The 107,319-nt window shown below is 35.3% G+C and overlaps 12 protein-coding genes, 1 long non-coding RNA gene and 2 other non-coding genes across 15 annotated transcripts; 5 read left to right on the top strand and 10 right to left on the bottom strand.

The window, feature by feature from the left end:
- Positions 1–1,920: 1,920 nt before the first annotated feature.
- Positions 1,921–1,992, top strand: TRNAD-GUC (transfer RNA aspartic acid (anticodon GUC)). The gene has a single exon. It is a non-coding gene; the product is annotated as a tRNA-Asp (tRNA).
- An 823-nt stretch (positions 1,993–2,815) lies between these two features.
- On the bottom strand, positions 2,816–5,424 carry LOC130740048 (F-box protein At1g70590). The gene is made up of 4 exons (XM_057592543.1): positions 4,800–5,424; positions 4,314–4,447; positions 3,943–4,125; positions 2,816–3,286 (listed from the first exon to the last, which is right to left on the bottom strand). Exons 1-4 carry the CDS (start codon positions 5,317–5,319, stop codon positions 3,122–3,124), a joined length of 1,002 nt encoding a protein of 333 aa, XP_057448526.1. The 5' UTR covers positions 5,320–5,424; the 3' UTR covers positions 2,816–3,121.
- A 4,338-nt stretch (positions 5,425–9,762) lies between these two features.
- LOC130740049 (cyclin-dependent protein kinase inhibitor SMR6-like) lies at positions 9,763–10,726 on the bottom strand. The gene has a single exon (XM_057592544.1). It carries the CDS (start codon positions 10,448–10,450, stop codon positions 10,088–10,090), a length of 363 nt encoding a protein of 120 aa, XP_057448527.1. The 5' UTR covers positions 10,451–10,726; the 3' UTR covers positions 9,763–10,087.
- Positions 10,727–12,756: 2,030 nt separating this feature from the next.
- Positions 12,757–19,612, bottom strand: LOC130740047 (glutamate--glyoxylate aminotransferase 2). The gene is made up of 14 exons (XM_057592542.1): positions 19,439–19,612; positions 18,802–18,948; positions 17,827–17,892; positions 17,550–17,667; positions 16,223–16,304; positions 16,013–16,100; positions 15,769–15,927; positions 15,167–15,340; positions 14,954–15,085; positions 14,184–14,249; positions 14,006–14,070; positions 13,699–13,790; positions 13,430–13,586; positions 12,757–13,113 (listed from the first exon to the last, which is right to left on the bottom strand). Exons 2-14 carry the CDS (start codon positions 18,916–18,918, stop codon positions 12,984–12,986), a joined length of 1,446 nt encoding a protein of 481 aa, XP_057448525.1. The 5' UTR covers positions 18,919–18,948; positions 19,439–19,612; the 3' UTR covers positions 12,757–12,983.
- Positions 19,613–22,664: 3,052 nt separating this feature from the next.
- LOC130740044 (ribose-phosphate pyrophosphokinase 4-like) lies at positions 22,665–26,700 on the top strand. Its single transcript, XM_057592540.1, has 7 exons — positions 22,665–23,204; positions 23,892–24,207; positions 24,334–24,429; positions 24,721–24,789; positions 24,947–25,075; positions 25,198–25,297; positions 26,287–26,700. The coding sequence occupies exons 1-7, from the start codon at positions 22,777–22,779 to the stop codon at positions 26,418–26,420; spliced, it is 1,272 nt and encodes a 423-aa protein (XP_057448523.1). The 5' UTR covers positions 22,665–22,776; the 3' UTR covers positions 26,421–26,700.
- Positions 26,701–27,332: 632 nt separating this feature from the next.
- LOC130740045 (peroxidase 57-like) lies at positions 27,333–29,368 on the bottom strand. Its single transcript, XM_057592541.1, has 2 exons — positions 28,812–29,368; positions 27,333–28,330 (listed from the first exon to the last, which is right to left on the bottom strand). The coding sequence occupies exons 1-2, from the start codon at positions 29,202–29,204 to the stop codon at positions 27,551–27,553; spliced, it is 1,173 nt and encodes a 390-aa protein (XP_057448524.1). The 5' UTR covers positions 29,205–29,368; the 3' UTR covers positions 27,333–27,550.
- A 1,323-nt stretch (positions 29,369–30,691) lies between these two features.
- Positions 30,692–35,833, top strand: LOC130735745 (lysM domain receptor-like kinase 3). Its single transcript, XM_057587645.1, has 10 exons — positions 30,692–31,467; positions 32,370–32,573; positions 32,687–32,826; positions 32,938–33,027; positions 33,118–33,223; positions 34,170–34,321; positions 34,618–34,715; positions 34,867–35,005; positions 35,204–35,302; positions 35,403–35,833. Exons 1-10 carry the CDS (start codon positions 30,798–30,800, stop codon positions 35,565–35,567), a joined length of 1,863 nt encoding a protein of 620 aa, XP_057443628.1. The 5' UTR covers positions 30,692–30,797; the 3' UTR covers positions 35,568–35,833.
- A 240-nt stretch (positions 35,834–36,073) lies between these two features.
- Positions 36,074–36,262, top strand: LOC130741482 (U2 spliceosomal RNA). The gene has a single exon (XR_009020378.1). It is a non-coding gene; the product is annotated as a U2 spliceosomal RNA (small nuclear RNA).
- A 1,383-nt stretch (positions 36,263–37,645) lies between these two features.
- On the top strand, positions 37,646–41,519 carry LOC130740043 (AP-1 complex subunit mu-2). The gene is made up of 11 exons (XM_057592539.1): positions 37,646–37,894; positions 37,982–38,128; positions 38,225–38,287; positions 38,380–38,556; positions 38,650–38,753; positions 39,346–39,453; positions 39,566–39,662; positions 39,765–39,862; positions 40,043–40,184; positions 40,292–40,414; positions 41,024–41,519. The coding sequence occupies exons 1-11, from the start codon at positions 37,766–37,768 to the stop codon at positions 41,120–41,122; spliced, it is 1,287 nt and encodes a 428-aa protein (XP_057448522.1). The 5' UTR covers positions 37,646–37,765; the 3' UTR covers positions 41,123–41,519.
- Positions 41,520–42,267: 748 nt separating this feature from the next.
- Positions 42,268–46,009, bottom strand: LOC130735744 (L-tryptophan--pyruvate aminotransferase 1-like). The gene is made up of 5 exons (XM_057587644.1): positions 45,852–46,009; positions 45,344–45,650; positions 43,511–43,794; positions 42,892–43,196; positions 42,268–42,787 (listed from the first exon to the last, which is right to left on the bottom strand). Exons 1-5 carry the CDS (start codon positions 45,989–45,991, stop codon positions 42,603–42,605), a joined length of 1,221 nt encoding a protein of 406 aa, XP_057443627.1. The 5' UTR covers positions 45,992–46,009; the 3' UTR covers positions 42,268–42,602.
- A 5,254-nt stretch (positions 46,010–51,263) lies between these two features.
- Positions 51,264–54,462, bottom strand: LOC130735743 (tryptophan aminotransferase-related protein 1-like). The gene is given in 7 exon segments (XM_057587643.1): positions 51,264–51,302; positions 51,304–51,476; positions 51,614–51,915; positions 52,431–52,714; positions 53,818–53,864; positions 53,867–54,123; positions 54,275–54,462. Coding segments are annotated over 7 exon segments (1,164 nt in total). The 5' UTR covers positions 54,337–54,462.
- A 2,276-nt stretch (positions 54,463–56,738) lies between these two features.
- Positions 56,739–61,440, bottom strand: LOC130740042 (tryptophan aminotransferase-related protein 1-like). The gene is made up of 5 exons (XM_057592538.1): positions 61,272–61,440; positions 60,852–61,158; positions 58,656–58,939; positions 57,286–57,587; positions 56,739–57,142 (listed from the first exon to the last, which is right to left on the bottom strand). The coding sequence occupies exons 1-5, from the start codon at positions 61,331–61,333 to the stop codon at positions 56,937–56,939; spliced, it is 1,161 nt and encodes a 386-aa protein (XP_057448521.1). The 5' UTR covers positions 61,334–61,440; the 3' UTR covers positions 56,739–56,936.
- Positions 61,441–66,484: 5,044 nt separating this feature from the next.
- Positions 66,485–69,875, bottom strand: LOC130740041 (uncharacterized). The gene is made up of 8 exons (XM_057592537.1): positions 69,281–69,875; positions 69,092–69,186; positions 68,864–68,967; positions 68,579–68,679; positions 68,373–68,476; positions 67,672–68,109; positions 67,442–67,573; positions 66,485–66,921 (listed from the first exon to the last, which is right to left on the bottom strand). Exons 1-8 carry the CDS (start codon positions 69,536–69,538, stop codon positions 66,762–66,764), a joined length of 1,392 nt encoding a protein of 463 aa, XP_057448520.1. The 5' UTR covers positions 69,539–69,875; the 3' UTR covers positions 66,485–66,761.
- Positions 69,876–80,371: 10,496 nt separating this feature from the next.
- On the bottom strand, positions 80,372–82,748 carry LOC130740040 (uncharacterized). The gene is made up of 3 exons (XR_009020037.1): positions 82,587–82,748; positions 81,860–82,046; positions 80,372–80,911 (listed from the first exon to the last, which is right to left on the bottom strand). It is a non-coding gene; the product is annotated as an uncharacterized LOC130740040 (long non-coding RNA).
- A 3,967-nt stretch (positions 82,749–86,715) lies between these two features.
- On the bottom strand, positions 86,716–91,189 carry LOC130740039 (uncharacterized). Its single transcript, XM_057592536.1, has 7 exons — positions 90,573–91,189; positions 90,366–90,452; positions 90,051–90,263; positions 89,526–89,690; positions 89,053–89,106; positions 88,758–88,904; positions 86,716–87,344 (listed from the first exon to the last, which is right to left on the bottom strand). The coding sequence occupies exons 1-7, from the start codon at positions 90,831–90,833 to the stop codon at positions 86,967–86,969; spliced, it is 1,305 nt and encodes a 434-aa protein (XP_057448519.1). The 5' UTR covers positions 90,834–91,189; the 3' UTR covers positions 86,716–86,966.
- Positions 91,190–107,319: the final 16,130 nt, after the last annotated feature.

Raw genomic sequence — 107,319 nt, 5'->3', positions numbered from 1 at the left:
TCGTTAGAGCAATGAAGTTGATCATGGGTAAGCATCATTATGTTATTATGTATGCTTCTTATATGGAAACAGGAATCCGTCATTACCTTCTATATCCTTGTGTAGAATGGTGCTATAGCTCATCTTTGCTTTCTACAGAGTGAAGAAGGCCAGATATGACGGTGTTAATTTGCAGAAGGCCTGGATTTTCTGCGGGTTAGTTTTCATGAGATGTGCTATATTTATCATATTATGAGACAGGTATACGATTTTGAAAAATGCTAACAACACATTCTTCATTATTAGGTGAAATTTATGTGAGTCCCACCAATTAAGGATTGTGTGCTACCAAATATGAAGTAAAAGCCAAGTGATTAAGTGACCTCCACTCTAATTTCACGAAATAATATAGTGTGATGAAAGAATTTGTTGCTAGCCTTACTCTACAATTTAGTTGTGCCTATCTAAAACTAGCTGTGAAGGAATCATTTGCAAAATGTTCTGCTTGGTAATGTGTTTTCACTTTTTCAGTTCATTCCACATCTCAATATAATTGTGGTATGTTGCATCACAGTCTACAATATTTGTCTTCATTGGGTCTCTTCCTGCTTCCCTGATTCGTAAACACGTGATGTTGATCTTGTGGACCCTTGTATTCCTCCAGAAAGAGCATGTGACTATCAAAGAAGGAGTGTTGAGCTAATCGTTATGGATGTTTGTGACTTGTTTACAGTGCTCTTTGTCATTTAGCAAAGTGATTATGTGATGTTATGTTGTCTTTTTATCATGTATAAAGCTTCAAACTGAAGGAACTTGTCTGTATGTACAAGCCAGATAGATCATAACCCACATGTAAGAAGTTGCAGGATATGTTACTTCAGAGAGGGCGAATGAACATGGCAAAGAATTCCCATTTCCCAAGGTTTTTTACTTTTTTTAACCGGTTCTGAGAGAGGAGCCTCTTTGTTACGTTGCAAAATTGTGTTGTCCTTCCTTGTTTGTCTTTTTCTGGTGTGTGTGTGGTGTAAAGCTTGGTAGTCAAAACAACTTGTCTGCATAAGAATGTGTTTGCACATCCATTGGGTTGGATGTGAACAGATTATTTTTCCAATTCAAACAACATTGCTCAATTGAAAAAACTAGGAACCGTTTAGTGTGGTGGCAACAAGAAAACAAACACATTCTAAGTCGATCATCTTCCGTGTAGAAGATGATGTCCGTAGATGAATACTATTTGAGGAGAGGCAATTGAATTTGGCAATGCTTCCTTCCAATTTTTCTTCTTCAAATGCCGCATATTTTTATTTTTATTTTTCATTTCCGAATACTTGGCTTTTAAGGCATGAGATTGACATCAAATGTTGATCTAAAATCTATGGGACGTTTGTCTCAAGATATCTCAAAATATCTAGATAAGTAAGGTTTTGAATGGAATATTCTCATATTTGAAACAAGCTGTACTCATCTCATGCTATATCTCACGTTAATTTAAAATAAAACATATTTTATGGCTCGACTTAAGAAAAAGTAGTTAATTTTAGCGGCTCACAAATTCTAACTAACAAGAGAAAATTGACAAGACACGACAAAATAGGGCCAGACATGTGAAATAGGCATGTTGCACTTGTTTAAAGACATGTGTCATTGCTTCATAGAGAGCAAAAACTATGCTCTTGCTTGAAGCTCCTTAAAGGATTGCCCTCTTTAGTGAGTCAAGTGACATGACTCATGAGCAGGACTGCAGGAGAGATCTTTTATGCCAAGGGTTACGATCTCATGTTATATGATTTCATGATCCATTAAAAAACATGAAAATCAAATTTATTGATGACTTGTAGTATATCTCTGATAGTTTTAGCGTCTTTCATGCTTCTGGGTTCGGATAGAGACATGCTTACAAAACGTATATAAATGTATGTTAGAAACAAATGTCAACAAGTGGTCGTTGTAGTATAGTGGTAAGTATTCCCGCCTGTCACGCGGGTGACCCGGGTTCGATCCCCGGCAACGGCGTTTTTTTGTGCTTTGCCTTTTTTTTTGGTTTAACTTTCGAAATTGGGCTTTATAATTTTGGCATATCCAAAGCTTGGCCAAACAGAATAACCAAATCAATTTTTGACAGAAAAAACAAGCAACCCAAAAAAAATTCGGAATGAATTCTGTGGGTCAAATATTTTCTCGTTCTTAATTTTTTTCTTAAAAAATAGAAGTAACAGTTCATTTATAAGACAGGGAGCACACATAAGTTAAATTTTATTTTAAATTTAGAGCTAATTAAAAAAACAATAGTAATTAAAAAATAAGTTTCTGATTAATTTTAGAACTGAAAAACTAAAATTTATATCTATCTTTGAAAATAAAAAAAGACTTTATCTATTGGATTTTTGGATGGTCAAATAGAATGGATTTTTCAAAACAATTTTAATGGATTAATGGATTGTTCTTGACCCATCCAAGACAATCCATATCCAAATTCATCAAATATTCAAATCAATCTATTTGACACCCCTACTTCAACCGCTAGAAGTTGGAGTGTTAAAATATTTTCATGAGGCGCTTTTTCTCTAAACATACATTTATCATTTTCTTTAATTCCACTTCTCTATGCAACCAAACAGTCGTCATATTTCTTTCCTGTATCTTATCTACCAAACGATATTCAAATCTACTACATTTTCTTACCCATAGGCATAGGCTATAAGGTTGCAATCTTCCAGATATATTTTATTTTTCTTTTGGTCGCATTCTTCCAGATCAAGATGGCCATTTATGAAACAGGACTACCATTATATTCTACAATCACCATGCAGGCATGTACAGTCCTAAAGGCCAATCATGAGGAACTTTTCAGTAGGACTGTTTATAAAGGATTTATCTAGCTTTTTCTATTAAAAGCAAAATATCTAGGTACACACTATGCTTTGCATTAGTGGAACAGAGCATGAACTAAAAAAGTTAGACATTACACACAGGAACACCACCATGGCCAGGATTAGTAAGCATACAGTTGCCGCCTTGCCGGGTCAGCTCCTGCTTTCCTTGTTCTTATGCCTTAGGCTTTCTTTGTTGACTTCACCCCTATAATTCAACTGATCAATGTAGTGCAACTTCTTGCTCACAAACGTGTAAGGTAAAGTTTAGATCAACTTGAGGGCAAAGCACGCCAACTGTCAGCTAGATGCATGGCATGATCGCGTGAAGCTGCTGAAAGCCGATGAACTACTGCATTCTTGACATGAGAAGCACCCTTTTCACCAGCGCGTGTAGCAAGTTCCAAATATACCAAAGCCTTCATCAAGTCTCCCTCCTGTACAGATATAATACCTCCATTAGAAACTAGATAGTCATAAAAACCTAACATTACAAAAGAGAAATCCCAAAACTTAGAGTCCACTTGTTGTCATTATCATTACAATAAGCCTACAGAAACTAATTGCTGACGGCTATTCCATTAGTATAAACACATTCTAGATAAGATGATTACAGAAAAAACCAAACAAAAACCAAAATTGAGACAGCTGAACATGAAACCTAAATCGGACCTCCCATTGAAAAAAAAATGTTTGAATATCGGATTGAATTAAAACCTCAAACAAATCCGAATGAGCAGTGCAAAATCACATTTTACATTAATTCGTGTGTGTGTGTCTATGTTAGTAGTATATCCATCTTAAAACACTTAAAAACTCTCTAAATAGGCCTGGAACATAGAGATCAGCATAATTACACTGAGATAGTAGATGGGTTCAGTAATTCATGCAAAAAACTTCCAGCAAAGGACCTCAGTTCCTAATTAACAAATTCTGAAACAAATAAGTGTGGCAAGATCACAGCTTCAAAAGCAGAGCTGTGATTTAGGTTTTCAAATAGTGAGAAAAGTTCACACAGACATTTGAGTTTTTCATCTATTCTCTGATACGAGTGCAAAGTACAGAGCTATGGTATAAAGGGATAAATACATACAGAAAAGAGAGCAAGACCATGCTCAAATTGAGCTTTACTATGTCCACGATCTGCAGCCCGCTTCATCCATTTTCTTGCTAGTTTATGACTATGTGTCAGTCCTTCACCAAAGGAGTAGCATAAAGATGTATTGTACATAGCACGCGCATACCCGCCTTCTGCTGCTTTTAGATACCATTTAACCTGATCCAGAGAAAAAAAATTTAAGAGCAAAATCATAACATATCATGATAATAAAAGAACACAAAACCCCAACATTATAATTTGTAAGCGACATCACTAACAAAACTGATTTCCTCAGTTTTAACTTAGCGAAAAAAATTCCATTGATAATTAAAAATAAGAGGATGAGGAATGGATAGAGCACCAACAGCTTCATCCATATTCCTATTGCTCCCACTACCGCGATGCAGACTAAGTGCAAGCTGGTACTGGGCACGAACATTCCCACTAATGGAAGCTTTATATAACCATTTTAAAGCTTGTTCAGTGTTTGGAGGTTCAACTGCAAAGCACAATCACAGCAGGCATACCTTTGTCAAACATGAATTATCATCATAACATTAATTGCCACTCTAAACATATATTCATTAAAATTCAAAACAAATACATATAATATACAGATACAACTATCATAGCACAGACAATTCAAAATAGTAGCAGTGTCTCATTGGATACATATTTGTATAGAACACTTCAGAAATATTCATCAATGAATATTAATATATTATCATCAATATTCATTGCTACACTAAACATATAGTCATTAAGATTCTCAAATGGAATACATATGCAGATTCATATAACCATGAAAGAAGCACAAACACAGAAAATTGAGTTGCAGAGAATGGAAAAACCTTGAAGATAAGAAATCCCCAAATTGCACTGTGCAGAAGGGTTTCCAAGCTCAGCAGCCTTGAGATACAAATGGAGGGCCATTTGCTTCTCACCCCTCTCCCAATGAATGAGGCCAGCATCCACCATGGCCAAGGCAGAGCCACGAGCAGCGGCTTTCATGAACGAATCGAGAGCCTTGTCGATGTTCGGACGGACACCTCGCTGGCCGTGCTTGAACCGCTTCCCCCACATCAAGAGCACCATCGCCTCCCTCAGCGGCTGCAGCGCCTCCCGCCACGAGCGGCATACTAGCGACGCCGCCCGGAGGTTCGGCTGGTCGAACGACGCCGCGACCTTCGCCAGCACATCGTACGGGAGCGCGGAGAAATCGCCGCCTCCGGCGGAAGAGGAGGAGGAAGATTCCGGCGGCGGAGGGAGGGAGCGGAGGCGGACGGAATTGACGGTTAGGTTTGCGATGGGGAGGGAAGAGAAACGAGAGGAAGAGGAGCCACGAGGCCAAGTTCGGTGGTGGTCCTTCATCTGCGAGCGGTTAGGGTCGGTACAGTTGAACCGGAGGGAAAGAGAGATGGGACGAAATGCTAACCGGGGATTTCATTTCATTTCATTTGCATTTGTTTTTCATTTCATTTGCATTACAGCTGCCTATCAGTAAAAGACGTGTGCATTATTAGTTCATGAGTCTCTTTCGAACTATAGTTAATTTTTTGGCTTAATTATATTTTGGTCGTCACTCTATTATTCTGGTTAATTTTTTGAAACTATTTTTTTGGCTTAATTCACTAGTAGTTGTTTACTTGTATTTAAGAAAAACTTTATGCTAAGTAATGAATTGGGAATGTGAAGTTAAATACATTTAGAAGTAAGAAATTTGTAGATATTTGATAAATTACAAACATTTAAAGTATCTTGATGTTGAACTTGGATAAGTACCAATTATTTCTCCTTCTTACTTCTTCACAATATTTGATGCGTGACTTAGACGAATAACCACTTTAGCACATCATATTCTCTCTTCATCTAAAGTCTTGCATTATTTGACTTTATCATCGACTTCATTAGCATAAAGTATAAAATCATTCTCAAGTCTGACCACATTTGCATAAGAAGCATTTTTCTCCTTTAGACTTTCACGAATCCCTCCTTGAAATATGATGTCTGCTCAAATGACTGGTGTGGCGAGCTACATTGATTATCTTCCTCATTTGATAAGAACCTCACATTTGATACCACTTATAGCATCATGAGGAGCATGAGGATCTCTCCACACACTGTATTGGGCTAGCAAAGAAGAATGTCAAGATACCGACACCACATATTTACCGAAAACCTTAAGATACTGAGTATGAGATTTTATCTCTTTATACTTTCCAGCACTTCCACTTCTAATTCATTTGTGGTTTTCTCTTATAGTCTAATGTGGAGATCCCCAAGTTTTATGCATCTCACAGTCCAACGAATGATATTAAAACAAATTGTTGGTGTGACTATCTACAACGACTCATTATATCAAAAGTCTTTATGTAAATGTGATGGCTAGACGACTTGTTGTGTTGATGCGGTGAAAGGAGCATTATAATGTGATAGTGACGACTCATACATGAGAGGGGAAATGTTGAGAATTTAAGTGTTAGTTAAAGTCTCACATGTGTTAAGAATGATTGATGTGAAGACAATATAAGAAATGTGATTAACAAACTCAATGTCTTAAGGTCTTAAATAAAAATGTGGTGTTCACATCTCTTTATCTCTTTATGAACTTCAGTGTTGGTTCATTGCTACAAGTTTTCCTGCTTTGTGCTTCATTGTCTGCCCAACAAAAACATGAAAAAATTTCACGCGAAAGAGGATGATTTATGCTATATAATGCTATAGTCACCTACTAATTGCTTGACGTATGTACATCCCTAACATGAGAAACATGGTTTTATGGCAAGTAACCACGACATGAAGTGTTTTTTTTTTGTCAAAAGCATGAAGAGTTGTGTTTCGTGAATTGACGGATTAAAACATGTTGACATGAAATATGGGCTTGCAGGCCCACTTACCTCTTACATAATCTAGAGCCCATGCAACCTTTGAAAAAAAAAAGATCAAGTATTAAAAGTGGCCTTTAAAATATGTGTTTTTATATCAACTTTCCTTGAGTACTTATATTGTGGGCAACCTGGCATTGATAATAAGAGGTCAATGATGAGTACCTTATGATTGTATGATAATGTTTAATGTTACAATTTGTTTGTTGTTACCATAATTGCAGGTCGGTTTATCTGTTTGCACTTCAGTGCATTGTTTTTATACAATAGTCAATGGATATAGAACTCATAGATTTAGCCCAATTCAGTTAGGATTAAGGAATCACGCATTGCTTGTAAGGAATGTCCATAGTTGAGGAAAAAGGATATATAGAAATTTTGTTGTTGCTAGATTTTACATTAGAAAGGATTTTGTAACTTCAGTATAGTGGTGTACACTCTGCAACAAAACTTCAGTATAGGATTTTGTACAGACCACACCACTATTCGTATTTTGGTATTGTACATTGCAATTATGTTGTTCATTCACTATTCATACTTCATTTTTACTTTTAACTCCCTCATTTTTTCATTTCTTAATCCATCCTTGCCTGTAATTGCCCACAATATATAATTAAATTCCACCTTCCACAGTCGGTGCCCGAAGCAGGACATTGGCAGTGTAATGCAGCAAGCAATGACACATGGTATGTAGAGATTCTACAGACAAGGGAAGTTATGCTCAGGACAATCTACCACCTAAACAGTGTTTCATTGATTCAATAGTCAATTCTACGTCACAATTTGTCATTTTCTGTCAATTCCCATCCTCCACAATTCCAATCACCTAATCAACACCAGGGTTGCTTTCAATTGCATGTATCCGATTACTAATTAGTATTGCTTATCTCAGCATGCGATTTTTTATATAGATAAAGCTCTCATGATATGATTTGAGAATCTCAAACAATTAGCACCCCACTACTCACTAGAGACACTCAAGTTAGTAATTTTTTAAGGACGAGTATTTAATGGCGTTGTTCGTACCAACCACACCAAATATTTGAGTTCAATTTAGTTTATAGAAGTATAAACGCCGAATATATATGTTAATATGTAGAAGAAAAAATTACCTTACACAATCTCCAATTGTGTCGAATGTTTATCAAGCTACTCTGAACAGTCAAATAAATGTTAGTTAAATTAGTTTCTAAAAGAATTAGATTGACATTTACCAGTTACCACAATAAAAAATCACATGATTATTTTCTTTTCAAGGGCTAACTCATTTGACGTTTTCAAAATTGAAACTGAGCATTCATTCCCAAGTATTTTCTAGTATATTTTAAAAAATGTTGACATCAATCTTTTATTCCTTGTCTCCCTGAAGGAAAAAATCAAGAAAAACAAACGAATTGCTCAAATTAACAGTTGAAAACAAATATGTAGGAATATGTAGGTATATGCTAAACTACTTTGCTCATCCCCATGTGGTCGTCTCCAATAATGGGACTCAAATTAAGGATTAGTGTAAGTAATCTAGTCCACTATGAAGTATGATCCACTGCAAGCCAAGCAAATTCTGTAGTTTTCTATTTTTTCTTTAAACGTGTTCAAATATCATTGCATCAATCATATAGATCACAGGCTCCGATCCCAAGAATCATTGTTTAATTCACTATTTACCAGATGAGTTCCCCCTTGCCACTATTGTACATTATATTTGCCTTGCTTTTTTCTTGTACAATATATATTCCCGCCAAGTAACTATTGAAAGCTTCACTATCATGACTTTATAAACATTAATTATTTGATAGCACCTGAACAAGATAAGATAAGCATGCATGACTTCAAATTAGTCTGCTAGTGTTTCAATCTGTCAATTATTGACATTCAAAGGTTAGCTTTAGAAGTGCAAAAATAATAGCCATTCAATTTCAACTAGCATAGGATTCTTAACTTCATCACGTGATTTGTCGCTTTACAACATGACCTCTAGGAGCTAATATCACAAAGGAATTTAGATAGAACCTTCCCTCTCTCAAGATGGTGGGTGGGGGTCATTTGCACATATAAAATAGTCTTATGAGAGCCTTTTCCATAAATTAAATACTTCATTTTGAGTTTGTCCCTTGTTTCTTTTGCCCTTAGTTTATTCCTATTTTTTTCACTTCTATATAACAGTCTCTCCTTGCTTGGGATGCTTATAAAAAATTTGTATAAAAGTTTAAAAAGCTTCAAAAAAAATTAAAAAATAATAATGATGTCTTCACACTTTCCACCTCCATTTAACCTCCTTAGAATAAGTAAAAAAAAAAAAAAACCTTTTTTAGCAATACATAAGATTCAAATAATATGAACACTCAAAAATTGATTGTGAAAATAAAATTGTTCAATGGAAAATTTCAAGAGTTAACTTGAGTTTTTTTTTTCTTCATATTATTAAATATAAATATAGAAATATAGACTAGCTCTGCTGGTTAATAATGTGTTAGTATTTTCATCAGCATACATGAACTGCCTATCAAAAAAAAAAAAAAAGAATCAGCATTTATATCTCTTATGTTATTGAAGTGAATGTTATTTTAATCTACTTAAACACAAACCCATTTTGAGTTGTTGGTGCAGTAATGTTATGTTGAGGGAAAAGCTCATTTAATTGAGATGTGGGGCACTATGTAAGAACACCCTAAAGTCTAAGAAGGTGACAACAGAATGTGAAGGTAACTGAGGCTATGACTGCATGACCAAGTGGCCTTTGATGCATTTCCCCTTATGAAAAGGAACTCATCACACCCTACTCTGCAACGCACATTAAGCTACTTACCTTGAAATTTTTAGCAAGTACTTCCATCCTGTGGCTGATGAACATTACCACACATAGGCACATATAGATTCAAGAAGTTCCAGTTCTATACATTTGATAATTAATTCACAGTGAAGGACATGATTTCAATACCAAATCAATCGAAGCAGAGAACCACTCTGCTCACAAGTCAATTAATCATAGTGAAGGTTAAACATACAAGCAAATAAGTCATTTTTATTCGTTAATACTGCTCTTTATACAAAAATATCTCTTAAGTCTTAACTACTGATCAATTAAGCTCTAGTTAGATTAATTAACAGAGGAAACAACATAAACTTAGAAGAAGTAGAAGAAGAAGAAACAAGGTTACATAATAACAGAACCAAATTCAATGCTAGATGATTCTAATTAACTAGATTAAGGGGTGGTTATGGTTAATTATTTGATTTCCAACCTCTAAGATCATTCAGTTAGCCCTTTCAACATGGCGTATAAACACAGTTTCCAAGTCAGGGGGAGTGAAAAACTCTCCACCGCGAAAGTTGCACTTCAGAGAAGGTTTTGGCTTCCTTGGTGGTGGTGGACACTTCAACGTGGCTGGGATCCTAGCTTCTTCCCCTTTTGGCGTCGTGGAACACTCTTCTTCCTCCTCCTCCATGAAAGTTTCTTCTTCTTCTTCTTCTTCGTGTTGCTCTGTTTTCTCAACAGGGGTGGTGGTATATATCGGCTTCAATGGCCTTCGTAACGCGATTCCAGTGATAACCCATTTTCTACTTTCTGATTCTACTCCTCTTTCTTCAACTTGTTGTGATTTCTCAGAGAACCCCATGCTTGATTTAAGCACCAAAAAGTGTTTGCAGAAATATGAATGTTTGTGTGAGTAGCAGAGTATGGAGGGAATAAAGTGCTATTTTTGGTGGAGAATCAAGAGAAACCAGTAGGAAAGTGTTGACAGGTGAAAAGTGTGGAGGGAAAGAGATCGTGGAGAAGAATAAAGAGAGGAATTGGAAAGGTTTCCACTGAGAAAAATGGAGAAAGGTTCAAGAGATGGAAGAGTTTTTTTGAAGATTGTTGAAGGTGAGGGAACATAAGAAAAGAGTAGGGAAGAGTTTGAGGAGTTTTATAGGGCATTTGGTACCAAAAAAGAATTACTACAAGAATTTAAAAAAGGATTTGAAAAGAGGATTTCAATATTATTAATAAGTTTTTTTTTTTACATTTACATTATTGATATGTTATAATGAGTTTCCGTTCACAATTGGTTAAAAGTAACTATTTTAACGTATGAGGACTCGAATCGAACATAATTCTCTCAATACTTACTTAAACCACGAAAATTGGTTAATATGTTGATTACCATTATTTTCAATAAATATTTATTACAACCCTTGATAGACAGAGTGCTAAACAAGGTATATGACTCTTATATACTCATTTCTTTACCACTGAAAAATTTTATAGAAGGAAAAAACTGCAACAAAAGTAAATTATGAGAGTCGTATGTAAAATTTATTGTTAGTAAATATTTTTCTTAATCTCGTGTACATTAAATTAGGTAATCGTTAGAGGGATCTTGTATTTTCTGCTACCTTCATTTCATATTAATGTCTATTTAGAGAGAAAATTTTATTTTTTTTATATCTATTCACTTCGAATTTTAGGGGAATATTAATTGATATCTTTTCCATATAATACTCTTTTGAGAAGAATAAATACAAATGATAAAAAAAAATACATTTTAAAGAATGAAATAAAAAAATAATGTATTTTTAAAAGTTAACAAAATCTTTTTTTGAAAGGAAACAATATTAATTGCATTTTTTTCTTTTTTATGTTTTAAGACTAAATATATAATTTAGGAATTAAGAGACTTAATTCATGTTCTTATAAATTATTATCTTACTCCATCTGCTTCTATTTAATTTTATTTGATTAAGAAAAATATTTACTAACAATAAATTTTATTAACTTATTTGAGAATCTTGTAATAGATTTATTTTTTGATACATCGGAAAGATAAATTGCACCCGTCAGGAATCGATCCCTGGGCTTCCCCTACCCAACCCATATGTCCCCCAACTTCTACCACTTGAGCTATCATACGGGACTTTATAATAATAGATTTATAAACATAAGCGCACACACTTATATTTTCTTTTATTTCTCTTTTCTGCATACATCCTAAGAAATGCATGTCTTTCCATTTTTCCATGGATAAGAATGGTGGTAAAACAAAAAGCAACAGCTTCAAAGCTACTTTTAAATGTCCTATATTCCATATCTTAAAGAGCTTTAGATGTCAGATAGCTTTATAACTTGGAAAAGGAATGTCTTTTATCCCAAACTCCATCTGGATTTAAATGTCGAAAAAAATATACCCTCACAGTTTTGAGATAAGAAAACGCAATTGGAATAAGATCAAACCAATTTTGAAAGAAACAAATAGTGAAGTCCAACACTCATTTGGAACAGAATTATGACAATTCCAAAATATTCATTTCCTTGCTTTCCATTTATTCCAACACGCACATTCTAATCCTTATATCCTTATAATTACTAACACATAAACCATGGTTGAAAGGGGAACCCCAAAATAATGTTTCATAAGATATAAAGAAAAAAATATAAGAAAGAAAACAGAGAGATGTATCAATGTATCATGTATGAAGCAATCAAATCAAGTATCAAAAAGTATCAATTTTGTTCACCACAATAAAAGAGCAGTAATTTTGTTGCTTCTATACGTCCCCATTGTCAATTATCAAAGCAGAAATATTCTACAAGTAAATGATAACCACATCCGTTGTCCTGAGGCTGAGAATCTCTAAGTAATTTAAATCATTTATAAATTAACAATAATAATAGGAAAATGCAGTTTCAAATTTAGGATCCACATATGGGTGTTTTCCAATAAACCGATTTAAGATAAATTTTAATTACCATATTAGAATTCAGGTTAGACTTCACTCTACCCCAAAAGCTAAGTTCAGGTGTGAGGATTGTTCTACCCTATCTAAGGGCTTATTTAACCATATCCCTAGTTTATCCCTAGTTAATCTTCGACTTCTTAACACAAGGGTCATCTTGTAACACCAATGTTGAAGCTTTTCTTAGGACTTTTTAAAACACAGGACAAAGAGAGAATTATCATATTCAATAGATTGTTTGCCAAGCCCAACATATTAAAGGTCCAAGAGAGATTAAATATACATGGAAGATTGTCAGTTTAGAGATGATACAGAAGAAAATATAAGGTTTAAGAAATATCTCCAATGGAGGACAAGCAGTGGAGAGGAGCTCATGTTTTTAAGGGGCGGATTAACAGCTTACATAAGCGCATGAGTATTATGCAACTTCCCTTCTTACAACCTTGAATAACCTCTATTGTCTTCATATTGCTCCATGAACTCATCATTGAAGTTTTTAAAACTCTCCATAATAGCAGGCATTTCCTCCTCAAGGGGTAAAATAGTTGTCCTCAAATGGAAGTACCTGAATGCAAAAGTTTGACACAAAGAAGCATGAAAAAGTAGAAGAAGAAGAAGAAGAAAACCAGTTAGCTATTTGTTTTCTCCATCATATATGTTGGTAGCTCTTGAAGGTTTACTTGAGAGTTGAGAAACATAATATTATCAAGTACCAAACCTACACAGAGTTTATTTACTTGGCTTTAGTTAAATCACATTCTCATGATCCATGACAAGCCATAGCAGAAGCATCTGGGATCACTTTAGAAAATAGCATAGAAAAGGGGATACAAATTCTAAATAAGGAATAGACATGAGAAAATAAATGGATGAGTATGTACCCGTCTTTCTGTCCAAATCCTGAGCCAGGAACAGTGGATATGCCAGTGGCTTCCAAAAGCTTGAGACAGTAGTAAACATCTGGAGCCTTTCTGGCCTGTTTAGCAGCCTCTATAGCTCTTGGTGGCAATTTTATTTGAGGGAATGAATACATGGCACCTGAACAAAACTCAAGAGATCACTCAATGATTTATCAGGAACAAAGGCAATCATAGAATGAAGTTACAACACGAGAAAACATAGAATTCATTCGGAACACTATCGTTTATACCTTCTGTAAAGTTACAAACAACATTCCTGCAACTGTTGAATCCATCAGTCATTATCCTTGCTCTTCTTCTTAGTGATTCAAGTATTCCTTTGCTGCATATCATAGATAATTGTCAATTTACTACATAAACGCATCTTGTTTTTTTTTTTATAAGCAATAAACAGCCTCTTGTTACTTTAGATCAAATGTATACTTGTCAATGTGTAGGAGAATGCTCAATTTATAATGTTTGAATACAACATGCATAGAAAATCGAAGTCAACTGGACAACACTTTTGACATTTATCAAATTTAGTCATAGGATTACCTCTCCCTAACAAACTGGTCATAAGAAATATCACCAGGTTTTGGTGGATTGACCATTAGCCCCATCTGCAGACCAAGGTGAAACAAAAGGGGAAGGATAAATAAAATGAGAGGGAAAGAGAACAGTACTCACTAAAATTATACTTTTGAACAAATACAGTTGAAATTAAAATACTCACAAATATTTGGGCAGGAACATTTGGACTGAGTGATATAGATGCAACCTTATAGATCTCATCAACTGTCTGCAAAAGAAATTGAAAATCAAAGAAAAGAATCAGCTGGCTAAACCAAAAATTGGTCTGGCGATGTGCTTGAATACCTTACATGTAGAGTCAGAAGGTACTACATCCGGACAAGAGGCAATGAGTGTAAAAGAACTATGTTACCATAGACCATAGCAAAATTATTCAGTTCATCATATTACATGTGGTAACAAGTACCAACTATATTTGTTAATCTGTAATGATGCAAGATGTGGGAGCATAACAGTCAGAGAAATACTGACATCTTGATACTGATGCATATTTATTGTATTCCTTGTTTATGATCAACAACTATTCTATCACTCCATGTTTTGACACGAGTCTCTCAATGAGTTGAAAAGCGCAATAGAATTTAGGCGCTAAAATCTTTTTAGGCAAAAAACTATTCATGTGTTTTCAACCTTTCACCCAACAACTTAAATTTTTTGGTAGTTGCTTAATGACTTAGTATGACCATATGATGGGTCTATGCATTTTCCAAAGGGCTCTTGCATGATACAAGTCATACAACATGTTAGATATAAAACCATCCATGCATTTTTTTACAACAGCTTAAAGCTTTTGCATAGTTAGTTCATGACCAACTTGTAGACCAATTTAAACATATTCCAAATGTTGCGAGAAATCCCAGCTTGAAACTCAGTGCAAGAAAATTCAGTAACACAGGTTATTAGGGAACAAACCTCTGGAGGTATGTTGGTCATTTCAAAGTATCCACCCCGCTGTCCACATTCACCAAAATACCCTTTTGACACTGAGTGAAAACAAACAAGCTGTTGTTCCTTGCTTATAGGTGGACCCATGTCCATCAAAACCTTTTTGTATAAAGAAATATATAATTAGCCCAAGCTAACAAATGAGGCAAAACATAAGATTAGAAGTACAATAACGCATACCTTTTTAGAACTAATGAAGGGTCGTTCATCCTGATATATATTCGTCTGATAAACCTCATCTCCAAGCAAGACTAAGTTTTCTTCATAGCAAAATTGCAAAACCTCTCTTAAATTTTCTTGGCTAAGACATTGACCAGTAGGATTTCCAGGGTTTATGATCACCATTGCTTTAACCTGATCAAATTTCAGTTTATAAGAAAGTTTGCCACTTCCCTCAAAAACACATCAAATGAATGGATAAGACGAGATTTGACAAATTCAAATATGAAGCTTTGAATGTCGAATTTTAAAATAACAAAAAAATAGTTCTTCACTAGATGACTTTGTCACTGGCAGAATACAGTTCCAAGAAACAGCCAAGATTTTCTAAGATTGCATTACAGAAGATTGCTCATTAATCAGTGATATAATATTTTGATTCTTTTTCCCTTGACTATTGCAAAAGGCCACCAGCCAAGTCATTTCTGGTAATCAAGTTAAGAAGAATCACGAAGAAGTATCAACCGCAGCTGGTTTGGTGTCTACCAATAAGCATTTAGCTTTATAAGATTACTCTAGAAACAGTGCGGCAACAAAAAAATTTGCAAAGAAAACACACGTACATTTATTCCTTTATAGCGAGCCTGTTCAACTGATCTGCGAAGTTCCTTAGTATCAAGACCCCAATTTGCTGTCTCTTCAAGGTAGTATCCAACAAGAGTACCACCAAGAAGAGCAATTGTTGCTGAGTAGAGTGGGTATTGTGGGACTGGAACCAAAATCTGGCAATCAGAGTGTTGGGAAATTATTTGAAATGGCACTGCAACTATAAAAAACTGAAGTGCAATAAGAAAAAATCTATATTACCCCATCTTCTGGACCTCTAATGATAGTATTTAATATCTGCATCACAGCCTTGCTGGCACCATCAGTAAGATATATGAGCTCTGGATCACTGTAAATGGAGCAACAAGCAATTAACCTCTTTGCCTAACAAATTGGAAACTAAGCTAAAGAGACGCTATAAAAAAGGTTTCACCATAAGTAGGGAAAGGGATGAGCATGGAACATAAATACCTTGGATAACCATCACGCCTTTGTATGAACTCTGCCACTTCCTGCCTCACTCCTGGAAGGCCTCGGGAGTCACTATAAGCACCTACAATATTCATGAGTTGCTGTACGTCAGTAGATACTAGATATTATCATATCAAAGAAAAAATCTTAACTCCTAAATCTGTTATAAGAAGATGAATTGATAAAGTGCCAATGGTACAATAGTAATACTAAGATATAAATTTTAGATGGTAACGACAAGAATTATTTGCATGCTAAGAAGAATGTTGGTAGACCTAAATACTTTCTAAGTTCTTAGTCTAAAGTAATTAATGTGGTTTAGACTGAGGCAAAAGAAATCCCACAGCTAAAAGGTCCTTGGGAGGCAATGGAAGAGGTTTTCTCTTCCTTGCGTCATTGTTCTAACAGAAATTAAATCTTCAATTCCAGGTGTATTTCCAATGTGATATATTGCAAGTGGATGACCACTAATCATATGTGAAAACTTACTCAACTAAACTGTTAAATACAAAACCATTTATGTTAGGAACTAAGAAAAATAAATGGGGAATTGATAGAAAGAAACGAACAATCTAATTGAATGATTGAGAACAAGAGAGAAATCTTTGCTCTAAGGATTCCCCTTTACCAAAAGGATTCCTTTCACAAAACATCTCTAAAATCACAGAACGATTCCTCCCATTTTTTATTGCTCCTATTTATGTATGATATCTCCTCTACCTGACTTCTCTACTTGCTACTAGAGAATACAATCTATCTAACTGAACTACTTTAACTCCACTTTCTTCCCCTAACAATTCATAATTCTTCATCTAATGATTTCAGCTTTTGGATAGTTATTTATAATATGATATCAAAGCCTTTATGACAGAGTTGTCAACATTTCAATCCTTGCCACCCTCTATTCTTCTAGTGAAATTGTGAATTTTGACACAAGGTAGAATAGGCCTATGCAATTGGCCATGCTTCACAGTCAGAGTGTCCTTGGATAAGGGGGCGAGTAAAATATAAAACCATGAGCTTTTGGGATAATTAGCTCATGACATAAACTATTCCAAATATCTAGTTGGTGCAACCATATTTCTGAAGCAATTTCTTCTTTGGTTAACTGAAAATTGAAATAAGAAATTCAAACTAGAAATACCAAACCCTTGGATGGTGTGCTCAGTTAATGAAAATTGTCTACATTTTCCAAGAAAAAAAAAAACATTTAGCAAGAGAAAACACAGAATTTATGTTCAGTACAAATTATATATTTTTTCATAGACTAATTCTAGTATTTAGCAAGAGAAAACACGGATGAGTTGACATATCACATATGGATTACCTAAACCACCCGAGGTCACTGAAAAATACTGTTTAGCTCTTGCAATGGCATCAGCAGGGAATAGCAGTCCAACATTTGGATCATCTAGTAGGAATGGAGCCTGGCACAAAGCAACAACCTGCAACAGTAAAATTTCCACGGGTTAGCATAATCAACAAATAAAATACTTCAACAATCCAACAACTTAATTTGACACGAATAGTAAATTTAGCTGTTAACATTATAAAAATTACAAGGGACATTCAGTAAAAGTTGAAATATGATAGTTATGCTGAACCTGGCGAGGGAAGGTCAGTGGTTTCTGTCCCAAAGCATGTGGGTTGCCAACATTAGTGAAAATAATCTGCCAACAATTGAAAATAAGTTAAAGTAGTATGACAGGGAGAGCAGGACCAAAAATGTAGAGAAGATAGACATGAGTATAAATATATTTCTTTTTAACAACTCAGCTATAAGGAAATGTAAGGTGACTGTATACATAATAGGACTAATAATACTATATTTACATGAACATATATAGGTATTGATACTCACTCTTGTTTGTAAATCCACTCTCAGGGCTTTCAATTTGATAACAACACAATTATAAACATGTTTGTTTTCAAACAGCTAATGAGTTAGACACAGTCAGTACGAACAAGGACCGGGGACTTCACTATTAAGTTCCAAAAAAAAAACAAATTGTAGCAAGTAACATGCTACCGTTACCATGATGGCCAGACTATAAAGGTCTAGGACATAACAATTAACAACTTATTCAACAACATGCGCACTTATAGGTCCCTCTAAAAACATATGAGACTCTATGAACAGTTTGCAATAGCAGGCTTCAAATTTCAAGTTACTGTATAGCTTGCATACATCCTCTGAAAACCCAGTCCTTTATAGTAGCAAATAAAAGACAAATGCAATCAAAGGACTTCAGTGATCAGTTCCAATTCAGAGCTCCATCCTAAGAGTGAAAGTCACACCGGTGTGTTTGTATTTCTATCCGTGCACATTCCAAGAAAGTTGGAATGTGCTTTTGGCCAATCCACCTATTTGGTTTTCAGTTTGAACCAACGGAGGTCCAAAGCCTCTTTCACGTTTGGGGCATTGAAATGTGTGATCTCGAATTCTAATACCCCAAACAGACTTCCAAACTGAAAACCGAACACAGTGGAGTAAATGTGTTTTTACCGAACTTGAATGTAAATACAAACACACGCTACAACTTACTGAATATGAACTGAAAATTGAAATTCTACAATACCTTCTTGCCCTCCTTCTGAAGCTCAGAAGCTCTAAGGTATAATTCACCTCTGACAGCATATTGAGCCTTCTTCACGTTTTCATTTATTGACACATAGTCTAATGGCTTGGGTGGCATGGTGAAGCAGAAATCTTCTTACAGATATCACTGAATAAGGAAAGAAAAAAAAAACAAAATTGGCAACAAATGAAACCAGTTTCCAACCATAATAGTTCAGAAAAGGAAAAAAATGAGAATTAAACAAATGATCACTCATAAATTAATCAAAGATCATATGCCACAGATGGTGTGCAACAAATGCAACATCCACAAATTTGAAAGACAATAGAGATAACAGAATTAAACCAGACCAGTTAAAACACACAACCATGTAAATAAATAAACGAACGACACGTGATACAACCGAGAAAATCACAGAAAAATCGTGACAGAGTTTCCATTTCAGATTCCAATATTTAAAAAAAAAAAAATCAAGCTTGTGACCAAAAGTTATCACAGAACAAAATAAGAAACAAAAAGGAAAAAGTAAGACATACCCAGATGATAAAAAAGGCAAAAGATTCAATATTTAGCTTTGTTAATGCATGGGAATTGTTGAATGTGTTGTGGATCGAGTGCAGTTGAGAAGAAACGTTACCTGCGGATCAGTTTGAAGCAGAGTATTCAAGCGATCACCTTGGGTTGATTGAAGAAGGTGCTCAGTGTAAGACACGAAGCAATGGCTTACAATGTTGCAATGTTATACGTGTGTGACAACAGAAGTGTGAGTTTGATTTGTCTGTAGTAAAAAGGTTTATTTATTTATGTGGCAGTGGCAGTTTGAGTTCACTATGATTGCATCAGAGCCACTGAAAACGGTGCAAATGGATTATGGATTATTCACACTAAATTATTTAACCGAAGGGATAATGCTCGTGCTTGAATTGTGGCCTAGCTTTTTGTGCTTGCAAATGCTGGGAAGATAGACATATCTCATCATCTTGTGCTTGACTAATGCACATTTGTCATTTTCTCTTGGTGGTGTGGAGTGGTTCATGTTTGTTTGTTTTAGATATGGTCTGGTCTCCCTTCACAATTCTAATCACACTTCTTTTCATCATTCCTGCCTAAATATTCCACTTTCTTACCATGTGAAATGAATGTGATTACAAACAAACTTGTGTTGTATAATGTGATTCACTAACACTTTAAGAAAACGCCTCATAATTAACGACTAAAGACCGTTGTAAAATCTCGTTGTTACCTTAATTTGATAAATTAGCATTACCGACAACTAAAGACTATCAAACAAGTTCACTTACCTTGATCGTTGGTAATTTAGTGGAATTTTTTTTGGCACTATTAGTAACTATCAACTTATCGGCGGCTAAGATATTGATATTTTGAAGTGACCGTCTAATTAGAGACAACCTAGGCGGTCTTAATTTTTTTTAGTGAAATAACTAATGATATCGCAAATGCCTGTTACTTGACGGTTTTCGAAACATCTTATCGTGGGCTACTGACGGTCAAAGCCGTCAGTGATTTCAACTTTTTATTTTGATATAAATCGTCGATAACTTGGCGATCTTTTAATTTCCAATCGCCAGTTAGTGACAGTCAAAATCAATTTGTATATAGGTGTTCACAAGACCTATTATTCACACTTTCTGCTTTCCTCTTCCTAATATTTGGAAAATCCCTAAATCTCTGTATTCATAGGCTTCCTTCTAGCACAGAAAAAAAAGGCTTCCTTCTACTTTAGCAGAAAACCCTAACAACCGTTGAACAACATTTTTTTTTTTGTCAAAGGTTCATAACAACATATTATGATCTTCAATTTTTCCCGTTTAAGGTTTTCCTTCTATTCAGTAGAATGGGCCCAACCCAAATACAAGTGAAACAAGGTCTAGAACTAGAGCATCTATTCATCTAAAAGCCCAAAAGATAGACACATGAAGCCTGGCCTGCTAGGCAGATCTAAACCCCAACATATTTTCTTCTTGGGTGAGCAAAGGAGAAAATGAGATGGATATATGTTTTCCCAACCCCAGCTCCCATTTCTCAAGTCAATTTAAGTAGTAATTTGACCCCCCTTTTTATTGTTCATTGGGTTTTCAAAAACTCAATAGTGTATTTTGAACATACCTAAATTTAAAAATCCGGTAGTGTATTTTTAAAAAGTTAAGAAGTGTGTTTTCAATATATTGGGCTTTAAAACCTGGAATATAATATGTACATATAAGAAATTTTAAAACCTTGTTGAAGAATTTTTAACACACCAAGTTTTCTTATTCCCAGTAAAACATAGAAGGTAGGATGAGAGGTGAGAATATGGAAAAGAAAGAAGGGTTAGCTTTGAAATTTTCAGAAAGGAGGTAGGGTGTAAATTGAGGTGCTTGCAGTAGCAATAACATCTCTCATGGATATATTAGAGCTGCCCAAATCCCTTTAAGCCTCAATGGGACCACTGTCCACACATGAGCTACTTAGGCCTTATACTAACTTGAGGGTATACTCGCTATAAGTACAAGCCATCACATAGGTAGAGAGACAAGATAAAGAAATTCACCAAACAAGTGGGTTTATGCCTTATTATCGAGATCTTCTTATAGAAGTGGGTTGTGCCATAAACTAATCCTCATTAAGGTAAACTTAGCCAAAAGAAAAAGGAAAAAAATAGTTAGAGAGACAAGATAAAGAAATTCACCAAACAAGTGGGTTTATGCCTTATTATCGAGATCTTCTTATGGAAGTGGGTTGTGCCATACACTAATCCTCATTAAGGTAAACTTAGCCAAAAGAAAAAGGAAAAAAATGGTTGGGAATTAATTTTAATGTCACTTCTATAAATATTTATTAGGTCATCTATTTTAAGGTACTTATATATGATTTTTCGAAAAAAAGGTACTTATATATGTGTGGGAGTCCAATTATATACCGTATTTATACATGTGAAACATAAATTATACATTTCGCTTCAGACATATATATCTATAAGGTAATATTCAAATTAATTCCCAAAATAATTAGCCATAATATCTATCTGAATTACAATAAATTAACTTATTTCTGAAATGTTAGGGACCTCATTGTTATGGTTTTGGTCCCAAACCTCTCTCATGTGATAGATAACTATTCAATTAAGTCAGCCTTGGATTCACGATAATGTAGGTACCATTGAAATTGAAATATTTTTTTGTTTAGATACATTTAGATACTTTTACAAGATAATATTTAAAATCAAACTGAAATCCCAAAATTGTTAAGTAGAAGTTAAAATTTGTAGTTTCATTACATAATTTAATTTTTAAACCAGAATTGTTCAATTGTAAGAAAAAATTAAATACCAAAAAATTAACTCTTACAATAAAAAGTTAATTCTATATAACCATGAGAAAAACAACACATTTTTGACTTAGTTGACAAAAACAGATCATCCACTACTCATTTGAGAGTTGTGTTAGTAGTTGATCTATAAATATCTCTGTAAACAACCTATTATGCCACAAATAGATCTTGACCCGTAATAATGATGAGAGGCGAACTAATTTACACCTTCTATCCATAAAAAATATATACTCATGGAATATATGAAATTATAATAATCATGTTACCTTTCAAAATATCAAACAACCACTTATTTCAAAATTTAAACTATTATGTAAAAGCTAAATGAATGATTTTACATAATATTTTAACATGCTTTCTCACGCAAGAACTCTTTAGACCTGAAGCATAGATAAATACACATGCTCACATAACATGTGCTTAAATTTCACTTTTTAATTATAAAGTGAGGGGAGCAGTGATCGAACTCTAAATCGCTAAATGATAAATACTCTAAATGAATGATTTTGTATAATAAAAATGAATCATGGGTTAAGAGGAGTATTTGTAGCAAAGTTAGCCGCTATACATTTAATTATCATTAAAGTCTCCAAAGCGGAACCAGAAAACCGATCTTTGGGTGTAAGCAGGTGGTGACCGCCGACAATGGCGGCCCCGCCACCCCCTCCGTCTTCATCGCTTCCTTCAACCAAATCCCTCAAACTGCGACTCTTTCACTCTCCACTTTCTCTTCCCTCGAACAACAACAGCGCTTTCTGCTCCAATTCGAGACACTTGACTCTGCGGTGTGAGATCAAAAGCTTCGACAGCCACCGTAACTGGACAATTGAGCGCGTCTCCGACATGAGCAACAAAGACTCCATTCACAACACCAACAACAACAACAACTCTTCTTCTTCTTCTTCTTCTTCTTCTTCTTCATTGCTCTCCGCCTCTGCTGCTAGCTCCGCTTCAGGGCTTCAAACCAAGAATGCCAAGAAGGTTGTGCTGTTTTACTGTCCTGAAACCAAAGCTCTTGCTGATAAAATCGCTGCTGATTCTGATGCCATTGAACTTCGCTCCATCTCTTGGGGGTTCGTTCATTTTCCATTTTTCGTTCTCATCATTCACACTGCATCTTTCAATTTTGACCAATGTGGTAATCTCTTATCGTTTAGTTCAATATTTTGCATACCCATTTAGCTAAATTGCTCTGTCATGCTGGAATTGATGTCATTTTGGTTGAAATTTTGGAACTTGGAAATGCCCATTACGGTTATAGAGATTTCTATTATTCCCTTTTGGTATGAGCAGAGTAGATTTGGAACTGTTGATTTTACTTTTTAGCTGCAACATTATGAATATTGATGCCATAGGTTAATTAAAACATGTTACCATGTGCTTGTTTGGATACAGTATGTGCATGTTTAGATACGTAGTGGAAAACTAAGGGAAGCTGCTTTTGTCCAAATTTTGGATAAACCTGCTTTTCCACTGGAATAATAGTTTCCTCACATGCCTTTTCCACCTCCACTCGATAAAATAGGAAGAAAAGAGAGAGAAATGAGTGATATGATAGGAAATGTAGAGAGAGATAGAAAGAAAAAAGAGTGAAAATGAGATGGAAGAGAAAGTGAGTTGTAAGTGAATCATTACTCTTTTCCACTGTGTATCTAAACATGCACTGTGGTAGGTTGGTTTTTTGGTTGTTCTTTCTTTATTTTCTAGCTTCTTTGTGTTTTTTACTAAAAATATATGCTATGTGCAACTGAAAACTTCAGCAAGTTTCCTGATGGCTTCCCAAACATCTTCATTCCGAATGCTCAAGGCATTCGTGGGCAGCATGTAGCTTTCCTGGCCTCTTTCAGCTCACCTGCAGTAATCTTTGAGCAGATTCCTGTCATTTACGCGTTGCCAAAGTTGTTTGTTGCATCGTTTACCCTTGTTCTTCCGTTTTTCCCAACTGGCACTTCGGAACGTATGGAGGATGAAGGAGACATTGCCACTGCTTTCACTTTGGCCAGGCTTTTGTCAAACATACCGATTTCTAGGGGAGGGCCTACAAGTTTGGTGACATTTGATATTCATGCCTTGCAGGTATAGTATTGGTAGAATTTCCTTTTACATTTGTTGTTGATTGGTTCATATCATGTTTTCCCTGTCTTTATTTGTCAATCGTCAAATTTTCTGGCCATAATTATTTGATTATTTGTTGTAATGCAGGAGAGATTTTACTTTGGTGATAACATTTTACCATGCTTTGAGAGTGGCATACCATTGCTTAAAAGAAGGCTTCAGGATCTCCCTGATTCTAACAACGTGAGGTTTTCACTTGTATTTATTTCTTCTGTCGTTCTGTGTGGCTCTGTGTTTTATTTAGTATTTTGTATGTGTTCTATTTTCTCCAGAGTGCTTGTGATCATGGTAATTACCATGAGCTAATTAATGTGCAACAATCAAATTGACAAGTATCCTGACATTTTTAATCTTTCTTCTCATATTTCACCTGTTAGTCAACACTCCACTCTCCAGATGAATATTTTTCTATTTATATTTGGAACAAAGCTATTATAGATATTGATTGACAACACTTGTTTTCTTCTTAAACAGATATCAATTGCCTTTCCTGATGATGGTGCTTGGAAACGGTTTCATAAGCAACTGCAGCATTTTCCAACGGTATTGCATAATGTTGATATAACAGTATTTCTCAAATTTAGCAAAAGCCGTAAATATCATATCGGTACTAGCCTAGCAGCTATTGATGTCAACAAGTACTGACTTGCAGCAATAATTCCATTTTCCATCCATTAGCACTTACATGACTCATATGCAGGTAGTTTGTGCAAAAGTTCGGGAAGGTGATCAACGGATAGTCCGTATTAAGGAGGGAGATCCTAAGGGCCGGCATATTGTCATTGTTGATGATTTGGTTCAATCAGGTGGAACCCTGATAGAATGCCAGGTATAGAACATCTGTATATGTGAACTCTTTCCTGCCACATTAGTTGGAAATGTTTGACTTTTGATGCTTTATTTCTTAAAAGGGCCCTCTGTTTTATTTTGATAACTTGTATCATATTTCAGAAAGTTTTGGCGGCTCATGGAGCAGCAAAGATTAGTGCTTATGTGACTCATGGCATATTTCCAAATAAATCATGGGAACGCTTTGGACATGATGATGGGGGTATTGCTTACTTTACTCATTCAGCCATGTTCATTGCCTCTTATTTGTATGAAGGAAAATAAGTTCACCTGAAATATTAATAAGTTAATGATGCTAATTCATCATTTTATTATTTATAAAATTAAAAAACATGATAACCAGTTTTCTTACTTTAATTTAATATATTGTAATTCTTCTGGAGTTTTCTTTTGAGTGGGCCTTAAATAGTTAAATGTCATTGTCTTCTATAAGCATTCTGTGGTCATATATCATTTTTCTTCAAGATCCCTCAAGCCTGAGACCTTTAATTTGTTTTTCAACACAAACATGCTAAACATAGAAGGGATTTTCGATCACCTTCCTTTTAAGATCATAGATCATATTTTCAAAGTGATTTTCTTGTTATACAACCCCCTTCTAGTTTTGCCATTGATAATTGATGTCAGTACATCCTGATAGGTAACAACCCTTTAGTTAGTTAGTTAGTTAGTTAGTTAGCAAACCCCCTTGGTTAGTTAGTTAAGAGATAAATAGAGAGTAAAGGTGATAGGCTATAAATAGGCGAAAAATTGAAATCTCTGGGTCTTTAGGGGAGAGTCCGGGTCTCTTGAATACCCGGGAGTTTGTGTAGTTTTCAAAAAATTCAGTATTTCTTGTTATCATTGTTGGTACCTATCACCTTTACTGTTCCACTTGTGGCATTTAGATGGCCTACCACTGGATTTTTGGTTAGCTTTGTTTGGGATAGTTTCAACATATTGGGAGAAGATGCTTTCACTCACACTATTATAAAACCATTCTGTCTTATTTAATCTTCCCTCATAAATCTAGTATTGCTTTCAGCTATTGCTTTCAGCAATTGCTATTGAATTTCAACTACTCTTACTTGAAAGGAATGGAGAAAGAAAAACTTAAATGTGTTAACCTGGTTTTCAATTTTTGCATCAATATACAGTTTACACTTTCCTTACTCAACTTCATCCATTTCTGACTTTTCATTTCATGCACAGGGCATCCAGAGACTGCATTCACTTACTTCTGGATCACAGATTCATGCCCATTGACAGTGAAGGAGGTGTTGAATAGGCCACCATTTGAAGTTCTCAGCCTTGCAAGCTCTATATCAGCCAGTCTCCAAATCTGACAGAAATGTAGTATCCTCAAAATAAAATGGACAAGAGAAATAAAGACCCGGTTAAGGTTATTAGTGATAGTCAAAGTCGAGCTATTTTAGTGAGCGGCTTATAGAGAAACTAATACTTGCGATGCAAGAGAATAAAAGACGGCAAAAATTTGTTCATCTGTAATACAGTCTCCCTTCTTGACTTTATCATAAAGTTGTGCTAAGGTTATTTCTGCAACATCTTCAAGTTGCTTTCATGCTCGAATCTGTTACTTAATGATAACTCAGAATATTATTGTGCTAAAAATAATTATGTACTTTAGGCCCCTGTGGTTAGAATATGTTGCAGATGGGTTTGTCATGTTTTCATAAGGCTAAAGGCTAAGTATGACCCCCTTTTTTAATTGGAATAGTTCCAACTCTTTTAAAACCTTCTGGAAATTCCACTATGTCCTAAACTTTGTTACTCCCTTCGTCCCCATTTGTAAGTTACTTTTTTGAGTTTTTTTTTTTAATCCTAAAATGTAAGTCGCTTTGTCCATAATCTGACACCAAAGCCTTTTTCGCAGCCTCCTAACTGCCAAGGACTGCCGAAAGGGTTCAGATGTAGTAAATATGTGAATCGTATGGTGAATGGCGGCAGCGGCGCCAATGTAAATCAAAGGTTTCAGAGTATGACAAGAGGGTTTCAGGAACATCATCATCATCGTTTCGCTCTTGCATGATGGTTTTGGAAGCCAGGGTTAGGATCCTTAGATAGTTAGTTATCTTTGGTTTGGACCAACAACCAAGCTACCCTAGCCCATTGGATGATTTTATTGTTTCAAATGTTCAATTGACCATATCTTCCAAATTAAAATTGATTTATTATAATTATAATTTTGTCTTCACGGTTTATGAACAAGCACCTTTGATGCCTAAAACGATGTGGAATTAGTGAATTACAGTATTCATCTGTTTGAGTATTTGTTCCTCCATCACATGATTACATATAGAATTTGCTCATAGAATTTATGTCATTGAATTATTGATACTTGAGATAGGAAAAGATCATCATTATCTCTATCAGTACATCAATAAAACAAAAAGAATAACAAATTTAGTCAAACATGATCATCATCAAGGCGAGGAGGGAGTGGCGAAGACACATGTTAATTGGTTGCCCTGCAAATCTTCCTCACCTCTCCATCATTCCCTGTCAACACGTTCAAGGAAGTCAACTTAGTCATCACCTCAGCAAATCTCTTGTGGAACAATGCCTGATCATCAGCCATTTGCCCCACAGTAGGTGCAGTCCTTGGATCAGTCACCAAATGCGCATCAGTTAGGAGCAATGATTTCCCCTTGTCAACCAAGTCCCTGTAGAAGAGGTTGTCCATCACCGTCGGCGTGTTGTCAAAGTTCACCGGCTCGTTCCTGTACCGCGGTGTCCCGGGGTTGGAACAAATCTGCCTGAGTTCATTAAGGAAGGGTGGTCGCAGAGCAGGGTCTGGTTTGTTAGTGTTCTTGAAGTTATACACCCTGTCCATGAAAATATCACAGTGAGCTGCACCAATGGAATGTGCTCCCAACAAGATCACCATTTCCTCTGGGCTGAACCCTTTCCTCTGGAAGAGCTCTACCATCTTATCTGCTGACCAGTTCGGCATTGGTAGGTTGTTGTCATCCACTACGGTCGCGAGGGAGTAGAGCGAGTCCCTGCGACCACCGAGCGGTTTCTGGCGGGGCATTCCCGCCAGTGCCATCGCCTCGAAGCTCAGGAACACCATCGTGTCAGCGCAGGACACGATTCCAGGGCATTCTTCCTCTAATTTGCTCTTGATATCATCAACCAGATCAGGACCTTTCAGGAGTATACCGTTAAAAAATGAACTCTTTTCCACATTGTCACCATTTGGTGTGGAGTCTAGCAAGATCGATGCATCACACCCCTGTTTTGCATCATGGCAAAAAAAAAATCTTAGTCATCTTTGTTTAGAATTGAAAAGTATAATGATTCGCAGAATTCCACACATTACAGACAACCAACAGACATCCAGCATTATGTGAAATTTTATCATGGGAGGATATTAATTTGATTTATGTCATATGTGTATGTGTTAGCTATTACAAACCCTTATTATGACATGACTAATTAAGAAACAATAAGGATGTTTTTATTATTCAAGTTAGACCTCTGAGGTTTTATGGGCCGGCAGACGACCACGGTCCCAACCTTTTTAGCACCGGAGGTGTACTAATCAATGAACACACCCGTGGAACCTTTTTTTTTCTTCTTACAAAATCAACCAAGCCTAACCGGTCACAACATAGAAATGATGGTTTCTGCTCAATCCTTTATAAGGATTAGTTTAGCCATATCTTTAGTCAATGTAAGATTTCTAATAGTTTTTTTTTGAAAATGAAGCTTACCACAACGAAGCAGTCGTGGAATTGAAGACGAAGAATGTTGGCCATTGCCTTTGGATTGGTCCTGACAATCTCGGCGAATGCGTCAGCGATGATTTTCTCAGCATTGGGGCAGCTGTCGCTGTAGAATCCTTCCCTGAGATTGGGATTGATAGTATTGGGCTGGTCTTGAAATTCCTGTGGCTTTTGAACTTCCTCTGGCTTCTCCTGCTGTTCATTCTTTGGTGGGTCCTGATCTTGAATTGGTCGAAATGGGAATGGAAATCCTAGAAAATTCCCGTTTTGAAGTCCTAATAAGCCCCCCTCGCCTCCTTCCCGAAATGGAAAAGCTATTGAAGGAACGAGGAGCAGGTTGGAGAGGAAAAGGGTGGTAAGGATGATCCTTGCCATTTTCATTGTTAACAAAAAAAACTCAGTTGTGGGGGGTCACAGGAGAACCAAAGAGGACAAAGAGGTATGAGAACCTTTTATAACTTGGTGTTGTGTTTGTTATTATTATTATGGACAGACAGATGGTTTGATCAATGTAGAAGCTGGTTCTTAATATAGTTTTGTTGTCAATTCAGTTCAGGTAGGTTTGAGACAAATTGGATTTAGAACATGCACATTAAGAGTTTGATGGTGTTTCTATTATTAGTTTGAACCTAAATTTGCTAGTTGATTGTTCATCCGTTGAAATGGAAGTTAGGCCAACATTAACGAGTCAAGCAGCTTTCTAAACCTGTGTTTTTTTCTCCCTGTATTTTTCTTGTTGTGAGTAAGAGAACAAATTGATATGGGAAATTACTTGTTTGTTTCTAAAGAAAGCAAAAAACGGTGCGCCTGCAAAACTGTACAATACCAGAAAAACAAAATAAAAATGGTCCGTGTTAAAATAAAGGTATAAATGTCAAACTTATGAATATATGATTTCCGCACAAACTGTGGATTGATTTTTTCTCAACTTACTCAACTTAATACTCAACAATTTCTCCCTCAAATGCTAGTATATCTCAAGCGAAAGTCTTTAAATAGTTGCATTGTTATTGGGTTAACTCTCTACCAACGGAACACACCGCCTAGTCACCACATTGTTATGAAGACTTTTAAAGAGTCATCCTCATAGTCAAACCAACAATCGGATATGGTACTAGAGTTGAGTCAAAAGAATTGATTCAAACTGCACGGATCTCCACATTAGACAAAAGAACAAATCACATGGATTAAACACCACATTTTTCACTTAAAACATTAAATATATGAGTTATCTCACTTCTAAACGGTTCAAAATTTGTTATTTTCACCTACACCAAAAAAACATGAAAACAACATAGATAAAAACAATTAGAAAACTTTACTTTATATTTTATAAGTTTTAGGAGTGTTAGCTTCGAACATGACATTTTACTTTTTATTCTTATGACTATGAATCACACGAATAAAAACATAGACAATCAGATTATTGCCACATTCTTTTTAAATTAATAAAAGCTATTCATTCTTCACACCAGACTTCAAGGAAAAAAAAACTTCTCATCACATCACTAATTTTTGGTGCCTATGATAGTGCAACGTCATAGAAGTGTCATTAAACTAGTTAAAATCATAATGAATAATGATCAACTCCAAAAAAATTGCTAGTGTATGCTTGACCAATGGCACCATACAATTGTAGTTTTTTGAAGTGGTGGAACAGTCTGTGACTTTTATCTTCAACTGGAGGTATAATTTTTGTCATTGTTATAGCCGTCTGAGATCCCACAAAAGATACCCTGCCCTTACAGACAAGTATAAGAGGCACAAAAAAAACTTTATTCTAATCATCATCATTCATGGACTCATCGTAATATGTAAATTCGGAACCTATAAGAAAAAGGATCCAGGTAATTAATATCAATTAATCTTGGTGAGTTAGGATGTTCCTGTTTCTTGAAAGCAGCTACAAACAACTAAATGATGTTAAGAGAAGCTACATCATGGTTTTGAAACTTCCTCATTGCATTGAAGAAAATGTTTTATGATTTCACAACTATGGCTTCTCTAACTCATCCTCTATGTGTTCTCCTTACTCTAATGGCTGCAGCTTCATTTGCAAGTGTGTTTTCCCTTGAAGTTTCATCCAAAACAACTTACATGGAACCTTTTAACTGCTCTACAAAGATCAGAACATGCAATTCCTTGCTCTACCACATAAGCATCGGTCTCAAGGTCGAAGAAATAGCCCGCTTTTACTCGGTTAATCTCTCCCGAATCAAGCCAATAACTCGCGGTACCAAGCAAGATTACCTTGTCTCAGTGCCTTGTACTTGCAGAAACACCAATGGCCTTAATGGATATTTCTATCATACATCCTACAAGGTTAAGGTTAATGACAGTTTTGTGGATATTCAGAACCTGTTCTATAGTGGACAAGCTTGGCCTGTGAATGAAGATTTGGTGGTTCCAAATGAGACTATGACAATACATATTCCTTGTGGGTGTTCAGAAAGTGGCTCTCAAATTGTCGTCACATACACAGTTCAAAGGAATGATACACCATTATCAATTGCTCTTTTGCTAAATGCTACGGTTGAAGGCATGGTGAGTGTGAACTCAGTTATGGCTCCGAATCCCACATTCATAGATGTTGGTTGGGTGTTATATGTTCCCAAGGAGTTGAATCCAATTTCCCATGGAAAAGGTGAGTTCTATTTCTTAACCTGTCCCCAGATTTGAATATGCATGGCATTCACATATTTACAATGTTTTGGAGTACATGTTCCTTTCCCACATTCAGAAGCAAAATCATGTTAATTAAGTGAGACTATTTTTTTTTTTTTACTTATGCCTTGGACATGCCTCATATCGCGTTTGGTTCTGCGATAGAAAGCCCTAGAATTACTTATTGGAAGAAGGCACAAATTGTATCTTATGGAGTTACCGTGCTTTGAATTATGTGACACAACCAATGAACACACTGTCAGAGTGTGTGCCGCCACGGAAGCAAACAAGCACTTGTTTAGTGAACTGCATGATGATCCAAATTCATATACTTACAACTGCATTGAGTTCGCATTGATTTCAGCATGTTTTGGACTGAGCCAATTGCATTGTTATGGTGCATGTTTGGATACACGGTAAACGAGAATTGATTATGGGAGAAGCTAGTCATAGTTGCTTTTGTGGTAGCGGAATTGATTTTGAAAGATCTGAATGTGAATTAAAACATGCACATAATTCGATTTGAAAGCTGATTCCTATAGTAGAACTTTTATCTTTAGGTAACAACCTCAGCTGTTGTTAGGAAGATTTTATAAAATTACAAGGGGTTATCTTTGATTGATCAATACTTCTATTTTGATGCTACCATCTGCCCAAAACCTGCATCACAATTATGGCCAAATATAGATGACTAGTCATTCAATCATCTAATTTCAACATCATCAGATAAATGTTTCTCATGCATCAATCATCGAAATTGGTAACCTTTCACCAATTGCTGTTCAGTGTTCATAGACCAGGTGAAGTTTAAAGTTTAGATAGTTTCATTTTTGCTAGCAGGCACTCTTAATTTATCATGCTTTGTTTTGTTGTTGTTTGCAGAAAATAAACACAAGCTGGAGAAAATTATTGGCATCTTAGCGGGTGTGATATTACTTTCAATTATTACCTTGATCATTCTTATCGTCAGGAGAAATAGATCCTATGAAACCTGCAAAGATGATCCACGCGCTATCTCAAAAAGATCAATCGGCAAAAGAACTAGTTCCTTAATGAACCGCGACTTTCACAAAGAATACATGGAAGGTAACAAAAGTAATATTTGAAAAATACTAAAATTTCAGCATTAGGTTAATAGCTCTACATGCAAGGAAACTGAGAGGAAGATTGCTGCTTATTCATGGAAAATATTGATGCAGATGCGACATCATTTGACTCAGAAAGACCAGTAATTTATACTCTTGAGGAGATTGAACAAGCTACTAATGACTTCGATGAAACTCGAAGGATTGGAGTCGGTGGATATGGAACAGTGTATTTTGGAGTGTTAGGGGAGAAGGTATGGATTATGGAAATCCCACCTACATTCTTTAATGGTCCTCCCCATGCTAGCATTTCTTTTTCATGCTGCAACAAAGCATTGAAGAATAATAGCTATTTTGATTTTCAGGAGGTTGCTATAAAGAAGATGAAATCTAACAAATCCAAAGAATTCTATGCAGAACTCAAGGCCTTGTGTAAGATCCATCACATTAACATTGTAAGTGACATCTCTGATGAAGTTATTTTGGACAGAGGCTTGATCATCTCATTTTGTTTGATTATATTATAGATGTAATCACTGTTTCAGGTGGAGTTATTAGGATATGCCAGCGGAGATGACCACCTTTACTTGGTGTATGAGTATGTGCCCAATGGATCTCTCAGTGAACATCTTCATGATCCCTTACTGAAAGGTAAATTGGCTCTAAGATCTATTTGCCTGCAAAATGCAAACCTTCTGGCTTTTAGAAATGTTCTAAAATGCCATAAAGGCTACAAGACCAGACCTCCAAACAAAGCATATCATAGATGATAGTTTTTATGGTAATTGCAGCCTCATATATTGATTTTTTAACTCATGAAAGAATGAAAAATAGATTATTTTCTGAAACACTAGGAAGCATGTTATATAGAATTGACATCAATTGTTGTTTATACTTAATAAGACCATTGAACGAAAGTTCGATTCAACATGCCACTAATGTCGTTGTACTACATTTCTGTAAGTAAAAGAAAAAGGCTTAATTGCAACTTTGGTCCCTGACGTTTACCAATTCCACGATTTTAGTCCCCCACCTATTTTAATTACACAGATGGTCCCTGACTTTGCTGGCAGTCTGCAACGTTGGTCCTACCGTTTGTTTGTTAATGGAGGAGGTTTACGTGGATGGTCACTTAGCTGATGTGGAAGTTGAATTAGAGAGAGAAAGAGACCAGCAACTGATTCAGCCTTCTTCCTCGCCTCTAGGGACTCGTTCGTTCTTTATCTCTTCCTTTTCGCTAAATCTCAAGCTTCGAAACATCTTCCTCACGGTGCTCTGTTTTTTAAGGAGGAAGAGGGTAGAAGATGACCGTTGCAGGTCTCACGTGCAACTCACGTGTTTCCCTCTCTCTTCAGTCCTTCTTTCTCTCTCCAATTGGACATCCACGTAAGCCTCCTCCGTTAACAAATAAACGGCAGGACCAACATTGCAGACGGGCAGCAAAGTCAGGGACCATCCGTGTAATTAAATTAGGCGGGGGACTAAAATTGTGGAATTGGTAAACGTCAGGGACCAAAGTTGCAATTAAGCCAAAGAAAAAAAACTAACATTTCTCTCATGTTTATGTCAAGAAATCTAAATTGTGGTACTGGAACAGGTCACCAGCCTCTTTCTTGGTGTGCTAGGATTCAAATTGCACTGGATTCAGCAAAAGGTATTGAATACATACATGATTACACAAAAGCACAGTATGTGCACCGCGATATAAAGACTAGTAATATTCTTCTTGATGAGAAGCTCAGAGCAAAGGTATTTTTCCTTGATTTCTTAGTCTGTCCTGATTTTTTTTAGTTTTATGAACTAGTTATCATTATACATATCTAAGGCATGCTAACCTGCAAGAAACAACTATGTAAGTCAGTTGCCTACTTGCCTAATGATAACAAGAAAAGATGGTCTTAAAACATTATACTAGTAAAATCAAGTTAATACACTTGCTGGACATGAATTTATTTGATTTATTAGTAAAATCAAGTTAAGCAAGTAATGTTGAATCGAGGTCTTTCTACTTCTTTTCATACCAAAGCATTTGATTTCATATGTAGGTAGCAGATTTTGGGCTTGCAAAGCTAGTAGAACGAACCAATGATGAAGAATTCATAGCAACAAGGCTTGTTGGAACACCAGGCTATCTTCCACCAGAGTAGGTTTCATCCTTTTCAATTATAACTAGATCTTGGTGCATTCAACAGAAACAAATTTCCTCACTGCCATTAATCTTCTTAAACTCAAGCAAAATAAATTACTTCACAGTTAATATTGCTTCTGATATCATTACTTTTTTTCCCTTTTAGATCTCTAAAGGAGCTTCAAGTGACAGTAAAAACTGATGTATTTGCATTTGGGGTGGTTATGTTAGAGTTGATAACAGGGAAACGTGCACTATTTCGTGACAACCAAGAAGCCAACAATATGAGATCACTTGTTGCAGTTGTAAGTTAACTCTTGTTTGAGAGAAAAGAAAATATAGATGGGGCTTGAAAGTATTATATAAGACATCCAAAAAGTCATTCACCAAAAGTGAAGTTTACTTTTATTCACATAGATCTAACTCTGCAGTTTACTCAATACTCTTACACATCTTTTGTAATTAAAGGAAAGAAATCTGATCTTTCTTTTCATCTCATTCAGGTTAACCAAATATTTCAAGAAGATAACCCTGAGACTGCTTTAGAAGTTACCGTGGATGGGAATCTACAACGTAGCTATCCTATGGAAGATGTCTACAATGTAAGATTCAATCTACATCTTCTATTTTGCCGATAATGTTGGTTTTCTAATTATATATCTATGTGCCAATGTATGCTTCATTTTGATATGAATACTGCAGATGGCAGAACTATCACACTGGTGCTTGCGCGAAAATCCGGTGGACAGGCCTGAAATGAGTGAGATCGTTGTGAAATTGTCAAAGATTATAATGTCCTCGATAGAGTGGGAAGCATCACTTGGCGGAGACAGCCAAGTCTTCAGCGGGGTATTTGATGGAAGATGAATGAAGACTACTCTTTACTAATTAAGAATTGTCTATTAAGAGCCTTCTCTTGCTGCCTTAATATCTTAATCTTTTGTATTTAATCCAATCCTTGTTCAAAACTGCTGCCACTTGAGTTCATAACAAGTTATTAGGAGTACATATAATGATTGATAGACAATTATATATAGGATGAGATCGGGTTAATGAGTTGTTATTGTAACAAAAAATTGTCAATGCTAACTACATTTTGTTGAAAAAATTGAAATGTATAACTAGTTATGTGAGGAGACAAATTAACAGTTTTATCTCTAGCTTAACTATGGCATATACAAAGCTACTAGGTGGTAAGATACACAAAGATGATTAAGTGTTGAAACCAGTTATATATATCTGATAGACTTGGTTGCTAAACTCTGTGTTATTCAGTTTAAGCAATATCTGAAGCAAAGTCCCACACTGACCAAAACAATGGGCAAGCAGGTTAACTTGGGTTATAAAAGCTGAGTTCCTGAACGATATGAAGCATACCTTTCTTTGGCTAAGATCAAGTGTAGTATCTGTTTTTATCAGTTTAATATCTGATATGTGGGCCAATGGCCCACACGATATTAAATTAATTTTTTAAGGGTGAGGGCCTATCTCAGTAGCTTGCTGCTGGGGCTCTCGATTGTCGCCCATGCGTTGCACTATTGCACGGGCCTGGCGCATCCCACCAAATCAGTTAAAATTTTGACTCTGGGCTTCTCATATTGATATTGGGCCCATTCCTTTCGATTGGAACTGGCATTCGCCATGTTGCCCAAGTTTAAAATTTTCAAATCTTCACATTTTTTTCATCGTAGAAGGAACACTAATAACCCATTGGTGATTTAATAAAGGATTAAACAACAAAACAAAGAAATTGAATTGGGTTGCCTTCAATTAATTTTGAACAACAACGATAAAACTGCTAATTTTTTTTACAAAGCTGCTTAATTTTATAATATTTTAAAACCCATTTAAAAAATATAAAAAAATATGAAAAAACATTTTATAAATACATTTATCAATAATTTATAAACTAATTTAGAGAAAGAACTTAATGATAATTATTGGTATTTATTAAGCTTTTTTACAAGGAAAAAGTTTGGTCTCGCATTCAACCCCCATTTAGCGGGTTAAAGCAGGGTAGGTTAGGCAGTTGGTGGGCTAATTCCTCGACTTAGCTTATCATTTTAGACTAGTTATACGAAGTCACTTATGAGGCCAACTCATTTTTACTATCCATCAATATTAAGGGTTGTACTCACGTAGATACTAAAGAATGAAACTCAATGATTAATCATATATTAGGAGAATATCTACATCGAGGAGTTGCTTTTCAAAGTGTAACCTCACAACAACTCTCTCACCGTTATAGTGTTGTTTAACTAACGAAATTTAAAGGAACAAGTCCCATGTAGGAAAGTTCAAGAGAAAAAGACGGATTTATAAGACTCTTTTTTTAAACTCCAAATGCATTAAAACATTTTGGATCATACTACAACCATACTTCAAGACCACTATCCCCAGATAAGATGAAAAAATAGTCATTGACCTTTAGGTTTTAGGTTCACGCAAAGGGAGCATAAAGCTCACAAAGACGGTCTTTGAAGTTTTGCTTGAGTGTAAGCATGGGAAGAGCAGGTCTAACTCAACTACTCCAATTAAATTTTAGGGGGAGTGATGAAAGTTAAATAAACAAGTCCAATACGAGGCAATTCAAGAGTTGAAGAAGAGTTTATAATACTGGGTGTTTGAACCCCAAATGTCTTTAAGGCACTTTGGGTCATACTACACTCATGCTTCAAACTTACGAAATATCGATTCTCATAAAATATTAAACGTGAAGTAGATTGTGTGAACCAAGTAATTTTTGGAGTTGTGTTGGAATTAAATATTAGTTTTTTAAGGAGAATTAAATTGAGTAGAAAAAATATTGAAAAATAGTAAAAATGTATAAATTTGATTTAGCAACTCTTATAAATTACTTATACTCTTCTAATTTGATATAGCAATTCAATTAGTATAATTTTTTTTATTAGCTAAAACGCTTCCACAACAATAAAGCAAAACTTGGTTAACTTCGTGTGAAACGGCGTCGTTGATACAGTCCTCGTCCTCTTCCTTCTCCCTATTCTTTCAACACCGTGACGCTCGTTGATCTGATTGGAAATTGGGATCCAGCTCCAGCAGCAATGGCAGGGGCAGCTTCTGCTCTGTTCCTCCTCGACATCAAAGGCCGCGTCCTCATCTGGCGCGACTACCGCGGCGACGTCACCGCCCTCGACGCCGAACGCTTCTTCACCAAGCTCATCGAAAAACAGGTTCCACTCCTTCTTCACTTCCCTCCATTCCGATCCACCATTTTTCGCACAACCTAACTCTTCGATTCTCCCTTTTTCATTGCACAGGCTGATGCGCAGTCTCAAGATCCGGTTGTCCACGATAACGGTATCAGCTACATGTTCGTTCAGCACAGCAATGTTTACCTCATGATAGCCACCAGACAAAACTGCAATGCCGCTAGCCTCCTCTTCTTCCTCCATCGAGTAGTCGACGTAAGCGCTTTTCCGATTCGAACCTTTTGAAATTGTCAATTGAATAGGTTTATGTGAAATGATAATCGATCAGGGTGATCTGTGTCCTTGTGCCAGGTTTTTAAGCATTATTTTGAAGAATTGGAAGAGGAATCACTTAGGGATAACTTTGTCGTTGTGGTAAATTGCCGAATGCGGAACTCGATTTCATGAATGGATTTATTGAATTTGTGTGTGTTGTTTTGATTTTGATGCTTGATTTTGTTGTGTAGTATGAACTGCTTGATGAAATTATGGACTTTGGCTACCCTCAGTACACTGAGGCGAAGATTCTTAGTGAGTTTATCAAGACCGATGCTTATAGAATGGAAGTTACGCAGAGACCTCCCATGGCTGTGACTAATGCCGTGTCTTGGCGCAGTGAAGGGATAAGCTACAAGAAAAATGAGGTAGCTGTTAGGAAAAGTGAAGAATGCGTACTGGTTTCAATTGTAGTTTCGTGGTCTAAGCCACCGAATTTCACCTTTCTATTGTGTGTTTAGGTTTTCTTGGATGTGGTGGAGAGTGTGAACATACTTGTCAATAGCAATGGACAAATAATTAGATCTGATGTTGTTGGGGCTCTCAAGATGAGAACTTATTTGAGGTTCGCTTTCTAGTTTCTAAACTTCGCTTGAGATTTATTGAATTTTAGGCTATTGGTTTGAGGTGTGCTGCTGACTAACTAGGCTTGCTAGCATTGATTGCTTAAGTTAAATTCTATTATGTTTGTTTTTCGGCTATTACACACTGATCCCAGTTTTCTGGTATTTGTTTTAGATGCTTTTGTTATTGTCTCTACTCATGTATTTGTGGTTATTGGTGAGGACTAAAGAGATACTTGTTCGGGATTAGGGAACCAAACCTAAACTGATTCTTCATATTGAGTCTTTCTTTATAAAATTAGCAAGTTGGACCTATATACTAGTTGTACTGATTACTCATACAGATTGCTTTATTCATTTTGTACTCCTGAGGCTTTCTTTAGGAGCTTGTGCTAAACTTGTATGCCAATTGCCTATCTGTTATATATATTGCTTAAACGTCCAACCACTGAGTGTGTATTACTCCCTACATTTACAATTGAGAATTGTTTGGAAGATTGTGTTAAACTGTGAAGTATCTATATATCTAATCAACATCCATGCGAGTATTTATCTGAAAACTCATATGTTCCATTCTTGGCTTATCTAATGCAGTGGTATGCCTGAGTGTAAACTTGGCTTAAATGATAGAGTATTATTAGAGGCGCAAGGTAGAACAACCAAAGGAAAGGCGATAGACTTGGAAGACATCAAATTTCACCAGTACGGTTGCTTGACTTTCTTGTCTTTACTAACTGATCAGTTAGAGTGAGTTTCAAGCATATTTCCTCTTCTTGAAATCTAATTCTTAAATTATTTCTGTCATTTTATGAAGGTGTGTCCGTTTGGCTCGATTTGAAAATGATCGAACAATTTCCTTCATACCACCTGATGGAGCATTTGATTTGATGACATACAGGCTCAGTACACAGGTTCATCATCTTCTCTAGATATGAAATAAGTTTTTGTTTTGAGAGAGAGAGAGTGAGAGAACAAACGTAATTTGAAGTCTCTTCTACCGTGTGTTTTTTCAGGTTAAGCCATTAATTTGGGTGGAAGCAACTGTTGAAAAGCATTCTAAAAGTCGGATTGAGATAATGGTAAAAGCTAGAAGTCAATTTAAGGAACGTAGGTACTGAAATTTCTTCTTTTCTTATATCTCTTACTTTCCCTTTTTTATCTGTTATTTTTCCTCTCTTTCTTTTTCTTTGACAGAAGACGTTGTTTCCCTTAACTTTATATAATAAGGTTTTTGCTCTAGAATTTAGACTACCCTAAATGTCCCCAACTAATAATAGTATTTATTTCATAGCACTGCCACAAATGTTGAGATTGAGTTGCCTGTGCCTGTTGATGCAATGAATCCAAATGTTCGAACTTCAATGGGATCTGCAGCATATGCACCTGAAAAAGATGCATTAATCTGGAAAATTCGATCCTTCCCTGGAGGCAAGGTACGAGTTCTCTTGGAAACAGCATTGAAACATTGTATGACACCCATCTTGATACCTCAACTTGATTGTGACTTGTTGGATTTGGTTCTCCTCTATGAAACTTTCAGGAGTATATGTTAAGAGCAGAGTTTCGTCTTCCCAGTATAACAGCTGAGGAAGCAACCCCTGAGAGAAAAGCTCCTATACGTGTGAAATTTGAAATACCTTATTTTACTGTTTCTGGAATACAGGTATTGCTACATGATCCTGGTTCTTATATTGCAAATATTGTTAGCCTATTCTTTTCAGCATTGAAAATAATTTTCACTTCCTTTCATGCCTCTATCAGTTTGATTAAACTTGGATGAGAATATTTCCTTTATACATCTAATTTATATCATTCACCCCTTCCCTCTCTCTTTCTGTCCTGTGCCTATAGGTGTGTTCTTTTAGAACATTTGTCTCTGCTATTTCCATTATTTCTACGAGTCACTAGTGTAGTAAGTTACATGAATCTTTAAGTTCCAATTGTTTTAGCAGGTCAGTTGATATTCAGAAATTCACAAGAAATGTTCATAAATGTTTAGAAAAGAATTGATAGTGGAAAAAATAACTTGTCGTCATAAAAGGATCAGAATACACATAATTTTATACCATTATCCATGATTTATAGGTTTTAGAAGTAGTTTGTTTGAACCATGTGGAATGCGTAGGACAAGATCATCTGGTTGAAACATTGGCAACCACATGATGTGTTCGTTAAATTAAAATATTTCACATTTTGATGGTGTTGTTCAGTTAATTGAAGCTTAGGTTGGTTTGATGTCGGTACTCAACATGTAAATGTTTTGGTTTTATAGGTAAGATATTTGAAGATTATTGAGAAAAGTGGGTATCAGGCTCTTCCGTGGGTGAGATACATAACAATGGCTGGAGAGTATGAACTAAGGCTTATTTAAGATCTTATACCTTTTTATGGTGCTTGAAACCCACCAAATAACTGTATCATCTTCATTGATCAGTAACACTAAAAGGGTGGATGGGGGAGGGACGCTGAGGAGAAGTTAGTAAGACTTTATACGGCTAGCTTCTCCCTCTCCATCAGTTGTTTTGTCATCAGATTGTAAGTTGCTAATTGTCTATAAAGTTCATATCTAAAGATCAGGAATGGGCAAGTGAGCCTGTGCCTCCAGTGAGAGTCCTTTCAGTCAATTCTGTTGTTGGGAAAATCTGTCTTTTTTCCCTTTGTTGCTTTTTATTCTTGATCTTTCCATATTTTTTTTCCATCATCTTCCAATTGTAATTTGAATATTTGATTTACATCTGTAATAGAAATTTTAGCTTTTGTATTACTGAGATTGAATCTTATTTCACCTCTTTATTTGTATCCACGTCCATGAATATCGTGCTATATTCCTTTAGGATGGAAACTGTTGGTAAGTTTCAGAAATATGGACCATTTTCATCTGGATTTCAAGCTAAAGAAAGGAAAACAGTAGTCATTAGAGTTTTAATATTTTATGCTTCCATGAAAAGTTTTCATGAGAATTGAGCCTTTTTTTTACCAAGCTGGATTTGATATGTTAGTTCAAGTTATTTCCCTGAGGGGATGAAATTTTGGAATTATTGCCTTTCACTCGTAAAAAGCAATAATTGAAATTAGAAGGCTAGATGGTAAACACTTTAGTGCATGTTTGGATCAGTTTAGTTAGAATTGATTGATTTTGGTAAAATTGATTATAATAAATGTGAGTTGAAATTTAAGTGATTAATGTTTGGATATATTTATTAGAAAAATTATTTATGCAGAATACTCTTGAAATCCAATTATAAAATTTCGCAATTTAAGTATATTCACATCAATTGGATCCAATGAGGCTTATCGGGAATGCATCTTTTGATGTCAGATTTTTGCTTGCCTTCACATGTAAATTTTTTCTAAACATTATCTCATGGTCTACATTTTTTATACATATGAAGGCAAAATGAAATATGAAATGATCCATTTCCAGATACGAGAATGACCTGATTGGGAAATTTCAAAAAATTGAGAAATGTATAATAAGCATCTGAAAATAAAATCACCACATCATAAACTCACATGTGCACAAAATTAAATCTATTCATACATCAAAAGGTAATGATTTTCATACATACAGTTTCTGAAGGCATCTAATTAACATACATGTTAGATCTATTTCTATCCGCGGCTAATATTTGCGGCCACTACAAACCATCACTAACATGTGTCAGTAAATGCATATTGATTCCTCTACCAAATATATGTATGACTATAACATTACACTTTTAATTTGGTTTCACCATCAACTCTCTATGATCCCTGTCTTATTCTCACCCTTCATCACATACATTATAAATTGTGATATGGCGGTGCTTGAACTACATACAATTATTTATTTAAGCTAACAATCTCGTTCTTTAATATTTAGCATTTGACAACCTCTTTATGAGTTCAGTGAACTCATCATCCGTGCCAATCATGCTAAGCCTAACATGCTTTGAACCAGCACCAAATCTCACCCCTCCTCTTCCACGAATCTTCAATTTCCCCAGATAGTTCTCAGCATTTTCTATGCCTTCCTCACATTTCAGCCATACAAAAGCTATATTAAAAAAAACAGACAACAAAACTAAAAGTTAACAAAAATAAAATGGAAGATACAAAAGGAGGAAAATGAAGCAGCTATAAGCAGTGAAAAAATAATACCAGGGAGTGCTTCAAATGACTCATTAGCAAAGTTGCAATAGGCCTTTGGATACTTGGCCACTGTGAAAACCTTACGTAGCTCAATAGATCTCCTAAGTTTCTCCCACCTTTCCCTGAGGATGTTTTTGCAATATTCAAAGAAGAGCTGATCAGGTTCAATGGATTCAAACTTTTGGTAACCATCACAAATCACTCCCATGATCTTAGCAGCTCGAGTTTGGGATTCTTTTGCCACACCAATGGAGCTCATCTGCACGAACATGACCATCTTCTTGGCAACTTCAATGTCCTTCACAATTGCCCACCTTCACAGCAAAATCAAAAATAAGCATATGTGAATAAAGAACTCACATGTCTTAAGTTTTCAGTCATGATACAATTATTAATTAAGTTATCATGTGATGTTGTAACTATTAAGTTTTTAATATAAGCATGTGAACAACTTTGTATCTAATATTAGACTAATAAACTCTTAGAACTAAGTCAAGGCCTAACTCAAAATAAAAGCTAACTCGGAGTCAGAATTGTTCTACTCTATATATATGGACTTATTTGATTAAATTTGTAGACAATGCGAGATTTTTCAACAAAAAATGGAAGAGGGGTTCCGCATGCTCACCCGATACGGGACCCGGCATGACCGGTGCATTTGGATAATGTAAAAAGCATAACATCATGGTTAGCTTGGTGAGTGATGGGAGTGTAGTGAGGCCAGTAATAGGCTAAGTCATGAACCAGCTTTCCTTCAACTATAGATTTCACCATAGGTTCCTTTATAGTCCCATCAGGGTTGTTTGGATAGTTCACCACCTCTATGTAAGTTTCATTTTTATCATATTCACCAGCATCACCACCCCATTGAAACCGCTCTGAACAGAACAAGTCAAGCTGGTCTTTGTACTCCTGCAAAGTATAAACTCAAAAGTCAAAACACATTGTTAATTAATTGATCCTTCAATTAGAAAATAACCAATTAATGATCATTAATGCCGCAGGTTTAATCAGATCAAGTCAACCGCTTTATTGAGTTATTTTTAAAATGTTGAGGTTGGCCAAACAGAGATTGTCAAATGAGAAGTGGGCACAAGATAGACACACCCATGTTACCCATGTTTGCTTATAGAATCTACAACTACATGTGGCTACGTGAAAGTGTTTGTTCCATGTTTCCAATGCTTCCAGATATGCCTAGTGTTTCCAAAAGACATGCATGTTTGTCACTTTTTGGCCTCTCCTACAACTATTCACTAAGCTGTTTACCACGTTTTGACCCAAATTTTTATAACATCACACTTAGCTTGAAACGCCATTGCCTCCCATTTCCCACGGCACAGTTGGCTTGGGAACAAGATTATTTAATCAGATCTCACCATTCTACTACATCATAATTAATAAAATTATAAAAAAATGAAAGATTGTAAGTAAGATTATGAACTGTCAGATACTAATTTAATTTTTTTATTATTGGCGCAAGACTTTAAACAGGGTTCATATGACATCGTTAAAATGGTTTAATTTAGAGTTTAATTTTCACTTAGTGTAAAACTCTTTTTACATAGATATCCAACATATATTAGTTTAGAGGAATTTTACCATTTCCATTATTTTTTCATGCAATCGGATGTTGATGTACTGACGGTATAAAAATTTCAATTTTACATAAATATTCAATTGTATCTTGTCATTGTCATGTTTTGTTTTTAGTATTTTCCTAGTTTAATTTATTTAAGATGTGGCAAAAATATCTTGATTGAGGAAAAGTAAGTAGTTACATTTTGCTTACATTGATATTGATAGTGCATGTTACTAATCTCTTGGGGAAAATTAAACCTCTCAAGTTTTAATATTTTGGTGGTAAATAATATTATAATAATATCAATCATTAAGATAAATACACAGAACAAACTTGTCACAAGTAGGGGTAAATATAATTTCCTTAAAAAAATATAATTTCAAAAAAAAGTAGGGGTAAATATGGTTACTGAAATCTTTAAAGCTATAATGGCCAGTCTTTTTCCACTTAAAAAATATGTAATTTTTGAATTGAATAAAAATATTATTTTAAATGATTTAATTTTATAAAAAGTAGAAATTAATTTATGTTTGTTTATAAATATAAAAATTGCCTTTTCTTCCTAATGTAACAAAAAAAAAATATATAAAATTTGCTTTTTAAAAAGACTAGACAGTAGAGATAATTGATTAGTTCAAATAGTGCTACTGAGAGAATAACGTAAAAAAATAACCGCATTTCAGTTTTTTTTCTTTTTCAAATTTCTCTTTTTATCTAAAAGGTATATAAACAACAAAAAAACGTACAAACAATTCAAAAACATAAGTGATTTAAAAAAAGTGATTTTTTTCAACAAATCAAGAGAGACAAACAGCCCCATCATTGAAATGAGAAAGTAAAAGATAAACAGAAATATCAAAATAAAAGAAAGTTAGTTACCGAGTAGTAAGGAGTAGCAGAAACAACATTTATGGGGTGAGAGGTAGTCATTGAAGGAGAGAGAGCAAACAGAGCCGCCATGAAGAGCTGTGTGGTGCCAGTTCCAATCACTATGTACTTATCTTTGGTGACAGCATTTCGAACCACATGGTGGAGCCTTTCAATTGCATCTTTCAGTTCTGGCAACATGTACCAACACACGTTACTCGTATCACTCAGGTAACTCATCAATTCACACCCTTTGATCACCACCATGCACTCCTCACTCTTCTTCTTCCAGTATTTTCCAAACACCAATGGATCACCCCTGCAATTGCACAGCCACAAATTAATCACTTTTCAAATTAACCATAATTGGTATTTTAGGGAAAATGTAGAGGCAGACATCCAGAGCGAGGAATGAAAACAAATAGAAATAGAGAGAAAAATTAAGTGTTTGTAGTGTCTAACAACAATAATTATATGTCTCGGAAAAATGATGTGAAAAAGAAGAGAGATTATAAATTACTTGTCAAGATTGAGGGTGGAACTGGGAGAAGTGAAGCCATTCTTGTTGATAGGAGAAGCAGCCTTGGCGACCACCATACTTGGATATAATGTATGCTCTTGAAAGAAGCCTCTCGCTCTCTGTTTCTGTTTGGTTGACATAAAACGTGTTGTCAAATGTGATGAGTGACATACATTTATATAGATACGGGAGGTGCATGAATCCAAATACATATATATATATATATATATATATATAATTTCCTCCATTTGTTTTTTGTCTCTCTCTCTTTTTTAGTTTTTTTCTTTTTTCTTTTTTTTAGTTTCTTAGCTACATGTTTTTACTCTTATCCGTTTTTTTGAAAGACTCTTATCCAATTATAATTAACATGACATATTGAAAATTGGGAAGTTGAGGAAAGTTCATAATGAAAATACTAAAACTTTCATCTTTGACTATTGAGAAAGAATCATAATTCATTCACATTCGTTAATATTAGTTTTCTCCCATTTTTCACATTCACTTTTTTTCTATTTTATTCTTTTTTTAATCATATCTCATATTTTATCTATATTTTTTTTCTATCTCAGTTATACCTCCCACCCTTCTCCACCTAATAGTGGATTTGGACGAAATGTTTTCAGTAGTGTAAATCCACCAAAATCCACCATCTGTTTTGCAGGAAAAAAAGTCCACACACATTTCACTTCATATCAACATAGATATTTATTAAGTGAATTTTTAATGGATTCTAACATATCCACAAGTAGCTATGGATATATATTCATGAATATCTATTAAAAAATAATTAAAAGTAAATTTAAGATAAATATATTTTTAAAACATAATACTAAGTTCAGACATAAATATATTATCCCCGAAAAATAACTCAAGTGATAAGAATTGGTGAACATATCAAAGAAGGGGAGGAACAAAGATCAAACCTGAAAGATTGTAGTTTATCTTTTCAATGTAAAAAAAAATACATAAATATACTAAAACTTTTAATTGTTTAACTTATATATTAATTATTTACATATATACATTATATATTGATTTATTTATTTAGGGGCATATCAATTCTCAGTATGAATATACTAATACTTGTCCCTACCCTATTAATAAACAAGTAAAGAAAGTATTCATTAAATAAATACATGAGTATTCATGGATGTGTATAATGTTAATTATCACTGAGTTTTTATCAATGGATATCTGCGGGCACTGAAAATTTTGACATCTTAAGAAGGGTGCTAATTTTTTTTATAGATGTTCTAAATGATCAGTGAAACAATTTAAAAAATATTCTCCAAATTTAGAAATATTGTGTATATCTTCATTCAGTTCAGGAAACAACCAGGAAGGAAGTTTCGTTATGGGTTCATTACTTTTGAAGATGAGAAGGATAATGATATAAGCAACAAACCGTTTTCAGGGATCAAAGGTTGAATGGTGATCAGCTAACAGTAAAGGAGCCTCAGCATCCAAAATCCATTATCTCTTCAAAGATCAATCTTCAAGCCAATGATCAAGCCATGGAAAGATATGAGAAGAAATAGGAGATTCTGGATCACTGGATGGCGAAAACTCCAAAGAATATGTGCCATACTCAGAGGGATACATATTAGCTTTAAACTCATCTGGACCGGAAAAGAATAATTATTTGTTTTTTTTTTTGGTAAGTAAAGAATTGTATTGATATGAAGTACAAGGGGTACTTCAACCCAATACAATGGAAAGGAGAGAAAATCTAACAAAAGAAAAAAAACAAGCGTAAATTCCAGCTTCCATGCCAATGCCACCAGAGTACAGCAACCAATTCTCACAATCATCCTAGTTTCTTTTCATATAAGCCTCATGTAGCCAACCTCTTATATATTCCATCACAATACAAATGCAGCATGCCAGTTCAACAATACAGCTTGCCTATTTTTTGCACCCCACTTCGCATAACAGAATCATGGCCCATGTTTCGGACTTAATTTGGTACCAAAAGCCATCCTTACTAATTGACCTTTGTATCCCAGCACGCTGCTCTTCCTTTGGCCTCACTTCTACATCGCTTCAATGCATGTTCCTACATTTGATTTCCATTCGAACCACGAGTAGCAAAAGCCATTCACCTTCGCTTTCACCCATTGCCACGCCTTGAGCTGACTTAGTTCCACTACCTGTTCCACATCCAGCACCGCACCGTTGAAGATTATTCTATTTCTCATCAGCCATATAGACCAAATGGTTGCCATCCAGATTGTTAATTCCCCCATCCTTTGAGCTTTATTTCTGCCATGTGTTGGAAACTGCATCATATGCTCACGAAGGGATGCAGGAGAGACAGTGAGAATTCCGCGCCATTTAGTGATGCCAAACCAGATTTGAGAGGATTTTGGGCATGCAATCAGAATATGTGATGTCGTCTCAACATCTTGATTACAAAATGGACAAACTAAATCCTCTTCTCGGCTTAAAACTTGTCTCTTTCTCAGGTTCTCCTTTGACTGAATGCGATCCAACATAGCCCGCCATGTGAAGCCCTTCACGTTTGATGGAACAGATGCACTCCAAATTTGTTTCAGCTCCTGATCTTGTTCCTCAAGCTGCTGTTCCTGCAAAAACAGATACGATGAGTGAACAGAAAATTCTCCTTCCCCTTCCAACTTCCATATCCATTTATCTGGTTTATTCTCCACTAGATGTCTCGTTCTCAGTGCATCTAATAATTCAGCTATCCATCCCACTTCCCTACCTAGTGGATTCCTCCGCCATCTAAACTCCCATTGCCATGCCCCCTCAATCCACCTCCCCATATTCTTCACATATGCTCTCTTCTGGTTTGATAGATTATACAATCTTGGGAACCTGAATTCCAGTGGCCCATTCCCCATCCAGTTCTCTCCCCAAAATTCCGTATCATTACCTTCCAGTACCTGTTTTTGGAGCCCTGCAAGCAAGCTCCCTCCGGCAGTCCCTAGGCGGCTCTCGGTTCTTGAGCATGTTGGGAGAGGAGATTAGGCGGCAGTTGAAAGAGCTGCTCGAAAGCTTGACGAACGAAAAAAGCCCTTTCTTTCTTGTTATTAGTAAAGGGCTTTTCCCTCACTAGTAAAGTGGTAAGTAAGGTAGGGCGCTTTTTTTAGGTGGAATGAGGTGGAGGAGGAGAGAGATAAGAAGAAATGAAAAAAGTAAGAGAGAGAAAGTATAAGATGTGATAAATAATAAGAGGAGAGAGATAGAGATAAAAATAGGTGGAAATGAAGTGTATAAAAAAAAAGGTGTGTATATATCATTGCTGATAGAAAATGAGTGGTTATTAACTATTAAGCCTGCGGTTGCTGTGACACCCAAATTTGCTTCCAAAATTAAACTTCTAAATACCTATGCCAAAAACTCAAACCACTGAAAACATCTAATTCTAAGGCTAATTATACACCACAAGATCAAACAACACAAAGAGCTCTGTTTTATATTACAATCCAAAATTTTACCCAGAAGCCCCAAAGTTAAAGGAAATGCTTCTAAGTCCTGTCCTGAGTCTTGGACCATGGAAGAATAACATGGCTTTCAATAGCTTCAATGCTTTGAGAGGAATAACACGATCTAATCATTCACAATTCCTTATCATCAAATATATGTGACAAAAGTTCAATGATTAACAGGAACTAGAAATTAATATTAATTTTCGTGTTAGCTAATATCTATACGCTATATCAATAGTTTAATATATATTATAATTATAAATCCTAGGACAAAATATTTTTATAAATCATGCAATCGTCATAAGATACATATATGCAACGATTGTAATGTGTAATTAAGCTATGCAATGAGTTTCATCTTCAATTCGAATCACGCTATTCTCCTTCTCAATGGTGGATGATATGTTTGTAAGCCTAACCAAAACAAACTCAAAGCCATCATGAATATTATCAGAGTTCACCTCGGAATTTATATATTACCCTAACTTTATAATAGTTAGGGTTTGTTGGAACGGCTAAGTCCGCCTAGAAACATCTTGATCAAGGACAGTTGACCAGTCGATTCATAATCAACCTATCAAGGGGAATATTCCTTTACTGGAGACCCTCAAACTTAGCGCTCGTAGACTCTAATATAAATTCATGTACATCATATAGTAACCCATTTATCAAAAATCACGCATAGATTTCTCATCTGCCACTAATGGCCCAAATGAGCTTCTGCCCGGAACATACCGGGATCCAAGGCACCCTAATGATGCATCAATAAATCACATTCTCTCGTATTACTTTACTTTGAATCACCATAAAATTAGTAATATCCTTTCAAATGAAACTTAAAGAGAGCTAGAGGCCGGTTAGAGGAGATGACACCAATGATTTTATCTTAGTTCACTTTCTTCAAATAAATGTTACATCCAATCTCTAGCATGCAATGATATTTGTCCACTGTGATAGAAAATCATTACAAAACTCACACCAATATCTCTCAAATGGATTCTACCAAAACCCAAACATGCAAGAATCCTACTTTCATTGCTAGCGCACACATCAAACCCTATGGTGATCCAATTCAAAGAATGGATGATTAAATTCTAGTAGTAGGTGATTCTATCCCAAAAACATTTGAGAAGAAAAACCTAGATCACTAGATGACGAACACACAAACCCAAAATGTTGAAGCCCCTAGAGCTCATGTAAAAAATGTTTAGATGGGGAGCTTTTAATAGGTGTCTTTCGGGTTGATCATTGATGGAACACAAGAGTTGGATGGTGCAGCAGTGAGATTGAATGAAGCATTGGAGGTTTTAGTTGATGAAGGTTGGAGAGATATTTATGGGAGGTATGAAGCCTATGAAAAATAATATGCTAGCTGAAGTGTGAGGCTTGGAAGATGTTGATTTTTCAATACTTGAAAGGTGCAAGGTTAAATCGATGAGGAGTTTTGCTCTGTTTTCTGGGAGTAGAATGGCATGGAAGGTCTTGGGAATTATAAAATCAACAAAAGGGGTTTGAGGTGAAGGTTTATGGAGTTTGTAATTGTATACTGATGTGCGTCTAAAATTCATGTTATTTACTGGGTGGCAATGTGGCATGTTATTATTTTTTGGGCATTGCTCCGATACCCATTGAAAATAAGAGGGCACAATACTCTTTAGTTCATTTTTTACCATACAAAGGTTGTATTTATAAATTTTAAAAAGACTATTATGGAGAAAACATGACTAAAAGGTATGGAACCCTTCATTTTTGAAAGGGTTCCAAAAAAATTGCCTTATTTTTTTATAAAACAAATATATTAGGTAAAAGAGAAGTTTTAAACGTACAAGATCTGGTAGAAAACAAAAAAGCTTGATGTTTCTTGCTTTTCGCAAGTTACACATTTATTTAGAGTCACTAATAGACTCCATAAATCTCTTTAGCATTTCATTGACTAAATGATAAAAATTGCAAATGCTAACTAACTACTATTAGAAATCTGAATTGCACTTAACAGTTAACATTGACAACCTCTTTAGCAATTCATTGAAATCATCATCCATGCCAATCATGGTAAGCCTCACATAATTTGGACCAACACCGAATAATGGTCCTCCTCTTGCACGGATCTTCAATTTCCCCATATAGCTCTCACCATTTTCAATGCCCTCCTCACACTTCAGCCATGCAAAAGCTGTATGAATTTAAAAAGAAAAAAGAAGAAAAGGTAGACATGCATATTAGAACCACACTTAAGAGTGCAAGTTAAAAAAAGTAGAAGATATAAGGCGAAAACAAAGAAGCTATAATTAAAAAGTGGAAAAAACATACCAGGGTATGTTTCAAAGGACTCATTAGCAAAGTTGCAATAAGCCCTTGGATACTTGGTCAATGTGAAGACCTTGCTTTGTTCAATAGCCTCCCTTAACTTCGTCCACCTTTCCTTGAGGATGTTTTTGCAATATCCAAAGAAGAGCTCAGATTCAGTGGATTCAAACTTTTGGTAATCATCACAAATCACTCCGAAAATCTTAGCAGCTCGAGCTTGGGATTCTTTTGCCACACCAAGGGAACCCATGTGCACAAATCTTGTCATCTTTTTTGCAATTTCAATGTCCTTCACAATTGCCCACCTTAATTTACATCAAAATCAAAACTAAGCACTTATGATGAATAAAGAAATTACATGTATGCAATTTTGATTATAATGAATACCGTGAAGCAATTACCCCAAATGATTAATTAATTTTAAGTTATTGAGTGAAAGCATAATTTATATTAGCAAAAATGATTATAGATATCTATTGTGTGTCTACATCTAAAGAGATAAAAGAACAAAAGAGAGAAGTATTGAATGTAATATATATGTGATGTGATAAGAATTGAGAGATAAAGAGAAAAATGAGGTATAATAAGATTTTATATGAAAGGATATAAACAGTTTTGTATCTAATACTAGTAAACTTAGAATCTATGAGGCCTAACTTAAAATAAAATTTACTAATGATCAATGTTTGTTTCATCCTATATATGAACTTATTTAACTATACAAGTTGTTACGGTAGGTCTTTCAACATAAAGTTATAAACTAATTAAATATTGGAAGATAATTTTCATGTACTTAATTGTTATCCAAACATACACTTACCCGATACGAGACCCGGCATGACCAGTGCATTTGGAGAATGTAAAAAGCATAACATCATGGTTAGCCTGGTGAGTGATGGGAGTGTATTGAGGCCAGTAATAGGCTAAGTCATGAACCAGTTTCCCTTCAGCTGCAGATTTCACCACAGGTCCCCGAATTGTTCCATCAGGGTTGTTTGGATAGTTCACCACCTCTATGTAAGGTTCATCTTTATCATACACGCTAGCATCACCACCCCATTGAACCACCGTTGAACGCAAAAAATCAATCTCTTGTTTGTATTCCTGCCAATAATTAAACTCAAAACACATTGTTAATTGATTATTCAATTAGAGAATAATAAATCATCATTGATGATGCATGCTTAGATCAAATATGTATTTAGATAGCAATTATATGTAACATGAAAGTTTTCATCTTAATTTAAAAAAAATTGTTCAATTTTTGTTTTAAAAAAAATACTTGGTCAATGTTAAAATTGTTCAATTTTCTAAGGTTGACCAAACCGGGATTACCAAATGAACTGTGGAAACAAGATAGACACACCCATGTTACCCATGTTTGCTTATAGAATCTATAACTACATGTACATGTGGCTGCGTGAAAATATGTTTGATTGTTTTTGCAAGTTTCTTTTTTAAAAAAAATGAGTTTAATGGATATGCACTAACAGTGTAAAATAGTTTTACACAGACATCCAATTGAATTCCGCCAAATCAGAAAATATCTTATTTTTTTAATTAAAATTAAAGTCAAATGTAATTATCTCTCCTATGTGGCATGCTTTGATTGGATGACCGTGTAAAACTATTTTACAATGTCAGTGCATATCCATTAAACTCAAAAAAAATTATCAATGTTGCATGTTTCCAAATATGCTTAGTGCTTACTCTTTTTGGTCGATAGCCTATTGTTTCCAAAACTCATGTGTCAGTTTTGGGCCTAAAAACTATTGAGAAAGTTGTTGGGTTAATTCAGGAGGAGGCCGAAACAAACCTAGGCATAGCAATAGCGTTTGACACCGCACTTTTTTTTTCTGTGCCCCCCTTACCAACGTAACCCTGCCCAACCCAATTTCAACCCCAATCGTACCAAAAGCACAAAACTTCACTGCATTTTGACACCAAATTTAATAACAAACATCTATTTCGTGTGGATTACACTTATTTTGATAAAAAAAATTGAACAGATTTTGATAAAATTAATCATAGCAAAAGTGAGTGAAAAGTTAGTGATTTATGTTTGAAAATATTTGTGAAACCTCTAAAATTTATATATTGGAGTGATAAATAATGTATCAAAACCATTAAGATAAAAACACCAAGTAGTGAGGGTAAGTATGGTTAGTGATCTGCTAAGATAATTGAAATGAGGGTAAGTATGTCACCGAGTAGTAAGGAGCAGCAGAAACCACATTGATGGGATGATCAGGGTTTGTGAAGGAGACAGAGCAAACAGAGCAGCCATGAAAAGCTGTGTGGATCCAGTTCCAATGACTATGTACTTATCTTGGGTGACAGCATTTCCAACAATATGGTGAAGCCTTTGAATGGCACCTTTGAGTTCTGGCAACATGTACCAACACACGTTGTTTGTATCACTCAGGTAACTCAAAAATTCCCACCCTTGAATCACCACCGAGCACTCATCACTCTTCTTCTTCCAATATTTCCAAAACACCAATGGATCACCCCTGCAATTGCACAACCACAAATTAATCATTTGATATAATCAATTTGCCCTTTAAATTTATGTATTAATTCCTCAAAACAAGAACAACAATTATAGTATATATGACTTGGAAAAAATTATGTGAAAAAGAAAAGAGGTTGATCATGAATTACTTCTCAAAATTGATGGTGGAATCGGAACAAGTGACAGGAGGAGAAGCCTTGGAGACCACCATGCTTGGGTATATGCTAGCTCTTGTGGTAAACTCTCACTCTTTGGTGGGTTGATTAAGTATAAATGCTTCTCCAATGTGACGAATGTAATACATATATATACCGAGGGGATACATCATACATAGTAGGTGGATGAATCCAAACACAAACAATTTCCTTCAGGTTTGTTGGTTCTCTCTCTCTCTTCTTAATTTCTTTTTTTTTTCCAACTTTTTGCTGGTGTTCATCCATTCAAACACAAATATTATTGATTACAATCGATACAGTTTTCATATTATTTTTAAACTCAAACCAATCTTATCATGGATTAATTTTTTCTTTCACATTTAACATTTGTATTTAAACATTTTAATTTGTTTTTATTTACAACATTTTTTTGTCCTTTTTAATTTATTTTCATTTTTGTATTTTGATAATCAAGTTCCCTTTTTTGTTACAGACATTATCAAGTTTCTTTAACTATATTTATTGGTTTTTTTGTTTCAAAATAAAAGTTATTCTATTTTATTATCATATATATAGAAAAAAGAAATTTAAGAAAAGGTAAAATTATAAATAAATGATATTAATTAAAAGTAATATAGAAATTTATAATTATTTTTTGTTACTAGAGGTTTATAATTTATTTGATTTTTGTATAGAATTATTATAAATCTTTACATAAAATTCAAAAAAATTACGCATAAAAACATTAATTTTTTTATTAATTGTTATTTAAGTAAATAAATTAAAAGGAAGTTAGTGATGCCTAAAAAATATTGATTATATTGTAAGTCAATTAAAAATTCGAAAAAAATATTTTGATACAGTAAACTAATTAATGCATCATTTAATGATTTACTTTGTAATATATTTAATTATATCTATGAAAAATTTACTTTTTCATAATTTAAATTATTTAAGTCAATCCTCATCAACCTTTTTTTTTAAACCTTTATCCTTAAATAATATAAAATTTAGTTGTAAAACAAATAATTATAATATTAATATAATTATTCAGGTAGAGTCTTCAGTTCATGCTCTTTTGGACTGTCCTGAGGTTCGTTGCATTTGGTTTGGATCCTCTTTATCGGTGATGCCGCCGTATGATGTGGTAGGGACTGCTTCTCTTTGGGCGTGGCTCTACCAATTTTTTAAGCTCAAGGATGATGCACTTACTGAGCAAATCATTACGCTACTGTGGGCTATATGGTCACGTAGGAATAAGTGGGTTTTCGAGCAAGTGAAACTGTCCCCGGAGCAGACTTGGCGCTTGGCCTCTTCGGTTCGTGTGGTGATGGCCACTGATGCGGGTCCACTACAGAATGGTGCTCGAGCTGGGAACGAGAGAGCTCGCCTGGCTGCATGGAAGCCACCTCCAACAGGGGTGGTGAAGGTGAACACAGATGTCTCTCTTTCAGGATCTGGTGAGTGTGGTATGGGACTCGTTGCTAGAGATTCTCGAGGTCGGGTGCTTGCTTCAACTGCTGCTTGACAATTTCATTCTCTCACTATTGCTGTGGCTGAAGGTATCGCTGTCAAATGGGCAATTAGGTTGGCTTTGGATTTGGGCTTTAAGGATGTGGTCTTTGAAACTGATAACATGCAAGTTGTTGGTGCATGGTCTACGTTTTCCTCTAATTTTTCGTATTTAGCGTCGGTAGTGTCGGATTGCGTAGCTTTGTCATCTAGTTTTAGTTCTTTTAGTTTGAGTCATGTTTGTCGCGGTGCGAATAAGGCCGCTGATTTTATGGCAAAATATGCCTTGTCTGGTCAATGTTTTGTTTGGATAGGTGATGCTCCTTATGCTTTAGAAGGCATTCTATCCATGGATGTTGCTGCTATTTCTTCTTAATGAATTTGACCGTTTATCAAAAAAAAAAAAATATAATCCTACTTCAGTTAAAAACAAATATGCGTAATAACGTTTATTATTAAATAGGAAATAACTTACCTAGAGAGTTAAACATCAAATCTTAAAACTGCATGCCAATAATTATTATTAACAAATTTCAAAATAACACTAAAGAAAGTAAATGTACCTATTAAGAATTTTATTTGTGATAATAATATTAGTCATTTATTTTATTTTCTATTATGAATTTTATAATAATTAATTGTCATCAATAATTTCGTGTGGCTGGTCTGGGTTTGTGCAAACTAGTTTTGCCTCTCTTCTCTCTCATTTTTCTCTTTGCTTCTCTTATCAAATTAGACCTCTCTTTTAACACTAGCTGACCCCTCTCCACTTGTTTAAGTGAGACAAAGTGGTCTTACAAATTTGAGTCTTTCTCCACATAGGAAGGAAGCCCAAAAACCCCAATAATATGCGTCTAAAACTCATGTTATTTCGTGTGTGGCATGTTATTATTTTTTTATAAAACAAATATACCAGTTAAAAGAGAAGTTTTAATCAACAAATATCTTGCAGAAAACAAAGAAGAAGATTGATGTTTCTTGCTTTTCATGAAATGCTCTTTTATAACAAAGAGCATTTCCCTTCAACAAAATACACATTATTACAATTTTACCTCTTTTACTTGGTTCACAAGTTACACATTTATTTAGAGTCACTTATAGACTTCTTATTAATTGACTAATTGATAACAATTGTAAATACTAACTAACTACTATTAGAAATCTGAATTGCACTTAACATTGACAACCTCTTTAGCAATTCATTGAAATCATCATCCATGCCAATCATGGTAAGCCTCACATAATTTGGACCAACACCGAATCCTGGTCCTCCTCTTGCACGGATCTTCAATTTCCCCATATAGCTCTCACCATTTTCTATGCCCTCCTCACACTTCAGCCATGCAAAAGCTGTATGAATTTTAAAAGAAAAAAGAAGAAAAGGTAGACATGCATATTAAAACCACACTTCAGAGTTCAGATTGCAAGTTTAAAAAAAAAGATACAAAAGGCGAAAACAAAGAAACGATAATTAAAAAGTGAAAAAAACATACCAGGGTATGTTTCAAAGGATTCATTAGCAAAGTTGCAATAAGCCCTTGGGTACTTGGTCAATGTGAAGACCTTGCTTTTCTCAATAGCCCCCTTTAACTTCTCCCACCTTTCCCTGAGAATGTTTTTGCAATATCCAAAGAAGAGCTCAGATTCAATGGACTCAAACTTTTGGTAATCATCACAAATAGCTCCCATGATCTTAGCAGCTCGAGCTTGGGATTCTTTTGCCACGCCATGGGAGCCCAAGTGCACAAATCTTGTCATCTTTTTTGCAATTTCAATGTCCTTCACAATTGCCCACCTTAATTGACAGCAAAATCAAAACTAAGCACATATGAATAAAGAAATTACATGTGTACAATTTTGATTATAATGAATACCGTGAAGCAATTACCCCAAATGATTAATTAATTTTGAAGTTATTGAGTGAAAGCATAGTTTTATATTAGTATAAATATTTATTAGGTGTCTACACCCAGAGAGATAAAGGAACAAAAAAGAAAAGTATTGGATGTGATTATATGATGTGATGTGATAAAAAATGGAAGATAAAGAGAAAAATGAGGTATGATAAGTTTTTATATTAAAGAATCTGAATCGTTTTGCATATAATACTATTAAGGCTAAAAAGCATTTTTGGCCCCTGATGTTTTAAGTTTGTGCAAATTTTGTCCCTACTCTATTTTTTTCGATGTTTCTACCCCTCATGTTTTCAAACAGTGCACCGTCTACCACTCCGTCAGTCAGACTTTCTCAGGAGAGGTTCGTGACTGGATTGGAGAGATGAAGAGGAGTATATGAAGTTGATGATGATCAAGAAAATGCTATAAATTAAATTTGATTGATGTATATATTAATTATTTATGTAACTGAACTGGTTAAATGCATGTTTTGCTACTTACAGGTCTTGAGTTTGAATCTCTCATGCCCCCTTTTTCCAATTTCACTTGTAATTTCCACGTGGTAGGTCCAAAAAAATATTTATAAAAAAAGCCAAATCAACTCATTCCGTTAGTTTTTTAACGTCTGACTGACGGAGGGGTAGACGGTGCACTGTTTGAAAACATGAGGGGTAGAAACATCGACAAAAATAGAGTAGGGGCAAAATTTAAACAAATTTGAAACATCAGGGGGCAAAAGTGATTTTTAGCCTACTATTAAACTAATAAACTCTTAGAATCTATGAGAGCTAACTCAAAATAAGAGTTACTAAAGGTCAGTGTTGTTTCATCTTATATAGGGACTTAATTGACTAAATCAGTTGACTTATTCAACTAAATCAGCTGTCACGGTGGACTTTTCAACATAAACTAATTAAATATGAAAGATGATTTTTCTGTACTTAACTGTTATCCAAACATACACTTACCCGATACGAGACCCGGCATGACCAGTGCATTTGGAGAATGTAAAGAGCATAACATCATGGTCAGCCTGATGAGTAATGGGAGTGTATTGAGGCCAATAATAGGCTAAGTCATGAACCAGATTTCCTTTAGCTGCAGATTTCACCACAGGTCCCCGAATTGTTCCATCAGGGTTGTTTGGATAGTTCACCACCTCTATGTAAGGTTCATTTTTATCATACACACCAGCATCACCAGCCCATTGAACCACTGCTGAACGCAAAACATCAATCTCTGGTTTGTATTCCTGCCAAGTTAATTGATCGCTCAATTAGACATAAGACAATAATCAATCATCATTGATGATGCAAGCTTAGATCAATTATGTGTTTAGACACCAATTGAATGTAACATGAAAGTTTTCATCTTAATTAAAATACATGCTAATATTAGTTTGAGGAGTTAATTTTCTAAGGTTGACCAAATCGAGATTATCAGACACACCCACGTTATCCATGTTTGCTTATAGAATCTATAACTACATGTACATGTGGCTGCGTGAATATGTTTGATTGTTTTTTTTTCTACATCGGGAAGATAAATTGCACCCACCTAAGATTGATCCCAAGACCTCTGCACCTAACTCACATGTCTCCTAACTCTTACCACTTGAGCTATCATTCGAGGACATATGTTTGATTGTTTGTTGCAAGTTTCTTTTAATTTCTTTTTTTCAATGTTGTGTGTTTCCAAATATTAGTGTTTACTCTCTTTTTGTTCGACAGCCTAGTACTTCCAAAAACATGTTTTCAGTTTTGGGCCTAAAACTACTGAGGAAGTTGTTGGGTTAATTAAGGAGAAGCCCAAAACCAACCTATGCATAACAATAGTGTTTTGCACCGCATACTTTTTTTGTGTGTCCCCCTTACCAACGTATGCTTGAGATGAACCCTGCCCAACCCAATTTCAACCCCAATCCCCCCTTCCTTGTACCAAAAGCACAGATATTCACTGCATTTTGACTCCAAGTTTAATAACAACAAATATCCATTGCGTGTTTGGGTCAATGTTACGCTTGATTTTGATAAAAAATAATTGAAAGAGATTTTGATAAAATTAACTATAGTAAAAGTGGGTGAAAAGTGTATGTTTGAAAATATTTATGAAAAAATGAATTTTGTTCAATAATGTCAAAACCAATTGTAAGATCTCACAATGAATTATGTACAACAGCACAAAAGCTACTTTTTCAAACTTCTAGCAGAATTTATTTTGAATATGAACTCAATTCTGAAAAAAAATTCAAAACATCAATATTTTCATATAAAATTTATTTTACTCTACCATAATTAGTTATAAAATTTTTCAACAGAAAACCATTACACACTTTTGGTTTAGTATGTTGCTAACATATGTGGTCACTTATGGATCACAATTCACTCACGTAGAAACTCTATCATGTTTCCTTGTATTAATATTTTGTGTCTATCTTCATCTTCACATGTAATAAATAGTGGAAATTGGTGAAAGCCTTTGAATATTCATTATAAGAGAGATGCAATTTTTCACTTAACATTATCATATGACATGAGAGGAATATAATCCAATCACCTCACTTATACTTTAATGTTCAACATAGATTTTGCTTTAAACGTATTGGGAAATAAGCAAGAAGGTGTGTTGGTCAACTAAGAGCGTCTGTGAGTAGAATTTTGGATGAGTGGGAAGGGAAGGGAGAGACTAATGAGAAGTTCTCCTTTCTTTTGAGAGTTTTTTAATAATGAGGTAAGAGTTTGAGTATTTCTTGACAATCCTCCAAACCCCTATCTAAGACCCTCCTCTAATTATTTTGTGAAGTTTCCTAAAATTTGGGGGTTTAATGGAATTTTAAAGCCTCTATACAAGGGGGGACTTACCTTCTCTTCCCCTCTCCTCTTCTCTCCTCCCTTTCCCTTCCCCTCTCCCCCCTCCTCAAAAACTCCCAAACAAACCCTAAGTTCTAACTTTCACATAAAATTAATACCTGATCTTAATTATTGGTTTGTAAACAGATCATACTAGACCATGTCATTGTGAAACCTCTAACTCTAAAATTATATATTGGAGCGATAAATAATGTATCAATCATTAAGATAAAAACACCAAAAAAATCTAGTTACAAAGGGGTAAGTATGGTTAGTGATCTGCTAAGATAATTGAAATGAGGGTAAGTATATCACCGAGTAGTGAGGAGCAGCAGAAACCACATTGATGGGATGATCAGGGGTTTGTGAAGGAGACAGAGCAAACAGAGCAGCCATGAAAAGCTGTGTGGATCCAGTTCCAATGACTATGTACTTATCTTGGGTGACGGCATTTCCAACAACATGGTGAAGCCTTTGAATGGCACCTTTGAGTTCTGGCAACATGTACCAACACACGTTGCTGGTATCACTCAGGTAACTCAAAAATTCCCACCCTTGAATCACCACCGAGCACTCATCACTCTTCTTCTTCCAGTATTTCCCAAACACCAATGGATCACCCCTGCAATTACACAACCACAAATTAATCATTTAATATAATCAAAACAACAACAACAATTATATGACTTTGGGAAAAATTGATATGAAAAAGAAAAGAGGTTGATCATGAGTTACTTCTCAAGATTAATGGTGGAATCGGAACAAGTGACAGGAGGAGAAGCCTTGGAGACCACCATGCTTGGGTATATGCTCTTGTGGTAAACTCTCACTCTTTGGTGGGTTGATTAATTATAAATGTTCTCCAATGTGATGTATGTAATACATATATATACCGAGGGGATACATGGTAGGTGGATGAATCCAAACACAAAAACAATTTCCTCCAGGTCTTTTGGTTCTCTCTCTCTCTCTCTCTTCTTAATTTCTTTTTTTTTTTTCAACTTTTTGCTGGTGTTCATCCATTCAAAGACCAATCTTATCATGGATTAATTTTTTCTTTCACATTTAACGTTTGTGTTTAAACATTTAAAACTTTTTTACACCATTCCCTAGAGTGAAAGGTAAATATAACATGTTCATTGTAAGCATAAGGTACCAGTTAAGAAAGTAAAAGGGTCTTGAGTTTTACATTAATGATAATATTAATTAGTTCCTTAATATCGTAGGTCAACCTACACAAGGTTATTTTTTAGTGAAAGATATGTGTGGTTTAAACCATAAAATAATATTAATTAGTTATTAGTTATATTTTAAATTATTAATTATGATCAATATTGTAATTATTAAATAGCTGCATTTTAGTTATTTGATTATTGAATGATAAAGTTTCGGTTAAATAACTCATCATTCAATCATATTGGAGATAAATGAGTTGAAATAAATTAATAAATAAAATATAGAAATTTCAACTCACTTAACTCTAATGTGATTGGATGATGGGTTATTTAACTCAAACTTTATCATGGGTCATTTAAACAACCCCATAATTCATGTATGTCTTCTAAGATAAGACAATATTAAATATTTGCAATATCTTTCCAATTTCGATTTAATACATTAAACCAATTTTCTCTTTTATTTTAATTCCAAATCAATTGTTTCATATTTTTTTCTGTATATTTCTATCACGCACATCATCACCCGTATTTCACATTTCTCCTTTTCTTCTTCTTTCATACCCTAAGTTTAGATGAAAATGTGAGATAAACATAACATTATTAGTGTTTCAACTTTGCTAGGAGAGGGACAGCTACGTACTCTCCCCACTAGAAAAACATATCAACACATTTTATATTCAATCGTGTCATTTACATGCATTATTTTTAAGTTGAGCTTGATGGTACGAATGAAACGTGGTAAGAAAAATGCAACAATTTTAAGTTGAACCAATTAAAATTGGTGTGAGCAAGAAACCAGAGGTATGCCATTATGAACCAATTAAAGTGATTCGTTGCCAATATTCGTATGAAAAATGTTCGTACAAGCCAACTTTTTTCTTGAATAACAATTGACATGTTAATGTATAAGTAAAAGAGCTTATATACCTAATACATTCAGGTTTTGGCCTGGATAAATGATGTAATCCACCTATATTATTGGTTTCCAGCCCATATAAAAATATGAAGTCTGGCTTCAGCATGTGACTAATTTTTGCTTGATATATATGGACTCACATTTATATGTTAGACTATCAGCAATGGTGTGTAAAGGGGGGAGTTGAATGTTGAAATGGGTGATTAATGGTGTTGAAATATGGTGTTGAAAGTTGAAAGGAGGAGAGAGGTGTTGAAAATTTTCAACACAGCTTAAACCTGAGTGCGGTGACACGTGGCAGCGCCTGGTTGGCGAATGCCAGGCGCGTGCCACACACGCGCCAACAAGACGCGTGACCTGCAGAAATGGCAGGCTGTGGGACCCAGGGACTGCGGTGGTGGGACGCGTGGCACGCGTCGGTTGGGCACCGACAGGCGCGTGCGTGCCACGCGTCAAGAGGAGAGAGATATGTTCTGATGGCTGACGCGTGTCGCGTTTTAATTCGTCCGGGCGATTTTCTTTTATCCTAATCTTTCCAACTCAATTATTTCATTCAAAAAAAATTTTAAAAAATATAAAAAAATTACCAAAATTCATGATATTTTTTTCTCTATAAATAGAGACTTGGTTCGTTTGATTTGGACACAAAAAAAAAACCAAGTTTTCCATCATCTTATTCATCTTATTATCTTTCAACTATCCCTTTTGCTTTGAAATGGATCCCAACAACTACCATTTCAACACCCAGAATTGTATCGTACTAATTACGTTATTTGTGTGTTGTGTGTTTAGTTTGTTGTCTTGCATTTTAAGTTAAGCAAATAAAATGTATTATTGTGTGCTTAATTTCTTTTCTTCCATTTGAAGTTAATAAAATAAAATAAATTATTGTGTATATTTTATTTAAAAAATATTAAATTGTTAAGTTTTTAATTTAATTTACGTTAAAAAAATATTACGTTAATTTAATTTAATTTAAATAAAAAAAATTAAGTTAAATTAAATCGATAATAGTTTATTTAATTTAATTTTTATCGTAAATTTTAATTTTATGAAATCATAAAACGAAAAATATAAAATTAAATCAAAATATGAAATAAAAGTGGTGGGGTAGGGGGTAGGGTGTTGAATGAAAAACCATTGGAGTGGGTAAAAGTTGAATGAAGTGTTGAACTGGAGAGAGAAGGTGATGTGGAGTGTTGGGAAGAGAAAAAGTGGTGTTGAATGTTGAAACCATTGTGGATAGTCTTATCACTTGTATTGTGAGGTCGGAGTGTCAGACCTGTCACTGCCGAGCAATCCTACCAGCAGAATTATGAATTTATGATTAGATCTTTTAAATGATATCTTGTAAACATATACTCCAGTATTTTGCGGCAGTTCGCCAATATGAGTTTAAGGTCATCATTAAATAGTATATCCACAAGACCACAAAGAAAAAAGCGTCAACTACTACTTGAATTATTTCTGGGCACTCTTTGACGTTTATACATCATCACCGGCCTTGAAAATATACATTTAAAAAACTAATCTAAAATGAATTGATTTGTAAAATAAAGAAAGCTAGCTGTATTCACCCTTAACTTTTTATGGTTTTTTTTTTAATTTGTTACACTTTTTATGAATTATGATTACTTAATATTCTATAATATTCACTTTGATTTTTTGCATTGTATATTTTTTTTTGATGAAAACGAGGGTTGGAAAGAAAAGAGTTGTTTAATTATTGCAGATGGTAGCACATGTCCACTTTATGCACCCTTAATTATATTTTATGGATTATGATTACTCACTTTATTCACACTTAATTATATTTTATGGATTATGATTACTCACTTTATTCACCCTTATATGTTTTTAAATGGATTATGATTACCTAATATTTTATATCAATTGGTGTAACAAGATATTTGTCCTCCCATACTATAGTGCTTACCTACGTACAGGTTTATTTGGCCGCTTTTAATTATTGTTGGTGACATATAGTACTTTATTTTGACGAGTTTGACAAATTCTTCAATCAGTGCTTTTGTGTATTCGGCATTTAGCCTGCAATGCCGAATAAGCAATGAAAAAAGTTATATGGCACGACTAATATATCAAAGACGCGACCAACCAACTAAGATGTGTGTGTGTGTTTTTTTTTCTCTCAAGTCTCACCTCCCCTGTATTTTCTCCATCACTGATTGGTATACTTTTCCTCTCGTGCAAATTCATGCATGGCTAAGTCGTGCCAGATAGATAGTGCCTTAAGCTGTTGAATCACTGTGAAGGGATGTGGTGTGCATGGGAGAGCTTGAAGGGGAAGTGGATGAGGGTGTCGTGAGGGTGGATGGTAAAGTGGCCGATATGGTGAGATAGGTCCAAGTCACACAAAAAAAAGCCTACTTTCATTATTTGGGTTGAAAGTCTTATCACAGCCCACAATTGAGCAGTCTGGCCCAACAAAAGGAAAAAAATAGTTCCAAATTAATGGGTTTGTGGGTTCATCCATCAAATAATAATAACAATAACTAATGAGAAAAAAATATTAAAAATAGTCACAACTTAAAAAAATTATCAAAGAAACATTAACAAGGACCATGGAGGTTGGCTCAGTATTTTGAATGCTATTTATGCTCATCGTTTTGTTGGGATGTTCACTTGCAGATTTAGAACCATGGAGGTTGGATTGCACCATGGTTGGATGGTTAAAATTAAATACTGATGACAGCTATAATAGGAGGGATTCGAAAATAGGTTGTGGGGGTTGATTCGAGATCATGCATAATGGAGCTTGGATTCTTGGTTTTACTAGCTTTGAAGGTACATGTGATGTTTATTTAGCTGAGCTTCTAATCCGAGGTCTTACGTTGGCTTACGCGTTAGTGCTCGAAAACTTATTTGTGAGTTTGATTGCTTGGAAGTCATGAATTGCCTCAACCGCAGTGGTCCTCTTAATCTCCACTCCTGCGCAACATATCCAACTGAAGCGAAAATCTTAGTGTAGCAAGACTGGGAGTTGTCTTCCAACATATCTCCAGAGACTAGGATGACTGATTTTCTAGCTTTATTGAGGATTATGAAGAGGAAAAGTGTTAAGACATGGTCCTCTCCTCCAATGGATGCTCTCCAATTATTGGAGAATGGCTAATTTTTGCTTCTGTTAATTTTCTATTATTGGTTTTGGTTTTTTCATTCCAATCTATAAAAAAAAACATTAAAGTTAATGTTGCAGGAGTTAATCACCAACGTGCACTAGCTGACTATTTTAAAATAGAAGGAATTTTTATTGTCCATAAAAATTGGAGAGAGAGCTCCCCCACCCCTTTTGAGTGGGCTTTATTTATGGGCTAGGTCGCCTATCTTAGATAGTTGTTAAAGACCCCAATCCAGGGACCAGTACCCTTCCAGTTTTGTCCTCTGCCCCATCATAGTGTGATAAAGCACCCAAATCTCTGAGAAAACTTACATCACAAAGGGGGAAAACACAGGAAGAGAAATGGAATTTGATTCATTGGAAGGTAAAGGGGAAAACTAAAGTTCAAGGTCTTTTTTTCTCCAAAATAGTCCAAATGAAATTTAAATTAAGTGGGCTTAGCCTTTTGCTAGATGATCCAAATCCATAAAACCCATGAACCAAACGAAATAAGGGGATTACTTTTGCCATAACCAGTGGCCATTTTCTTAAGGACTAACATCCCTAACATGTGAATTTCCGAAAGCAAAAGCCACCTTTTATCCTCAAGACAACACAAAACGTGGTCATTGGTAGTAGTCTATGGGGTTTCATCATGCAATTACTGTCTGCCAACACTCAACATTAGAAGGTTAAATATAATGATTAATGAACCTTCAGAAAAAGCAATGGAACATGACAAAAGAACTGAATTTCACAATAATTTTTGTATTGAGATAATTGTTTACACTATTGTGATTGTGACAACCTATTGACTAAGGCATGTGATATCTCTCACAATCCTAAAAATTACAGCAGTTGGTGGTATAAAAATGAGGGGAAAGGTGAGAAAATGAATTTACATTTACAAAGGTGAAGCGAAGGGGCGTCTAATGGAAATGAATGGCCTGTTTCTTTTTTTCCATATTTCTCTTCTAATTGAATAAAGGAAAGGGAGAGTATAACATGGTGTGCTAGTGATGGACTTCATTAGGCAATGTTGGAAGCTTCTTCCTAAATACGTGCTTCCTGCAGCGTTCGAAAATACTGTCATAGATCAAGTCAAATTGGACTCCTGCTCTCTCCCGATTAATAATGAATAGCACATGATCACCCTCCACAAACTTGTAGTACCTGTTTCATCAAATAGCATAATTTGGTCAGGGCACAGAACAATTTTAACAACTAAATATAATATATTTGACTTCATAACAAGTAAATTTCAAACAAAGATGTCTTGATTTGAAAACAAGCAGTACATATTTGACTTCATAACATATTAAATGACATCACTCAAAATGTAATTTGCAACCAGAATCTCCAATGTCTGTTCCTCTGATTGTCTCAGCAATGTCTATATTTTTTGGGGGGATACATAATATACATCTATGTTAATTAAATTTCAATGCAACTAATGAGTATAAAATGAGGGTGCAGCAGTGCAATGATCTCCTGATATAGTCAATCAATTTGTCTAACATTACAGCCCAAACAAAGCTAAGCTTAATGGCACTTGTAGAAACAAATCATTGGTTGGTGAATTTAAATAGTTTCTATTATTCCATATTATAAGAAACAATGCAAGGTTTGACTCACCCAAGATGCTATGCATAGGACAATTAAGCAAAAAGAATAAGGTGGTAGCTTTACATACCAGATGCCAGGTTGTAAGGGTTGGCAATCTGAATCCTTTTCAACCAAAAGGCTAGGGTGTTCAATTGGGAAGCGAGGATGAGTCATTGATATCGTGTTTAGTGCTCCATCATTGTCTTGCCAGTCCTCATCCCTGAACACATAATATTCATTGATCAAGCTTAATCCAAGTTATAATTGTGTACTTCCGTAGGAAGGTGAAAACAGCATCAATTGCATTTAAGAACCCACCTGTATCCTTTATAAGGAGGAGAAACATCTGGAGGATGACTCCATTGACTCATCTGCAAAACTCTTATGAAAAGCAATGGGTGACATCCAAGTATGCTTGAAGGAACTGTGACACCCATGATCTTCGTTGTACGCTTGGTCGCGTAGCTGAAGTAGTATGTGTTAGGAAATGTATGGAGTTTGTAGTTGAGTTTTATAGACCCTTGCAGTGTGAGATCAGGAAGGATCCAATCTCCTGATGCAAATGGACCTGCATTCCCCAAGAGGCAATCAACAAGACCCCATATGCCCATCTTTCTCCATGACATGTTAAAGTGATCAAACCCAAAATTGTAGTAGTTCTTCAGCCAGGGAATGTCGAACCAATCATATATGATCACCCCGATTCGGCACAGCTGTAGCAGGCAAATAGGTTTCAATGTAATCCCATCTTCTGGCCTGAAACAAACTCAAATTGAAGAGACTAGTTCAGCACTTAAGGCTTGATTAATATAACTAATGGGGATTTAGGCCTTAATTATAATGTTGAAGAAAGAAAGTCTATAAATGTATCATCCAAATTATGCATACTTTTTTATTTCAATTTATTCTAGGAACAGTTAAAAAACTCTCTTGAGATTGAAATAAGTCAGCTAACTAAAGGTGAATAACTAGAAACCAGTTCCAAGTTAAAGCATAACCAAGAGTTAACAAGAACTCACTGCATGCCATCTAAATAGGTTCTTGTAGTCCCATTAAATGCTCCAGATAAGGCTGTGATGCTTAATACCCAGTTCTCTGAAGTGTCTTCATACCCCTTGAATGCCTGAAGACAATATGAAAATCAAATTATCAGAAATTTGAAAACCAAAATAAATAAATACATTCCGTGAGCTGAAAAGTGAAAACACATAATATTAGGACCAACCTTATCAGCAAGCATTTGTTGCAAGACACGAACAACCTGTGCTCCAGCTGAGTGGCCAACAAAATGAATTGGGTGATCCTCATCCCACTCAGGGTAGTGCCCTGCAGAGCACACAACAAAAGACATTTTCATGTCACATCAGAATAACACAAAGGGAAAGTCCATTTTGAATATTTGATGTAATGTTCACTTGACATTGCTATATGACATGATGAGAGCATCACAATCTGGGATAGTGGGTAGACAAAGGTACAAACAACAAACACAGCATTAAGATCTCCGAACCTCGTTCATATACTCGTCCGAATTGCGAGTGTCCGCAAGCCTTGCTATGCTCTTCACCATAATCAACCTGGCCTCCTTTCAAATAATAGAACAACTCTCTAGCCCTGAGGCACAGACCAGACCCTTTTCAGAATTGTTACAAAAACAAAACATAGGACAAAAACAAACACACACACATGACACAACCAAGAGGATTAAGAACCTCAAAATATAAAACCAAGCACTCACCTATCATAGATGCTGGTTAGAGAGCCCAAATCAGGGACAAGAACCCTTTCATCCTTCTTCTCTGCCCCACCAAAGTATGACAAAGCACCCAATCTCTGAGAAATCAACAAAAAAACATTAACCAAAACAGAAAAACAAATGAAATTTGATCATAAGAGAGAACAAAGAAAGCAAAACAATGAGACTCACCCCTTTGCCAAATCCAAAAATCCCATGAACAAGCACAATAGGAGGCAGATCATCACCATTTCCTTCATTCTCTCCCTTAACCACTTTCTCCTCAACCTCAACATCATTCAAATTAGCCTTATGAAAATAATCATTGAGAGCCTGTGAGAGATCTCCAGCAACAGCAGAACTAAATATGTAAAACCCATATAGCAAATGAACCAATGAGCTCACAAAAAGCTCCACCAATTGCAGACAGCTGATCCATAATCTGATCATTCTCGTAGAATCAACAACAGCAACAACAACACCGTCCTTAAATGCCTCAAAATCTCAAATTCACAAACGAAAACACAGAAGAAAAAGAAGGCTCTTTTCAGCGGTTAGAAGGGTTAAACGCAAAAACGGTTACGACCCTTTATGCTGAAAGAAACCCTCTTCTATTGCATACACAAAAGGAACGAACTTGCTCTACGCTGAAACCATGAACATGGAACAATTGGAATGGTAACAATGAATGAATGAAACCTTCATAAAGGGTTGAAACTTGAAAGGTTGTGTTTTTTTATTTATTTATTTTAATTTTAATTTATATTTTCTCTCTTTTTTTGCCCTTTTGTTTCAGACTTTGAACATGGTCTTTTCAGTTTTCCCACATTTTCTTCGTTTTCTACCTCACAATGTCGATGACCAATCACAAAGTCCCAATTGTCTATTACTTAGTGATAGAATAAAAAAATAATTGTTATTATGATTTATGAGAAGAAAAATAAGTCTGGTCTAAGTTGTGCCACTTGTATTGGACAATTATAGTGGGGACCCTGAATTGGAAAAAGGTTATATCCAAATCCAAATCCAAATAAAATACTACAAAATTTTAGGCTATGAAGTAGGCGAAAATTAGATAAAAATAGATTTACTTATACTAGATATTAGTTACTAAAGACATTAGTTTCTTTCCACATGTAATGAAGAAAAAATTACTAGATATTAGTAGTTTCTAGGTGTTTCTTTGGAACAGTGAGCTGGTGTGCCAGCTTTTGTAGCCAACCCCAACTGCATTCACCTTATCCATTCAATATTTGCTTGCAATTTAAAATTCCTACCAATTGTGAATTTTAAAACCAACATAACATAAAAGCTCGTTGGTTGTGCGAGGGGGGTGTAACGCGCTTTCGTGATTGTGGATGACACACGTTCTGAGAGAGGGGAGCATTTTGTTTTTTTTACAAGGGAATTGGATATCATTGTTAATGTCAATGGACCTTGGGATGAGATGGGCTTTGATGGATAAGTTTAGGGTTTATCCAATTAACATAGGTCATCATCTTCTAATTAATGTCTGTCGATGAAATTTATACAAGGGTGTTTGTTTGTGATTTTTTAAGAAATACCATTTCAAATAATAAATATGTTTTATAGTTTAAAAATTACTCTATTTAATTCTTTAGGATTAAGAAAAATGATTTTTTTGGCGGTGTAGTAATAAATTTGTAAATTTTTTTATTAACTTTCCTAAATTATCCTTATTTAAAAACTTGCAAATTCAATTAATTTTCTTTCTAGCTTTTATAACTAAAAAATCAAAATATGTTTTCAAAAATTTATAATCATTTTTATTGATGGGGTTAATCATATTTATGGGGAGGATAATTTGCTAATAATTATTTGACAAAAGTTGTGATAAGGTTGATCATGTATTCATGTTGGGTCTTTCTTTGACGTGGTGTAATTATTGCTCTTATGAGGGTTATCCTCGTATATTTAATTTTCATTAAAGAATGTTGTGTTTTAAAAAATAATTGGGTTAATCGTCTACTTGGTCCCTGTCTTTGTCTCGTCGTCTGAAGTAAGTCCCTCCCCGGAAAATTTACAAATCTGAGTCCTCTTGTTTGCAATTTGTTTGGAGCAGGTCCTCGCCGGAGCGTGATGAAGTGGCACGCTGAGTGGATCAATAATGCTTACATGGATTTTAAAAAATAAAATAAACATTACACATCAGAAAATTAAAATTAAATTAAGAAAATTAAATTAAATTAAAAACCCAAATTAATTAATTAAAATTAAACTTATTAATTAAAAATTAAAAATCACAAAAGAAAGTTCTGAATAACAAACTTTCTCCATGTTCTACCCTCTTCATCATCATCATCATCATCATCATCATCATCATCATCATCTGGGTCTTCAACCATCTTCTTCCCCATCAACGCTTCTTCACCAAAATCACCATCAATACCCTCTGGCCTCTGGCATTCCAGACCCACCCCACTCCCACTCCCCTTTCCTCTACTTAACCCTTCAAATCATACAAGTGATAAGATGCAAAAAGCCCCCTCCATCGCACTGTGCCCCCCCTCCCCCATCGCACCAGCGCACCACCCTCGCACCAGCGGAGGAGGAGAGCGCTCCTTCTCCCCCCCCCCACCATCGCACCACCCTCAACCACCAAAACCTTAGTGAACCTTCCTCCCCAGCCAAACCCCTCAAGTCATGTCCCGATTTTCTGATGTGAAAGGAGATCTGGGTGCGGAGGCCACAATCAGAGCAGATTGATGGAGATTGATAGAGCATATCGATGGATTCAGAGCCTTCTTGGCCTCCATCGCAAGCTTTTTTTCTCAGATTTTTCTTCTTGCATGTAATGAAGATGGAGGAGTGGGAGAGGGGGGTTGGGTTTCTGTGGTGGGTTGCGGGTGAGGGTGGGGTGGGTTGCGACTGGGTGTGGGTTGCAAAACGTGAATCTCAAAAACCCCAAATCCATACCAAACGAAAACCCCAACTTCCATAAGGAGAAGGCGAGCTCAGATCGAAATCGAAGGAAGAAGGCGAGTTGATGGTGGAAAGCGTTCAGTGATGGCGGCGAAACAGGAGCTTGGAAAACGCCGCCATCACCGGCATAACAGGAGCTTGGCGGTGTAACGAAGAAGAAGAGGGCATGGCCCAATTGAAGAAGTTGGAACAGAAAGAAGAAGGTGATGCTGGAACAGGAAGAAGAAGAAGCTCCATGGTTGGTTCTGATTTGGGGATTTTGGGGGTTGATTTTAATTTTGGGGTTTATTTTGATTTAGGGGTTAATTTCAGATTAAGGGTTGGTATTTTTGTTTTAATTTCATATTATAAGGGGTTAGTTTTATTAATTGGGTTTATTTTTACTAATTAAATTAGAAAATCTGATATGTTATTTACTTTTTATTTTGTTTAATTTTTTTTAATGTCACGTTAGAAAAATTTATCTAGTCAGCAAGCCTAATCATCACTCGCCGGAGCTCCCAACTCCGGCGAGGACCTACTCCACACACTTTCCAAACGCGAGGACTTAGATTTTCAAATTTTCCGGGGAGGGACTAATTTCAGACGGCGACACAACCACAGGGACCAAGTAGAAGATTAACCCAAAATAATTTTATTGATTTATTTTTTGAAATGAAAATAATTTAATTGATAATTAATACATAAAATTGGAATAAAAAATGAACGATTAATTTGTTCAAAAATACTTGATAGTTGGTACTTATAGAAAATTCATGTTATCTTGAAGTAAAATGTTAACAATAAAAAACTCAGTACTAGCAAAAGGAGTCAGATTGCTGAATGTGTTACATATTTGATTTCCATGAAGTTTTGGGTTCAAGTTTTGTATATAGAAAAAATTTCATCAGAAAAGCTAGTATCGCCATGATGTTGATGTTCTTGGTTTGAATTGATACATGTAATATGGAAAAAAGGGGTCACATTTACTTATAAAAAAATCAAAATGAACATACTAATAATGCACATTATAATCTTGTGTTGTTCGTTTCTTTTTATCCACATGAAAGGATTGTTCTCATGGTTTTCCCTATTAAATAATATAATCGATCCTTTAGTTCTCAAAAAAAAAATGCACATTATATATAAAAAAAAAGAATTTGATAATTTAATTGTGAATCAAATATGCAGTAGATAAGAATATATTTTTTTTATGTATGATATTACTGGTTCTTTAAAAGGTTGCATGTCTATCTTTTCGATGTACCAAAAAAAGGTTACATGTCTCTTTCTAATAAATGATTTTTTTTTTTATGAGAGTCTAACTTGTTTATCATTATACCAATATCTTATTAGTGAATATAAACACTTTAAATGTCAACATTGGAAAAGAAAAACATAGTAATTTATGTTGATATCCCTTAAGAGATGTAACAAAATCACATATAGATTTGCAAATATTTAGAGCGTAGCTTGCACGCCTTCAACATAGTGGTTTTGGCCTTTTGGTTGCAAAGAAAAATGTGATGATTGAGTAGCACATGCAGATTCCGTGTTATATCTATGATGGAGGAGAAGGAGTGCAATAATAAACATTTCTTTCTGGGAACCAAACAAAATACCTGCAAATTGAAGCCAATGCGAATCCTCCATTATTGAGTTGAGACCAATATTATTAATTTTGGTGATTCTTTTTGTCATATTGCGCACGTTGCATTGCATTGCTTCGTTCTTCTATGTGCTAAAAAAACCAAAAAACAAAAGAAGGAATAAAGAAAGAAAGAGCATTCTCTTATGTTAGTCAGATTTTGGAACTTTCGTAGGATCTGACTCACTTTGTTGAACAAACTAAGGTGTTTAGCATCTTAAACACCGGATAAGCTCTTGGATTAATCGACATTTGTCTGATTTGGTTCTTAATTTAATCGCTAGTAACATTCTCTAGCTCGTGCGTGTTCATTGAAATTCAATGCTTCACAAGTCTTCTAGACCTACTTCTTGGTCGCCAACTTTGAAATGTCAGCCGGTCCATTAATGTGATCGATGGTCAACAACTCTAAGCTAGCCGTAATATTTATGATAAGTCCACTCTTTCTTCTCCTTTTGGTGCTTCAATTCATTCTTACCAAATTTTATTGGCACATGTCTAACCATTATAGATACAAAAACCATATAACGTACACTCACTTTAATACTCTTTTTAATTTTTTTAATGATTAATTGAAATTTACGTGAGTTCGATATTTTAACTCATATTTTTAATCAATCTCATGTGATTTTTAACCAATAAATGAGAAAATGATGAAAAAAGTTTGGAGTGTTATTAATTGGTGTTTTGACTCGCAAACTCATCCTTGTTACGGCATGATTTCGAGATTCCCACCCAAAGACAATTAGACTCTACTCCAATACCTTCTTGACGGTCTAAAGACAAAATAAGGTCAGACGAGTTGACTCACATTATCACCTCTCACTCTCTCTCATTATAGATTCACTCATTGAAAAAATAATTAGTTAGTTACAGTAAAAAATTGTATTTGGTCCGGTTCGGGAAACAGTTACATTTTTTTTATAGGCAAATGTTAGTTTTTAGTAAGTTAGAAAATCCCTTCGAATTTTCCTTTCATGATTCGAACCCTAGACCTCCCCCTCCCCAACCCTTATGTCCCCTAACTCTTACTACTTGAGCTAACCCTCGGGGACCGGGAAACAGTTACATGTCGCTTCTAACAAATATTTTTCTCAACATTCGAACTTAATCTCTCATCATTACACGGATTAGTTTGCTAACCACTAGACTAACACCTTGTTGATAAAATAAGTGATAAAATATACTAGATCATCATATTTTTTTTTTTTTTGTACATCAGAAGGATAAATTGCACGCTCCAGAAATTGATCCCTGAACCTCCCTCGACCCAACTCATATGTTCTCTAACTCTTACCACTTAAACTATTATTTGGTGACATAATAGATCATATCTTAAAAATATTAGTTATAGGAAAGATGAATATAAAAATTTAAAAAGAAAAATTTTGGTAGAAAATGAATATATCGGAATGGAAGTTATTTTGGTTTTTGGAATGCTTGGCCGGTTGGTGGTTGGGTCCAAATTATATTACTTCAAGTCAAATCAACATGTAGTCATTATGTTAGATGATGGAGTGTTCCCCCATCAAAAATGTATCCATACTCCATAGTCCATCATTATGTTTTATGGGAAAATTAGTTAATTTATGGTAAAATAATAAGAAATTTAAATTAATTATATAATTATTATTTTTTCCTTTCAACTACAATTAATATGTATTTTATACTATGTTTTACACGCTACATATTAAAGTTTCAATCAAATAAATAATAAAAGAGGTAAAACTATCACACTTTTTTGCCAAAGAAGACGAATAAAGAGTAACCTCACGGACCAAGCTCAAGTGGGGTCTATAAGCATGGCCCATTTTGGATAGCCCAACAACAGCTTGGATAGCCAAGCCCAATTTACCTAGAAAGCATTGTAGTAATTTGACAAAAAAATAATAATAACATTTGTTGGGTTTATGATGTAAACAGATCGTTGTTTTTTGAACATTCTTAATTGGGCTTTGAAAACACAAGCTACGAGTGGCCTCAATTATGTCTAGAATTCGTTAAGTACAATTTATTTTCTGATTTTGACAACAACAAAAATGTACATAGCTAAAATGTTAGTTGGAACTCTTGACTTCACGGCCGAGGAGGCGGGCCTTAACTTGCCCCCCAAGGGGCCATGATGATCCTTAGTTGGAATTGTCGCGGTTTGACGGCCGCCGCGACAATGAGAGAGCTCAAAGACTTATCAAAGAAGCAAAGACCGTCAATCTTGTTCCTTATGGAAACAAGAGCTAGAAGAGCAAGTGTGGATAACCTCAGGATCAAGCTTGGATACCAACACAGCCATGTTGTGGAACCAATAGGACTCTCCGGGGGTCTTTGTCTCATATGGAACAGGGATGTGGAGATTGAGGTTATGGAGGAAAACCAGAATTTCATTCACACTATTGTTACCCCGAAGCATGATATTATTGGATGGCAGTGTACGTTCGTGTATGGAGACCCCAATCCAAGGAGGAGGAAGGACCTTTGGGACAATATCACCACACTCCACCTAAGGAGATCTTATCCTTGGTGTTGTGTAGGTGATTTCAACGAAATCTTGCACCAACATGAGAAAGATGGCTTAAGACCCCAGGCAAATAGAAGAATAGCAATTTTTAGAAACTTTCTTAACACTACTGAGCTTATGGACATGAATCTTAAAGGGGCAAAGTTTACATGGCAAAGTAACCCGCGCCATGGATTCGTAACAAGAGAGAAGATTGACAGGGTTCTTGTCAATTGGGCATGGAGAAGCAAATACCCTCATGCCATTGCCCATGCACACCCCACGGTTAGCTCTGACCATGTCATTATCATGTTGGGCCCGAAACCACAGAAGAAGAGTGGACGTGCTTTTCGTTATGAGGCCTTTTGGGATGACCATGAAGATTGTAAGAAAACAGTTATGGAGGGATGGAATAACTCGAATGAATCAGGAGGCACCTGGGAAGATTATGAAGCCAGAAGTAAAGCTTGCAAACGACACCTCATCAGCTGGCAAAAGAAGACCTTTTCAGCGGCTGACAAGGAGATTACAAAACTCAAGCAAGAGCTAGCGTACCTCAATGATAGACCTCACAATGATATTGATTGGATGCATGTGGCTGCGCTCAAAACCAAAATCAACCAGTTGTGGAAACAAGAGGAGAAGTACTGGGGGATGAGGTCAAGAATAAAATGGGCCAAATGGGGGGACAGAAATACGAAGTTTTTCCACGCCACCACGGTTCAAAGGAGAGAGACCAACAGGTTAGAGAAGCTGAAGGATGACGCTGGAAACTGGCTTGATGGACAGGATGACATAATGAAGGTCTTTGTTAGACACTACCAATATATCTACACGAGAAGTGAAGTCCGAGGAATAGAAGATTGCCTCAGAGACATCAATGTCACAGTCCCCTCTTCCTTAAATGAGGAACTATGCAGGAGTGTAACCGATGAGGAAATCAAGGAAGCTGTTGATTGTCTAGGAAGCCTCAAGGCCCCGGGCCCCGACGGCCTAAATGGTTTATTCTATAAGAATCATTGGGGAACAATCAAGGATGTGTTTTGTCGTGCAATCCGTTCCTTCTTCTCCACAAGCTGTCTACCCCCAGAAATCAATGAAACAGTGGTTACCTTAATCCCAAAGTGCTCAAACCCGGATTCAACAACCCATTACCGTCCCATTAGTTGTTGCAATTTCACTTATAAAGTTATTTCAAGAATCATTGTGACACGCTTAAAAGGAGGGCTTGACCAAATAATCACACCCAACCAAAGTGCCTTTGTGGGAGGTAGAATGATCCAAGACAATATTATGGTAGCTCAAGAAGCTTTCCACAACATTCTCAAGATGGGGAGAGTAAGCAAGGATCATGTGGCCCTCAAACTTGACATGAGCAAAGCCTATGAGAGGGTTGAATGGAGCTTTTTAGAGAAAACTCTTCATGCTTTCGGCTTCAATGGAGATTGGATCAATTTGGTCATGAGCTTGGTTAGAGGAGTCACCTATAAATTAAAGATCAATAGCTTCCTCTCACCAAAAATCACCCCACAACGTGGCCTCCGGCAAGGAGACCCGCTCTCACCCTATTTGTTTGTTCTTTGTGCAGATGTTCTCTCTCACATGCTTAGACAAGCTCAGGAAAGTGGCACAATCACAGGTATCAAGCTGGCCCCTTCAGCTCCTAGTCTCACGCACCTCTTTTTCGCAGATGATTCACTGCTTTTCACTAGAGCAAGTACTCAAGAGGCCTACCAGCTTACTCACCTCCTCAACACCTTCTCCCTTGCATCGGGTCAAAGAATCAATGTTCACAAATCTGGAATGATATGCAACCGGACCTTGGACCACAACCTAAGAAGACAGCTAGCTAGTATACTCAACATCCAAGTGTGGGATTCCCCGGGGATTTACTTAGGGCTGCCAGCAATTTGGGGTAGAAATAAAACCCACTCCTTAGCTTGGCTTAAAGAACGCATTGAAGGTAAGCTAGCAGGATGGAAGGAGGTTCTACTCAATCAAGCAGGAAAAGAGGTTTTGATCAAGGCGGTTGTTCAAGCTATTCCAACATATACAATGGCCATTATCAAGTTTCCCAAGACCTTTTGTGCAACCCTTAACTCTATGGTTGCAAGGTTTTGGTGGAAAGGACAACACAACCTTCGTGGGGTGCATTGGAAAAAATGGGAACAACTCACAAAGAGGAAAATCGATGGCGGGCTAGGTTTTAGGGATTTCTCACACCAAAACATAGCCCATCTTGCCAATCAAGCATGGCGGCTGCTAACAAACCCTGGTGCTTTATGGGCCAAAATTCTGAAGGCTATTTACTTCCCAAATAGTGAGCTTCTGACAGCTACTAAACCTAGAGGCTCTTCTTGGATGTGGAGCAGCCTATTGGATGGTAGGGATTTTCTTAGGACTAATGGCAGATGGGCTATCGCTAAGGGGAATAATGTTGATATGTGGGAGGATACATGACTTTGGAATGGGCAGTCACTCAAACAGTGGAACAATGGACAACCCTTGAAGGTGAATGCTATTATTGAACCCACAACAGGCAAATGGAACATCGCTAAAATCTTCTCCCTTCTCCCGAGAGTACAAGCTACAACGGCTCTTCAAACCCCTAAGGGCCTCATTGAGGAGGAGGATCGATTTATCTGGCCTCATCACCCTTCAGGCAAGTATAGTGTTAAGTCTGGTCATCAAACAGCTAAACAAACGATCAATGATGATATTAATACAGCTGGGACATCACATGCAATCCCCATCGACCTTTGGAATACCATCTGGAGTAGCTTCGTACCCCCAAAGATCAAGCACTTTATATGGAAGGCTTGCCATAACGCCTTGGCTGTCAAGAGTGACCTCCATAGAAGGAAAATCTCTCCCACTGACCTATGCCCAGTTTGCCATAGTGCCCCTGAGACCACTGAACATACATTACTCCTTTGCCCTTGGACTAGAGCTGTTTGGTTCGGGTCCCCACTTCAGATAACCATCAATCCCAACATTTCAACCTTTGATCAGTGGCTAACCCTCACCCTTAACAGACTCAGAAACACCAATCTCCCGGACAAAGGGCTCCCCCTATTATTCTGCACCTTATGGGGTATTTGGAAAGATAGAAATAAAGCAGCATTCACCTCTGAGGTTCCCAATCCGGTGAATGTGATCAGACAAGCACAACTACTTCTCCATGACTGCAACCAGCCTGATAAAGACCCTACTCCACGAGATACACACTCTTCTTTGGGCCCAAGATCCCGAAATCATACATATTGGCAAGCACCAAGGCAAGGAACGGTCAAGTTGAATACAGATGCTTCCTGGAAAAGCAATTCACACATGAGTTCCCTGGCCATCATAGCACGCGACCACAAAGGAATGGTACTCACTGGCGCTGCAAGCCCAATGTTCTGCTCATCACCCATCTCAGCAGAGGCTGCCACAATCAGGGAAGCTCTTATTTTGGCCACTACCTTAGGGTGGGAAAGGATCGGGGTGGAATCTGATTGTCTACAACTCATTGAGGCATGCAACAAACAAAGGAATATTGGGGAAATCCAAATTGTCATAGATGATATTCTTAATTTAAAGAGGAACTTTCAGGCATGCAACCTCACCTGGGTCACTAGAATAATTAATGGAGTTGCTCATGCAATAGCACAATTACACAGCAGAGGTCTCCTCCATCCTAACTGGCGTTCTGCACCCCCTCCAGGACTGGCTACACAGCTCAAGATAGACAGGAGACCCTTTGAGACTGAACCGGATTGAGACTACTTTCAAGGACCACACTACCAGAAAACAGTCATTTAGCGACGGACCAAATCGGTCGCTAAATGGGCTAAATCGGTCGCTAAAACCGTTAGCGACTGATTTTTGCTGGTTGGTATTTCACTCGTCGCTAAATGTTGCGACCGATTTAGCGACCTATTTAGCGACCGATATAGCGACGGACTTGTAGCAACCGATGTAGCGACGAAATTTAGCGACTGAATTAGCGACAGAATTTAGCGACTGCATTAGCGACTGCATTAGTGACGGAATTTAGCGACTGCATTAGCGACGAAATTTAGCGACGGAATATAGCGACGGAATTAGCGACGGTTTCAGCTATAATATAGCGACGGATTTAAAAAGTTAGTGATGAGTTCAGTGACGGTAATAAATATAAAATTAACAAAAATAATCAGTTTTGTGACAGATTTTTTTAGTGTTAAAAATATGAATATAACCATAATCATCATTGAATCATCACAAAACACACAATCTTAACATATCCACCTAAATTCATCACTGAATCATCACAAAAAGTATACCATGAACTACTTAAACTAGTCTAGTAGATTACTATTACATTAAACATAGTCTATTACATTAAATATAGAAACAAAGCTTGACAAAGTTTTCATGGAAAAGCACCAAGATCCTCCTCATTCTCTGACTCATCAGTTTCTAACTCCTCTTGATTTGGGGTTGGCATTGGTGGTTGTTGCATCCTTTCTTCCATCATTTGTCTTACCATTCTTTGAGTCTCCTCCATAATAGTGTTTCTCAATTGATCAAATTCTGATCTTCTTACCCATTCAGATGATGAAGAACATGAGCCATGATATTGTTTATTGATAACAGTGGACTCCAATCCCAACCCATATATTCTACCCTTTTTCATGCCAGCCACATCACGCCACACATCTAGCTCATTTGGCGGAGGAAGATTTTGCTCAGATGCTATTTGCGTCCTATCTTCCATTTCACGCACATATGCACCCTGTTAGCAAGAATTAGTTACAATAAAATCAACCATGAATTCTCTTTTACAATACCTAACCTACATTTACCATAATTTCAAGCACAACCTTGTATGAGAAACAAAGACAAAAACACTAAAAATGTCACAAGAGCCCAACCAATCCATAAATATTTGTCCTATAGACTAGTCCAATGCAATTCATGTATACTAAGTTTTCATTGCTGCAACTTAATACCCAGCCCATGATGTAATCCAATATAGTTAACTTGGTTCAATTCCCATGACAGAAAAGAAAAAAAGAAACTCATCAAGCTGCCACACAAATAGTTAACCAAACATAGCCCCTCCAAGGATAGCAATCAGGCCCTGAAACTACAAACAAAACAGCCACAAATGTAATTAACTAGTCTATTGTGAAGTTTATGCAAATTTAGAGTGAAGTTTCTGAATTATTGTGGATGTATTTGGCTTTGTGAAAGAATGTCTGCAAACTGAATTTCTTATTGCCTGATGTGGGGTTTAGTTTCAAACACTTGATAGAAGAAGCCCATGTAGTTGTTAGGACATCACACACCTCCCAGCATACAACCCACACACACAAAGAAAAAAAGAAAAAAAGAAAGAAAAGGTCTACTGGTTATTAAAACAAAGAAACCAATGTAAAAATTCTATTGGTTATTATAAGTGGCAAGTTTACTCAGGATCAAGTGAAATACATGATGCATTTTGATATATGCTGATTGCTGAATATTCAGAGTGGATAAATTGTGTTCTCTTGGATCTAAGACATATAGATGCTAAGGCCAACTAGTTCTGACTTGATATTTTGCAAGATAGTAAAAATCAGACACCAACACAATGATAGACTCAAATAATTTGACCGAGCAGATACATCTGAATCAGTCAGGACTCACTAGGGAGAACATTGAAGAAATGATAAACCTCATCTCCATCAAGGGCACCTACCTCTGTCAAGTAAACATAGCAGCAGACTTGCTTGAATGTTTCAGTGTTAGTCGAATGTGCATCATTGCCTTCAGTCCTTCTATTTCTTTTTCTTGATTTTGGTATATTTTGCTTCACAACTTTGTCATCCTTAATCTTGCAGTTGACAACAAATACTGCTCTATACTAGGTCAAATATTTTTCATCCCTGCAAGAAACTAATGAAGCTCAGTCTTTCAAATCTTAAGTCACCATCCCTTGAACAAAACTAGCACTTCTTTAATGTATTTGAATGGTTAGTTTTCCAAGAACAGCCAGGGAAAAAAAATCCATAGATACATTAAACTAGAATCTAAAGAGCACTAAGCTTCCAAACAAACCATTTAGCCACAACCATTATCCAAACCCAATTGAGGACACTTTTAAATAGCCAACGAAACACCCAGCCAAGACAAACACCCAACCAAGTAGAACACCCCTTACTGGAACAAAAAAAATAAACTTCCCCTAAAAGATTGTGCAACCTGGTTTACTATCCACAAAATCAACTCACAAACCATATAACATGAAATAAATACCCAAGACATCAAAGAAAGATTTGTACAAAAGCACAGCAGCAAGAATCACACCTCCCACGCCACCACCTCCCACGCAAAAGAAAGGGAGTGAGAGAGAGAGAGAGGGAAGGAACACAGAGGAGGGGAGAAAGATTCATGAGACTAAAGAGAGCAACAAATTGAAGTCATACCAAGAAAGCAAGAACCCTAACAATGGAAATCCTTCAACCCATCAACTCAAGGTGGACTTCAAGGTGCAACTGAAGAACCATCTTGCGCGGCGCAGAGAAGAGAGCGAGAGAGAGAGAGAGAGAGAGTCTAGAAGCAGAGGCATAGAATTTAGATTGACATTATGAGTTTTGATAAAATTAGGGTTATGTGACTATAAGCAACTTAGCGACCGAATTAGCGACGGAAATTTCAGTCGCTACTATATCCGTCGCTAAATCAGTCGCTAATAGCGACGGATATATCGCTCGCTAAGTAATCCCTCGTTGATACAGTCGCAACTTTGCTTCGTTAGTTTAACTCTACTCTTAGCGACGGAAACAACGGTCGCTAATTATTCCATCGCAAAATCAGTCGCTACTAGCGACGGATATGTCGGTCGCTAAATAGCTCGTCGCTAAATCAGTCACCACTTTGCCTTATTATTTTTACTCTATTTCTTAGCGACGAAAATTTCGGTCGCTAATTATGCAGTCGCAAAATCGGTCGCTACTAGCGATGGATATGTCAGTCGTTAAATAACTCGTCACTATAACAGTCGCTACTTTGCTTTATTATTTTTATTCTACTTTTTTGCGACGAAAATTTCGGTCGCTAATTATTCCGTCGCTAAATCGGTCGCTAATAAGTCAATTTTGAAATATGACCAAAATAGCATGGATTCCGTCGCAAAATCGGTCGCTATTTGTGACTGAAATATTTCGGTCGCTAAATCCGTCGCTAAACAGCGAATTTCTGGTAGTGCCAGCCCTCCAATGAGTCTTCTCCCTAGAGCAGGCTATGAGCAGGTTGCCTTTGGACAGGAGGAGTTTTGAGGATTGAAACTTATTCAGTGGTACATGTTGCCGCAACAGGCCATGATTGCCCACCACCATCATATTCTCACCTTGTTTTTTCCGTCCTCTACTCCTATCCTGCTTGTGAAGCCTTGTAACTTGTGTGTGGTTTTCTGGGTAGTGGGACTAACTGCCCCCTTGTTTCTGTGTAATGTCCCCCACTACCCCTGATCTTTATTGTAATTCCAGCCACCTTTATTGGGCTTTTAATGGAAAACTCACCATTGACCAAAAAAAAAAGAACAAAAATGTACATGTTAACCAAAAATATATTTCGAATGAAAATCTCCATGCCCATTTCTATTTTCAATTTTACTGAAAATATGCTTTGTTGAGTTTTACAAATATTTTCTTTGAAAGCAGCGCGTTCAGAAATTGGTCAAAAATGAAAATGAAATCTTGTCATTTTCCAACATTTTCAGAAAATAAAAAGCAAAAAGAACCAACATGTTTTTCAAAAAAACATATTTTTTAAATCTTTAAATTTGAAAATAAAAACAATTTATATTAAAATGAAAATAGAAAACATTTTTCTAAACCAAACATGCCCTTAGCCTTAATTACTTTCACGTTTAGTCCTGGCTGTTACAATAGCTAATCCATGCAGTTTCAGCCTTATCCCCTGGATTGAATCCTTGTTGTGTGCTGCCACTAGACTTCACTATTTGCACATGACAGTCAAGAAGATTAAGAAGTTGAGGCATACAATGGTGAGAACAAGGAATGACGAACAACAACGATACAATGCAACAAAGGATGGAGTTTGAAGTGTTTCAAACTCATTTTCCCTTAATTCTATCATAGTCTTTGAAGTTATCAACATGAACGACACATTCAAAAAGATGACCAACAAGGAGTCACGCAACAAACGATAGAGCTTGAAGTGTAACTAGGGATGGCAATGGGTTCGAGACCCAATGGGTACCCGCAAAAAATACTGACTTTGGATAGGGTAAAAATCCGTTATATGGGTATGAAGTTGGGTATGGGTAATTACCCGCAAAATTTAGTGGGTACGGGTGCGGGCATAGGTGCTATAGTACCCATCCCGCCCCATACCCGCACACATTATATACATATATATATATATATATATGTATATTAATAAAACTTATATACCGTAAACTTTTCTCTATAAATTTAAACAATACCTTTTGTTTAAAAAAAAAAACAATACCTTTAAAATTTTATTTAAACTTGTTGAGTCTTGACATTTTAAATTTTACTATAAAGAGATAAAATATTAGAAACTGAAAATTTGTTAAATTAAAAGTATATCTTAAATTTAAATTTGGTTAGAAACCGAAAATCTTAACTACTATGAGATTATTATAGGAAAAAAATATTAATAAATCTGACTTTTGGTTGATATAATCATAGCTTAGAAATGAAAAAAAAAAGTTTTAATTGATTAGCAATTACCAAGAAACTTATTGGAAATTGCCAACCTAAGATCATACATTTCCAATCTGCCACTAATTCTTTTCAACTTCTGATACAAACTCTATTTCATCATCATCAGACCGTTTCTTTCTCATACACTATTTCTTTCTCATACATACGTTATATTATGTTATATTTTGAGACTAAGGTGTTGAATTTATAGTTAATGTATTTGGATGATGTTTTGTATTTTTAATTAATGTGTTTCCATTTTATAATAGCAATCATGTTCTTTTTCATTGAAAAATGCAAATACCGAAAATTATATTTTATTTAAGTAAATTGCGGGTATTGGGTACGAGTACGGGCATATATGTACCCATAGGGTACGAGGATGAGCACTGAAGTTGTTACCCACGCGGGGATGGGGACGGGTACGAGTATGTTTTTAAAATGCGGATACGGAGATGGGTACTATAGTACCCTACCCAAACCCTACATGCCATCCCTAAGTGTAACAACCACATTTTCCCAAATTTACTTCTAAACCCTGCATATTTTCTCAAATTAAAAAATGTCCCAATAGTTTCAACATCTAAAAACAAAAAAAAAACCCAGTTATTTCATGTAAAAATAGGGGTACTGGTGTCTCATCTTCTTGGGGAGACACTCTAGAATCCGTGCATGTTTAGTTTTATATTTTTCAATAAATTTTATGCAAATATTCTTAGCAAGCTATTACGATAAACTATTTTAAGTGTAAAATCTTTAATTAAATGGATACTTAAGGGCCTGTTTGGTTTGTGTGTTTCCTGTTTTCATTTTCACTTAAAATAGAAAATGGAGGTGAAAATTTGTTTGGGTAGATTTTAGAAAACATTTTCTTTGAAAATATTTCCAGAAATGAGTTCAATTTTGAAAATAAAAAAATGTCGTTTTCTTTGTTTTATGTGAAAAGACAATGAAAATGGAAATAATGAAAACACATGGCAAACTTGTAAATAAGTGAAGTCTGACTTTATATTCTCGTTAAGTACTGACATGTTGTGGGTTCAACTCTTCCCCACAGCAAAATACAATCTTTTTCCTGTTATAAAATACGGGAAACACATCACCATGGGTTGGTTACGTGTGTTGTTCTATGTAAAACACCGTGAGTACAAATTTCATGAATCATTTTGTATCAAAAGTCTTTTTATTTATACTATTCTCTTCTTTTTTTTTTTTTCAAATTATTCTTGTCAATTTATGCGTATAAAAAACAGGTCAAATTTTTATCCATTGTTTATAATTCTTTGGTTCAGTTTGTTTTGTACTACTTTACTTTATTATCGTTCAACTCTGGTTTTTTTATAAATAAATATATTATGAAATCAATTTTTATTATCATTAAAAACTTATATTATAAACTATATTCATAATTATTCATTAATAAATATAATATGTACCTTATATTATTTCAAAATTATTTTCATAATCTTTATTGACAATAGTTTAATCAAACGCATTCCCGGTATTTTCATTTTCAGAAAATGAAAAAATTGAAGGCTAAACCAAACATGTTTTCTTAATTTCAAAAAACTAAAAATGAAAATCGTTTTCAGAAAATGGAATTAGAAAATGAAAATAGAAAATGTTTTCTCAAACCAAAGAGGCCCTAAGTGGTTTTAAAAGAAAAACAATTGTACCTAATTTTTATATGTAATAAACATTTAAAGACTGAGTGAGTATATTTAAATGGAGCCAGTAAAATTATGGCCTTTCTGCAAGTATCACTATATAAACGCATGTAAAAAACATGAGGAAAGAGATAAAAAAAAACAACACAAGAAAAAAAAAAGATAGAGAAATATTACGGACAAGAAGTATGGGATGACTAGAACAGTAGTATATTTACTATTTCTCTTTCAAGATTTACATAAGAGTCCAGGTGCTAATGGTATAATCAATGATGACATGTTAGTCAACAACAACAAAAATCCTGATCAACAAAGGAATTTAATTTAAATATAAGAATAATTTACCCAAGCTCCTTGAGAAGCAAAACCAATATCACCCAAACCCAAAAATGGCAAAAGATAAAAAAAAAAAAAAGGATTGATTTCTATATAAATATTCTTTCCCTTAGGGACATCTCACATTCCTCCCAGGTCCACCATAGTAAAAGTAATTCCCCCAAACCTTGTTAATCCCTCCTTGAATATCATAGCAATTCGAGTGATCCGCTAGGACCTTGAGATTTGACAAGGGTATCAAGTTATTATCCCAATCCACAACTTGCAAGTTTCTAAAGTAAGAAGCTTTTCCAAAACCTTCTCCTGCAAAATGCCCACTGCCCATTTGGGTTGATGTGTGAGGCCCTGAAGTTCTTGAATTCACAATTTCTCCACCAAATTGAACCATGCTTGCATGATCTCTTAAGTGAGTGAACAAGAATGATGGCCAGTACCCAACTAATATTCCGGCTCCAAATTCAAGCCACCAGTTCCCATGCTTTGGGTCCTGCACAAAAAAAAAACCAAATCTTCAATAACATCTTTTGTTGTTTTTCTTTGGTTTAATTGCATTTTTTACCTTATAATTTTAGGAAGGTGTGATTTTGATCGGTATTGTTTCAATTTCTCAAATTAAGTCCATATACTTTTAAAATTGTACAAATTTGCCTTACATATTAGTTTGTCATCCAATAACTAATGAAAAAAATTGACATGTATCATAACTTTTTATGTTGAAAGTAACATAAATTGTCTTAAATTGTTGCTTACGTAAAAAAAAAAGTTGTGATTCTAGAAATGGAGGGACTTAATTTTAGCAATTAAAACTATAGAGACCAAAATCTCACATTCCTAAACTATAGGACCAAAAATATAATTTATCCCCTATTTTTTGTAACAAGGAAAAATGACTCCGAGACATAATCATGAAGAGCAACATGTTAGCCAGGTTGGGGAGTGAAATGGGTCAAAAAGAGGTGGAAGAAAGGTGGTGAGTGAGGGATGGGAATTTGCAAAATATTGGGAATTTGTTAAAATAATAGTAGACCATGAGAAAAGGGTAAAGAGCTCAGAATTAGAAGCTCTTTGTTGGGAAAAAAGGAAGAGAATCTTAAAAAGAATGAAAGAAGAAGGGAAATACAGTTCATTATTCGAATTCACCAGTGCATGCGTGTTATGTCCCAAAGAATTAAAGTAGTATAAAGTGGTAGATGTAAACTAAGACCAGACATGGTACAAAACTGCGTGCACTGTTATTTTGTATTGATGTATTCCACCCTCTCTTTTTTTTTGTCTTTTATATAATTTTTTAATTTATAAAATAATTATTATCTTGCCATAAAAAACATAAAACAACCTTTACTTGATTACTTTTTTTTTTGGATAAGCACAACTTGATTACTTCTTACTTCTCCTTCTAATAATCCACATCACAAAATCCGATGACATTTGAGCATTGAGACTTCCAAAACAGTGGAGAGCCCACCATTGAACATTTTTAAATTTATTTATTATTTGTTTTATGAGCTCCTTTGAGCTTTTGACCATGACATTTGTAGACTTTTTTCATAACAAGAAAAAAGTATTCAAATCCAAGGGGGCAATAGTTTTCTGTCATCAAATCTTTTATCCTTTAGATGGGACCCTTAATGTGATCTAGCATTGGTTGTTGGGTTTCAACTAAACATGTATGCACACCAAAGATTAATCTAAACTATAGTAAAGAAATGAACCCTTAATTCTTATTAATAATGACTTAGTGTGACAAAGTTTAACTTTTTCAATTAACAGTTAAAACAGCTCTTATCCACCAAAAATAAAAGAGGCAAAAGTAAGCCTAAAAAAATTGAAGACTCATATATTAAATTCTCAATACTAAATAGTCTTCAAAGATCAATTTCATTATGAAGCAGAAAATTACCTTCCAGATGAGCAAGCTAATATCAAATTGTCCTCCTCCATATGAAGAAGTTGGAGAGATTGCAGCTCCAATTGCAATTCTATTATTAGTTTGAACAAAGCCTGAACACAGTAAATTGTAGCATCCAGTTGCTTGATATGCATCACTCTGCATATAATTACAAATCATTATTTAGTTTTCTTAGAATTTCTTTTTATTAACTTTCTTACACTTCAAGCAAAGATCATAAACATCATACATCATAGCATATAGTAGTATATTATTCTCCTCCTTTTTCTCCAATGAGTTTACTTACCGTCCAATAAGTAAAGAATCTAGGGTAACTGTCCCCATAGAGCTCAGGGCTGACCTGCATAAAAATTAATTGAAATTAGATTGGTTGGTTAGTCAATCAAATTCAAAATTAAATACATGGATGAAAATGAGTGGTTGGTTGGTGAGCATCCTAACTGTCTTTGAAGGAAATGGATTTCTTGTAGCTAAGAATCTCTACATTGACGTGGTCACTAAATCTAAGTTATCTTGTTCCAAAGCCTTATAGATTTTAAAATATGTCTATCATATAATCTTAATGAAAAATATGAGCCAACTAATTTTAGTTGTGTGGTTGAGATATCGTAAGTGCGTGAATGTTAAGTATTCGTAACCGCAGGTAACCAAATCAGCATTTTGAATGCTAAAGCATTGAAGGAAGGGAACCTTTGAAAGATTGAAAGAACAAGAGCAAATGAGGAATTAAGTTGCAGTAATGGCTGAATTGAAACATGCCTGCCAACCAGCTTCAATGGTGTTGAGATCATCCCCAAATGAACCAGAGATGACCCACATTTGGGACAAGCTGAATTCATATTGATTTGCCACGCGTGGGGCCCACACGTTTATGCTAGCCTTTGCTCCATAGTACTGTTGTCCACTCACATACCCAACTGCATGCTGTGTGCACCAACACAAACCAATTTGTTAGGCCATTTTGAAGATGCCATAAAGTTCCTAAATTAAATTTCAATTTCATTTGTTTTGTTGTACTAGTTTAAATTTCAGGTTGGATTGTTCAGTTAAAATTTTCTATGCAAGATAATGATAGTTGCAGCTCATATAAAAAAGGAAAGAAAGACCACATGCTTTGGATTATGTGAAACATTAAGTCATTAACTAGCCCATGAACCATGAAATTCTGTGATCATTAAATTGGAAAAGTTTGAAGTTTCAGGATGGAAAGAAAGGAATGAAAATCCAGTTATACTAAAATAAAATGTTTATGCTTTATTTTTTTTATTTTTCTGAACTGCATACCTCATGTCCATTGCTGTTTGTGTCCCTTCTAACTCTTCTTCTTAATTTTCTTCCAAACCTGCTGACAGAGCTAGCCCTTAACATATCTTGTTCTGTTGTTCTTCTGATTGGAACTGTACCTTCTGGACATGATTCCCCTGACAAAGTCCATAGCTGAAAATTTTCATTCAACATGTCCTTATGATTATGGCTTTTGGGTCTTTCTGGAAGATCCTGCACATGCATATAAATGTTAACTTCTTTAATTTAAAATTCTTTCTGGATTAAATTCAAATAATGCACTCATAAAGTTTTTTTAATGCAAATAAAAATTACCAGTGGTCTTTGTCCTTTCAATAGAGGGTGATCAAAAGCTGGTTGCTGATGAGATACAACACAATCTATGATATCACCATCAGGACTCTGCAAAGAAGGAAAAAAGATCACCACATTATGATCCAAAAACAGAGCATAAAAACAGGGGAAGTTCAAAACAGAGCATAAAAAAACAGGGGAAGTGAAAAAAATGAAACTTTGACATACCTGAATTGTCTTAATAGAAGGCTTGTTGATTTGCTGAAGACGACTTCTTATGATGTTCAATTTATGAACCTCTTCTTGTGGCCGAAAAGTGTTGTTGGCATCTGGGGTGTTCCTCATTTCTGAGGAACGAACAGGACAAAACAGAGAAGCAACAAGAAGAAAATGTACAAAGGTTGAAATGATTGGAGAGCTCAAACACCAGCTAAAATCCATGCTTGAGAAATTTCTCTTCCTTGTTTCTATTGCTGAATCCAAGTTCATTTGTTCACATTGGCCTTGTCTTCTTCTTCCAATCCATACACATAACAAAAACTAGGTGTTTCTTCAAGATTTTGATTCTAGAAATGTAGTATCCAACACAAACGGGTATTGCAAGAAAGCTTAATTACTCCTTCACCAATTTCAACACCTTGGAAGCACAGAACAAACGTTCTTCTATTCTCTGTCTATCTCTTTCTGCGAGTTTTGTGCTGAAAATTTCTGAAACTTGGGTTTTATTACTGACAACTTGAACTACCCGGCGCTGGGTGATTAAAATATATGTACAGGGTTTGGGTTCAGTTGAAGTTTTGCTTTGCCCATGTGGGTTGGAGCATTTATAGTGCTAGAATAATTATGAAGTCGTGCCATTTTTTAAATTTGAGAAGAGAGTGTGTGGAAGGGGGTGCATGAATCATGGCCTATAAAAAAATGAAGGTTTTTCTTGTACAAAATGCAATTTTTTTCATAATTATCTTACATGTTAAATGTTTAGTTACTATTTGAGTCTTTGAAAGATACTAAGGAGTAAAACTGTGTCAACCAACGTTTACCATAGTTGGTGTATAGTTGAACTCATTCAAACATATAGTCACTTAATGTAATTTCTAAGTCTCATGAATATTAGTATGAGTGGTGTCGGCTACCTAAATGACTTGGGAAGAATTATATATAAATGTCATTTGTATGATGTCCTTCAACATAAATACATAAAAGTGGTGATTTAATGTCAGCGTCCTATCTGATGATATTGGGGGTACCTCTTGTCACTATCATTTTTGGTGACAAAAAACATTTTTCATGAATTGCACTATTTGATAATATTTCCAGTAAAGTAAATGATACTAGTTGTTTATTAATCATGATATTTTCTTTGGATGCATCATTTCATTTGTTCATTTTTTTTTTCTTTTAAAAATAAGGATGTGCAAGTGTGTAACTATATATCTATTTTGAACAAATACAGTCAAGTGTACTCAGCGACCATCAGCTTGGGAGTAGAGGAAAAGAACCAAGAAACACCATAGATAGAGAGATCTAAGAGGACATGTTTCCGTTCTCCAATACAAGAACTGGAACTTTAACTTTTGTGTTGTTAGTTTTTTGGAGCAAAATGGGACTGATGATTTATGTTCTGTTATTCTTTACTTTGTGTCTGAGGACAGATTGGAAGGAATTACTATTACTATTGATTCTGGATTTTCAAAGTTGTATACTTAGCTTTCACTTTCTCATTTCCCAAGATGTTCCATTCTGACTCAGCAACTGCTTCTACATTCTTGTTTCATATAGGCATAAGCTCCATATATACCTTTGCTTTCCATTACTATAATCTTCAGCAACAATAAAGCTAGCCTACTTTGATTTCTTAGGATCTAATATTCAATTTCCTACACTTTGTGGCATTTGGTTAAGTTGCAAATTGAAAAACAATTTGGCCATGGCAAAACTAGGACGCACCCAAAACTAGACTGCAAGACATGAAACCTAGGGGTTTTTCACGATTAGATTATAAGTACAGAATATAAGTGAGTTAGACACCACAATTTCCACCTAATATCTTAAGACATTATGTATATCAGTCATCTCATTCGTAAATTATTTAACATTTATTTTTCTTTCGAGACTTATGTTAAAAATCTCACATTAAGAAGAAATATGACATAAATAACCTTTATAAAAAATAGAATAACATTCAATTTAAACAACATTTAGACTGAATTAGACCTCTGAATTCTAGTAAGTTACTCAATGATATGGAAATATTACAAACACAAAAACATTTTCTACATCTTGAATGGGGTAGAACCAAATTGTATTTGTGGTAGGAATGGCCCCACAAGCCTAGTTGGCACGCGCGCACCAGGCTTTGTGCTCATGCACCCTCCAATCCATGCGTATCATGGTTTGTCTATGGTTTTGGGGCTCAATCTTTTGTTTTGTCGTTGGTGAAGTTAGCCTCATCAAGAGCAAGAGCCACCACTAATAATGTTTGCCAATTTCACTACCTTAAGGTCCCTTATTATGTAATTTATTTATTTCCAATTCTTTTCTTCAAAAAGATGTTTGTTCAATTTTTTCCAAGACTATAATCATTTTAATTATATAACACATTGTCACATTCCATTCAATAATAGAACTCAAATACATTAGTTTGAGTATTTTGCAGCTAACGTATACGAAAATGTAGATTTTAGATTGTTGGATTGAATTATGACGTTTCTGTAGGGTCGGATAGCGTCATTGATAGCCAAGGGCCCAAGGCTCACTTTTTATTCGAAAAATTATGTTGACTGACACTCTGAAAAAGATTGGAAGCTACAATTTAAACATGATTTGTTTTCTTATAAGTTGAGCTCTTCAATGACAATGCCAAGGCTCACATCACACATATATGTTGTAATGTTTTCTGTCAAACAATTTTTATGACAGTACATATAATGTTTCAATTTTAGAAAGTATGCATGCTCTCATAATAATAACATCAGTCTTGGATGTTGATTATGAGGCTACACAAAGACATAAAAAAAGCATGGTTTACATGAATTATGTAACCATTTGACGTCCAAGGCACTTGAATGAAATTTAAAGATAGTAATTTGAGTGACACTTTACTTAGTCCTGAACACTTTACTTTTACATGTATAGTAAGGTAAAATCACAATCAAAATGATTAATATACCAGAATACATAGTGATATGAACAAAGATACCGCTACAGTCCAATCACCAAAGTGTTGGTCTAATAATAAGCAAGTTATACTTCGATAAGGATGAAAACACAAGTTTGAATTCTAAGAAAAACATTTGTTGGAACAGATATGCAATTGTTTCCCAAATGAGTGATGACTTACATTAAAAAAAAAAAAAAAGACACCAAAGTTGGATTCCTTTCATAGGGTTTCCCTAATATATTTCTCCTTTTTGGGCACTGGCAAGTGGCAATGATGCCTACCATTTTGCCAGCAATCCCTTTACTTTCTAGCTCTGAATTTCTTAGATGCAATTCTTTTCTTGCTTCTCATAAAGACCCAGCTCACACTCCCCAATTACTTAAACAGCATGAAAAATAAACAGCATCTAGAGTTTCTGGTCCCCTCTCAGTCACTCTCATTACAACTAATTGGCCGGCATAAGTAAATTTCATAATCTCATACCAGAAACTCATGTCTCTTGCATCCAAAATCACAAAGCAGAAATACACTTTATGCATGTTATTTGAAGGTCAAGAATCAATTATGCTTGGACAGCAACTGCAAACACAAAAAGCCAATGATGCTTTCTTGTTTCACCATCTGTTGTTTGAGTGAAAACTGAAAACACACCTCTAACCAACACTAATTAACACAATTTCAAACAAAGAATCATTAGCTGCAGAATACTGAAGTTATATGAATATGGACAACTGCACCACCAAATTAAGACACTCCCCTAATTAATAATCAATGCCTTAAACAATTTTTGATCTAATTAATTGAATTCAGATGGGTTTGAATTCTAAATTAGCAATTGAAGTTAAATTACAATGTTACATTAGGAATTAAGAACTGGCAAAATAAGATATGCCCCTTGGGAGTCAATGGTTGAAAGAGGAGAGGAAGAGGCGAATATAAAAATAGAACTTCCACTGGCATATATATAAATGCGGCACATTCAAAGGAAATGAGCGAAGCAGCGCTAAATATGATTCTAGATTACACATTTTGTCAGAGAAGAACATGTGTTACTTTGTTTATTTATATAATATGATGGACTTCCATAACATTAATTTCCACACCCTAATAAGAGATCACAAGCACTCATGAGACCACTAAAAAAACCTGAATGACAGAAAACAAAACAAAATAATTAAAGAAGGAGCTTATGCATGGAGGAAGAAGCATAATCAGAACACTTATTAGGTTGTAAATAAGAATCTCTCTGTTTTTCTCTTTCCATAATATATGAATAATTTTTTTCAAGGTACCTCACAGTTGGTAGTTATGATCCTTTAATGTTTGGAGATCACATTAATTTGGTAGGTTTCTCCAAACAAATTATTTTCCATATACACCATAAATAAGGTCGGTCCAACACTAAATGAGACCTAAAACAAACTTTAAAGTGGGATTTTTTTTTTCCTTTTTGTCTTAGGCTTGGTTTTTCTAGGGATTTTTGACTTGGTAAAAAAAATTGAGGCATTTTTTACTTGGGCTATGTTTGGCATGTTTAGCTGATAAGCTAGCTGAAAGCTGAAAAGCTGAAAGCTTATAAGCTAGCTGATAGCTGAAAGCTGATAAGCTAGCTGAAAGCTGAAAAGCTACATGATTAAAACAAAAGTGTTTGGAAAAACTAGCTGTTAAACGAGCTGAAATTGTAAAATGACATAAAAGGACATACTTGTATAATTATTTTTATATTTAACATTACTTTATTTTCACATTAATATCTATATGATATTAATATTAAAATTAATATCACTTTAAATATTTTTATTAACTCAAGTTATTTATCATCTTAATATAATATTTTTAATACTTGTGGTGCGCAGCGGTGCGGCGGAAACTGCATACGTAAGTGTGATGAAAAATAGGTTTAGTGTTTTTATAAATATATAAGGGTAATTAATGTTAGAATTTTAATAAATTAATAAGGATAAAAATGAGAATAAATTTAATAAGCTATAAGCTTTAAGCTATAAGCTACCTGAGATAGCTTATAGCTTAAAGCTTTAAGCTACTGAAATAAGCTCTTTCACCAAACACTTTTAAAGAGCTTTTAAGCTAGTCAAATAAGCTATAAGCTAGCTGAAATGACATGCCAAACATAGCCTTGATAAAAGAATAAAAATTTGGAGGCCTAAAGCGGTTACTTGGGTGGCTTTACCCTTGGCCCGACCCTGACCATACATCAAACTTAGAATTAGATGCTTAAGGAGCTTGATTATCTATAAGATAAAAAATTCATAGTTAGTTTTGCATGTTTTATTCTTGGCTCTGTGTCTGATGATGCAGATATTGACACTCTATAAACTAACTACAAGAAAATTCTGGTGGTTGTTGTTTCTAAACCTCCTGATGCATCGTTATCCCCCACTGATTTGAAGTCTCAGTCATATATTACATCAAGACTGTCTTTTTTTCATTCCTTTCCATATATGGTGCTACATAGTGACCTTCTAAGCAACTAGACTGTAGTTGATGACTCACTTCCTTAACACTTTATGATATTCTTTCCCAAATTCCTTAGTGCAATAGTCTATTTGGGGCCTAGGCATATAATGATGATGTCTCCCAATGAAGCTGTGAGATTAGCTTAAGCTGAGGCAAATGGAAAAAGAGAAAATTGGGAGGAAAAAAAGGCCACTTTGTATGGTGTTTATTCATGTGGCGTTTCAGAGTGGAGCCGAAGTTCCTCTTTTTTGACATTATCATTAGCAGCTTGTGGGTTGCATTGACTCTAGATTACAGGGCAGAATGAATTTTACATCACTATTTAAACGTGAGCTGTTTAATAAAAGTTGTACTGAAATTATATTAAAAAAAAGTGTTGGCCTGGATACATAAAATTCCGAAAGATTTGATACTGGTGTTGGATGACAAGATGTATAAAACGGAAAGTCAGTATTGAGCAAACTACAAGTGAATTGAACACATTTTCACCAAAATCTTGAATTATTTAGTATATAAGTCATCTTACTTATAAAATATTAAACCTTATTTTTTTATGCAATATGAGACTTCTTACTTATAATCAGTATCTGATAGAAGCAGAAAATGGGTAAATATAGTACATTGAGCTAATAGTCTATTATTCTATTAGAAATAAAACTAGTTATATTATATCATATGGTGGCACATATATCATATATGATGATCACATTTAATTTAGTGATCAGTCACGTATAAATTGTAAGCTTTCATTTAGAAATGTTAAAAAAAAAATTTGATCAAATGTCTTTCTTATTTATTTTCTTAACTTTAGAGATTAGGGTTTTTAGTGATTATAGGAATCAATCTTCCTATCAATATTCTAAGAATCATATAACAATGGTGATTTAGATTATATGATGCAGAGTGGTCATAGAAAGAAGGGGGTTGTGACTTGTGACTGAGGAAAGAGCTGAAAAAAGTAAAAGCACAAAAGGAATTTCAGAGAATTGTTTTGTTTGTCGCGACCCGTGAGACACCTTGTCTAAGTGATGACTCCATTGGCTTGACATGTAACTATTACGGGTCATGCTCTTGCATTCCACTTTGATAAATTTCAATCAGAATTTGAGGCCAGTTATGACTTATGACTCCTAAAGCCAGTTGACCAGAACTTGCAACAATAATGAGTTTGGAGATAACATTGACTAAGACCCATTCTGTTTGCTCTTATGGGCCAACAATTCCAAACACTACAACTAAGAATGAGCTTTTCATGGCTCAATATTCCTAGATACCTCGAAAAGGGAGTGGCGCATTTATATAATAACATTTGATAAGAAATTAGTGAAGGCTTGGAAAACTTTTTTACATTTGATTGTTAAATCAAATTCAATTATATGAAAGGAATTTATTTGAGTAGGTTATAGATGTTGAAATCTATATATATTAGAAAATAACAACTTCTAGCATGACGTGTCGCTCTCACAGGCCAAGTTAGTGACGTGTCGCTCCGAGATTAATTCTAACTTAATTATTTACACGTCAGCTTTTCCACCTATTAATTCTCATTTAATAATTTACACGTCAGCTTTTCCACCTTGGCCCTATTTGCCCTTACCTTATTTCTCCTGATATTTTACACGTGCTAAACCTAAACTCTTCCTCCTCCTCTTTCAATTTGCGCCGACCTAGATTCAGAAAGCAGTCTCTTCCATGTCTTCTCCCCTTACTTCCCTCATGCATCTTACTGAATGTTTGCTTGAACCCCAACAATAAATTGTGACAAACATGACACAGAGCATGAAGGTGCATCATCTTTTGATGGAGTACTTCGAAGCCACCTTAGAAGCATGCCGTTGTTGTGACACAATCCTCGAAGGCGTGCGTCAAACGCGGGGATGATATGAAGTGGGTTTCGGGCGAAGAAAGCATCCCTTAAATCTAGATTTCCGCCGCTCCAAGCAGCAGCTCGCGGCCTCAATGCTCTCCATGGCACAACAACGACATCTCAGGTATTCAGGGCTTAATTGATTTATGGTTTTTCGTTTACTAAATTTTAGACGTCGATGTTCTCTACCCCACTGGATTCTACCTGCGCTCCCTCTACGACGTCGCTCGCTGGCAGAGATTCGTCCGTGAACTCCGCCGTAGTTCTCTGTTTTGCTTCGCCGCTCGCCCCGGCGCCTTCCGCAACGATTTCAAAGGGGTTCTGCTGAATCAGTGCCGCGAATCTTCCGGGTTGTGCCGTGCGGTTCTCCCTCACATATATTCAAACACGTGACTCCATTTTAATGTTCAATTCCAATCAGCCCAAAGCCACAAACCCTGAATTCCATACCTCTATAAACCTTTAACTATTGCAGCAATTCCCATCCCTCGCCCAAATGTTTTGATTCTGAAACATTTTGATTTATTAATGTAATATGCACAGGAAGTTGGGAATTGGGATAATGTGGTTGCGGTCCATTAAATTTTTACCTCACCATATTCTCTATGAGCTATATGCACTGGGTTCTCTGTGACAACCATGTGGATCATTCTTTTATGTACTTTGCAATGTTGTTTCAATGCTTTCTATTACATATATTGTTCATATTTCATTCATGCTTGACTGCTTGCAAATGTTTTTAATAAAGCTTGACTTTATTCCCATTTAAATGAATAAATTGCATCTTATATGAACAGGTCTTAACCATGGTGAAGGTCTTCAAATGCAAAGAAATGTGGTGTTTATGGGAACATGCCATTGCATAAGCAAAGAAGTGGTAGATTGGAGTTCCTTCATTTCGTTTTGAGCTTCCATTATACAATTTGGGTATACTCTTTTACTTTTGGTGTTCACAGATTGTGATTCAGAATGACTTTTTAGATCAGTTGCGGCTTACAATATTAGTACAATAAAATAAAATTCTATTATATATGCTTATGCTGTCACCATAGAATAATGGAAAGAATCTTCATTCTCTTTGATTTAGTGATCTCTAGGTATAGCTGATGTTTCATCTCAATTAGTAACTTTGATAAATTTTAGATTCTATTTGTTTCCTGTATTCCTGTAACTTGGGTGTAAAAATTGTAGCCTTACAGATAGTTTTATTTGATTACATTCTATACTTTAGTTGTTGAATTGTTATTATTTGAACTTTTAAATTTTCCTTTCATTCCATTTATCATTGGACAGGGACAGCACCTGCTCGCACTCCTTTGCCTCCGCCATGGAAACCACCATCACCGTCAAACTCACTGTCTTCCCCACCGCCGCAGCGATCTTCTCCCTCTGATGATATCCTCTTGGCGGGGCTGTGAGATTGAAGAGAAGCGGAAGACATTTAGATCCCACTGTCTTCTGTAACTGTAAGTTCTCTCTTCCTCATACTTTAATCAATATATCTGTTCAGTTCTATCATGTTTTTTATTCTTTTATTTGGCATGCTGCTGTTTTTTAAGGCATTTTGCTACTGGCAGAATCTAGAGTTCAAAAAGGTTGGTTCTATTTTGTTTTATTGATCTGCTTATGTGCTGAGTTGTTTTGGCTTTCTATCATTTAAATGATCAGGAAATTCATGGTCAAAATAGCCTGGAGAAAATGGTTTATGTTGCATCTATTTCAATCATGATCTATTTTAGTTTTTACCAATAAGCAGGGTACATATATCTCTTGAGAATTGCATTGCTATCTTCATGAATATCTACTACATTATATCAGGACTGGACATTAATCTATTGCCTATGCTTTCTGTAGCATGTGCTTTGATTCTTTTAGGATTATCTACCAAAACCTGTAAGCACTGGTATTGACAGCAGAGGAAAGAATAATCTATTCATTTCTTGCTCTATCTTATTCTTGCCATCTTCCCTAAAACTTATTTTCTTTTCATCAGGATGTTGCCATCAAGGTTTACTTCAGGAATGGATACACAGAGGAGACTTTACAAGACTACAAAAAAGAGGTATCTCAATTTTATTTTCTTGATTTAGATAGAAAGCTACCGAGTGCTAACTTTTTTCCCAGTCACAATTTGATTATTTATGTTCTCTCCTGTGATATTCTTCTGCTGCTATGTGTTGATTGCAGCTGGTGCTTTTGTGGCGATTGAGCAATAGAATAAATGAAGGGAATGTGCAGTGTGTCCAGGATCTCAACTACAACCACAAGTAGCTCATTTTACTGCGGAGGACCTGAGATGCACACCGGGTGAGTGGGTCATAAGTTTAGTTTGAATCCTAAGCCTTACAAATTTCATATTGAGGTGATGCATTTCACACATTAAAAGGCAATCAGCAGGAGCAGGTCCTTCGAAATGAACTTTGTCCAAATGATAAATCAACCAATAGTAATATTGTAATAGGATGATGCTTATCACATGACAGCTAATAACTTTAATATCTTATGCAGTCAACAAATTGTATTTTGATCGAGGAGTCATGGTCTGGTGCTTGCTCAATAAGAAGACACTCAACATTGAGTATGGCCATGCTATATCTTTCGCATTCCTTATGCTTGCATTTGAGGGCAATGTTTCCAAGGCATCTACCTCTTCTCTTTGCATTTGGACTCCCTCAGGTTTAAACTCACCATTCCTTTCCAATTGGCATTTTAATGTTCTTTTACTTGACTATACTTATTCTGTAAGTTTGTTTCTGTTGTGCACTATATGCCTTTATTCTTACTGAAGTTTTACAGGAGATAAATTCATGATGTGTACGAAATTTGTGTGTGAATTTTTTTCATGTATACTCAATTTTTTTTTATGATCTGTTGTGCAATATATGCCTTGCTTTCAATGTGTAGCCTTCTTTACCATTTTATAGTTTGATCTCTTTAATTGATATATTGACTTCCAAAACTTATGCAATTACAATAAAACATTGTTTTTGTAATTCTTAAAAAAATTGTCTTTGTAATATGGGGTGTCAGCTGCCAAAGTTCAATCCCTGCTATTGCCTTTGATGTTTACCTTTGGAAGAAATGCAATTAGATGAAGATGCTAAGAGTTTGAACATTGAAACATAGAGTAACCTTATGTGTGTGTGTGTGTGTTACTTTGAAGCCGAAGTGCGTAACTGATGCCTGACATGATTCCCTTTTCACTAAAGCAGGAGTAACATCATTCCTTCTGCTTTCTAACCTTGCATTGTTCATTTTTTTGTTTCAGTGTCAAGTTACTTTTGTGAACTGCAGTGTCCATATTTCTGATGATGGAGAGCAGCTAAAGTAAGTGTAATCGAGTAAACCCATTACAAAAATGGCGCCCTTGGTTTATTGAAGCATGTCTCCACAGTTTTGACCCCAAAAAAAGCATGTCTCATCACTGGGATTCACATCTAACTTTGGTTATCATGGAAAGTGAAATAGAGAAAGAAACCAAATGGTTGAATTTGAAAACCTTAGATTAGTAGTTTAGACCTGCTGTGGAGTGTGGAGTCTTCAGTTAGCTTTAGCTCAAAGAAACTTCAATCTGTTTCACATGTGCAGGTAAATATGAGCATTGCTATACTTCCTATGTCAGCAGAGTACAACTGGAGCCCCAGCACTGTCGGTTTAATACAGTCTTCATTATTTTGGGGATACCTCCTCACTCAGGTAAATGTGATTTCATTTTGATAAATTTAAGTATTTGTCAAACATTTAACAATCAGAACCTGTATTATTTTCTATTATTGGTTTAGTTGGCTTTGAATGAGTTTAATTTCATTGGTCATTGCACTTCAGGTTTAAATGTAATTACAAAACTTATGGTATATTTTATTCAAAGACCCTGCTAAAGAAGCAACTGGTTGTATTTGAGGTGAGTGATGGTTTTGAGGTGGGTTTATCTTCCTTTCTGTTTTATCTTTATCTTTATCTTTATCTACATAACAACTCCTACTCACGCAAACTGGAATTTTCTTCGTTATGCAGATAGGAAAAGACATAATTCTGATATAAGGCAGGAGAGTATCACTTTTGGGATACAATTCTGCAATTCCAATAAACTAGCAAGCTGCAAAAATCCTCACACTAGGATTTAATGTTAGAGATGATGAAGTCACTATACGTACACTTCCATTAATGTACAAATTTTACTTTTCTTATGGAAGAACAAATTTAGTGGCTTGGGTTGTGCTCTGCAGATGTTATCTTTGGCAAACAGGATTCCATATTAAGGTAATTATTAGCACATTGTTTGTTACTCCATTAGGCCTTTTCACTTTTAAGTATTTGATGCTTCTTGCTGTGAGTGTCTTTATTTTAAGAACATTAAGACTCTACCTAACATATTTCAAAGACATGCGGGATAAACCGTTTTAGTTCCATGTTCCTATTCATTTCCCTGGCTTTATAAATATATGAATAAAGTTAGTGCAGTATTTATTTAAGTTATGTTGTAGTGTTGACTATCATAAGTTTGGTGCTGAATGTAAATTGCAGAAGACCCTGAGCAAGGCATTTGACTGGTGTATAGAATAATGAAAACTGGCTGATTGTCCACGTGAAGCAATTTTATCCTATCGGCAAAGCTCTCCTTCATCCATGGAAACATGATGCAGAGACTACAACAATGATTCGGAAAGAATTTGTGTGAATAATAAGCGCTGAAGTTTACATTTGTTTGTGTTTAAATTACTAGGTAAAATGATGGTGATAATATGTAACGAGTGTTAGAAATTAATACTTTCATGGGGTTAATCATTTTTTATTTTTATATGAAAATGCTTTCATGTTAAAATTAACAATAAAATATATTTTCATATGATTTAAGAGCAATATCCTCCGTATAACGTACGAGTAAACATGTGCTCACTTAATCCTTTTAGTTTTGAGGTTAATTCTATATGTACAAATACTCTATGAGTTTGAAACACTACAGTTGAATATTTTAATGTGTTTTTGAAATATCTAGCCATCTTATAATAATTTTACTATAATTCTTCATATCTCAATTTTTTTGTAATCACACTACTTATTGGTGTCAACTCCAATAGTCAATTCGACATGAGACATGAGATTGTAGAATGCATCATCCTCTTGCAAAGTGGATTCTTAAGGTGGGCGACGGAACGGTTGACACCATCGACGAGGCTGAAACCACAATTGAGGTTCCGTCGGATTTGTTGATTGAACAGGGTCCCGATCCTCTTCTTGAATTGGTCAATTTTGCTTATCCTGACTTATAGGCAAACTTGGAAAATGATTCGTACTTCCAGGAAAGGGTGATTCTCGCCCCTACACTCGAGAGCGTCGAGCAGGTCAACAACTACATCCTTTCAAAGCTTCCTGGTGTCGAGAGAGAGAGAGTACTTGAGCTATGATACCCCGTGTAGATCGGATGAAGATTCTGAGGTTCACGCGGAGTGGTTCACCTCTTAGTTTTTAAACGACGACCAGTGCTCGGAAATTCCAAACCACAGACTGATATTGAAAGTTGGAGTTCCGATCATGCTTCTTCGAAACATAGACCAAGCGGCTGGTTGTGTAATGGAACCTGGTTGAGAGTCACTCATCTTACCCAGTATATAATTGTTGCAACTGTTTTATCAGGAATCATGCTGGGTAAAACAGAGTACATTCCAAGGATAACCTTAACGCCTTCTGACTCTGGTCTTCCCTTCAAGTTCTCTCGAAGGCAGTTCCCGGTGACTTTATGCTTCGCGATGACTATAAACAAGAGTCAGGGCCAGTCCCTTTCTCATGTCGGTTTGTACCTTCCGAGGCCTGTGTTTACTCATGGACAGTTGTATGTCGCTCTCTCAAGGGTGAAGTCTAGAAAAGGACTGAAGGTGCTCATTGTGGATGAGCAAGGGGTGGTTTCCACCTCCACGCGCAATGTTGTGTACAAAGAAGTTTTTGAGAACGTGTGAGCGGAAATTGACGCGCGTAATCGTGCTCACTGTAGAGTAACTCGACTACTGTTTATTAGGCACCGTAAAACAGTCTCATTATATGTTTTGGAGAATTTGAGGTTTCGTTAACCAATCTTCTTAATAGTTAATCAGTCGTTAGCTTCGCATTTCAGACACTTCTGTTTCATCTTTGTTTATTAGTTATTTAACTGCATGAATTTCAAACAAGTGATTCAATTTAAGACTTTTCCGCCACTATGCTCAGCGTATCGGACACTTCAATTTCATCCGTTGTTTAATATATTTTAAATAATCAACGTATTGACTCACGTATAAAAAAAATGTATTGATTGATGTATCAAATACGACAAATCCGTCCCCTTATATGTTTTGGAGAATTTTAGATTTCGTTAACCAATCTTTTTATTAGTTAATCAATCGTTTACATCGCATTTCAGACTCTTATATTTCGTCTTTGTTTATTATATTTTAAAAAATCAACATATTAATTTACGTATAAAATACGACATATGTATTCCCCGTGCATCGCACGGGTAAAAAAACACTAGTTGATTATTAAAAAAGAAAAGTTAATCCAAATATGGAGAAACAATTAGGGTGATAAGGGAAATCTAAAGTACCAGTAGGTCAATAGTGACCATCGAAACTTCATTGTTCGTTTTCATTACAATGTCAACAACTTGTTAGAGATACACGGGAGCGTAAAGCAGGAGAACTTTACCAATAGATCAACACTGAATACCACTAAAAAAATTGCACACCACATCTTTACTTAAAAATCTTAAGGCATTAGGTGTAAAAGTTATGTCTCTTATAAAGTCTTCACCACAACTATTCTTAGTCAATAAGAGATTCAAACTCACTTGAATTCTCAAGAGAAATAAAAAAAATCACATTGTATTAAACATGAAATGTTGTTCCCAAATAAGAACTGATTGACATATGAGTTGAGAAGGAAGAGATTCATAACTTAGCCCTGGATACCTATAGTTTATCTTTTCGATGTATAAAAAACATGAATCTGAGTTGAAGAAAAATACAAATGTACCCACACTAAAATAGCTTCCACATTCTTCTGCATAATCATCTCTGATCCCACTAAAAATATAAAATGCCTTGGATAAAGATTAATATTTTAGAATGAGGTACATAGATTTCAATGAAAGATTTTCTTCAGTCGTTTACTTTGCCGTCAAGAGTATTATAATAATCAGCTCATTAGTTAGGCCTTTAATTCAAAGCGATATAATGACAGGCAAGAAATTTCAGCATTTTCCTCCCTGTTAATTCTAAGCTAACAAGCAAATCACGAAACAACGGATTAAACCTAAAATATACATGTTAGTATATCTTATAGAGACAAGTAACTATAAATTTTGATGCACGTTCCCTCATCCCATTAAATTATATTCCATGCTAGGATAGCAAGGCATCTAAACTTCAAACTTTTGTGTAAAAAGTGGATATTGATAAAGTGATTCTATTAAAAGAAGAGAATAAAATCATGAGAAACAATGGTAGGCTCCAGCATTTAAATGATGAATCTCTCTCCAAATAAGGTGAATTGATAACCTATCGTCTACATATATAGATGTGTGTATAGTATAATATTGAAATGCCAAAAGCTTCACAAAAGGACACCAAATTGAAATATATTAAGGTTACAAAGCATGCAATTGGAATGTTAAGCAATGATTTTGTCTCATGAGCTTAAAGGGCATGATAATCTTTCCATGTTCAAAATTAAACACAATTGTAAATCTTAAAATATGGGGGTGCAAAAGCAAGAAACATAGCAAATAGCATAATTTGGGAGAGTGGAACTAATAATTGGGAATGAATGTTTATTCTACCCATTTTTTTTAACTTGTGGTAATGGTGAATGTATGTTGCATGCTAGCATCATCACTTGGGCCATACCTTTCTAATACCGTAATACATCATCATGTACATCATGATGATGTTGCTCCAACCATATACACATTTTCAATGGGTCTATAAATTTTTAGTTACGGGGACAAATAAGTATAATTAACCATGTGCTTTATTAATTCCTGCACATGTGCACAGGTGTAAAACTGCTCTTTGCAGAAAGATGTTGGGAGATGTTGGAGCTATAAAGTCTGGGTTTGGACTTTGAATTACGTATTAAAAACTTCAATTAAATTATAATATTTTTCTCAACCAATAAAATGCATTACATTTAATATTGAACAACTGAATTCATATGCACTTGGATTGCAAATGCCATAATTAGTTAGGGAAAATGTTATTTACACACCTTTTATGGACTCTTATGAAGGTGGAATGAGGAGAGAGTTAGAAAGAAAATAAAAAGTGAGAGAGAAAGTTTTAGATGTGATAGATGATAAGAGTAGAGAGATATAAACAAAATTAGGTGGAAATGAAGTGTTTAAAAAATGAGGTGTGTATATATCATTGTTGATTAGTTAGCATCAATTCATGAGATATCTAAGTTTGAGGGCAAGTTTGATATCGGAAGAAAGTGATAATTTTGAGCAATTTATAACTAAGAGAATCTAGACACCAAATGGCTTCGGATTTTGGGGTGAAAGATGTGAGGTGAAATTCATTTATAATTCACTATTCTGGCGAGTAATTGTGCGTGTGAATGATTTATGTATGTTTTGAGCCCATATTAAATAGGCATAAGGGAGATTTAGAGTTTTTTCTTCAAATGAAATTTAGAATTAGAGTTACATCCTTATTCCTATAAAAGAAAGAATTCTATAGGCTATATAGTGAAATAGTTAGGTTTGGATTCCTTGAATGAAACCTCTAAATCTAGCCATGGTTCACTGTCTGGGATTTGTCAATTGTCACTTGGACAATTTTTCTGGGATTGTTGTTCAAGCATCTACGAAAAAAAAAAAATAGAGCAAAGCATCAAAAGGTTCTATTCGTAGAAATGAGGATAAAATAAACTGAGTCCATTACGGTGCATCATGTGGTTTTTTTGTCAACATCATTGGGCCTATAGTGTACAAATTACATGATCGATCGTTGGACCCAAAATCAAAGCCCGCGGAACATTTATGCAAGTGAAACACTATTCACACTTTTTTTTTCGTTTTTGTCGAATAACACTTGAAAATAAAGCGAATAAAACACTATTGAGTCCAGATGCATAAAAAGTACACGATGCATGCTAAATTGCTAATTGTAACGTCACATAGTACACGAATATTGTAAAAAAGTTTTTGGTATATCGAAAAGATAAATTGCACACTCAAGGATTAATTCTTGGATCTTTCCCTTCTCAACTCATATGTCCCCAGCTTTACGAGTTGAGCTATCATTTAGGGACAAATATTGTGAAAAATGAAAAATTGCTAAATTTTCACAATATTCATACAATAAAAAAATTCGGTATTATTAAACAGGTTGGAACTGGTTAAAATCCAACTTTTTTAAATTGTCTTAAATTTAATATAAATAATTTTTACTCAAAATATAATTTAAATAAGTTTGAAAGAATTCATAATTATAGAC

This window comes from Lotus japonicus, chromosome 2, assembly GCF_012489685.1.
Source record: "Lotus japonicus ecotype B-129 chromosome 2, LjGifu_v1.2".
In the NCBI taxonomy this organism is placed as follows: Eukaryota; Viridiplantae; Streptophyta; class Magnoliopsida; order Fabales; family Fabaceae; genus Lotus; species Lotus japonicus.
The sequence above is the reverse complement of the archived record's forward strand: the minus strand, read 5'-3'. Positions and strand labels throughout refer to the sequence as shown.

What these genes read in the sequence shown, in the direction of transcription:
- LOC130740039 (XM_057592536.1), bottom strand. Translation starts at nt 90,833, where the DNA reads ATGAACTTGGATTCAGCAATAGAAACAAGGAAGAGAAATTTCTCAAGC. An exon ending in TGAAAGGACAAAGACCACTG is followed by an intron (nt 90,264 to 90,365) that starts GTAATTTTTATT and finishes ATGCATGTGCAG; the next exon opens with GATCTTCCAGAAAGACCCAA. An exon ending in CAAACAGCAATGGACATGAG is followed by an intron (nt 89,691 to 90,050) that starts GTATGCAGTTCA and finishes TGGTGCACACAG; the next exon opens with CATGCAGTTGGGTATGTGAG.
- LOC130735745 (XM_057587645.1), top strand. Translation starts at nt 30,798, where the DNA reads ATGTTTTATGATTTCACAACTATGGCTTCTCTAACTCATCCTCTATGT. An exon ending in ATGAGAAGCTCAGAGCAAAG is followed by an intron (nt 34,322 to 34,617) that starts GTATTTTTCCTT and finishes TTTCATATGTAG; the next exon opens with GTAGCAGATTTTGGGCTTGC. An exon ending in TGAGATCACTTGTTGCAGTT is followed by an intron (nt 35,006 to 35,203) that starts GTAAGTTAACTC and finishes CATCTCATTCAG; the next exon opens with GTTAACCAAATATTTCAAGA.
- LOC130740044 (XM_057592540.1), top strand. Translation starts at nt 22,777, where the DNA reads ATGGCGGCCCCGCCACCCCCTCCGTCTTCATCGCTTCCTTCAACCAAA. An exon ending in TTGATATTCATGCCTTGCAG is followed by an intron (nt 24,208 to 24,333) that starts GTATAGTATTGG and finishes GTTGTAATGCAG; the next exon opens with GAGAGATTTTACTTTGGTGA. An exon ending in GAACCCTGATAGAATGCCAG is followed by an intron (nt 25,076 to 25,197) that starts GTATAGAACATC and finishes ATCATATTTCAG; the next exon opens with AAAGTTTTGGCGGCTCATGG.
- LOC130740047 (XM_057592542.1), bottom strand. Translation starts at nt 18,918, where the DNA reads ATGCCACCCAAGCCATTAGACTATGTGTCAATAAATGAAAACGTGAAG. An exon ending in TTAGAGGTCCAGAAGATGGG is followed by an intron (nt 15,928 to 16,012) that starts GTAATATAGATT and finishes TCTGATTGCCAG; the next exon opens with ATTTTGGTTCCAGTCCCACA. An exon ending in CCTTCATTAGTTCTAAAAAG is followed by an intron (nt 15,086 to 15,166) that starts GTATGCGTTATT and finishes TTATACAAAAAG; the next exon opens with GTTTTGATGGACATGGGTCC.
- LOC130740041 (XM_057592537.1), bottom strand. Translation starts at nt 69,538, where the DNA reads ATGATCAGATTATGGATCAGCTGTCTGCAATTGGTGGAGCTTTTTGTG. An exon ending in CCTCCTTATAAAGGATACAG is followed by an intron (nt 67,574 to 67,671) that starts GTGGGTTCTTAA and finishes TTATGTGTTCAG; the next exon opens with GGATGAGGACTGGCAAGACA. An exon ending in CCCTTACAACCTGGCATCTG is followed by an intron (nt 66,922 to 67,441) that starts GTATGTAAAGCT and finishes TTGATGAAACAG; the next exon opens with GTACTACAAGTTTGTGGAGG.
- LOC130740049 (XM_057592544.1), bottom strand. Translation starts at nt 10,450, where the DNA reads ATGGGGTTCTCTGAGAAATCACAACAAGTTGAAGAAAGAGGAGTAGAA.
- LOC130740048 (XM_057592543.1), bottom strand. Translation starts at nt 5,319, where the DNA reads ATGAAGGACCACCACCGAACTTGGCCTCGTGGCTCCTCTTCCTCTCGT. An exon ending in GGGGATTTCTTATCTTCAAG is followed by an intron (nt 4,448 to 4,799) that starts GTTTTTCCATTC and finishes TGTGCTTTGCAG; the next exon opens with TTGAACCTCCAAACACTGAA. An exon ending in ATGGTCTTGCTCTCTTTTCT is followed by an intron (nt 3,287 to 3,942) that starts GTATGTATTTAT and finishes ATATCTGTACAG; the next exon opens with GAGGGAGACTTGATGAAGGC.
- LOC130740042 (XM_057592538.1), bottom strand. Translation starts at nt 61,333, where the DNA reads ATGGTGGTCTCCAAGGCTTCTCCTCCTGTCACTTGTTCCGATTCCACC. An exon ending in TCCACCATTAATCTTGAGAA is followed by an intron (nt 61,159 to 61,271) that starts GTAACTCATGAT and finishes GTGTAATTGCAG; the next exon opens with GGGTGATCCATTGGTGTTTG. An exon ending in ATCCTTTGAAACATACCCTG is followed by an intron (nt 57,143 to 57,285) that starts GTATGTTTTTTT and finishes AAATTCATACAG; the next exon opens with CTTTTGCATGGCTGAAGTGT.
- LOC130735744 (XM_057587644.1), bottom strand. Translation starts at nt 45,991, where the DNA reads ATGTCAACCAAACAGAAACAGAGAGCGAGAGGCTTCTTTCAAGAGCAT. An exon ending in TCCACCCTCAATCTTGACAA is followed by an intron (nt 45,651 to 45,851) that starts GTAATTTATAAT and finishes GTGCAATTGCAG; the next exon opens with GGGTGATCCATTGGTGTTTG. An exon ending in GTCATTTGAAGCACTCCCTG is followed by an intron (nt 42,788 to 42,891) that starts GTATTATTTTTT and finishes TTTTTAATATAG; the next exon opens with CTTTTGTATGGCTGAAATGT.
- LOC130740043 (XM_057592539.1), top strand. Translation starts at nt 37,766, where the DNA reads ATGGCAGGGGCAGCTTCTGCTCTGTTCCTCCTCGACATCAAAGGCCGC. An exon ending in TCCTCCATCGAGTAGTCGAC is followed by an intron (nt 38,129 to 38,224) that starts GTAAGCGCTTTT and finishes TCCTTGTGCCAG; the next exon opens with GTTTTTAAGCATTATTTTGA. An exon ending in TAAGCTACAAGAAAAATGAG is followed by an intron (nt 38,557 to 38,649) that starts GTAGCTGTTAGG and finishes TTGTGTGTTTAG; the next exon opens with GTTTTCTTGGATGTGGTGGA.
- LOC130740045 (XM_057592541.1), bottom strand. Translation starts at nt 29,204, where the DNA reads ATGAAAATGGCAAGGATCATCCTTACCACCCTTTTCCTCTCCAACCTG. An exon ending in TCCACGACTGCTTCGTTGTG is followed by an intron (nt 28,331 to 28,811) that starts GTAAGCTTCATT and finishes GATGCAAAACAG; the next exon opens with GGGTGTGATGCATCGATCTT.